Source organism: Perognathus longimembris, chromosome 16 (assembly GCF_023159225.1).
Source record: "Perognathus longimembris pacificus isolate PPM17 chromosome 16, ASM2315922v1, whole genome shotgun sequence".
NCBI lineage: Eukaryota > Metazoa > Chordata > Mammalia > Rodentia > Heteromyidae > Perognathus > Perognathus longimembris.
Genome location: NC_063176.1, coordinates 5,077,105 through 5,221,283, shown reverse-complemented (window position 1 = coordinate 5,221,283; position 144,179 = coordinate 5,077,105). Strand labels below are relative to the sequence as shown.

Sequence of the window (144,179 nt, the reverse complement as noted above, 5' to 3'; positions counted from 1 at the left end):
GGGTGAGCCCAGCTACTAGATCCTATTTGAAGACTCCTGAATGGATGCCTGGAAAAGCACACATGACAAAATAAAAAGTGGAAAAAAAATCTCCTTGTACAAAAGTCCTTTTTATTATTTCTACCCTCTAAAGTTCCAGGTCATGGAGCCGTGATATTATTCCTAGTTTCAATTTTATAAAACAATAATTTTTGGTATTATGATTGGATTATGCAGTGGGAGAGGACAGGAAATGATGAACAAAAATTACTTATTTCTAAGGTAGTTATTTCTTTGAAACTTGTCCTGTTTACCCTTTCCCAATCTCTACGTGAATGAACAGATTATCCTTTAATTATAAGAATTTTCCCTCAATTCCCAAACACTTCCCAACTGGATATTTTTCTACAGAAAGATACAAATCACTAGGTTGACAGAATAACTATTTAAAAGTGGGAGAGGAAAGTAAATATGCAGTACAAAGATACCAACTGTAGTAACACTGATGCAAATGTGGTTTCTGATTTATCAAAATACTTACTGATTGTCTGAACAGGAAAGTAGAAGACAAAGAGCGAGAGGAAAATGATTTCCTGAGGCTGTAACAGTGGTTTCATGACAGCTCTAGTGTTAAATAATCACTTGCTGCTTTCATTAACTTTACAGTACTGAGTATAATTTAATCATTGTTATAAAAGTTCTTATAGCAGATTTGTGATCATTCATAACAGATCATTCATATCAGAAGACAATGTTTCTCTCATTAATGACTTAAAAAAATAATTCTTATCTTTATTAACTCTCTTCTAAGAATGAGGAATAAAATGACATATTTCCCTTTAACGTAATAGTATTTTCTCTATTAGGTTGCTGAAAGAAAAAAAATCAAGACTCTACTAGTGATCATTTTTTAATTGCTAATTTTCATCTATTTCTAAGGACAATCCCTTTACAAAATCTTTTAGTCTTATAAGTACTACAATCAAGTTTAGAATTCCAAATAAATAAAATGCCAAATCAGAAGCCATATTTAAAAATTAAATGATTAGCCACATTTATCTGTACACATTCGCAGATTTTCTAGGAGGGATGTCAGAGTCCATGTAATACTGCTCACATTAAGTGCAAGTTAACATGTGTTATCTGACCTACTGCTCATGGCTTACAACACTAATAATTATCAACAAAAATTCTGATTTGGGGGAGACGGTGATATATGAAACTCTTAAACTAACAAAGGTATCAGGACACAAAACACTAACTATACAATTTTAAATCTCTATTCTTCATCTGCCAGAACCTCTTTCCTTTTCCCATTGGTATTAAATTATCACAGCTTAGTCATGTAAGAGGTGCAGAGTACCAAACACTGTTTTGAAAAATGGGTCTCAGATACCAAACAAAAAAGAAATTAATTAAATACTATTAACTATTAACTTTTTGAGTAGTTAAATTAACTATCTTCGTTTTTTTTGATCCTCATTTCTTCTGGTCGTAGGCAAGTACTTTGTTCCTTTGTTTCATCTGAGAGCTTAATGTATCAATTTTTTGGAAGCATTATAAAATGGTATTCCAGTTCAAGTTGCCTGTGATCATAGCCACGTGAAGCATTAGACAAGTACATACTCCAGATTATAATTCTTCAGTTTCCTACCAATGTTTCCCTTAAATTAAGGCGTCATCAAGGAGAAATCCATAGTAAGGAGCTGATTTTTTTTTAGCTTCTGAAAAAGTGCAAAATGAAGTAGTCTTCGAGTAACTAAGACAACGTCTTTTAATCAGTGCCATGACTGAAGTAATATCTTACTGGAGGTCCAGGCAAGTCTTCATCTCCGTCAGTGTCGGGGGCAAAAGACACAGTAAGATCCACATATTTTTTTTCAGTAGAGGGTTTCACAAGTTTGTGCATTCTAAGAAAGCAAGCAAGAACAAATAGTTTTTGGTAAATTATATAAAATGAAAGAACGATTTGTTAACTAATGCTATCCAGAAAATCTAGACTACTGCCTACTTTATTTTAAAATCTATTTATCCATTTGCTCTTACATATACATTCTTCTTTATTGAAAAGTCTCTATTGGGCCAGGCACCAGGAGCTCATCCCTGAAATCCTGGCTACTCAGGATGCTGACATCTAAAGATTGTGGCTCGAGGCCAGCGGGGGCAGCAAAGCCGCAAGGACTCTTATCTCCAATTAACTACCATAAAAGCTGGAAGGAGAGCTGTGGCCCAAGTGGTAGTTGAGCAAAATAAGCCCAGGGGCAGCACCCAGGGGCCCTGAGTTCAAGTCTCAGACTCCACCCCAACACACACACACACACACACACACACACACACAGAGATGGACAGACAAAAATAACTCATGTGGAAATGGAATTGTGAATCAATCTAGATAATTACTGAAAATTGTAAGGTCCGCCCCCAGGAGGGCTCCATGCAGATGCCCCCACCTGTTTAGGTCTGCACCCAGTACCTGTGTTACTAGATAACTGGCACACCTGGAGGCAGTTACCTCCTCCTTCTCTGAGGTCATATCCAATCCACCTGGCCACATCTCCTTCCCCTATATAATCCAGCTCAACACGGTCCCCGCTCTCTTTCCTTTTTTCTCTTGCTCTATTTCTTTTTTTTCCCCTTCTTCCTTCCCCTCTGGCTCCCCACGCCTCCATCTTGTGTGGGCTGGCAGTTTGCTTTCCTCCCAGTAAACTCCTTTCTTTCTTTCTTTTTTTTTTTTTTTTGGCCAGTCCTGGGCCTCGGACTCAGGGCCTGAGCACTGTCCCTGGCTTCTTCTTGCTCAAGGCTGGCACTCTGCCACTTGAGCCACAGCGCCACTTCTGGCCGTTTTCTGTATATGTGGTGCTGGGGAATCGAACCCAGGGCCTCATGTATACAACAGTAAACTCCTTTCTGCCTGAACCATGTGGTAGGTTTCCTTTTGCCACAACATGCTAAGATGACAGTCGAATTCTGAAGGCTAGCCTTCCGATCGAGACGTAAGGCTCACGGGAAAGGAAATCCGCCACATGGTTCAGTCAGAAAGTTTACTGGGGGAAAGCAAACTGCCAGCCCATGCAAGATGGGCATGGGGGGCCAGAGGGAAAGGAAGAGAGCAAGAGAGAAAAGGAAAGAGAGCGGGGACCGTGTTGAGCTGGATTATATAGGGGAAGGCGGGAGATGTGGCCGGGTGGATTGGATGTGAGCGAGCTCAGAGGAGGAGAAGGTAACTGCCTCCAGGTGTGCTAGTTACCTAGTAACACAGGTACTGGGCGCATACCTAAACAGGTGGGGGGCATCGGCATGGAGCCCTCCCGGGGGCGGGCCTTACAAAAATGCTCAAAGAAAACTGGTAATTCAATCTGGTTAAAGTATTATATAGGCATGTGTGAAATACTATGGTTGAACTCCTTTAAACAATTAACAAATACTTTAACAAAGATAAAAGACAAGAGTGTAAGAGAGGTCGTGTCCAGGGTGTGGATTCTAGTGAGCAAGGAAGACGAACAGAGAGGAGGGCAAATATGGTCCACACACATATGTACATGTGTTAAAACGGAACAATGAATCTTGCTGGGCTTGGTTTGGGCAGTTAGGAAGGGCCAAGAGGTGAATCTGATCTATATATTACACTGTATACACACAGGGGCATGTCAAAATGAGCAGCCACCGCCCCACTGACTGATGCTCATAACAAATGCAGGGGGAACAAAGAACACTGATTACATACTAAATGATTTAAAAGAATTCCCAAAACATAAGCAACGATTTTGGAAAAATCTTTTTATACTCCTTATGTTTTAAGGCATTCTCTAGTATTTTTCTATAAAGATTAAGAAAGTAACATAAATTACATCCTTAAAATAGTTTTCGGTTCTACTTTCTAATCTACATGGCTGTCAGAACTGTCTTGAAATGTATGTTTGATGTTAATTCTGCAATACACAGTACCTAGATCATGACAGGCTCCGGACTACCTAACCTAGTTAACCCTCACAATAGTTCTTCCTAGTTTTAGAAGGTTATTCTGTCTCATACCTATCCTTTCATTCTTTCTCCCACTCATCTTCACCATATTACTTTTGAATTTAGTCTAACGTATCTTATTTCCCGCCAGACTATGCTCATCTAGCTGCATGTGTTTGAACAAACTGTTGTTGTTTTTTTTTGCCAGAAACTGTACTTCAAAGATAGCTCAAATGAAATCTACCCCAACTAGAAAACTGAGTTATTAGAACCCATGATGCACTGCAAAAATCTTCAGTATAATGATCTGATTATTTTGTTCATGATTAACATGTTTATTTCCCTTAATAGACTATGAAATCCTTAAGAGGAGAGCTACTTACACAATAGAAAAACAGTATCAGAAGTAATATTTATGATTTTGTTAGGCTTTACTACTATTGTAATCCTCAACGAACATGGGACAATCGTTGTTAACTTTGAATAGGAAACTAAGATGACATGAAAATTAAATAGCTGCACAAGCATGTGAATTCAGGTCTTCCTACAGCCAAGCTTAAGTCCTTAACCACAACCTCATTGACTGACTTACCACAAAAGCTACTCAATAAGTATTCAGTAAATATTTGCTAAATGAACAATGTAATACAATACGAAATAGTATTCACAAAGCATATCTATGAGGAAAGTTACCTATCAACCAACTCTCAAAAACTTATTTTTTTGCAGCAAATTTTGATTGGCCACTAGATATTATACCACCCCCTACTTTATTCTAGGTAGTACACAACATAATTCTAATTATCACTCTTAATTTATCCAAAAACAGGGATCCTAATGAAAAATAATATAAGACAAATTAATGCCATAGGTAATTACAGATCTTCTACACCTGCTTCTCAAGTACTGGGATTATAGGAGTATGATTCAATGCTTGGACATAATTAAGATCTTTATTAATTATAAGCAATTAACTTTGATTTATAATCAGTTAAATATGACAGGTTTAAAATTATCCACAGATTCATTTATTCTTACAATAACTACTTATTGATGTCTACTATGCCAGGTCTAAGTGTAAACATAAAACACAAGCCAGATCAAAGAAACATTCTTGCCTTAGTGGAACTTACTTTCTAGTGGGGGATGGAGGAATGAGATAGCAAATAAACAACTATGTAAGCAGAATATGTAGTAGCCACCATGTACAGCAGAGAAGCTTGGGCCTATTGGCTGAGAAAGGGGGCAGGGTTTGTATTAATCCCTCTGTCCATCAACTCTTCATTAACAATAAAAAAAGAAAAGCTAAGAAAATGCTTTTTATAACAAGTACAAAGACTAGAGGTGAAAATTAGCCAGGCTCCCAATTAAGGAACAATTACAACCTGAGGAAACAAACAAGAACAAAGAAAGGTCCCATGTTAGAGCATGACAGGAGTGTTTAAGGAAATGTAAGGAGGCTCTTGCACCTGGAATACAGTGACAAAAGGAGAGAAATCTGGGAGGAAATGGCTAAGTAGGAACTAGGTCATATAGTCCTTGCAGACCACTGTCAAAATTTTGGCTCTCTGGTTCCTTTTCTAAGTGCTACCTTATTGGGTGAGAAGGCAAATGGAGTATATAGACTACCAAATATAACCTAACTCCACTTCTCCCTACATTTCTTTCTCGGCTTCCTTATTTTCTGCCTAGTACTTACCACCATTTGATGTACTTTTCTAGTTGTTACATAAACATCTTTAGTAGGTTGTGACTTTTTTTGGTAACTGATATATACCTACTCCTTAGAAAAGAACTAGGTCACAGAAAGCATCTTGAACAAAAGTCATTTGAAATAATGAGTTTTTGGCATTTTGGTATTATACCTCAGTTTCATAAAGCCACTTCTCACATTTCTACATAAGAGGTAGATCTACTTTTACTTCCTACCACTGACCAAGTCTAATAAGCCCCTACACCTGATACTCTTATCCACAATAAATTTCCAAAGATATGGCCACCCTAGGAATCTATTTTGAGGAAGCTTGTAGAGGTTCACTTGGCATTAGGTAAGAGCAACACTTTTATCTGAATTTCAACAACTTCTACACTTAATTTTCCAGTACATATCCAGCTTCAGTTTGGTTCTTGTGAATCACTGAAGTTAAGATACTTACGTTAGCTTTAACCTTTTTGCATGACCAGGCATTACAGGAACATAAAGCATTTTGACTCCTTGTACCACCATTGTTGGTTCAATTCCGTATTTCTCCTAAAAGTAAATACCCAAAAGAGAAATATTCAAAACCCTGGGACAGAAAATGTTGGGGTGAAAATATTTTATAATGATTAGTGAAAGGACAACAAACATACTAAACAATATTTACTTTAACCTAATTAATATTTATAATTTTATTTGTTTTGTTTTTGTTGCCAGTCCTGGGCCTTGGACTCAGGGCCTGAGCACTGTCCCTGGCTTCTTTTTGCTCAAGGCTGGCACTCTGCCTCTTGAGCCACAGCGCCACTTGCGGATTTTTTTCTATATATGTGGTGCTGAGGAATTGAACCCAGGGCTTCATGTATACGAGGTGAGCACTCTTGCCACTAGGCCATATTCCCAGCCCCAATATTTATAATTTTAAACAGTTACAATTATCACTTTCAAGACGAATTGTTTATAATGTTAATAGTTTACCCCTTAATAATGGACAAAAACTACAGTAGTCCCTCTTTATCTTACTTTTTATAGTCAACCACAGTATGAAAGAATTTAATGGAAAATTAAAAAAAAAACAAAACAATTACTAAGTTTTAAATGGTGTGCCATTCTGGGTAGTGCACTGAAATCTCAGGCTGTCCTTCTTTGCTCTCTTGGATAAGAATCATCTCTTGGTCCTGCATCTCTGCATTGTACACTCATCACTGGCATTTAGTAGCTGTCTTGGTTTCAAAGTGACTGTTTTAGTAGCACATATGTTAGTAACGGTCCCAAAGCACATGAACAGTGATTCTTACTTAAACAATGCCATAGAAAAACAAGAGTGTTTGATTTGATCAAAAAAGTGATGAAAGTTCTTGAATTTATAAACATAAAACATCATATGCTGAAAAACTGTGTTCATTACAGCATTACTTACCACAGTCAAAATATGGAATCAGGGGGCTGGGGATATAGCCTAGTGGCAAGAGTGCCTGCCTCGGATACACGAGGCCCTAGGTTCGATTCCCCAGCACCACATATACAGAAAACGGCCAGAAGCGGCGCTGTGGCTCAAGTGGCAGAGTGCTAGCCTTGAGCGGGAAGAAGCCAGGGACAGTGCTCAGGCTCTGAGTCCAAGGCCCAGGACTGGCCAAAAAAAAAAAAAAAATATGGAATCAGCCCTCAATGGATAAAGAAAATGTGATATATATATATATGTAATATATATATATATATTAGAATTCTACTCATCCATCAGAAAAAATCATATTGTACCATTCATAAGGAAATGAAAGACTTGGAAAGTGAAGTGAGCCAGACAGGGTTTCCCTCATTTGTGGTAGCTAGAATGTGTCTATAAATCAACAAATAAACACACTGTATGGTAAAAGAAAAAAAAATGCACCGGATATGATAAAGTATACAGGTCTCGGGGCATTCACACACGATGAGACCAAAGGAGGATATTCTTAGAACAGGAACATAAAGGTGCAAAACCTATGTGCATGTGACTATATAAAATAATATTAATTAAAATGAACTCTAGGATATGGAAACAAGTTTTTTTCCTTTGATGTTTTTGTTTGTTCATTTATCTGTTCTTGGGAGGGTAAGAGGAAGGCACACAAATGCTGGGACAAAGGGTGAACAAATGCAGCAGTGGTACTCATTAGACACTACATTGAAAATGAACTCTACAGCTTGTGGGTGAGGACAGGAGGGAAAAACAGAGAGCAAAGGCAGGTTGACACTGTTCAGAAAGGAATGTACTCTATCTGACTTATATAACTGTAACAATGTCACCTTTCATACTAACAATAAAAAACACTATATGCTGAAACTCCTAGAGATCTATCATATCTTGTGAGAAATACTTTTATTATATTATTTAACTGCTCTATTTCATTATTGTGGTTAATTTCTTTCTGTGGCCAATTTATGAATTAAATTTTGTCACAGGTATACAAATATAGAAGAAAACATGGCAGATAAAGGGCTCAATAGCATCTGCAGGTTCAGGAATCACTGGGAGACTTGAAACATATCTCCCGTGAGTAAGAGACTAGGACACACATAACCACACTCAAAATTACTAATGAATCAAGTAAATAATATCTTACTTTGACTGCATTTATAAAATCCAGCAGAGTGAAATCTTCTTTTCCATGTATAGTCCACCTGTCCCATATTGTAAATGATATTCCATTTCTATTGTAGAAAAGTATTCAGAATAGAAACATTTAAAATGTCTTCTGTTTAGAAATAATACAAAAAGTTTCTGGAGTCCATTATTTGTGATTAGTAATATGGCAAGAAAAAAACAGAACTTCGAAATATTCCATGATTTCCCCATTAGTCCATATAGGTAATCACTTTGATCACATTTCTTTGAGTGTCTGATTACAAACCACTATGTCTTAGTGTGTTTTATTCTTTCTTTTATATGACATTTGGACTGTCCACACCACTGGCTATTATAAGCAGTGTGAGAACAATAACCTTGTACATGTAATTTGAGATATCTGTGAATTCCTCTGAAGATCTGAAATACCAGGTCATATTTCCTCTACTGCAGGCCATGGTATTTATAATTTCATCAGTGATTTATGTTGCTTTCCTTGTTAGGATAGTTTTATTTAAGTTTTGGCTGTTGCCAACCTAAAAAGTGAAAAACTCAAACCTAGACAATTGTTCTCCTTTGTCATACATTGTGGAATTAGATTCTAAATTTCATATTACTTTGTTTTTAAGCATTTGCAATGTACTGTTTGTAGGTTATAGTTTAAACATTTTTTTTTTTTTTGGCCAGTCCTGGGCCTTGGACTCAGGGCCTGAGCACTGTCCCTGGCTTCTTTTTACTCAAGGCTAGCAATCTGCCACTTGAGCCACAGTGCCACTTCTGGCCATTTTCTGTATATGTGGTACTGGGGAATTGAACCCAGGACCTCATGTATACCAGGCGAGCACTCTTGCCACTAGGCCATATCCCCAGCCCGATTCTAAATTTCATCATAATCCACAGTCAGACAGTGGAAAGACTTCTAATTTATCTGCGTTAATTAGACACAAATGAAATCTGTCCAGAGCATAATACAAATAAACGTGAAAAGTATAATCTGTCAAAGGATAACACAAAACAGTGTGGTTGAACAAACATGCAAAGAATGCTCTGGCTAGTATGGTAACAAATGCTTCATCAAGATGAGGTTTGAACTTGTTCTGAAGTGATAGCAAAGACATGCAAATGAAGAAAAGGAGAGGGAAAGTCAATACCTCTCCCTTTTAAAGGTTGTTATTTTCAATTCTTATTATATGAGAGAAACAGACCTTCATACATACCTGATTTCAGTTTTTCTTACTTCAGATGTCTCTGTAAACACTATAACTGGAATGGCTAAATTAAGAAAACAATTCTTGTAAGCTTCAAAAGGATAACCACCAGTTACTTTGATCATCTCCAAGGCAACCTAGATAAAAGAAGGTGATCTGATTACATTAAATTTAAAAACCACGATTTTAATTTGATCTGTTCAGTTTTTTCAAGTCTTTCTCAAACATGTAAAAGTAGCTATAGAGCAGAAGTAATACAAATTTTTTATTTATATGACTATAGAGTTATAGTATATTATACCTTCAAACTTTTAACTCATCCTCTACACATAACGAACCAAGTTATTTCATCAGGTAATCTTTGCACTTTGAAAGTACCTGCTACAATCAAAGAATAAGGAAAAAAACCCCATTCAAATTATAGACATGAAACAATACCTTTAGAGAAACTATACAACTAGGGACATACTAAAAATCTTCAATTATAAAAATAATTGGGACAATTCATCTTATTTATGAAAAAGAGTATCTACTTTATATGGCGAATATAAAGACGATTGAGAAATCTGATAATTTTGTGCATATTTATCCTGTTAAAAGCTTTGTAAGCACAAAATTACAAAATGCCTATGTTTTCAGAAGTATCTTGGGATTTTGAACTACAAAATCCTACATTCATTTCTCTACATCTCTAAGTAGCTAGCCAGGGTTGGTTTGATGGGGAAGACAGGAAAAAGGCAATAAAAAAATAAGCATTTTTTGATTAGAATAATCTTACCAAGCCAGAAACTGCAGCAGTAGATGTTGCTATGGCAGGAATAATTTTACCAGCAATGCGCTTTGTTTTGAAACGATCAGTTGGTTCGATACTATACATTTTGGCACGAAGATTTGATGCAGCTGTGATGAAATCTATGTGGCCATTACTATCATCATCTTTTTCAAATGAAAGTACTGCCATCTGAAGGTCACCTGATCAGAGCAACCAGAATGAAGTTCCCATGTAACTGGTAAAGTTTTTACTATATAAAAAGCAATGTTTGCTCTTCACCACAGCCGAAGCATGGAATAGGCCCTGATGCCGCTCAATGGAAAAACAGATCAAGAAGATGAGGTATATATACACAATGGAATTTTATTCACTCACTAGAAAAAATAATATTGTATCATTTGTGAAAAAAAGGAAAGACCTGGAAAAAATTATGTTTAATGAAATCAGGCCCAGAGACAAACGTTGCATGTTTTCCTTCAAATGTGGAAGCTAGAATTGGCTGATAAAACTTACAAATGAACACACCAGGAAGTGGGTACTTGAAAGGGGGCATGGTGGGGGGTCAAGGAGACAAGCTAAGAAGAATGAAGAGGAGCAGGCGGTAGGGGGGTGGGGGTGCATGGAATGGGCTGGAGGAGAGAATGCAGTCAAAAATTCAATGTATATCTACAAAATTAAGAAGAGTGAGAGAAGAGGTAGGTTGGGAGACTTAGGTGAGAATGTCGAAAAGGGAGCATTGGTCAAGACGAAATGTATTCATAAACTATTTTCTTAAATGGCAACTCCTTACTAAAAAAAAAAGAGATGTTGGCTTACAACCTTTAAAAGGACCAAGAAAGTAATTGAGGGCTGGGGAGATAGCCTAGTGGCAAGAGTGCCTGCCTCGGATATACGAGGCCCTAGGTTCGATTCCCCAGCACCACATATACAGAAAACGGCCAGAAGCGGCGCTGTGGCTCAAGTGGCAGAGTGCTAGCCTTGAGCGGGAAGAAGCCAGGGACAGTGCTCAGGCCCTGAGTCCAAGGCCCAGGACTGGCCAAAAAAAAAAAAAAAAAAAAAGAAAGAAAGTAATTGAGAAATGGAAAAAAATTCAAGGAAATGTATTATGCTATACATGCCACTAAATTAGGTAAGTTTCTAAAAAACCTTCCAGCAAATAGCATACTAAGAAAATGATCTATTAACAGATCTATTAATAGTTGGGTTGTAATAAAACAAAAGTGCACCTGGTATTGCTCAATGTTTATTCCTTAAATCCTACCTACAACTAATAGGTCAATTGTTCAAACAAAAATGTGTATTTTAGAACAGTGGTTTCTGCATCACTGTAATGAATATTATTCTCAATTATTTTTCCTGACATTCTATTGGTTCATGCATAATATGGCAAAACTTTGGGGGTCACTGACTTATGCAACAAAAATGTTGAGAGCCCACCAGCAGAGCAAGCAAATGGCTCTGCTTTAAAAAAAATTAATAGCACAGTTTTTCTTCATTTCAATGTTAACACAATTTTATAAGATTGCATGTTACATTCTGACAGTAAGAACCTGAGAGTTCTCTATGATTCTTTATCCTCAAGTAATTGAGATCAGTCTGTCTAAAAACTAGTCTCCACAAGGAGACTATCCTGAATTTTAGATTCCTAACAATAGTAGATTTGCTTATCTTTTTAAACTTGCTTACCATCAGCTACAATAATAGCAGTCAATGTAATTTGGAGAAAGACAACTCCAACATTTGAGCATAGAGACAAGGTGAGGAAAATGATGAATTTAGTCACAATTAAAGATTAAAAAGGGACGTTCATAGGGTGATGATTAGCTTATTATTTTTTTTAATTACACAAACTTATCAGAATGAAGCTTAGGTGAAATAATAGTCAATTTAGTTCAAAACATTCTTGGAAAGAAGTTCCCTTACTTTTGGTTGCTTCACTGGATGAAATGGCCTTTTCCAGCTGGTATACAGCATTCCTCTCATCCTCACTGCTAATAGGAACTTGGTCAGGCTTCCTTGCAGTTTCATCTGTTTGAACAACCTTCAAGTGCATGTATACAAATTTATTAATGTTATCATGTCCTGTATCTAAGTCTGGTTACCATTTTTTATCAGTAGATCACAAAGAGAAAAATGGTTGCTCCATATATTTTAACTGCTTCATGAATCATGAGATTCTAATCATTTTTATATCTTCCTTTAATAATACTGTTATTTTGTCATCTATCTTATCACACTGTATATTCTGCAAGAACATGTGTCTTATTCATTGAGACCTCCAGTGAAATACACTTAACCTTTTTATATTGGTTGCTAAAAATAACTTCTATGGATCTCGTGAAATTCCATAAAAATAAATGTTTTGATTCTAACAAATCTACTTTCAACTCAAATTACACAATTCTAGTTAGTGCAGAAATGTTCAGAAATAGAAAACTCATAAAATATATCGATTGGGAATTCTTCAATTGCTCGCCAGTTGCTAACAGGAATTTTTTCCTTCACATACAAAACTGAGCAAGATAAAGGAAGAATATACCCACAAAAACTTTCTGAGACCAGGACTCAAACTTGTTTTTGCTCACTGGATGGCACTTTACAACCTAAGCCACGCCTCCACCCCCAATCTTTAAGAAATTAACTTTTCTCCATCCCTATTTGTAATACATTCAGCATGTTAGCTGGATGCTCAGTTCTGTCTTGCAATTCGACTACATCTTGTAATTGATCAACTTTCCAATTTTATTGGGCAATTACTTTATACCTCTTGTTCTCTGTTCTTTATTTTCCTATGTCCTTCATTCTAGCCTAGTAGGTTTGCTTACTATATCAAACAAAACAGTAATCTTTTCTCTCACATTTTGATTTCAGTCCCTTAGAAGTCTTGCCAAGGCCATATGAAAGTATTCAGAGAATCCAATTGTGCTTCAAATCACCATCTTTTGTCTATAATTGTGTGTGGGTGTGTTTATCTGTGTATGGTTCTGGGAGTTTGAACACAGGGCTTCACGCCTGTTGAGCAGTTGGGCTACAACTGTAGCTGTATTTCCAGCTCTTTCTGCTCTGTTTAATTTTTGAGGTAAATCTCACTTTTTGCCACAGCTGGTTTGGGTCACCAGTCTTCTATTTTGCGTTTGGAATGATGGAGGTTGCCACTGCATCCAGCTTTCTGTCAGCCTTGAAGTACAACCCTCCTGATCCCAAGTAGGTAGGATGAATGCCTCAAGTCAACGACACCCAGCTGTTGCCTGTATTCTTTCAATAACTCCCTAACAGCTTTTCCTGCTTCCTCTTTATGTTCCATACACTCATTCTTAACCACAGCCAGTTATCCTTTTTAATACAAACCATATTATGTTACCCCTCCTACGCTTAAAACCCTCTGTTAACTTATAGTATAACACAAAATACTTATTATTACCCAATTAGTTCTCAAATCTCAGCTTAAACTTCCTACATGTATTCTCTTTTGGAAAAAAACTTACCCCTAAAAGCCTTCAAGGGCTCTCTACACACACCAAGAATTTTGTTCCTTCTATCCTCCAGGTTTAGAATGGCATTTGCCACAAAAAGCAGCTTAATAACTATTAGCTGAATGAAGAGATTTCTAAACTTAAACTTACCTTGTTGGAAGGTTTGAATTCCTGAATCTTTACTTCTGAAAGAATATTCATGAGGGAATCTACTGCTAAGTCCTATTAAAAAGTAATTTAATTAATGCTCTTCACATGGCAAATTCCATAGCTAAAATACATCATTTATCATTTCAAAATAAATAATTTATCACTTAAATATTTAGACTACACTATTTGAGACATCAATCCTTATTTCTACAAAGTGGTCACATATAACGACTACTGGATAAAACCAATTAGGACTAAACTATGATTAGTCTACAAACCTGAAATCTTACTATTTCTACAAGTTTTAAGAAGGAAGTTTCTTTTTCCACTTTCATACTTTCAGTTTTAGAATGATCCTTGAACAATTTAAAATATTCAATGAATTAAAAAGTTTAGAGAACTCATTCCTTGAAAAGCAGAAAACCAGTCGAGGATGAATTTAGATGAGTTTTAAGGCTATTAGGAAACGGCTTGACATAGGACTTTTAAGCCCAGCGCGTAACACAGCAACCATTCTAAATGCTATGAGTTTTACTAGACTTTCCTGGAGGATTTTATTTGCACTAATTCCCAAAAGGATTAATCAACAGTAAGACCAGACAGTATTTAATGGATCTACAACTAGGTATGGTGGTTACATGACAGTAATTCCATCACTTGTGAGGCTGAGGAAAGATCAAGAGTTCTATGCAGTCTTCCTGGAAGCACAGAATTTATTGAGCTCTGATATACATTTGTGAAGAAAAACTGAGGTATGCACATATGCCTCCTAACATTCTATTCAACCTATCTTATGTGACAGTGAAGATAGCGAAGAGAATGAGTATGATGATAAGGAAAAGTACAAAAGTTACCAAAAAAGTTTTAATAAATTTAAAAGAATATCTTTTTTTTTTTTTTTTTACATCAATGCATGTTTACTGCGTCTCAACATTTGATGAAATGCAGTAACTGGCAAAGTCAGCTGGCTACTGTTGTTGCCCACTGAAACTAAAACAATTATCATACAAGGCCAATAATGCTATCATGAGCAGGCAACTAAGACGAAATTCCTATTAATAAAACAAAAAGAATAATTTTTCTGGTCTGCAGAGGAAGTTGTGGATTGTGAGGGTCCATCCTTCCCGGACTGGGCTGGTTGCTGCCAAGGTCACACCTGTCCCTTGGGCCCCTCCCCCTTGGGGAGTCTTGAGCTCCGCTGCCAGGCACCGCATACCCCACTAACATTGCCCCACCAGTAATTATCTTTCAGTAACTATAAAATAGCTCAATTTGACTATAAAGTAACTAGGATAACAAAAGCAGATATGCAGGTTATAAATATTTAAAGAATATTCACGTTTCATTACTCCTTAAATAAAATTTTCAACTTTCTTCTACTTAGTAATACGGTAATAAATGTTAGCTTTTGCTATGTCAGACAGCGCGATAGAACAAAATTTTATGTTTATATCAAAATGAATCATTCTGATAAAAACAAATTTTTATTCAATTAACTAATTACGAGTTGTTTTTACATCACTTAGTAAGGCTTGAAGAAGAGCTTACCTTTTCTGCAAAAGCAATGTGGTATATAGTAGCATATAGTTTTGCAGCATTCCGAAGGAAACTGAGGTGCCTTGTGAAATTAAAAAATAAAGCAAATCTTATCATAGCTTTAATTCACACTTTAAATGCATAGTTTCAAGATGTGTAGCTCATTTAAAACTATGGCTTTTAAGATAGTGTTCTAAATAAGAAAAATAATCACAAAATCTGTATTATAGCATTACCATTTTTATCACTGGATTACATATTTTATTTTATTTTTTAGCCAGTCCTGGGCCTTGGACTCAGGGCCTGAGCACTGTCCCTGGCTTCTTTTTGCTCAAGGCTAGCACTCTGTCACTTGAGCCACAGCGCCATTTCTGGCCTTTTCTATATATGTGGTGCTGAGGAATGGAACCCAGGCACAGGGCTCCATGAATATGAGTCAAGCACTCTTGCCACTAGGCCATGTTCCCAGCCCTGGATTATGTATTTTAAAGTGGACAATGCAATTCTAGTAGATTGAAACACTGCAAAAGCTACAAAAATCAAATGCTTATCAAAACCACTTTATATTCAGGTAATCATCACAACTATTTTGAAGATGGAATGAATGCTAGAGGAGAAAAACTACACTAGTGGTAGAAAGTTCATTTAATCCACAGGAAAGTAATACCCACCAGGTCTTACATAGTACACATCAGTTAAAGCTAAGCAAGTTAGTTCATTTTGAAAAGAAATCAATGAAGGATTTTTTGTTGTTGTTGTTTTCTAGTCTCTGTACTGAAATTACAGCATGTTGGAAAGCAAAGACTTGTAGGTTGCAAAAAAAAAAAAATCTATAGACTTTGGCAAAAGGGGCCAATATTTAAGATTGGGATTTAAAGCAAATGTGGCTTAAAAAACAGGCTGGGAAAAAAAATTACCCCACCAGTTACATTTTATAGAAAAAGCAGTTCATGATATTGTCTCTGCAGGCTTAAACATGCAACAGACGGATGAGAATATTAAGCAAAGAGTAATTAGAGGCAAGAAACATTAGTAAAAGCAATCTAAGTATTGAAATTAAAATATATAAACAAAAGTGTAAATCTAATATGATGTATCCAAGTAGTCATGCAGAAACCAAGTCCTTTGAAACTTAGTAATTGCTTCTTCCACATAACTAAAGATTCTTAGCTTTATTAAATATACAAACTTTTTTTGTCATTTAACTTTTTTTGGTCAAAGTCAAAGAGGTAAATTTGTAAAAGTAGATACATTTGTAAAGGAGATAATATAAATAAAGGATGCACATTTGTGTGAAAAGGATTGTGAGTGGTTTTGTTAACCAGAATGACTTCTACTTTTTGGACTGAGAAAAATGCGATCATTCTGAAATGTACAATTAAAAACATACAGTTAAAGTAGACCTACATACTTACAAAGGTTCATTTAAATCAAATTTTATTGGAGAAGGTGGCCTCTTTGGAGACTGCCAGAACAAACCTAACAAAAAGATACCAATATTATTTTCAATATATGATGAAAAGTAATTGTCAGTTATACCACAATTTTTGCCCCAACACTTGGTTATACTTACTGCCATCTTTTAATCGTGTGTCCAGAGGAAAGCAGTGAAGAAGCTGAAGGGCCTAAAGAAAGAATTGAGTTAAAGATAAACTGCTCAATGTTTCCTGAGGAAAAAAAACAATTACAATTTTCTTTGTTAACCTATGTCCTTTAGTAACCCAAACCCAATAAAGTTCTCTACACCTGACTGGTATCCCCAGTACTTTGTAGTTGTTAGGATGGCATGATACCTCGGAACCCTATTTTCCAGTCCTGTTTTTCACCAGTTGTTTTTGGAGTAGGGTCTCACTTCCTACTGGGTTATGGTGCCTGAGTCTCACTCCACCTACTGCAGTTTGCCATCCATGCTGGGATCCCTGGACACACTACCACATTCAGCTTTCCTAGGTGAAGACAGAATTTGGCCTAATTTTCTGATGCTCCCCATTTCCGCCTCTATCAGGTAGCGTGGGATGACAAGAATGTACCACTGTGCCCAACGACGGGCTGAGAAAGGGGCTTTCACATTTCTTTTTTTGCAGCGCCCCTGCCTCAGCCCCACAAGTACTGGGATTCTGGGCTTGTTCCACCTGGCCCTCTCTTGCTTCAGTCTTCTTTATATAAATGCTACCTCTCACATGGTCATTCTGCTGTTTTTAAAGAATCCTGAAACAAGTAAAAACACACAATGTTTTGTATTTTAAAATCATGTTTGTGAGATTTGCTTTAAAATTATCCTGGGAGAGTAAAAATTGGGCATAGATAAAGCAAAACTGTAAGTTGATGATGATTAAACTCAGGTGTTAGGTTAATCATTACTATACTGAGACTCCTTATACTATTATTTTCCTGTGGTTGAAATTTTTTAATAAAAAAAAACTGAAAGAGAATGTCAGATGTGATGCCCCATGCCTGGAATTTCAGTTACTTGGGAAGCAGAGGCAGGAAGATTTTGATTTCTAGTCCACCCGGGACAAAGTCAGGGAACGCCCCCTCAAAACCACAATAAAAACAAAAGAGCTCAAGGTATGACTTAAGTGTAGAGATATTGTCTAGCAAGCATGCAGCTCTGGCTGGATTCAATTCCCAGTTATCACCAAATACAAAACACAAAACAAAACAAACAAAAGCTCTACAGAACATAATGATCTAAAAACAATTCGTTTAAGTTTATGACACGTAGAACTCTAGGGTGAGGAAGTGAGTTTATAAAAAGACAAATATAAGTGAGGGGGCAGAGGGGAGGGATGGAGAGGGGACATGGGGGCTTGAATTCAAGGTTTCTTGCTCTCCCCTGGCCTTTTCCCTTCAGGGCTGATGCTTTACATCTCTGGCATGCTTGCTGGTTAACTGATGATAAGGAGAGGCTCATGGAGATTTTTCTGTGATTCTCAGATCCCCAGCCTCCCGAGTAGCTAGGATTAGAGGTGGAACCACCTGAACCTGGCACTGAAGATTTTGTCTCTAAAAGAGAAATTTAAATTATATTTTGATAGGTAAGAGCCCAAGAAGACTATTCTAGACTGCCAGTAGTCCAGGATACATTCTAGAAACTGTGTGTAAACTACAAGAAAAACAGCTAGTGAGTATTCACAGGCCATGCTTTGTTCTAAATGCTTTACAGGTGTCAACCCTTATGATCCTCAGCATTACCCTATGCAGGAAATACCTATTTATTATCCTCAATTTATAAAGGCACAAACAGATGCGTTTATGAGAAATGCTAAGGAAAGGTAAAATTCTTACAAAATTACTGAATTATCTCATTTTAAACTAACTCAAAACAGAACATACTCCTTATTACAAAGTAAGAAAAGATAGCGATATACACCTCATTTCACAGTAAGAAAAGATACCTAAGTTCAAATTTTGCTTGCAAAAGATAGAATAAAATGATAAATCTAATGAATGAAGTTTAAACATTTAAAATAACATTCAAATAAAAATTAGTTGCGTGCTCTGCCTTTTCCCTCATATGTTACTACTTATTTCTCAAAGGCCTTACAGAATAAGAGTAGACATTTCACATCAATAAAAGTTAGTAATAACTGAATGGACCCAGGGAAGATATTTTCTTAATGACCAATAATGCATACTTACCTTATGGTTAAAATATTTTTCAAACTTTAATCTTGCTAATTCTACACACTGGAACCAATTTCTAGGTCTTCTATTAAGTAACTTTATAACCTGAAAACAACCTTCTAAACTCTGTCCATTTTGTATCTTCTAGAAGGGGGAAGGAAAACAAAACAGAAATTAAAATACTTCTAATTTTGCACACACATGCCAGTACATTTGCACACCTGCTCCAAAAGTATGAACCAAAACCAAAGGGCAGTTTCTATGTTTTGTTTTTATTCTGTTTTTTTTTTTTTTTTCACTTTCAAAGTCCTTATCACTGTCTGTATTTCTCTTCTCTCTCCTTTTGTCCCGGGACTGGGGATCGAATTTGGTTCCTCATGCTCCAGGCTTGCTTTTCACTCAAGGCTGGTGCTCGTCTACTTGAGCCACACAGTCGCTATGGCATTTTTTGCAGATTAACTGGAGATAGACTCCTGGGCTTTTCTCAACTCTTAGCCTCCTAAGTAGCTAGACTTACAGTCAAAAGCCTTGCATACATGAAGCCCTGAGCACTGTCCCTGGCTTCTTCCCGCTCAAGGCTAGCACTCTGCCACTTGAGCCACAGCGCCCCTTCTGGCCGTTTTTTGTATATGTGGTGATGGGGAATTGAACCCAGGGCCTCATGTATACGGGGCAAGCTCTCTTGCCACTAGGCCATATCCCCAGCCCCTCAAAGTTTCTTAATTCACACGCTATCATCACATTCTTTCCTTAACTTAGTAGTACCACATATGTACTTAATATATGGAATTCTACAGGTAATATTCAATACTAAAAAGTTAGCCTTTTTAATGGTATAGAATTAAAAAAACACAAGAAGATATCTTCGAAGTTGCCTTCATTATGTTTGAGATTAATTATCTACTCATGGCATTTTCATTTGAATTTAAATCAGTTTGCATCAACTTGAAAATAAGATTATGCTGACATAAACTGTGATATCTGTATTAAAACACAATTATTTTTACCTTCAAGACTTCTTCTGCGGATTGATAGGTTTGCCAAAATTTATTAAACATGGAAGGCTTATGGGAAAAGGAACTTTCAAACTGAAAGGAAAAGAAAAAATTCCAAAGTATTTGTTAGCTGGAAAAAATACCTGCGCCTCTAATGAAAGAAAACAAATTCTTTGAGAAGAATTTTTACCTTATCTCTTGCCCACTGAATAGTATGTTCAATAGCGGCTGGAAAGGATTTTAGAGTACAAAATGGGATTTCCTCTTCGGGGGGGTCTCGCTATTGTAAGATATGATGACAGACATTTAATAAAAGGAATGCCCAAGTTTTATTAAGACCATTATAACAGTAAGACAAAAAAAATCTATTTTTATAGCTCTCAGGCAGTAAGACGCAAAGTTAATTCTTTTGACACTTAACTATTTAACAGCAAGAATGCAAACTAATTATAAATGCAAATACACCTTTTTTTTATCTGTGAAGCCACATGGCAAAAAACAAATTAGTCATGACAAATCACCAAACATTATCCATTCTTTCTTAAGAAATCCACTTAAAACTTTATAGCACTACTCCTTACTTTGAAAAGTAATTCAAGAAATATCAGCATAGTGTTCACAGTTCAGTGGGCCCCTTCATGGAGAAAAGCATTTGGCACAAAGGGTTCTTGTTACAGTTTTTGTAGCTAAAGTGTAAATTAAATAAATGGGAAATGACTAATGATGTACTATTGAAGAAATTCATCTATAGTACTAGAAGGTATATAGTTTAGGCTTGCTAGTTTCCTCAAGTAGCGTGTACCATTGTGATTTTCCCCCGAAGTAATTGTCTTAAGATTGAGCTTTTCATTTTATATTGTCATCACACATACCAACTTATCTCATGAGTGAACCTGAGAAATACTTTATAAAAATTGAAATAAAACATATGCATTAAAGAAAAAGATACTGATGCTTTCAATTATTGTATTTGAGTTGACTTTATAAAATTTTAAAAGCTACCAGCTAGACCAGTGGTTTTAACTTAAGATAGTCTCTTAGTATCATTAATGGGTTAAAAACTTATATCAGCTATGTAAATTATATACACATAAACAGCTTGGTTCTACCTATGAAGAATCTGATTCTGCAGTGAGATTTTTGGAAATCCACTAGGGTTTGTACAAGTTTCACAGGTACTTGTGACAATGCATGCTAGGAATGGATGCAAATTCCAAATGAAAATAAGCACTGCACATTGATGAGACTTGATTTCTTTATTTTTTACATTCTAACTAATATTTAGCATAACAAAATGAAATTATCAGTAGATAAATATAATTTTACGTTTGTTGACAGTTTTATTATCAATCTAAAAGTCTGTTTCAATAAAGCAATCTTAAACACTGATTTTTAGAAAGCTAATCAAGCTCTGAGAAATCGTAAAAAGGATATAACATTTTGATGATTTCTAAACACTGTGCTTGATTATGTTTTAAAAAATGTATCGCAGTGTATGTTGGCTCTTGCTTGTAATTCTAGCTACTATGGAGGCTGAGATCAGGAAGACCATGGCTTGAGGAAAGAAGTAAAAGCTTTATGAATCCCTATTTCTTTCTAACACTAAAAATGCTTGGTGGTGTAGCACACAGCTTTCAGCTCAGCTATGAGGACAGTACAAATAGAAGACTGTGGGCCAAGGCTGGGCCAGGCAAAAAGTGAGATCCTTTTTGTAAAATAACAAAAGCAAAGAGGGCTGTGGACATAGTTCTAGTTCAAGTGATGAAAGGGGCCGTTAATATTGCTAAAAATGCACATGTACACATATATGGACGTAATTAAGAAAACAAAGGGGTTAAGAAAAACAAATCAAACTTGCTGGCTCACTAATGAAGACAAAGCTATGAAATATGAAGAAGATAAGAGAGTACCTTCAAAATACTGATCCACTTACATGACTGTTGTAAGATTCAGTCAAATGGGGCACAATAATTTCAGTGTGTCCCTTGGTGCCCATTGTTCCAGAATCTAAGAGAGGCCTTAGGTTTGCTACACAACGGCTGTTTGAAAACAATGTGTACAAAACACAAAGGTGAGCAATAGCAAGAAAGAAAGGTATAACCACCACTCTCTACTTACCATTTAACATATCGACAATTTCTTGAATGTACTATATTTTTAGGAAACGGAAGCATGAAACATTTCTACTTCCCACATAAAATTTTCCATGCACACAAATTTTGTTTCTCAACCTCATCATTTTTAATGCTCTTTTTACTAGTAGCACCAAATTCTGGGCTTTGTTATGCAGGTTAATTTGTAAGCATGTTAACCTTTCTTCTCATTTCTCTTTAATTTTTGGTTATTTTCTGATTAGTATCTACACCCTTCTAGATCTTAACATTTTCTTCATCCCATATAGTATTAACCTTATTCATTAGCATATTACCTAAATTTTCTATAATTTATTTTCTTTAAATTTTGTATTTTTTTCCTCTTTCCCACAGAAGGTTATATTCTTTTCACAGAATTTCTCAACTGCTATTATATTACTTGTGGCACCCTAACATCAACAAGTCATATAATGATGTAAAAAAGACCATGAAAGATGTACACATTTATAGTCATTCATTCATCCACTTTTTCCACAAATATTTATGGAGCATACAGTGATGTTTGGCATTGTAGATATAATGATGAAAACAATGATTTTTGGATGAATGATTTGGGGAGGAAACAAACATTAAATAAATAGACATGTCAGTAAAAATAAGTGACATTAAAGAAAAATCATTGAAAAAAATTACAAGCCTTCAATAACTGAAAAACCTAAACTGAAAAGTGGGTAGACAGGAGTCAGGAATTTTGGAGAACAAGAAACCCTTTCCTGAGGCTGTCGGATATTTGAGACTCCCTGAGGTAAAGTGTGAAAGCCTTTTAAGAACCCAAATAAGGTACATGTAGCTGGCTACAGCAGGAGAAACCAGGAATGTTGGTCCATTTTAAGGTAGAGCAGTGGACAGGTAGCAAGTATGGATGGAAACCATTTAGGCTCATAGCAATCTTTGAATTTTTCAAAATTATCTATGGGTTTGAAGAATACTACAATTGGAACATAAATAGAAAATTTGGTGATATTTCAATTAGTTGGCATGAAAGATCAAAGTAAAAATGAAAGATACTTTATAAACCTAAATTCCAAAAACATACCTGTCTACATATCTCCTGGCTTCCACATTATCTAATGCTGTAATAATTATATCTTGCTTAGTATAAAACTCATCATTGTAAATGATCTCAGTGGCCGGACATACTTTGTTCAGGTGTGCATCTATCTTTAATTGAGGATTTATTTTCAGAGTTGCATCAGCAGCAGTATAGCTTTTAGGTTTCTAAATAAATAACAAATACAAACAGGAAGGAAAAAAATGTTAAACAAAAAAAGATGAAATATGACTGAACTCACACATCCTTATCACTTGGAATATATAAACATGAGTGAAAGAAAAATGAGGCTAATTTTTTTTTGTGGAAATGATAATCATTATAGTCTGTAGCTAATCATTGTAGCCATACCCAATAATGTACATAAGCCCAAATAATTTATCTATTATGAATAAAGATAAAAATCTATTTCATAGCTAAGTGCTCCAGAATTCTTACAATATCTTCAGTAACTGTTACTTCTACTTAAAGAGTACCTATAAACACAATTTGTTCTTTTCCTAAAGGTTTTGTAATCATTACATCTTCAGAATCACTCCTAGTATTGTCAAAGTTCATTTGTGAGTACTGCTACTGACCCTAAATTTCTCTAGACCACTCTGAATTCATGTAACTTATTTTAGTAGAATTTCTGTCTCTTCACACACTGTTAAGCTGACATATTTTACTTCTAGTTTTAATAGTGTAGAAACAAATCATAAACTTTATTGCAACTCAGTAAAATAATAAATAGGTCTTTTTGACTGTTTTATAGATGAAATCTAAGCTAATGACTGTGATACATGTGAATTCTGTAGAGTCCTTGGTACTCTGCTCCTAATATTTGGATAAGCTAGGCAATTACATCAGCTATATTCCCTGCTTTAGTGACTTTTTGTGACTTTCTCTCAAGCTTAGTTTTAACTTAGTTTACAACCAATGAATTACTGAACAATAAAAGGAAAAATCCCCAAATTCAATCTGTTAGACTAAAACTGGCTTAAATATTTGAAAACAAGGATTACTTTTTAGTAAGAGGATACTGAAAAGTTAAAGTAGATTAAAAACACAAAATGCTTTTAATTGTTAAACTTTATGTTTTCTAAAATAAGGACACAGGGGGCTGGGGATATAGCCTAGTGGCAAGAGTGCCTGCCTCGGATACATGAGGCCCTAGGTTCGATTCCCCAGCACCACATATACAGAAAACGGCCAGAAGGGGCGCTGTGGCTCAAGTGGCAGAGTGCTAGCCTTGAGCGGGAAGAAGCCAGGGACAGTGCTCAGGCCCTGAGTCCAAGGCCCAGGACTGGCCAAAAAAAAAAAATAATAAATAAAATAAAATAAAATAAGGACACAAAAAGCATAGTTCCAAATTTCTAATACGAATATCAGAAATTGTTACAGCATATTTACTTTCTGAAATCAAGTATGAAGATATACCTTGGTGACCAAAAATAGAAAATACTGTGTGTTTCAAATATTAATGCATGGAGCTGGGAATATGGCCTAGTGGCAAGAGTGCTTGCCTTGTATACATGAAGCCCTGGGTTCGATTCCCCAGCATCACATACATAGAAAACAGCCAGAAGTGGTGCTGTGGCTCAAGTGGCAGAGTGCTAGCCTTGAGCAAAAAGAAGCCAGGGACAGTGCTCAAGCCTTGAGTCTAAGGCTCAGGACTGGCAAAAAAAAAAAAGAATCAAATATTAATGCAAAAACAATTTTTAAACTTTTCCTTTTTGGCCTTCTGATTATTTTATAATTGAAAAGATTGTAATAAAATGACAAACATGTGCTTGTTCAATCCTTATTTTCCATTTACAAAAAGAAAACTTTTTTGTATAGTGCAACAGATAATTTAAGTATTTTAAAAGTAGCCACATACCTGTATGTGATGAGGACGAAATAGGAACTGTCTATTTAAGTTGGATTTTTCTATCAAGTCAGGGTCTGTAACTGTAACCTAATGCCAAGAGGAAAACATAACAATTTAGTTTGTGTTTTTCAGTGTGACCAAAATGATCACCACAAAATATTCTAAATTACTGTAAAGGTCATAGAAAGTCTTAAAAGTTCAAAATGGTTAGCAAATACTTTCATTTTATTTTGGGTGGTAGTAGGCTACTAGGATCTTCTAGTGGCCAAGATAATAGGCATTAGCCACCAGGGCCTGGCACCAATACTACGCTTTATGTTCAATCATAGTTAATCTTTAGCAGAGATCAAATAAAATCGTTGACCTCAACTGTTCTCATTCAAATTTTTTTGACTTCATAATGATGAAGTAGAGGCTGGCAACACTTCTATCAACTTTTAGAACCATACCACAGCTTATACTTAGAGGAGGTATCTCTTTCTAAATGTATGGCATTCCAGTCAAATTTGGGGGAAAATGTTTGTTGGGTCTGCTTTCTCTGCTCCGGCTCAAATGCTTATTTTCTCTCTTATTACCCTCGTATCGTCCTCTCCCCTAACCCTCGGCCTGCAGGTCTGTCAGGGTGAGACGTAGGGGCGGCTCCGGCCTGGCGTGCGCGTGACCCGCGTGGCAATGTGACCGCTATCCTACCCTGGGAGCTAACGTACATAGGCCACGGAGTAAGCTTCTGAGAGCGAACTAACTTTATTCAGAGAGGGACAAGGGGAGATGATCCGGGGGAAGGGGGTTGGCCAGGATTCCCATAGGCCATGAGCTGTCACGTGACCTCCAAGGGGCTGGTCACTTGACCTCCAAGGGGCTACGTCACTCTGAGCGCGCCAAACCAGGGCGGGGCTGGTAGGCGCCAGGCTGGCTGCCAGCTAAATCGGGGGTCTATTTGCCCAACCGGTTTCTCCGGATTCCAATGTAGAGAGGATGGAAGGGCCGCATTCCCCAGCTGGGGGAGGTGCATCAGGCCCCTTCCATCTAGGGGGGAAGATGGACCCCAACAAATGTTGGCATGTTCCAGCTTGAAATCAACTCTGGCTAAGGCAGGCACGGTGCTCCCACACTGTTGCTGGATATTGTCTATGCCTGTTTTCATGCCTGAATGGTAGAGCCTAACAGCTGTGCCAGATAGCTATCTGGTGTGCAAGCCTGACGTATGTGTAGTAAGAAGGACTACAGACTTCTATTTACCCCAAATATAATTTATGGAAATTGAACTTGAACTGTAACTATGAAAGAATGGAACAGAGTTGTATCAATTGTTCAAATATAGTCAGGCAGTTTTAGACCACTTCATTCAAAAATAATCTTTTTACTTTAGTCTCAACTGTGTGAGAATTATCTTTAGCACATGAACTTTCTAAAAGCAGGTTGAGAATGATCCTGAAGATGCTAACACATACCTACACATACATGTAAAGTACTAAAACTGTTTTAGAATTAAGCTTATAAAAAATTAGGCATGTATAAGATGAGGTGAAATTCCAGGAGCAAAGTTTTGCCCACGGCTGTCTTAGAATTTTGAAGAGTTTATTTTGATGGCTGAAGCTAATAGGACTGGTGCAGCCGCTGTCATAGTTTTATTTTTCATTTATTCAATCATAAACAGAAGACTAACAAATACAAAAAAATGACAGAGTGCACTCTGATAACCTTTGCGGTTGCAGAGTTACAATCTTTCTCAGTGTACTATCAAGATCAGACATCAGGGCTTCTCATCCTTGTGTTAATCCCAAGACCCCTTTCAGTCTCTTACACTTGATAGGAATTAACACATTCCTTCCTTAATTACCAGCAGAGAATCCACATTTGCTGGTCAGACACAATGCAGAAACTAAAATTCAGACACAAATGAGCCAGTAGCAAAGTTGCAACTAAAGTCTTTTAGTCCCAATTATTGGACATTTTAATGTCAGGTTTGGCCATATAATATTCCTCTTAATGTTTGTTAAAATTCCAACATTTAGTTGTCTCCTAGTGCAGTTAGGTGAACTCATCCTGAGAGAGAACTAAGTATTTTGTGCCTGAGGAAAAAGATAGAAGAGGTGAGCACTAATTCTCTGAGAATTCTTTGCTGAGTACTCCCTGGGAAGTCCTCCTTTCATATGACTTCTTTCCATAAGATATCTCCATTCTTGCAGAGTACACTCAAATAATCTTGCTTCATTCTATGGGGCAAAAGTGTCTGCCATCTCAGAAAGGTAAGTCAGCACCTTACTGACACTCTGCTGGAGCCCAGCAACACAGTGAGACACACTGGATCAAAGACGAGGGGGATCTTAATTTGTAATGGACTCTTTGGCTATCAAAGATTAAATTTATATTCTAGAGCCATGCTTTCAGCCCTAATATTCTTTCTTCAAATACAATTCAAAAAGAGCCAATAACAGAAATATATATACATATATACATACATATACACATACACATACATACATACACACACACACACACACACACACACACACACACACACACACACACACACACAACTCTCCACAATTTGTATCTTACCATTCCTCTTTCTTTGCTGGTCCCAACACCAAGTAGAGCAACATTTTTTAACATTTCACAGCCTATGGCTCCGCATCCTACCTAGAAGGGAGGAAATGATGGATAGAAACATCGGATCTCATCCAACTAGAATGCCTACTTCAAAAAGAACAATGTCATCCGAATGTTCTCCACATGCTAAGTTACAAAACAAGTACATATTTTAAAAGTTTCCTGACCTTATACCTCACATGTCTTTTAACTAAAGGAGAAACTATGAACTATGTAAGGAAAAAAAATAACACTTCTAATTCCTAGAAATAGATAGTTGAAAATTTGGAACAAAAGTCAAACAGTAAGCTAAACTTTTACATAAAATAGGAATAAAGCCAACATGGGTGGCTTATGCTTGAAGATCCTAGCTATTCAGGAGGCTGAAATATGAAGATTGTGGTTCTCCTCAAGTGGTAGAGTGCTATCCTTGAACAAAAGAACCTCAGGCTCAGAGCCAGTTCCTGAGTTCAAGCCTTAGGACTGGCACAAAACAAACAAACGAATAAAATATATAAAATGGAAATAAGCAAAATATTAGTATGGCATTTTAAAGAAAACCATTTTGTAACTTTACATTTCTAATGTACAGAGAACTATCTTAGCTTTCCTACTGTTTGGAGTAAAAACATAGTCAAAACTTCCGAAGAATAGATTCAATACGCATGCAAAAAGTGCAACAATAACATTCAACCTTCAAAACATTAATTAAAAAAATGGTTAGTAAAAACCAGTAGCTTCACAGTTGATTAATAATGACAAAAATAAAAAAAGGAGATTTCTGCTACTCAAGAAAGTTTTCCAGCCATGTCCTAACATATTAAGATAGAATATAGGAAGATGTACATTTAGAAACTCATTTAAACTACTCAAACTGTTCAAACTATTATACTCATACCCTAATTTAAAAATGTCTTCTTTTTGTATGCCTAGTCCTGGGTTTGAAATTGGGGCCTAGGTGCAGTTCCTGAGCTTTTTTGCTCAAGGATAGCACTCTACCACTTGGGCCATAGCTCCACTTCTGCCTTGTTGGTGATTAACTGGAGGTAAGAGTCTCAAGGACTCAATTGCCTGGGTTGGCTTTGAACCACAATCCTCAGATCTCCACCTCCAGAGTACCTAGGGTACCTAGGGTTACAGGCATGAGCTATTGGCTCCTGAGTTGGATAATTTTTTTACATGCAGGACCAGATAGCAAACATTCTCAGTTTTGCAGGCCATATGGTTTATCTCACAACTCTTCTCTTAGATTTAAATCTACTTTAGTAAGTTAGCATATACACAGCAGCGGTGAATGTATTACTCGTTACCAACAGTAGTCACACTTACTAAAAAGACATTCAGTTTTTGGAGTTTCTGACACAAAGTATCCCCAATGCAGGCTCGCAAGGCGTCATACCTATCTCCTCTGCAGAAAACAGGAAAAGAGTAAGGCAAAATTACCATTAGTTTCATGATCATAATATAAATTTAAAATACACTCTATTCCCTCACTTGAAAGAAAAATAAGGCTCTGAAGAAATTACTTTTTACATTTGACATAGGAAGTTAAAATGACAAATGATGATGACTCGAGTTTAGAGTAGGCCTCGTTTACTCAGGTAGGTACCTGAAACCACAGGTGATCTGAATTTTGATACAAATTATAAATTTTATCCTCTACATACATACATATAAAATTTTAATGCCATTTCATCTTAACTAAGTACTGGTGGTGCTGAGGAATCGAACCCAGGGTTTCATGCATGCTAGGCAAGCACTCTACCGCTAAGCCACATTCCCAGCCCATTTTAAAACCTTGTATTCAGTATTTATAAAGTAACAAACATATATTGTTATAATATGCAACCTGTAAGTAGAAAGAAAACTACAAAGTAAATAAGGAAAAAGGACATCTAAACTAAATGAATGTTTAGACAAAATATTTTAATATCTGCCTTATAAGAGTAATAGTACATACTAGTAATAAAAGTAGCAATATTTCAGTATTACCGTGGGAGAAATTCTTCACGATTAGGTTTGCCTAGGGATTCGACCACATCTGCTGCTTCAAGATATAACTTAAAGGAAGAAGATGAAAAGCACAGTTTACTATATATAAAATTTAAATCAGTATAAAAAATTTCTATAGTTGCTCAGTAAATTATCAAGTATAAATCGTATTTTTGAATATTCTTTCATTAAAACAAGGAAAACATTGAATGAACTGTTAAAGTGTATGTTGCACATCGTAAGGAAGGTATTTCCTAACATTAAGTAGGATATTTCAACTTCAAATGTTCAGCTATATTTAATAAATAATAAGATTAGCTTTTCAGTAGAAAATATGTAGTATGTTGTTGGATACAGTATATGTAATTACTAACTACATACACTATAGGAACCCATAATTTCAACATTTTCAAAAATACAAAATAGATTTATCCAATGAATAAAATAAAGAGCTCTTTTTTCTCATTTTCATTTAGGTAACTTGTATGGTTCAACTTGAGCTTGACCAATGGTGGTAAATTTATTACATACAATTTATACTGCCATAATTTGACCTATGATAACAGTTGCAATTAACCTGACAACTTTTATTCTGCATTTAAAAATAAGTAATTCAACGGAGTAGCATCATGTGGGTACTTTCATTTATAAAAAATGATAACTACTACATTCAAAATACTTTAACAAAACAACAAAGGCCTGAACAATATACCCACTTCAATATATTCTGGTAACATAAATGAGTGGGTGTTTTCCCCCCACTTAGTGATGTTTTTATCCTGTACTTTTTTTCAAACCTGTGCCATTCGTGTTTTCCACTTTTAGAACTTCATCTCCAGGTAGGAGATTAAAGATTCATAACAAAAGATTCTACACTGGAAGTAGAGGTGTGGCTCAAGTGGTGTACTGAAAGCCTTGTGGCCAAGCAAAAGTGAAGAAAGGCTCCGAGTTCAACCACTAGCACCAGCACTAGTACGTACGTACATACACAAACACGTCAAGAATCTGAGAGCAAGAATTCTAAGCTACCAGTTACTAAATGGAATAAAAATTCATGTGTTGTGCAGTACCCCTACAATAGAGGGAAATATATCTCAAAAGACAACTTTGAGTCATCTCCTAACACATGACATTGTTGGCTTCAAATAAAGAATTTCAATAATAGAATTAAGTTACCTGCCTCTTTCGCAAATCTAACTAAAATTTTACCATTGATTTTTACATATACATTTGACTATTACACTATAGTAATGTAATATATATATTTTTGGAAGGGAGAACTCTACCTTCAATATAAAGAAATGGTAAAATATAGAACTAACCCACTGACACAAAGGTGAAAACTTTCCTGTCACAGATTTTAATACTTCTTGGCTGGTAACACCTCCTACTGCTGCAGCAAGTGGGGGCAAAAATCCTTGAGCCGTCCAAGAGAGCCAATGCACAATGTTAGCATTTACTTCAGGCTGAAACATAAACCATAGGAGATAATAATTTTAACAGAATTTAATCATATCCTTAAATTTTAAACACTGAGAATTATTAGAACATACCTGATTTCCCTATTGAATATTAAATAGTCCTAAAAATGTCTCAATCTCATGATAAAAAGACTTATTTTCCTATTAGCTTAAACAGCAATTCCCTTTATCACTGCCTGCCTAATTTTGCTTTCTGACTATGTACATTAGTCTAGGGCATCATTTACAAGGGGAACATCTATAATTTATAATCAAAATGACTGAAGCTAACGTTCATGAAAACGACAACAAGAGCTTGATCCTTGATAAATGAATGTAAGTACCACTAATACACACACACACACACACACACACACACACACACACGCGCGCACACACTATACAGGAAAGTAAGACAGGCTCTGTTGGGGAGGGTGAGGGAGGACAAGAGAGTGGGTAAATGAAGAGAAATGTGGTCTATGGTTGAAGAACTTTACCTACATACATAAAAATAAGAGCTGAGAATTAGAGGCTTAGGCTTGTAATCCTAGCTACTCAGGAGGCTAAGATCTGAGGATGGAGTTTTGAAGCCTGCCCAAGCAAGTAAAGTCTGTGAGAGTATTATCTTCAATTAAGTACCAAAATGCCAGAAGTGGAACTGTGGCTCAAGTGGTAGAATCCTAGGCTGAGCTAAAAAGCTAAAGGGCTGTGCCCAGGCTGAGTTCAAGCTCCAGTACCAGCACACACAGAACAACAAAGGAAACAGAGCAATGCGCATTTTACCTACACATTGCATGAATCAATGTCTTCATCTACACTGTATAGAGTATGCAAAAGTGAACTTACAAAACTACCAAATTATAAAATTTCTAGAAGAAAATATGAGAAGAGCTTTGTGGCATTGGGTAAAGAACAAAACAAACACACACATTAGCGGCTGGTGGTACAGCTCATTGGTAGGTGTTTACCTAACATGCAGAAAGCCCTAGGCTTGATCCTTAGTAGTTAAAAAATAAAATAGGGCTTTAAGGCAAAATGGGCACAAACCACAGGAAAAATGATAACTATTACCTATCACAGAGTATTATAAATATTTTACAAAGTTAAATCCTTTAATATTCACAATACCCATATGAGGTAGGTTAACTCCCTTTTATAGATAAACTATAGCAGAACAAGTGAAAACACTTAGCTTTACAGAATCAATTGTGGCAAAGATGGGATTTAAAAGATAGGAAAATATTGACATGTAGGATATTTCTTTTACAAATTAATACTTAATACAGCTACAACCGAGTATTTACCTTCTCTTCCAACGTTCCACTTATAGATGTCGCTATTTTTAACAGTTCTTCTGAGTCTTGCTGACACCTACAATTCAAATGAAACCATCTCAAATATATTTGTGCCACATACAATATATTCCATTTAAAACTAAAATCTAAGATATATATATAAAAGAACAGAGAATTTTGCCAATAGATAGCACCAAGTGTTTCTTTCATTGACTTAAAGGTAACTGGTATGTAAACACATTACTTCAAGAGCATAATCTTGTACCTAAGGACAGTATATAAATCAAATTTAGTTTTAAATACACAAGGCAAGAACTGTTCTATAATAGTATTTGACAGGAAAGGAAACAATTATAATGAGTATTCTAGTAATTCTCAGTTTTTTTAAGTTGTAGCTTTTAAGGGCTTCAAAATAACAAAATTCACATTCACTATGATCTCATTCTTACTAACTTATCTCTTCACTTTCCCCCAAACTACAAAACAGAATAATACACGTCTTAATAAAAGTTTCTATGATTTGGTATATTTACTGGTAACACAATTATAAAGGTTACAGGTTTTTTCTCCCCACTTTTAAATCTGTAATTCCTGAAATAGTGTTTTAATGAAAAGGAAACAGTTATGAAACAAGAAGCATTACCCAATACTTGGCTTGCGATTGTAGTTCTCCTGAAACTGGTCCAAAGCAAGCAGAGCTGTGTGAATCTGCAAAGGTGCCTATTTAAGAACATTAAAGATTGGCCAATATTTATTGAATGTTTAATGTCACATGACAGGAACCGTGCTAAATGCTTTTTTCAAACATTATTTAACACTGACAATAAACAAGTGAGTCCTGTATGATTATCACTAAATATCACTTTACTTCAAAGGCATGCATGTATTAAGAGACATTCCAAAATCCAACTCTTAAGTGGTGATACTAGTGTCTACGAGGTTTTTCACATGAACTAAGAGCAATATCAATTAAACAATAGTAGCAAAGCATTTACATGATTATCTACTCTTTAATGAAACAGCGCATTCATTTCTCATCACATTTACTGTTACAAAATGGCATCCAGTTAGTAAAACCAGTGTTACTGAAATTATGTTTTAATTAAGAAAGCTAGCAAGTCATTACAAAATGTTTTTCTATTAGTTTTGACATTGTTCCCCCCCCCCCCCCCCCCGTCAGTTCCGGGCAATGACCTTGAGCACTGTGCTCAAGGCTAGCACTCTACCACTTCAGCCACAGGGCTACTTCTGGCTTTGTGAGGGCTCATTGGAGATAGGGGTCTCAAGGGCCTTCCTGCTGCCCAGGCTGGTTTGATCTACAGCCCTCCTCCTGAGGGTAGCTAGGATTACAGGAGTGAATTCCTAGCACCAGGCTAGTCTTAACATTTTTTCAAGGTACAAATTCCTGTTTTTAATCCCTCATTATTAATTTTAGATAGATGACTATAACTTCAATTAGGAAAACCTAACAGCAGGGTAGGGGTGTGTGTGTGCGCGCGTGCGCGCGCGTGTGTGTATATGATTACTTCATTTTAATTTATAACCGCTAACCAATTCCCATCCCATTCTGCTGCCTCTTTCAAATCTATAAAATTATTTACCTCAGGCTTGCTAAAATCCGCAATAAGGCACTTTGGATGTTTTATCTGTCTCTCCAATCTTTCCTAATAGGAAAAAAAATTATTACTTCATAACTAGTGATTACTTGACAAGTATGCTATTGTGTTATATGTCAGTATAGTTAAAGCAACTGATCTTTCCCAAATAACCATTAAATATTTCTTAAGCAGAAAGAAGTACTTACAAAGCAAAATGTTTTAGGAGTCTTAACTTGTACAGCTATACCTCCATGTAAATATGGCTCCAGTTGTGTTGTATCACCAATACTAAAAGAAAATGGCGATATTACTAGAAAAAAAAAAGAATATCATTATACATTATACAGAGATACAAAGGTATTTAAATCAGAGGAGTTATTGCCATAAAGTGAGTCTAATTTTAAAAAATGAAGATTTTAGTGCTGATATTTTTAAAAGTATGGCAAGCTACGATGAGGACTTTTTTCCAATGTGAGCTTTAGAACTTAAAATAGGAAGAAAAATCGAGAGGGAAAAAAAGGGAAGCAGTACCTACTATAAATTACAATTAGAGGTAGCATTTACTAACAATTAAAATGAAAACCACAGTATTTACAACAAATTTAAAACGAAACCCCATATAACACACCGATTCTAATTACATATAACTTTATGAATGGATAAAAGGAATAAAAAATTTAAAAATACAGCCAGGTGCTGGTGGCTCATGCCTTTAATCCTAGTTTCTCAGGACCTCGCTGAGATGTGAGGATCAGTTCGAAGCCAGACAGGGCAGGGAAGTGAGACTCTTACTTCCAATTAACCACAGAAAAAGCTGGAAGTGGCGCAGTGACTCAAGTAGTAGAGAGCTAGCCTTGAGCAAAAGGAGCTCAGGGACAGCGCTCAGACCCAAAGCTCAAGCCCCAGAACTGGCAAAAACAAACAAACACTAAGAAAACACAATAAAGGCAGCAAACAAAAATGGTACCTTAATCTGAGAAAACGTTTAAGATCCCTCAATGTCTTTTGGGGAAAGAACTTCATTTGGGAAAATATTCCAAATGGATGAGTTTTAAATATCAAAATGATATGCCCCAAAATTTAATATAAAAACATGAGAAAAAAATTTCTTTAAAACCCGAGGAGGCTCTTTTTTCTAAAAAAACAAAAAACAACAAAAAAAATTCAAAAGACATAAGACAGAAAAGTTTGATTAAATAAAACTAAGGAAGAAAAAATAAGCAGAGCCCAAAGAAAAATTCAAATTTAGTACTATCTGCCATTCAAGAAATATGTTGTGTTTACTAAGTTTCTGGGAGTGGTTGAGAACATACACAACTTTCAATGGGGAAATAGGAAAACACAGATGGCAAACATAAATACATAGCTATAAAAAAAAGTTGCTTTGGCCAGGCCTGGTGGCTCATGCCTGTAATCCTACCTACTCAGGCTGAGATCTAAGGTTCTTGGTTCAAAGACAGCCGGGGCAGTAAAGTCCATGAGACTCTTATCTCCAAATAACCATCTGAAAACTGTAAGTAGTGCTGTGGCTACTTGCCTTGAGCTGAAGAGCTCAGCGACAGTCCCCAGGCCCAGAGTTCAAGCCCCGTGACAGATGGACTAACTAAACAAACAAGTAAGTAAAACGTTGCTTTGTAATCACTGATGTGAAAAAAGTGACCAACAGATTTGCTTAATGAGAAGGTAAACGCAGTAGCATTTATAACATGCGATCTACTGTATAAAAACCAAAGAAACCTTGGAAGTACATACAATAAACTAAAACCAGCAAGATACCTATGATGGGTGGGTAAGAAGGGAGATTGCAAGCATTTACCCTTTCCTGTTTTTGAAACATAGTAGCAAATATCTTAATGAGTACTAATACATTTAAAGATGAAACATTCATAGACAGCTCTATTTATTATTAGTTATCATTGCATATTGTTTGTAAACTCAAGGTCTCCAGCTTGCTAGCTCAGCTGGCACTGTACTGGAGTCACGCTTCCAGCCTAGCCTTTCTCATTTCTCAGTTCACTGCACAAGTAAGGGTCTTTCACACCTTTCTGCTTGGGTCGGCTTTAACCTGTGACCTTGCGTCTCAGCTTTCTGAGCAGCTATGATTACAGGTGTGAACCACTAGTGCCCAGCTCAGGAACTTAGTAAAAACACCCTTAATGTAAAAAAAAAAAAAAATCTGCAAAAAAATGTGTTTTAAAATCTTCATTCTTTGATATTCAGTGGCTCCCTCTTCTATGGGCAGCTATAAAGAATCTATCACTACAATCCATCACTAGAGGAACTTCCAAATAAATCAATGGTAATCCCAATGACAAGTTCAGTCTTTTTTTAAAAAAACGCTACGACTGGGGCTTGAATTGAGCTTCTGGGTGATATCCTTTAGCTTTTTTGTTATTATTGTGTTTTTTGCTTAAGGCTAGACCTCTTGAGCCACAGCTCCCTTCTGGCTTTTTTGGTGGTTAATTAGAGATTGAAGAGTCTCATGGATTATCCTGCCTGGGCTGGCTTTGGACTTGATCCTCAGATTTCAGCAGCTAAATTCACAAGTGTGAACTATTGGCACCTGGCTAATTTAGGCAATTTTAAGACACCATTTCTTTACTAATATGATCTGAACTTGTATTTAAGATAGATGTAGTTAATAAACAAAATTAATCATTTTATTATAAAAGGTGCTTAAATATGGATCCAAAGTTGTTTTTCTACAGTCTTTAAGATTCATTTTTTCTAGCTTTTAAAATATATTTTTCAATAGTTTAAGAGTAAAAAGAAGGCTAAGGCTCTGGCTTAGGGGTAGAAAGTGCTTGCTTGCCTACCATGCACTATTCCTAGCATGTGTTACCAAAAAAAAAAAATCTTCAACTCTTTATGCTATTTATATTAGATTTTACAAATGCACTAAAGAGAAAACTGAATTACTCTTTCCTGAACAGGTGTAAATACACCATACAGTTGACCTATATCGACTACCTAATACTGTCTTAAAATCTTTTAGACATGGCTACAGGAGATGTAAACTAATGGCCTTATAAACTCAGCCCCAACTTCAAGTGGGTCCTACATGGTACCTGATAATCTTTCCACTTTTTAAAATGAGCATTTTCCTTAAACTTATGGACTTCGCACTTTCCTTTTCTCCTCACATTTGTTTGATGGGGGTGGGGTGAGGAAAGAGACTCATTCAATTTCTTGCCAATGAATCTGTATATGCTCACAATAATCCATCCTTTGTATTCAAGCCACCAAACAAGTCCATGCATCCAACCAAAATCTAGTCATCTCTTCTGGAATACTTCACTGACATCTTCCTCAGTAAGTCTAAGAGTCATTATCTTTTCTCCAAAGCCTACTCCCTTTCTTATTCTGAAGGTGCCCAAGCAGATACAGTTGTGTATTTAACAATGTTTCTTCTAAAATATCCTAAGACTCTTGCAATTTTGATTCTCATGCCAGCTCTATCTTAGTATGAGTTCTGTCATGAATTAGAGACTTTGTCTCTGAATAGAATAGTCTGTTTTAATGCCTTCCTAAGCAATGCAACCTCAGATTTGAATTCAAACACCCTGACCTCAATTGCTGAGGTTCTTAAGACTGGATAAGTATGCTTGCTGGGTATGAAATTCCAAAAATGCCTGTACTTTTCCTTTTTCTTTGCCAGTCCTGGTGCTTGAACTCAGGGCCTGAAGGTACAGTCCCTGGCTTCTTTTTGCTCAAGGCTAGCTAGCACTCTACCTTGTGAGCCACAGCACCACTTCTGGCTTTTTCTGTTTATGTGGTACTAAGGAATTGAACCTAGGGCTTCATGCATACTAGGCGAGTACTCTACCACTAAGCCATACTTCCAGTCCTCACCTATACTTTCTTAATAACATCATTTTTAATGCACTCTGGCTAGAACTGAATGTCCTAAGGCCAAAAGCTGTGGATTAGGTCTGCTGAGTTGGTGTTGTCTTTTCAACACTAAGTAGTGTCTGAATTATAAATGTGCTGAATAGCTATATTTAAATAAACCACAGAAATATACCTGTTATTTGTTGTATAGATCCATTTAAGCTTGTCATTCCATTAATTTCTCGAAATGTTAGGAACTGTCCTGTTTCAAGTTTGTGAGGATGATTTTCAAGACAAGTGACAATGCCAGGATCAGCCTAAACATAAAAGTATGTATTAAAAAAATCAAGTTCATGTATTCTATTTGTACCAATTCTGTCACACACCAAAAAATTTATTGCAAAATTTTGAAACCAACATTCCAAGCCATTCTTATCTTTCACTAGTAAAAGCCTTTTAAAAACTATTAAAAATAATGATAGGGCTGGGGATATAGCCTAGTGGCAAGAGTGCCTGCCTCGGATACACGAGGCCCTAGGTTCGATTCCCCAACACCACATATACAGAAAACGGCCAGAAGCTGAGCTGTGGCTCAAGTGGCAGAGTGCTAGCCTTGAGCGGGAAGAAGCCAGGGACAGTGCTCAGGCCCTGAGTCCAAGGCCCAGGACTGGCCAAAAAAAAAAAAAAAAAGAAAATAATGATAAAATTACCACTTTTTAAAACTGAATGGTGAGATATCATCTCATGTTTAGTGAGAGATTTTCATGGAACCCACAAAGGAGGTTCAAATATTTCATACATTCAAAGATTAGTGACAACCAACAGAAGATAAAATGTTGACTAAGTAGTAATACACCTGGAGATTCAGTATGAAGAGTCTTTTCACTAAATTTTTCTTAAGAAGGCATGAGAAAAGTAGTATCACATTGAATTTTACAATAAAGCATAAAATCAGAAGCACAAAGACTTTTTTTTTTTGTCAGTCCCGGGGCTTGGACTCAGGGCCTGAGCACTGTCCCTGGCTTCTTTTTTGCTCAAGGCTAGCACTCTGCCACTTGAGCCACAAGGCCACTTCCAGTTTTTTCTGTGTATATGGTGCTGAGGAATCGAACCCAGCACTTCGTGCATGCTAGGCAAACACTCTGCCACTAAGCCACATTCATAGCACATTCATAGCACTATTATATCAAAATATATTTTCATCCCTTGTATTTGATTTTTGTGATCTTTTACTATAAGAGTACAAATAAGGTAAGTTACTTAGGCTATATAAACAAAAAATATTAAAAGACTATGACTTTTCCAGCTCTTTTAGGGAATAAAAAATTAAGTTTACAATAAAGTAGGAGTATATAGTTAAAAAAATCCACTTTTTTTCACTTGAAGATGATCAATCTTTCAACTTTTTCCATCTTCTAACTATTGCTTTAGGAAGGTAGCAGATTAGAAAATATTTGTCTATGATGACTTTAATGTACTTTTAGGATATAGTCAATAATACATTTATGATCCCACACTATAAACATTCAGTAACCAGTGAATCACAACTCAAATCTCTTAGGCATATTATACAGAACAAAACTGAAATTAAAATTTGTGGCAAACAAATATTGTTCTCTAATAATGTTAGAAGGAATCCAGAAGTTTCTTAATAATCCAACTTTATGTTAATCTTAATACAACATAGTCAAGAATGAAAATATTCAAGAAAAACAAATATCCATATTATCTCAAAACACCACAGGATAAGTATTATTACAGCACTTTGCTAATATTACTTAAGATTTTTAATAAAAAGTTCACTAAGATAGTCATACTTGCGTTATGTTTGAAATGAAAATTTCTTTTGATTCTTCTCCTGTTGTATCTGAAACTTCAAATGTATCACCAAAATCACAAAACAACCGGGACCAAATTCCATGTATATCTGCACTAATGAACTGTGAAATAACAAAGAGAAGTCCTTTTATGTATATCAAGAAAATAATCTTAAGTCCTTTTATGTAAGTAAAAGTAAACTCAATTATCTTCTTTTATGTAAGCATATATTTTTTGGAATACATGAATAGGATACATGCCTATGATTCAGTGAAGGAGTCAATGAATTTATATTTGGTGAGTGGACATTTAGTGTAAGAACATCAGAAGTACCAAAACTGTATTGCTTTCCCACCTGAATGTACCTGATCTCATCCGATCCTGGAAGCTAAAGAGGGCTGTCGAAACCTACTAGTATCAGTGTATCACCATTATATGCTTTATGATTTTTTTAAATAACAAAACGTCTGGCCTTGTCATAAAATACAATCATAACACATGTTTCAATAATATGAAAGTGAATTCTTACTTGCTATTTTAGAATAATAAATGAGCATGTCCACTCATCAAAAGGGGTAGAATTAACAGCTAAAAATCAATAGAATAGGGGCTGGGGATATGGCCTAGTGGTAAGAGTGCCTGCCTCATATATATGAGGCCTTGGTTCGATTCCCCAGCACCACATATACAGAAAATGGCCAGAAGTGGCGCTGTGGCTCAAGTGGCAGAGTGCTAGCCTTGAGCAAAAAGAAGCCAGGGACAGTGCTCAGGCCCTGAGTCCAAGCCCCAGGACTGGCCAAAAAAAAAAACAAAAAACAAAAAACAAAAAACAAAAAAAATCAATAGAATGCTGCTTAAAAAAAAAAAGCACAGTCTATATTAAAGGCCAAGGAGTGGAACAGGCAAATCAGTCATGAAAGAGAAAAATGAGATTAATACATTACAAATGTCTTATGAAAAGTGATTTTTAAAACAAAACGTTATCCTCTTTTCCAAAATTTGTAGACATTCTTTTTGTGCTTAAAATTATTTCTAGAGGTACTATTCTTGTTCTGTAACATATCCAATCTAGAACAATGTGAGTTTTCTATAAAACTAAAGTACTGTAGTATTTGAACATAATACCTATTTTCATTAAAATCTACAACTCCTATTATACAGCTCATATTATACATATTAAACAAAGACAACTTGAAAGTTCTTCTATTCTCCCACTTTATACCTAAGTCACCATCTTTTAGATGGGTAACTACAGAAATTCCTAACTGTTCTAGCTGCCGTTACCTTTATAACCCAATAATTCTCTTGTTTTTGTATATTTTGCATGACCACTTCCTACTTGAATCCAAAGGGCTCTTGTTTATGTTATATTTACTAATAATACATATCGAGTTAGAAATTAAAATAGAAAAACATAAAATGCAAGAATACATAAACACATTCCCCAAGTTTCAGGACACACATTTTATAGATTAAGAGCTGAGTGTCAAGGGAATTTTGTAATACTATTAAAGTAGGTACTTTTCTAAGTAGATCCTCTCAAAAATGTACTCAGAGCACTTTGAAAACTGCTGCTATAATCTTCTCTCCAAATATCAAGATCTTTCAAAAATACAAATCACATAAAAATTTACAAGCTTAAAACTCCACTATTCTGAGACAGGATATGGTTCTCTACCTCTTTTCTGACTTGGTATCATTTACTTCTATTTTTTGAACTCTGTTTTGATGCTAGCTTACCTCTTGTGCTGCTCAAATATATCAAAATAATTTTTATACATCTGCCAATCCCTTGCTTTGAGTGCCCATTCCCAGATCCAAACATAGATGGTTCTCGTTTCTGAGAAGACTATTCAAATATCTTTTCAGAAAGAACTTCCCCAACTTTCTGACTTAACAGAAATGGCATCAGCTTGTATTCCAACTTCAGATAAAATTTTAAATTCTTTGTTCATTTGTGTTTTCATATAAATTAAAATTTAAAAACATATCACATATTTGCTAGTGTCATACCCCTTCCTATCAAATGGTAATGTTCATAACTGAGAAAATGTTTGTCCTATTCATTAATCTGGCATGCAGTAAATGTTTAATGATTACTATCAAATGATATAATGCTTAAAGTTAGAGGAATCACATTTATCATCCTTCCCAGTTATGGCCTTAACTTCCTTAATTGTTTAATATTGTTTAAAACCAAACTTAAATCACAGTTTAAAAATTGTAAGTGCCAGGCACTGTCAGTGGCTCATACCTGAAATCCTAGCTACTCAGGAGGCTGAGATCTGAGGATCACAGTTCAAAGCCAGCCCAGGGAAGGAAAGTCATCCATGAGACTCTTATCTCCAATGAACCACCAGAAAACCGGAAGTGGTGCTGTGGCTCAGTGCTAGAGCACTAGCCTTGAGCTGAAGAGCTCAGGGACAGTATATAAGCCCAGAGTTCAAGCCCCATGACTGACAAAAAATAAATAAATAATAATAAAAATGATGCTCATACTCAAATTAAAGGGCAAAATCTTGTGATTGTCCTTACATAAACACAGCTTCTTACAAAAACTCCATAAATAGCTAAAATCTTTAAGAACAAAAGTATTTACTTTTCCCTAGCTGCATATCATTTAAGAATTAAATATTACTACCTTAATTGGAGGGAAATGAGAATGGCAAAAGTCATTGATCTTCAACTGCAATCCAAGTTTCATCTCAGTCAGTACTACACACTGATGAAAAAACAAAAATGCACAATTATTTTGGTAAAACACAACTTATCTCTTTAGAAGTAAAAAAATGACATGCACAATTATTTTGGTAAAACACAAACTTATCTCTTTAGAAGTAAAAAATTGACAAAAACAAAAAAACACATTTAGGAGAAAACTGCTCACTTTGAATTCTCTCACCAACAGAGGCCTCACAATTAGAAATAAACCTTACTATATATACCTTCGTAGAAAGTGAAGAGTGTATTTTCCTGCTTCTTGACTTTGCACTTGATAATCTGACTTGCCTTGGCCAATGGAAAATGAATGGAAGGAACATGAATAGAGACTTTAAACGTGTTTCAGTGGTTGGTCTTGTCTTTTTGTGTTTATTACTGCTAGAGAATACAATCTTTGTAATCTGGTCCCAGATGAGACACCATCAGAACACAGATTTGGGGGTTCAATTCTTGCTAAGTAGAGCCTTAGAGCCACCAAAGTCCCCAGCTGATAAGCCAAAGCAAAAGGAAGATATACGAATATAATGTTATAATCAGTTCTGTTTCAAGTAGTTGTTTATGCATATTACTGTCTAAATATAATTAATATTTAGAACGTTATTTTGTTTTTCCCCTAAAAAAGGAACATTTGATATGTATTATCCACTGTCTTCTAATGAATTTTTTTTGTTCTATTCCTCAATATACCAGAGATTACATCAGTTCTTCTTTATTGCCTTGGTATGTATTAGTACTATTTAAAATGCAATAATGTACTAACCTGGTATTGTTCTAAGAAGGAGAGATCTGTGTTTTCATTGAAAGGAATAGAAGACGATGATACATTAACGTATGGATTTAGTTCTGCAATATGGCGAAGTACAGCTTCAGCCCTAAAGAAAGTTTAAAAATTAATTCAAAATATTAAGATGGACTGTCATATTCCACACAATCTTGATACGTATCTAATTTCAAAGATCCCCAAGTCTTTTAATGATTTTGTAATACTAAAGATTCCCTTTAGTAATTGAAAAGAAATTCACTTCTATGTGTGTGAATGTATCAAAATTGGACAAATACAAGTAACTACCTAAATATATATGCCAATACTTAAGCTATGGTAGCGTTAGGTTGTGATTATTTAAACTACTAGAATTGAATTGGTGTTTGCATAGAGAATATTCTGAAAAATCTGAATTTAAAAAATCTTGTGACAATATATTAAAATATCTTCACCTATTTCTTCCATTAAGAACATCATCTTCACAGAGAAAGAAGTTGGTTCCTAGATCCCATGCTTGGCATTTTTCTGTATCATGAATTGTAAGTGCCTTCAAAAGAAGGAAAACATCTATTAAACTCTAGAATAGCATAAAGACATCATTTTACATTGTACTGGGACATTATGTATAAACAAAAAACAATTACAGGCATAAGAATCTAAAAAGGGGGGCTGGGAATATGGCCTAGTGGCAAGAGTGCTTGCCTCACATATACATGAAGCCCTGGGTTCGATTCCCCAGCACAACATATATAGAAAATGGCCAGAAGTGGCGCTGTGGCTCAAGTGGCAGAGTGCTAGCCTTGAGCAAAAAGAAGCCAGGGACAGTGCTCAGGCCGAGTCCAAGACACAGGACTGGCAACAACAACAACAAAACAACAAAAAGAATCTAAAAAGATATAAAAACTAGCTTATTACACAGATATGAGTATATGCATCAAGAATCTCCAATACACTAACTAAAAAACTAACTTTATAATCAGAGACTTTGAGTCAATACACATAATATGTCATTAAAAATACCATATAAGGGCCTGGGAATATGGCCTAGTAGTGACAAGAGCGCTTGCCTCCTATACATGAAGCCCTGGGTTCCATTCCCCAGCACCACATATACAGAAAATGGCCAGAAGTGGCACTGTGGCTCAAGTGGCAGAGTGCTAGCCTTGAGCAAAAAAAAAAAAAGAAAGATTGGTAAAAATACCATATAAAATTTTAGAAAACACTTAAGAAATATTTTAAATAAAGAAACATTTTAAATAACTCCATCATCTAATTAATAAAATTAACTCACAGATTACGAAAAAACCACTAGTCAAGTAAGCCAGCAAACCTTACAGAAAAATAAGCAAAATTAATTTTTATGAGGAACATACTGAAGAAACTGATATGACTCTTGAAAATATATGAAAAAATGTTTAACCCACTCTGGAATTAAATACCTTTTCTCTCTACTTAAATTGACATAAGTCCAAAAGTCTGATAACAAAAAAATCTACCAAAAAATCATGTAGATTAGTCACACTTATAAATTACTAATGACAATGTGAAGTGAATAAACCTTATTAGAAAGGATATTAGCAATTTATAGGAGGGGAACATGCTTTTTTTCCTTGACATAGTAATCCTACTTTTCAGAATCTATTCTGAAGACATTTTTGAAAAGATACAAAATTATCTATCTACAAAGGTACTAGGTATAGTACTATTAAAAAAACTAGAACAATCAAATTGTCTAACAACAGGGAAAACTCAGCAGTGTGTGATCTACCTACACAATGTATCTACATGCAATTCCTCCAATAATTAAATAAACATTGCTACGCAGTAATTTTAAAGATATGTTGTTAAATGATAAATATCAAGATGGAGAAAGTCATTTTAAGAAAGGGAGAAGAAAAAACATATATGTGCTACATATAAAGAGAGAAGTATATATTCTTGCATTTGCTTACACTGAAAAGTGAAAGAGGTGACCTAGTAAGTGAAGGAAAAAAGCAAGATTTATTTGAAAATATTCTGTTTTATAAATATGAAGTCTCACATAATTAAATTTTTAAAAATCCTTAAAAATACAACTATTTACTGAGTTTTCATATGAATATCGGTAAGAATTAAAGTGACTTAAAAAAGCAGTTGTCTGCCAAATTTGTGTGGATTCTAAAACAAAATAAAAAAATTACATTATTTCCAATAACATACTGTCATTAATATGGAAGTTGTTATTCTGAAATGCTATATAGGTTGTATATAAAGTAGGGCAAATAAATGATTAGTTAACCATTAGAATTTCATACTCTTAGAATAAGGAAAAAAGATAAAAATATAAAACAAAATATAATACCAAATGTGAATTCAAAGTTTACTCATGATGAATGTTGTAACTCTGTTCACCAAAAAGATTTTATACTTAGAAAGACTAAAGGAGCTATTTATTAAAAACACTCTACAACTTGAGGATGCTAATAACAAAAAAAATGGAAAGATTTTATAGTCAATGAAAATAATAACTAGAATGAATCACAACACATAAATTATATTTAATACTTAAATTCATGAATTATGTGGTTTCACAGGTTGTGGTGAATACATCATGACATGTATATACACGTACACACAAGATAAATACAGAGAGTCAATTCACTGGTCAGTGATTTTTGAAAGATGGTAAACAAAGGGGAAAATAATAAAAGCATCATGTCTTCTGTACATTTACAGCCCATACTTTTGTGAAATCAAAGGACAAATGAAAATTTTTCTAAAATGTTATTCCAGCTAATAAATGAAGAAAGAATGACAAGATTACAACTACTTTTCCCAATTAAATACTTAATGTAGACCATTATTATGAGGGGATATAACCAGTAAGTAATAGTTAAGGTTATAGAATACATTGTCTGAAATTTACGTAACAGTAGCTCACGTCTATAATCCTAGCTGCTTGAGAGGTGGATGCAAAGGCTTCCAGTATCTCAACCAATATTTGGGCATGGAGGAGGTTGTATCTGTCATTCTAGATATGCAAGAGGCTGAAATTGGGAGGACAGAGGTTCTAGGCCAGTTTGGGCAAAAAAGATTATAGGATGATGTAAGCTCTACAGAAAAAGCTGGCTCAGCTGTAACGGGAACTTAATATATGAGGATCACAACCAAAGCAAGATGCTATCGCAAAAAGAAGCCACTTTCATGTACTTTTCAAATTTCCAGAGATTTTTTTTTATTAAAGGAATAGTGCAGTCTTAAAGTAATTTGGGTATGAAATGAAGAAACAAGAAGCTCAAGCTCAAGTGTGAACAATACTATTACTACAAACTGGCACAAACAAAATAATTCCTGCAAGTTTTCATAGTAAAGATATACTTACTTTAATCCCTGCAAGAACAAGATTCTTTGCTATAAAGGAAAAAGAAAAAAAAGTATAACTTAATCCAAGGAATCTTTTTTAGAGCCTTTTATAAAACTTTTTATAGCTACAAGAAATACAAATGCCTTATTATTTTTTTTGCCAGTCCTGGGCTTAGAACTCAGGGCCTGAGCACTGTCCCTGGCTTCTGTTTGCTCAAGGCTAGCACTCTGCCACTTGAGCCACAGCGCCACTTCTGGCCACTTTCTATATATGTGGTGCTGAGAAATCGAACCCAGGGCTTCATGTATATGAAGCAAGCACTCTTGCCACTAGGCCATATTCCCAGCCCTAAATGCCTTATTTTTAAGAAAGTTAAAAATAAAGATAAACGAAAACCAAAATTTTGTATAATTATACCACCCAGAGAGAACTATTCCTAAAATTTTATTTCTTCCAAACATGTTTTATGACTCCATGTTCTACCATAACAAATTCATGAGTATATAGAATAGTCATTAATAATCGTTAATATAAAAAGTAGAAAAAAAGGCATTATTGCTTCCATCTGGAAGAACATTTCATTACCATGAAAGTCAGAACTGAATGTGACCCAAGACTGTGGATCTAATTTCCTTTATAAGAAATAAAAAGTTAAATTACTTTATGGTACAAAAGTGTCACATTAATTATGACTAAAATACTACTTACCTATTTCCAAACCAAGACCACCCATACCACTTAAGAAAACATGGGACTTTGCCATCTTCTGCATTGCTGTATCTCCAAGGACGTACCTCTGTCGACTGAAACACAATGAAAAACAATAGTCTGTCAGAATTACATATATGATACATAAGGTTGCTTGGAAACGTCAAGTATTATTCACTAGATCTCCCCAGAGTTGTTTTGGAACATCTGTATGGTGTTAACGTACCAGGTCTCCATTTCTTCCTGCTCCTCACATGTATTATAGTGGTTACTAACAGATATCTGAATTTCCTATCTCGTCCTTAAAACTTTCAATACAAACAGACCTGGTTCCTTTACAGTTCCACTGATTTAAAATTTCTGAATACTGTTTTACTTATAAAAGCTGGTAAAGTATATTTAGAATTGTTAGGTTATGCATTAATAGCATCAAATAGTTACCAATGAGGATTAAATATATACACACACACACACTGGTAATTTTAAAAAATATTTAAAAAGTTAATAGTAAGTATTTAAGTATTAGTAAGTATTTAAAAAGTTAATAGTAAGAGTTTATCTGAATGAGCTACGAGAAACTTGAGCTATCCAAGATAGCATAAATTTGAATAAATTCTTATAAAAATAATTTGAAAAACAAATACAGTATAAGCAATAAATAACTTCAGAAACCAATATTTCCTATTTCCCATAGGGTAGTCCAACTTCTTTAATATTACTCACAAGATCACTAATAAACTAGTTCTTGCTTCTCTCTTTCATTTCTTTATTAAACTCCAGGTTTCAAGTGTACTAAAGATTTTCAGTTTCTCAAACGTGCTAAGTTGTCTTTGGTGGATAGAGACCCAACATCCATACAACTGTGCTCTTATTTAGGCCCACTGAATGACAGTTCTCAGGCTCCAGCAGTGGCTTTTTTTTAGAGCTCAGGGTCTTACACCTGCCAAGCTAGTGCTCGTCCACTGAGCTAAATCCGCAGTTTCTTTGGTTAATAGAATATTTGTCTGTTAGGTCTTAGTTTGTAATTACTTTTTCCTATGAAACTTCCTTTGATCCTTCACTTTTGTCAAGTCAATGATAGATCGCCTTCTATGTGCATTCCTAATAGCCTAATGCGATTTACTGAAATATCACAGTAACACCTCACAGCAGACATTAGCCATACCACATATTAGTGAATATAGCCAGTATGAAGAAATCACCAAGGCTGCTTATTGTCAGAAAGCCCTAGATAAGAAAAAACGCCCTTTTACTGAAGGAACAGTATTTCTTTGTAGTTTTTATCTACTAGCCCTAGTTTAACTCCTTGGAGCCACAGAAAACTAATTTCTCTCGGATGTAACAACCTTCTGCACATTTTGGTATTCAGAATCCAGTGTTCTTTCTCAAGGTCAATAACCCCAGTTCCTTAATTCTAAATATGGCATCATTTTAAGTCACCAGCATTTACAGTGTGAGCTGCAGTGATGGGAAGGAATGACAGACTGGATTTGGTGGTCTCCTTGAATCAACGAAACATCTGTGAACTGAATAAAGTTCAGATTTGTAACTGATATATCCGAGAGTAGAGATGCAAAAGCATACTAGCGATCTACAGAGGGGTTTTCTCCAATTGTCAGCTGAGTAGGTATTAGTACATACATAGGAGGAAACAACCTCAAGGAATCACCTGAAAGGCAAGAAGAACTGTCTGGTACTTAAGTAGAGTTGGAAGTTTTTGTTTTCTTCTTTAGCCAAGCAGAAAACCTTACAATATAAAGGGCTCTGGAGAGAATATTAAGAAGGGTATTCTATCAGTAATGGAAAAAAAACAACTTAGCTCTAATTTTAAGCTTCCACTGGACTTAAGCAGAAAAGCAAGCTGTGAAAGAAACAACCTATTTCTAATTAACTTAAGCAAGTTACTATGTCCCTAAGCAAGTTCTAGAATATTTAAAGAAATTCACAATTATTTAGCACTCCAAAGTGAGTAAGACTCATGATGTCTGGCCCACATTAAAAAAAATTACCAGGTATCTGAAAGACAGGAAAATAAAAATCATACTGAAACGTAAATCAATAGGCACATAATTATAACTGTCCTAGATGACAGAAATAGAGAAGACAAAGACAACTACTATAAATAGGATCAATAAGAATTTTAACTATGATAAAGGTAGAGAGAAGTATAAACTAAGAAATGTTGGGAGAATAAAACTACAAAATCCTTGATTAAGAATATACTGTGGGGGGCTGGGAATATGGCCTAGTGGTAAAGTGCTCGCCTTGTATACATGAAGCCCTGGGTTCAATTCCTCAGCACCACATATATAGAAAAAAGTCAGAAGTGGTGCTGTGGCTCAAGAGGTAGACTGCTAACCTTGAGCAAAAAGAAGCCAGGGACAGTGCTCAGGCCCTGAGTCCACAACCCAGGACTGGCAAATAAAAAAAATACGCTGGTCTGGATGCTGGTGGCCCACACCTGTAATCCTAGCTACCACAGAGGCTGAGATCTGAGGATCACAGATTTAAGTCAGCCCAGGAAAGAAAAGTCTATGAGACCTTTATCTATAAGAAATTACAAAAAACATCCTCAAAGTAGAGTTATGGCCCAAGTGGTAAAGTGCTAGCTTTGAGTAAAAGAAGCTCAGGGATAGTGCCAAGGCCCAACAAAAAAATTAAAAGAAGTATAAAATTACATATATATATATACACATACATTATAAGGAATTAATAACAAATTTGAGACTATAAAGAGAATTGGGAGGTATAACAACAAAACTTCTCAAAATGAAGCAAAGGGGTTAAAATGAATTTTTTTTAAAAAAATCAGCTAACACCAGTGAGCTGTAGGACAATTATATTTAATATTGGAGTTCTTGAAACAGACAAGGAGGTTAGTAAGAAAGGAACCTGTGAGCAATGTCCAAAGGTTCACAGAAATGTTATCAAATGCCTCCTAATGGTATCTTCAAACGGACTACTCCATCGCTTGAAAATAACCAGAGGGGAAAAAAAAAAAAGCAAGTTTCCGTATCGGTGTGGTACTTACCTGTATAATCCATCATCAATTTCCACAGAGTCTGTTGACGTGACGGGCAGATTTTTACTTGTACTGGAGGGAAGGAAAAAAAAAAAAGAGAAAAAAATGAGACGACTAAACCATTCACATTCTAGACTATCCAATCACAACCCAAAGAATTCACTGGTCCCGGCTTCTCCTAAGGGCATCCAGGCACTCAGGAACACCTTCTGTCTGCCTGAGTTCCACAGTGGAGATGACATGGGGGGGGGGGGCGGTGCACACACCACCGCAGTCAGGTAGACTGATGGCAGGGCTGCGAAGCCCTTTACACAAGCCGGTCACCCCGTTCCGGCGGCGGCGGGGTTTATAAAAAGAAAAACGTTGACAACGCCTGTGGGGCATCACCGGAAGCAGAAAGCAAGGCCTGGGAGCGGAATGCAATCCACCTACGAGGGCGCCCGGCTCTAGGGCTAAGTGCGGATCTGCAAACAAGGTGATGACAAGGAAATGTAGAATAGGAGGCCTAAAAATGCTAAATTCTCAATCCGGAGGGCAACACATCAGCTGTGCATCTGGTATGGAAAGGTGGGGCGGTGAAACGCTGTCCTGGTCGTTAATAGGATCACCCACTAAGACCGGCTTCTAAATAATTATTAGGGGAAAAAACAACAACATTTGGAACGATGAAAGCAAACCAAGAGATTATTTAATATATACACATATATACAAAAAGCACGTTTAGAACTCGCACCCCAACTCGAGCCCGCGGGAGGCGGGCTTTGCCTCCGGGGGAGCCCGAGGCGGCGGGAGGCCCGCGGCCCGAGCCCGAGCCCCGCCGCCACACCCACCCCGCGGCCCCTCGCGGCCCCCGCCCAGGCCCGCGCGCGCCTCTGCCTCCCGGGCGCCTCACGCCTGCCCGGGCAAACGGGGACACCCAGAGCCCCGCTCCTCCCAGGGTCTCCGGCTGCTTGGCGCCCACCGCGTCCGGTCACCTGCTGGCGCCCCAGGAAGAGCAGGACGCTTCTTCCCCGCGAAGCGCGGCCGCCAGCTGGGATCCCGCCATCATCGTCTTCCCGGTCTCCCCTCACGCCGCGGCCGCCGCGGGTCCCAGCGGAGCGGAGCAGAGCGGAGCAGAGCGGAGCGGGCAGGGAGGAAGGGGGCGGGGCCTCGAGGGGGTCAAGGGGCGCGCCGTGACGTCACCGGCGGGGCGGGCCCCAGGGAAGAGCGGAGGCCCGCCGCCGCGCCGCGCCGCGCTTTCCCGTCAACCCCCAGGGAAGACCTGGTTTCCGGTTTTGGGGGCGGGGGGGTGGGGTGGGGTGAGGGGTGAGGAGGGATTGGCTGGCGGGTGGGCGGGCTTTGCGGCAGGTGAGTTGGAAGGCGGGCTTACGCGGACCGGACGTGGGGGTGGTGGGGGTGGGGGCGGGACAGAGACGCCCGGAAAGCGTGGGGATTGGCCCGAGCGGGTTGGAAGGCTTTGAGCATGCGCGTCTCCCGCGCTGCCTTGCGGCGACTCGCCGAGTGGCAGGCGGCCGCAGTCTCCGCTCCGCCGAGGACTGGGGGCCCCTGCCACGTGCGAGGCCTTGCCGTGGATGTGGGGTGCAGTCGAGGAACCTTCTTTTCAGGAGCCAAAGAGAAGGTTTGCCCTCTTCATTTTAACAGGGCTGGAAGGAGGCCTGGAGGGCGGGCGGGAGGGGGGCGGGGGAAGGCACTTCCCCATCACTTGTGACTTAATCTAGATCCCACCCAGCTAGGAAAGAACGGAGTGGACACTGCGGCGTTAGAATGTGTATTTCATTCACACACACTTGACCTTCATGGAAAACTCAAAAGCATATGCGTGTGTGCGCATATATACACAGACACACATATATATACACTTGTACATGTAAAGTCGTTGTACAAAGGGCTTTCAGGCCCCTACGTGAGATTCTGAGTACCGTGCATCTTGATCAGTGTCATCCCCTCTATCATTCTACCACCTTCCCCGTCTGTCCCAGTCCCACCCGTCCCCTCCCTTCCCCTCCCTCAAGTTATCTGGATCCATTTTCCCACAGGCACATGGACTGTTGTGACCAAGTTTGCCCAGCATTCTGTCCTCCAGTTGTCGACTCCCACATGCCCTAAAACAGGCCTCCTCCCCGTGCAACGGACGTTTTCCCTTCTTGTCCATCCTGTTCAACTGTAAAGCTAATGATGACTCAGCGGTGTTACCCGTGGAGTTCACCACCGCAGGTGCCGTCCATCAGCTTGATTGTGTATAGAATGCACATGGCCTTGTATAAGCTTTCGAATATGTTTAGCTGTGTATGTTTTTTTTTTTTTTTTTAAGAAACGTCTGTGGGATTTGAAAGTTACCAAACACTTTAAGTATTATATAATTTTCAGTAATATATATATATACATACTTAATTAGAATTTCTCCCATATGTGCAAACAAGGGGTTCAGAGAAAACTACATTGTCCTTTCTGTCCTTCCATTCTGTTTTCAAAATTGCAAATCTCTAAATAATTGGGATACTCGCTCAGCTATGTTATCATGGATTCACCTGTGGGATAAGTTCCTTAATCATTTTTTAACTTTTTGTATGACCATTAAAACAAATTGGTTTATTGCCTACTATTAAGTATTTGCTTGAACACTGACTTAATCCTCTTTTCTCTGTATTCTAAAATTAACAGATGAAAAATACTTTCAGAAAGTGGTAAGTATAATGAAGAAAATAAAGATCAAAGTGATTGAAAACATGGAGGAACCAGAAGAGCAACAATTTTTTTTTTTTTTTTTTTGTGGCTAGTCCTGGGGCTTGGACTCAGGGCCTGAGCACTGACTGTCCCTGGCTTCTTTTTGCTCAAGGCTAGCACTCTGCGACTTGAGCCACAGCGCCACTTCTGGCCATTTTCTGTATATGTGGTGCTGGGGAATTGAACCCAGGGCCTCATGTATAGGAGGCAAGCACTCTTGCCACTAGGCCATATCCCAGCCCTGGAAGAGCAACAATTTTAAATGGAATAGTCTGGGAAAATGGCCTTTGAGCCCAAACCTAAATAAGGTGAATCACGTGAAGATCTAGCAGGAGAATTTTAGAGAGAGAAGCAAATGTAATGTTTATTTTCCTTTGAGGATTTATCACCTCTTGGTGTGTGTGTGTGTGTGGTGCTAAGCCTAGTCCTCCCAGTTAGGCAGAAGTGAAAGATTGAAGGCTGGCCCTTTAGCAGGAAGTGTGAGACCCTATGTGAAAAGTAAAACAAAGCAAAAAAAAAAAATGTGGCTAAAGTGGCAGGGTATTTGTTTACTAAGTATAAACGCACTGAGTTGAATCTTCATTCCCACCAAGACAAAATTAAACAACAACAAAATGGAGCTGTGTAAATATCTTTTCCAAAGTCCTAGGAGTGAGTTGAATAAATGAAGAGCTTTGCAATTGTTTCATTAGTTTTATGAGGACTACAACTTTCAAATTACTTTTTAACTGACAAATAGGCTAAGCTAAGAAGCAAAGCATGAACCAAAAATTATCAAGAAAACCAGTAATTAGGAAGAACCTACCAGGTGTAGCAGATGATTATTTCATCTACTCACAGAAGTTTAAAATGCTTGAATCTAGATCATGAAAAATATGAAAAATTTGTTCTTTTAGAGCTACATTTATTGTGCAGTTAGTATGTTATCAAAGTTGGTTGTATAATTTTAGTCTTGCTTGGGGTGATTGTAAAATTCTGCTGCTTCTGACTCCAAAGGCAACTCTCTCTGTGTCTCTGCCTCCTTCCTTCTCACCCTCCCTTTTTCCCTTCCTCTCTCCTCACCCACTCTCAAACACATACATACATCACTCACACTAGATCACCAGGTGTTCAGGGAAATTGAGCCCCCATGCCCAGGATACATCATCCCTTAAATCGTTCAGGAGAATTTCCTCCTGGATTGATTTAAAGACATCACATGTTCTGGTTTTGAGCAACCTAAGAAATTCTGGAACCTGTAGGAAAGGGTGATAGGCAATGAGGAGCTACTGTTGACTTTTCTGTTGGAGACTTACAGGTGAGAACCACCTTCTCATAGGAAAGGAAGTCTAACGAGAGTGAAGATATGGCCTCAGCTGGTTCTGTGTGTCTATTGGTGAACATCCTGTGACATCAGATGGTAGTTCCTTACAGCTGAAAAGCATTCGAACAGAAACAGTGATAGAGCCTTACACGTGAAAATGACATTTACCATGATTTTTTTTTCTCATTTACAAAAGCAGTATATGTTTATTTGGGCATACTGGAATCACAGACAAGGAAGAAAAAGTTTTAAAATCAACCCAGCAATAAAGATTTCAACATATATTTACATATATCTATGGTTCAATGCATGCATTTTGTATGTTCTATAGCTTCTAAAATTAGACAATTCATTTTAAATTTAATTTTAGTGTAATCTTACAATTGTTAGCAAGATTAAATTGGACTACGTTTTATTTCTATTTTTCTTTTCTTAATACAGAAACACTTTATAGTAATTAGCAAAGCCTAAAGCATTAGTTGAACATTTGAAACTGGGCCACAGGTAAAATAGATAAAATTCTGAAGTACTAAAAATAGTTTTTATTTTCTTCTATTTTCATTTTCTCTCTAGGCAAGCACAAAATATTATTTCCTTATGACCATGTGTGATCTGAGATGAGGATACTCTAAGGAAATTCTTTACTCATTTGAGCTGATTTTTCCTCCCCCAAAGATTTTGTCATACCTATTTTCATATCACCCCAAGTATTTTCTTAGGTGCAATTTCTTTGTTAGATAGGCTGAAAATGAATTAATGTCAGTTTGGTTCAATTTATTGTTATTCATTTATGCTGCTTGGTTTGGAAAGAAGAAGATCTGTTGGTTGAGTTTAGGAACTTTTGCTTGCTCAGGCAAGACTGAAATCCAACTTTAGTTTAATAGATTAAACAAAAGAAGATAAAACAGAGGTAGAAACTTAATTATCTGATTCATTCTGCAGAATACATTTTTGTTTTGTTTTTGATTTTTATTTTGCCAGTCCCAATGCTTGAACTCAGGGCCTGAGCGCTGTCCCTGGCTTCTTTTTGCTCAAGGCTAGCACTCTGCCACTTGAGCCATAGGCACGACTTCAGCCTTTTTCTATATATGTGGGGATGAGGAATCAAACCCAGGGCTCCATGTACACGAGGTGAGCACCTTATCACTAGGCTGTATTCCCAGCCTCTGCAGAATACTTTTTTAAAACAAAAAAATCTTCATAGTTTGCTACAATTGGAATAAAACCAATAAGCTTGATGTTTGATATGAAATACCGTGCTAATGATGTACCTTTTACAAGCCACATTAAGTTTGGGCCATGAAGTTTAGTTTAAACTTATGGACCATATTATAATTTATGGACCACAATGCTAATATAAAATACTTCCTGTCAAATTTCTTTTTTTTAAATTTATTAATTAAAAATTTTTTGATAAGGTGTTGTGCAAAAAGGGTACAGTTACATCGTAGGGCAGTGTGTACATTTCTTGTGATATCTTACACCTGTTTTTCTTTCCCTTCCCTAGGTCAGGCAGCCATATATACAATAAACAATGTACCAAGAACATACACAGTAGCCACATGGCCTACGCCAAAGAAAATTCGCCTAGGACTTTAAATGTAACGTCGACATTAGACAATATGTCGACAGTAGTCTTATAAGGACGTACATACATAGCTTTTGAGCTGTTGTATTCACTGAGAGGTCAATTTTTTTTTTTTTTTTTTTGGCCAGTCCTGGGCCTTGGACTCAGGGCCTGAGCACTGTCCCTGGCTTCTTCCCGCTCAAGGCTAGCACTCTGCCACTTGAGCCACAGCGCCGCTTCTGGCCGTTTTCTGTATATGAGGTGCTGGGGAATCGAACCTAGGGCCTCGTGTATCCGAGGCAGGCACTCTTGCCACTAGGCTATATCCCCAGCCCCAATTTTTGACCTTTATATGTTGAGTAGTTGTTTGGTGTTATTTACATAATGTTGGGTCGCTGACCCAATCCTGTGGGAAATACCATTTGACCAGCAGTTATTGGTTTCACAGACCTGGTCTCTACTGTCTCTCTGTCACCCCTTCTTAACAGTCATATATCAGGGAGATCATGCCCTTTTGTTTTCTGTGTTCTAGGCTTGTCTCGCTCAACATTATTCAAGTTCTGACCATTTCCCTGCGAATTACAATATCTGTAAAATTTCTTATAGCATGTTGAACCTTAAAAGAATCCCTCAGTTTAAACAGGTTGGCACCAGCGGCTCATGCCTAGAATCGTAGCTACTCAAGAGTGTGAAATCTGAGGATTGTGGTTCAAAGGCAACATGGGCAGAAGAGTCCATGAAACTCTTACCTCTAGTTAGCTACCAAAAAGCTAGGAGTAGAGCTGTTGCCCAAGGGGTAGAATGCTAGCCTTGAACAAAAAACAGTAAGGACAAGAGCCCAGGCTCTAAGCTCTTATCCTAGGGATGGCAAAATAAAGGTATATTGAAGCAATATAGTTTTAATAGCATTGTCATGCACATATATAAACAAATACATTTGGATAACTTTTTGTTATAAGTCTTCTTATAAATATGCAAAATCAAGCTAGGATTTTGAACCTTACTTTGGGTCCCTTTGATTAGCAGTCTGATGTAGCCTAAATACACCCTTTGTAGTTAACATTTAAAAATTCATAAAATAGTATGAGTAGGAATTAAAAAGAAAACAATTATTGAAATATAGTTCTGGAGTCTTCTTGCAGGTGCAGTGCTAGGCTGCTGGTTTGTGGCACTCACTACCTCAGAGATGAAGAGTGTGGACTGTCCCTTGTGATAACCCGCCAGGCAGGGAAGTCCCGCCCCCTGCTGTGTCACTGCCTAGGATGTAGGAGGGGGTGTGGCTTTAAGCTGCCTCAGGAGTGAGGGAGGGGCAGCTTAGGAAGCCCCCCGCTCCCTACCCCCCTTACTCAAAGTTAGTTCAAGAGTTGCAGAAAGACGCAGAGCAACAGCAGAGCCCTAGCTGAGCTCCCTTCGACATCGCAGTTTTCCCACTCCAGAGAAACTTTTACCCCTAGAAAGACAGCGCAAGTAAGTCATAACTGTACAGGGATTCTGGCCAGGAAGGAAAAATCAACTTTGCTGGCCTGAAAACAGATTTGAGCTCCAGGCCGCATCCACGCACCTAAAACATACAGCGGCGACCAGGGAGAAATCCTCCAGACAAGGCAGACAGACGCGGATCACAGGCTGAGCACTGACGGGCCGAAACCGCAGAGAAAGTGTGAGCACCCCACGAAAGACATTCTCACTCCCGCCCAAAGGGCAGCTTCTGGAAGCTAGCCCTTCCCCCACTGCCAGAGTAAAGCACCATCTTTGACTCTGGCATGGACCCGGTCAGACCAGACTGGAACTAAAGTGGGCCAGGGGAAAGTGAGGACGAAGGGGCCATCTTTGAAAAGGGCAAGAGGGACCTCAGTGAGAGCCAGCTCCGCCCAGGAGAATGCCCCCCCCCAGGAGGAGCCCAACCCCTTGTTCAATCTGAGTGAGTCAAAGGGGTTCATAGAGCAATCCCATCAGTCCAAAAAGAACCAAACATAAGAATAAACTTGCTCATGGTTATAACTATATATAATTAGCTACTGAATACAGGGCTCAGGGTTGGTTTTTATATTAAAATTCTATTCTGTGGGGATACCAAATCTGTTTTATATACAAAAAAGAAAGGGAAGTTATATGTATATGATTGTGAACCTCTAAGGTTTATACAACAGGGTTTGGTAAGGTTTGCTTTGGGTCTTAAATGGTGCTCACAGGTACTTGTAGATTGGCATTCCCAATCCAAATGGGCAGAAGAAGCTCAAGAAAGATGGTAAGTCAGGGAATCTCATCTCCCACTCAAAATAAGCAGGAAACAGCAGTCAATCAAAGACCTAGAGGAGAATCCTCAGAATGCTCTACAAACTGCTGATAAAAATGATAAATGAAAAAGTTGAGTCTCTTCAGACAAGTATTCTAGAGTGTGAGTAGTTGAGCCAAAGACTAATACATGAATATGATGAATCCAACCATAAATTATTAGAGGAATTCATGGCTCCCACAAATAGATAAATGAACTCCAACAGAAACAAAAAGAGTTCCATGAAAAGATAGTAACTCAGCTAAAAGATTTGAGAGACAGCACTCAGAACCAAATTAATGAAGTAAAGAAATCAATACAAGACCTAAGTGAAATATAACTCTTTTCATAACCCTTATATCCACATGTTAAATAGCCCTTCAGTAAATATACAAAAAATGCACAAGGAAATACCTAAATAGAAGTTTCTTAAACACATTACAATCAAGCTGAGATATGTTCATTAAACATCTAGCCAAGTGCCAGTGGCTCATGCCTTTAATCCTAGCTAATCAGGAGGCTGAGATTTGAGGATCACGGTTCATAGCCAGCCAGGGCAAGAAAGTGCATGAGACTTATCTCTAACCCTCAGAAAACAAGAAGTGGTTCTGTGGCTCAACTGGTAAAGGGCTAGCTTTGAGCTAAAGAGCACAGGGACAGCGCTCAGGCACCAAACAAAACAGATCTATAATTGAGCCCTTTAGATTTTACATTATACCTGTCTGTTATTTTTGCTTTTTTTTTGGTTGACATTTAAACTGTAATGATGGAATGCTTCCTTTTAGTGTTTTGAAAGGAATAAACTAAAGAACTATGTAGAGGTAATCAAAACTATGAACGTTTTAGTCATTCAAATCTGTACTAATGTACACAGGTTTGAAACGCAGAAGGTTTTTCAATACTGAATACTGTATGTAAAGCATATTTGCTTGTGTTGATTTTTTTTTTAAATGTCAAGAATTTTCTACAGGTAGTAAATTTAGTAACATATAGGATTGTTTGCACACAGTTTCAGGAATTAGCCAACAAACCACAAATATTTTATCTATCCCCTTAAGCCCTCCCCTAAAAATAACCTGTTCAGTTAAATTAGAGCTCTGGACATTTAGATATATAACAAAATATGCATGGGTCCTTGATCACACTTGTACAGCGTGCTCTTAGCTTTGACACCGCACTGTTTTCTGGCCATTTGATTGGAATTAAAACGTGTTAGTTGATTTTTTTTTTTTTTGGCCAGTCCTGGGCCTTGAACTCAGGGCCTGAGCACTGTCCCTGGCTTCTTCCCGCTCAAGGCTAGCACTCTGCCACTTGAGCCACAGCGCCGCTTCTGGCCGTTTTCTGTATATGTGGTGCTGGGGAATCGAACCTAGGGCCTCGTGTATCCGAGGCAGGCACTCTTGCCACTAGGCTATATCCCCAGCCCGTGTTAGTTGATTTTTAACAGCGGATACTATTTGAGACAATGCCAAAATGTACCTTTGAAAATATACAAAAATATACAACAAATCAGGCTAGGCTGCTTCTGTTCTTAATGTTAAATGTTTAATTCCCTTTGAACACTGGACAGTTTCTTTGAAATAATGACTTTCATAAGGGTTGGATTTGTCATTGTTTATGATATGCTTTCTCATAATTAACTCTTGGATCTTGGTTGTTTTATCACATTAATTAATTTAGGACCCTATGTAAATCTTTAATTGAATAATTGTACCACCCTTTGGTCACATTTTTTCCCCCTGTAACTTGAAAGTTCTTTAAAGAAAAAGGTATCAAATTCCCACTGCTATCACCTTGTAAACGGTTCTCTTCTAAAAAGCACCAGTATGTGTTTTAAATACATTTCTCCATTTTAGGAAAATGGCAGTCATTAGCTTCTCATGTTTAAACATTTGTATAAACATTGTGTCTTGAATCATTGGTATGTGACAGCTTGCAGTTTATGTGATTCACCCCATAAATGTTAGCATCATTAGTTTTTTGGTTATTTTGCTTTCAAATCCAAGACAAAGTTTTACCAAATTATCAGTATAGGAATAAATACAATAAAGAAACTTTGGGAACACTGGTTTTGTTTTGACTTGTCTACATTCTAATGTCATGGTCATGTAGTTGAACTACACAGTCTTGGTATGAATATCTACACAAACGAGTATAAGGAATGAGCTCAGTGGAGACAGAATTAGAAAACAAAGTGGGCTGTTAAAAAAAAAATAGTTCCAAATGGAGCTGTGGCTCAAGCAGTAGAGCACTAACCTTGAGCAAAAATGCTCAGGGACAGCACCCAGGCTCTGAGATTAGGCCCCAAAACCACAGCAACAGAACTAAACTGAAAGTACAAGGTAGAAAAAGAAGTAATGACTTTAGTTTACTTCCCACAATTTCACATACACTGAATATTTGGAAATTACTTTCATCTCTTTTTTTTTTTCCTGGGGTGACATATATAATGTAGGAGGTCTTAGAGGCAGTGACCCCCAGTGTGGATGTGTGCACTAGGGACTTCATCCTGGTGGCCTAGGATTTATGGCTCCTGCCAGCATGGTAGGTAAGGTGTCCTGAAACTGCCCAGGCCTGAAGGTCACTCTGAGGGGATCTTGTTGCCTTGTATGGTTGTAATTGCCCTAAAGGAATGCCATCTGAAGGTAAAGGGGGTGGAGGCTGATTATTCACTGCCCTCTCTAGATGGGACTAGTGTTCCTTAGGAAAGGAGCATGCTAAGCAATGGGAGAGGAGGCTATTGGGCTTACATGATGTTAGTAGAGAAGGGCATAATCCCATTCTGATTCCTCTCCCCACACTTGTACCATTCAACAAGCCACTCCTTACTCATACACATTCAAACACCAACTACACCACTGATAGGATGTTCAACATACCAGTACACCATATAGCTACACTCCTCCACAAACCAGGATGGTCAGCACATTGTCCACACTGCTATAAAGTGTGAGGAATCAGCACACTGCCCTGCCACACTGTTCAAATTATTCAGCAGTGCTAATGGTACTCTCAGCAGCAACTTGAAAAATAAAAGAATTTGAGCCTGTGATGACTCTGAAGCTAAAAGAAATGGCTTGGAGCATGATCATAATCCAGAATAATCAACAGCACTCAAAATTCTCAGCGATTAGTTCAACCTCAACTCATGTGTATAAGAAGTCCATCCACTGGATGAAAGAAGCCAGTCAGAAAAATGGTAGTCACCAGGTAGAGTTCCAAGGGCCCAAGGGAGCACTGCATCTTCATAGTCATCTAGATGCCCTTCCTTCACCGTCATAGGGCAGAAGCCGAGGAGGAGTTACTTTCATCTTTTATGTGAGTATAGTACGTATATATGGCTATGGTAGTATTTTACTAATTAAAACGCTAACTATTGAATTTATTTTAAATTCTTCATATTTTTCTGAATGTATATTATGCTTCCTTTATGTTATTTCCTTTCAAGGAAGGGACATACATAGTTCTGGGGCAAATAAAATAATCAGTGGTATGCTGACAAAGTTTAGGAAGCATACCATTTAGTTATCAGTAGGTATTAGTGTCACATTACAGAGAACTTTCCTTTTTTCTACCCCCTACTATTGCTATCTGTGGGAACTTTTCATTGTGCAGATTGACAGAATTATTTGCTGTATCAAACATTATTTTGATTGTACATTTGCTTGATTTGGGGCGACGGTCTTCAGTGACGATTATGGATTTAGAAGGGTAATGATAGATAAAAATCATAATGTTACACTAGAGGATATAATATATATATAATACAAGTCTTTTCTTTATTGTATTTAAAAACAATCTTATGGAAGTCGTTATCATAAACTCTATCAATATACATCCTACCATAATACTCTAAACCCTGTCCCAGTCTTATCTCTTCTGAAGTGTTACCTCTTAGTAGAGGCACTTTACAACACATAGTAGATGAGTATGATAAAATGATCTATGTCATAGGAATATTCTTGTGAGGCTGGTGGGGTGAATGATGGTATTAGTTATCCACTACTGTAAGTTATGAAATGCTTTTGAAGCCAAAGAGAAGATTGTATCCTTTCAAATTTTCTCTTTCAATCACAGAAGGGAAAATTAAACTTATGGACATGGGCCCTACTTTGTCAGTGCTCTAGGGATTATGTAATAATATCAGGTAACATAAGAGGGCATATATTAATTTGAAGCTTATGACCAAAAGAAAATGTGATCATTTTTCCTCAAGTTCTTTTTGTTAACCTTCAGTCAATACTCTAACAATATGGTTTCTAAAGGACTAAGGGTAGTAAGTTTAAATGATACTTTGTTTATATATAAATATGTGGCAACTTTTGTGTTTATCATTGTAAAGATGGAGAAACTCATTGCCTTACCTTTATATTATTTTCCCTGTAATCATGACTTACAGAGAGAAATATCCATATATAAGTGGGTCAAAGCATGGGTTTAAAAGAGCAAAGAGAAAGAAGAAGTGATTCACTGGTTCTGACACCCTGTTTAACATTTCAGGGTCAAACCAATACCAAATTCCCAGGACATAGTAGGGAGTCCAGCAGACAATAAATGAAATAGCAAACGCAACGGTCATCTTCAGCGTCCTCAGCCTTGCTCTTGGTATGTTGTTCTTGGATTGATTCAGTTGTAGTTCTATTAAACAGAGAAAAGAATAGGCATTTAAAGTTCATTTACTCACAAAATTAAATCCTCAGACAAATGAAGAGAAGAAGGGGAGTAGGGGAGAATGCAGTAACACATTCAGTATACAGTCCTACAAAATTAAGGAAAGGGGTATGTAGGGGAGTGATGGATGAGAATGACCAGGGCTGACATTGATCAAGATGCATTGTGTCCATACACTGCTTCATTGAGTGGCAACTCCTTTGTACAGCTACATAAAAGTAGTATGTATACATATTATTTCATAATCTAGAACTGCTATTTTATAATAAAATTTTTCTTCAAGCCTGACATTTTTCAAAGAAAAAATACTATTCAAAAACAATAATTTTGTAACTCCTTTTTATGCATCACTAAAGAGTTGAAATATGATTAAAAACATTCACTCCATTTTAAGTATACAATTAATTTTTGAGTGCCAATGTTAAATTTTATTGAATAAAGATTTTTTTATGGGGCTGGGGATATGGCCTAGTGGCAAGACTGCTTGCCTCTTATACATGAAGCTCTGGGTTCGATTCCCCAGCACCACATATATAGAAAACAGCCAGAAGTGGTGCTGTGGCTCAAGTGGTAGAGTGCTAGCCTTGAGCAAAAAGAAGCCAGGGACAGTGCTCAGGCCCTGAGTCCAAGCCCCAGGACTGGCCAAAAAAAAAAAGATTTTTTTATGGACTTTCAGTGAGACAAAAATAATGGCCATTTTCTACACGCCTTTCTATGAGTCTTGCTCTTTTCACACAGAATTTCAATGAATCCTCCATATTTGTAGATATTAAAGTCATTAGGAAAAAGTAACAATCATTAGGAATGACCACATTAAATAAATCTTAGCACAGTGGTTGAATATGACAAAAACAGCATGCTGTGCTTTGGACAGTTTGGAAATGCTTTCACACTGGATTGTTTACTGTTTATTCTTGTTAGACTATGAGAGCTGTTCGTTGCTAAATTTAGGTTACCACTGGTATCTCACCTGAGTACATCTTCCAGCAACAAAGTAACCAATTTCTGCTAGTTGAAAAAAGAAGTAAAAGACTAAGTGTGTTAGTAATATTTATCACACCCTCCTTTGCATTTCAATTTTTCTGCTTCTACACTGATCATCATTCTTCAGATTAATTCCTAGTTTATTCATCTTCTGTCCTTTTAAGATATTCCTGATGTAATTGAATCACTCCTAGATATAATTTTAAGAGGAAATTGTTTTTGCAATATACTCTTTTTTTTTTTAAGTGCCATTACTGGGGCTTGAACTCAGGGCCTGGGAGCTGTCCGTAAGCTTTTTTGCTCAAGGCTCTAACTTTTTGCTGATTGATTGAAATTGAGAGTCTCTCAGATTTGTCTTTCTGGGCTGGTTTCAACTGTGATGGTCATATTTTAGCCTCCTGAGTAGTTAGGATTACAGACGTAAGCCGCTTGCACCCGGTTGCCATATACTCTCTTGGAAATGTTAAATGTTGTTTTTATGGTGGGAAGAAAAAATTTCCGAGTCTCACTATGAATTTATTCTTTTTTTTTTTTTGGCCAGTCCTGGGCCTTGGACTCAGGGCCTGAGCACTGTCCCTGGCTTCTTCCCGCTCAAGGCTAGCACTCTGCCACTTGAGCCACAGCGCCGCTTCTTGCCGTTTTCTGTATATGTGGTGCTGGGGAATCGAACCCAGGGCCTCGTGTATCCGAGGCAGGCACTCTTGCCACTAGGCTATATCCCCAGCCCTATGAATTTATTCTTGACAATATCTGGATTTGAATGTGAAATAAAACATCTTTTCCTATATTATGGATATCAAGTGTTTGTAGTATTGGCCCAGCAGGAACGATTCTTTTCAGTCCTTATGCTGGGTTCTAATGGAATAATTGTCCCTTCTTCTCTAATGAAATAATGCAAACCACAAGTCATTAACAGGTTTCATTTGTAAATTAGGGTTACAAGAAAAGTATTACTTCAAGGGGCAATTTTGAATATATCATTAGCTAACGCCTCAGAGTAGTATCTGGCACATAGAAAGCGTCATTCTGCCTTCCATCGGCTGTCTAAGGTTTTTTGTCCACAATTCGCATCATTGTAAAGGGATACATACTGTGAGGATCTTGATGAAGAACTTGTGTCAGGGTAAAGATGATTTTTGCGTTGCATAGCAACATGATGAGAAGAGGGATGAGGAAGAGGCAGCTGAAGGTGAAGAAGTTATAAAAGGCTTGATGCCACCATCGTGGGAAACTGCAGTGTGTGACGCATTGAGAGAAGACCTCTGTCTGCCCGGAAACGTCCATCAGGTGGATCGTCCTGAAGATGTACAGCTGTGTGAGGAAGGAAGAGAGCACGAAAGTTAGCTTATGTTTGGTCCCCCAAAAGTATGCAAAAACTTCCTATCATATTATACTATCCTTTGAATATGTTGTTGCCTAAAACGACTTATAAAGCTCATTGATACTATTTTTGGTGTTTCTATGAGAACGTATAAGTGGATCCTTCCTCAAATGTATTTGGGTAAGTGTGAGTGAAATTATAGGGACGTTGGATTTTGGGAATATTAGTTCAACCTCGTATAACAATCATTACCCAAGGACTTGAGCTTTGTTTGTGTCTTCAATTTCACATACAATGACGAATAACCTTTTTGCATTATATACCCACAGTGGCTAAGGTTGGGTTTGACACCTAGAAGTACCAATACACACACACACACACACACACACACACACACACACACTTAACATTATTTCAAAGATCAAAAACTGTACTAAAATATTTGTTAAAAATGGTCAAAACAAATATGTTACAAAAGGCTTAAGGAAGTTGCTCTTAGACATAAGATAATATGTACAGCCTTATTCATAATAAGACCTGTCGGCTAATTGCAAGGGGGTCACAGCTGAGGAGGTTGAGATTTGAGAATGAAGCTTTGAAGCCAGCCTGGGCAGACGAGTCTTATCTCCAATTAACCTGCAAAAAGCCAGAAATGGAGGTGTGGCTCAAGTGGTAGAGTGCCAGCCTTGAAAAAAGCCAAGGTATTTGTTTATGTCCCAGTAATGGTAAAAAAATAAAACACAACCTCACGTAAAACAGATACATTACTAGTGGGAATGCACATTTGTATAATCATTATGGAGAGAAATTGGACAATAATTAGCATATCGACAACTGCATTGTGATGGAAAATAACAGTTTTCAACTTGACTAGGTTGAGAGATTTAAAAACTTGGAAACACATACTGTGGATATCTCTGAGGATCTTTCTAGAGACGTGTGGTATTTGGATTAGTCAATTTGAGGGAGGCAAGCCTAATCATTAGCCTGGAGTATGGGAAGGAAGAAAAAGTAGAGGATGGGGAAACTAATGAATATGATAATAAGTGATTCAGGTAGGAATCAGTAATGATGTGAGCATGACTGAAGTCATAGAGCACCTGCCTTGTAATTGTAAGGGCCCGAATTCAATAACTAGTGCCATTAAAAAATTCCATGTTGAAAGCAAAAGTTGAAAACGATATTTATGAAATTGCGAAGTATCTCTGTGCAGTGTACTATTATCATACATAGGGAAACAATGCCTTTACAGTACAGGAATATCCACATAACTAACACTGCCAAGAATGGGGCAGGGCTGGGGATATGGCCTAGTGGCAAGAGTGCTTGCCTTGTATACATGAGGCCCTGGGTTCAATTCCCCAGCACCACATATACAGAAAATGGCCAGAAGTGGCGCTGTGGCTCAAGTGGCAGAGTGCTAGCCTTGAGCGGGAAGAAGCCAGGGACAGCGCTCAGGCCCTGAGCCCAAGGCCCAGGACTGGCCAAAAAAAAAAAAAAAAGAATGGGGCAATGTTAGCATCTGCCACCGTAGCTAATGCGCTGAGAATAGTGGAACATCATTTATTTCTCTGCTTTGGTTTAAGGTATACGACCTAGATGTAAGCATGACAAAATGGTAGACGCATTCAAACTGAGGCGCTATATACAAAACGTCTGGCCTTCACTCTTCAAAAATGTAAATGTTATTGAAATACATGAAAGAAAATTGATGAATTGTTCCAGCTAAGAAGAGGCACAGCTAAATCGACTACATCTTGGACTTTTTTAAAAAAGAGGCTAAAAATTACAACAAATAGTGAGATCTGAATAGGTCAATAATAGTATTGTGTCAATTCTAATTTCCTGATTGTGATACTCATTTTATGGCTATGTGTGAGAAGCCTTAAACACATATTAAAGTATTATGTCTCTAGCTTTAAGAAAAAACCCTGCATTAGAGAAGACAACAAATAAGTAAATGTAGGAAAATGCTAGTGTTGGATAATATATGGATACAAGGTTTCTAAAAAACTCTGCATGATTCTTGAAATCTATTTATTGAAACCTATATTTTAATATTCTAAAGCCTCAAAACACAAATTGAATTAGTTTCTTTTTCTTTTTTTGGTTGTGGGGCTTGAACTCTGGGCCTGAGCGCTGTCCCTGAGCTCTTTTGCTCAAAGCTAGTGCTCTACCACTTGAGCCACAGGACTACTGGTTTTCTGGTAGTTAATTGGAGATAAGAGTCTCGCAGACTTTCCTGCCTGGGCTGGCTTTGAACTATGATCCTCAGATCTCAGCCTCATGACTAGGTAGGATTACAAGCATGAGCCACCAGCACCCAGCTATTGAATTACTTCTTAATGAAAATTTTAACCAGTTGGCATTTATTCTTTCACATTTACTGTTATCCTCAAGCTTTACTGTGAAGCATCATTAAAATGAAAGATAAGAGAGCACACCATTTTTAACAGGTATTCATAAAATTTGAACAAAATGCTTTTGTTTTAATGTAGTTTTTTAATTAAAAAAACTATTCACTGAATTAAGAAATTTTAATTTATTCAACAGGCCACTTCTTATGGGAGTTATAGAAATAAGAGTGGAGTATGTCTTTCAAAAAGTACTATAAAGCATTACCTTTTATTTGTTGAGTCAAAAAATAATCCAGTGTCTTATATCTGTGCTTAAAAAGTTAATTTTTATTTTTAAGGTATTTTCTCCCCTAAGGAGAAAAAAAAAGATTAATTGGGGAAACATTTTAAATGATTCCACTAGAGGGCGACGAATGATCATATTGACAATCTCAAAATCAACCCAAAGGAGTAGCATGGTGGTGCTTCTTTCATTTTACCGTCTAGAGCAATTTTTCTCTACACGAAAGGATATTTTCGATATACCTTGACTTTCTCCCAGCTTATTTTTTTTTGGGGGGGGGGCAGTCCTGGGACTTGGACTCAGGGCCTGAGCACTGCCCCTGGCTTCTTTTTGCTCAAGGCTAGCACTCTGCCACTTGAGCCACAGCGCCCCTTCTGGCCATTTTCTGTATATGTGGTGCTGGGGAATCGAACCCAGGGCCTCATGTATACGAGGCAAGCACTCTTGCCACTAGGCCATATCACCAGCCCCCCAGCTTACTTTTATTTAAACTTAGTTTTAAAAATTAAATAAAAAAGATTTGTGCGTTGAAGTCTTTTACTATACTTTATAAAAAGTTTTACTAGTGCATTCCACACGTCTCAAAATGTCGTGAGATCAAATGACTCAAGTGTAATTAGATCACATTCCTTAACATTTTAAGAAAATTTAAAAGCTATGATAATTGAGTTACTGGCTATTGTTTCTATTGAGCAAATGTTAACTACTCAATCCAACCCTTTGCAAAAATAACTGCAGCATAGTCTCTCTTTATATGCTTGCAGTTTATTTGTGACTATTCTGTCATAAAAGAGGATCCAAACCTGTCTATCATGGAATTTGATACTTGGCAGGGAATGTTAAAGGATCTGTGTGATACCAGTAATACAAATAGTGAAATATATGGAAATTCAGATTATTGCTTGTCTGTCAATTAATTATCGTCTTAGTCTTGTTTATGTTGTGCTCCAAGGCCACGTTCATTTCACTGATTAATAGATTCACTTTGCTTTTAGTGATTCCTTTGTCCTTGGATTGTATTTCTTTAATTTCTCTATATTGTTACTCTCTAATCCCTGCCTCCTCTTCTTATCAGTACTTGCTTTATTTTGCAATAAACAAGAACATTTTGTTTTCCTTCTCTGAGGTCAATTGCAGGCGCTCATCCCTCTAGGAATATTACTCTTTTTTTTTGGCCAGTCCTGGGGCTTGGACTCAGGGTCTGAGCACTGTCCCTGGCTTCTTTTTGCTCAAGGCTAGCACTCTGCCACTTGAGCCACAGCATCACTTCTGGCCATTTTCTGTATATGTGGTGCTGGGGAATTGAACCCAGGGCCTCATGTATACGAGGCAAGCGCTCTTGCCACTAGGACATATCCCCAGCCCCAGGAATATTATTCTTAACCATCACTTTTATTACAACCATAATATTACCCGTTTTTCTTCCAAAATAATGATCTTATTTGAAGATCTTTAAAAAAAAAATTCTTCAGCTATGAATTGGCGGTAATACCAGCGACTACCTCTAGGGGCTGGCCATGACAAGTGAACGGTCAATTAAATGTTAAATATAGTACTTGTACACCACCTTGATTTGAGACACACACACATATATTTATATCTATTAAATATATTCAGTCTTTTTTCCTGGTGTATTCTAACCACTGATTCTCACCATAAGCTCTTCCCCTTTGCTAGGCTGCCTACAGGAAAACAAATAGGAAATAGGTAATATTGAATAATGGTTTAGAATGTAGTGCTTAAACACTCTAGTTATGGGGTTAAAGGAGTCAAAAGCAAAATATGACAAACTGGTATATACTGTATTTCAACTTGAGGAAAACACAAGGAACTTGAATGTAAGAAAGAGACATTAGCCTGACTTTGCCCACAAGCAGCAAGGTATAAAGAATATTTGAGGAGCAACATCTTTCCAAGGCTAGAAAATAAGCTGATCACTAGAGGCTGGTTATTGAAGCTGCGGTAAACCAGAAGGGATCATTTCTGTGAAGTAATATTTTCCTTCCACTAACTGCTTAATCTCTTCTACCCCACAGGCATCTATTAATTTGTCTTTCATTCCTTCGCAAATTTATTTTTCTTCATCTCAAGCATACAAAGCATCATGATTTGACTTTATCTTTGACTTCATTCTCATTTGAAGACCCTTATTTACATGCAAACTTAATACCTTTTTATTCTTCTTATCTTATGAACCATCTCTTGCTTTAACTGAGTTCTTGATCCAGCTAAACAGTCGACAGTGAATTAAGGAGGTAGTGGGGTTTTCTGTCTCCCTAACAGAGTTAACTAGGTAAATTGATTTTTCTATATATTGGGAAGTAATCTTGGACATCTAATGGAATATTCATATGTTTATTTTCTTCATGTATAAAATAAGGATCATATATATATATATATATATATATAGTTTTTGGAGACACGTGGAATGTCGTATTTAAAAACATGTAGCATAATTCCTGGCACATACTTTTGTGATTTTATTAATCATTTTCATCATTATTTTTCTTATGTCTGCTAGTGGTATGCTGCTGCTTTAGGGTAACTCAGTCCTTGACATATTGCACACCTGAGGTAAGTATTTACTGATTATAAACTGTTGTCCAAGTCAGAAGTGTATTTTACAACAGTGAATTCTCTTTGGGAGCCTCCCTGTATCATCAAATTTACCTCCACCCCAAACTAAGGAGTGGCTTATATTTCTTACCTCTAGGCTTGAGGACTAAAGAATTGAAAATCTGGTGGAAGCAAAATGAGGGAGGAGATAACAACTTTGACAACAAATGTACTCACAACCTTACAAATGTAACTGTAACCCCTCTGTACATCACCTTGACAATAAAAATGAAATAAAAAAATTGAAAATCTGTCAATAAGTAACATGTTATATGAACCCGGCTAAGGTAGGAATATAAACATTTATCAGTCATCTGCTACTCTGGAATTCTTGAAGTCTTAGATGACACTTAATAGAAAGCACGTGAATTTATTTTCTTCATTTTATAGTTACCAGCCTAACTGAAGATAATCCTAAATTAGTACAATTCTCAAGGTGTGTTTATGGCTTTTGATTTCCTTTTTTCACTCCCTGCCTTCTTCCCTATTTACTTTCTTCCTTCCTTCCTCCTTCCCCACCTTCTTTCCTTTCCAACCTACTTTCAGAATTAATACTAGCAAGACATGGAATATACTTGCTGGCATATAGAGCTTTCAGAATGGACAATAGTTCTGTGGCCATGGGAAACTTCAGCCAGATGTGTTGATCATTCAAAATGCGAATTTCCAGATTCCTGGGCTTGAGTTGTGTATCTCATTTGTTATGGTTGGGACTGAGGTTTGAATCACTCAAGGAACAACCCGCAAACATAGGCACTGAAGAATGAAGATGAGCGCAAGCTTTTAATTGTACACTCACCACGACTGGATGTGACTGTATCCGTGGGCTTACCCTCGGTGCGTGGTAAAGCGTGACACATGCTCTGTGTCACTTTCTGGAAACAAAAAGCTCTCTGTGAGTGTTTCTTGTGGTCTCTGTCACATACATTTGTGTTATGTTACTCATCTGACTGAGATGTCTTTTCTTCAAAGCTGACAGCTGTAGTAAGACAAACGCTGGACTTGACAAAAGGGAACAAGGCCCAGTGACACTGGGAAAGCCAATGAAACACTGAGATGTGATGAACATTAAAAAAAAAAAAAAAACAAGACAGAACAGAATGTATCATGATTTTTTTTGTTAGATACATGTGAAAGGAAGAGCCAGGGTCAGATCTGAGGGACTATGTACCTTTTGGGTTGTTTTCTTTTTTTCCTTTTCTTTCTTTTGGTTGGCATCAGGGTTGGACAAAGGGCCTGCAGGCTGTTTGGCTTGCTCTCTAACACTTGAACTTGAGCCATGCCTCTAGCCTAGGTTTTGGCTGGGTGTGTTGGAGATGGAGTCTCACAGACTTTATTATTGCTGAAGTTGGCTTGGAACCACACTTCTCTGCATTTCAGCATCTTGAGCAGATAGGATTACGGTCATAAGCCACTGATGGCTGGCAGTAATATGGATTTCTTAAAATTCCTGTTAAGGTCCAAAGGGTGGAAAGGCGATTGCTTTCTAAAGCTAGACTTTAATTAGTCCTCTTCTGTGTCAAAATGGAACAGTAACTCCTATTTACCTCACAGAGGTAATATAAATACAGATGATTTGTTACATTCGATTTTTTGAGAACTTTCAGCAGTGTTTTATAAACTTTAAAAGCATTAAATGTAAGGATGAAACACTAGTTTTTTTTAAAAATAAAAATAGCATAGTATATCATAGTCTGTGGTTAATAGTAACATGGATCACTATGGTAATATATTTGAGGTGAAACTATTACATAACATTCAGAAAAATGTTTATTTTCATGTTGAGTTTTGAACTCAGGTATCCTCCCACTTGAGCCATGGCTCTAACCTGATTTTGCATTAGCTATGTTTTGGATAGGGTCTTATGTTTTTGCCAGAGGCTGGTCTCAGACTGTGATCCTCCTATTTATACCACTTGTAGACTGGGAGTAATCCCAGCCTTTCACTGCAACACCAGACATGCCGATTGGAGTGGGGGCTAGGTTGACATTGCATCATAATTGCCCTGATTTCTGCCTCCTGAGTAGCTGAGAAATGGGGATAAGCACTGACGGCTGGTCCTAAATGATTCAAAGTTGACTGTATATATGTCTTTTTTGCTGCACCTACTGTACTTGTATATTTTTTATGCTGCCACAGTGTGGATAGGTAGAGTATTTAACATTGCATTTCTATTATTGCCTTGGTATACTTAAAAGAAAGTAATTGGATCATTAAGCCAATATTTTACTTAGAGCTTCTGGGAGTGTTCTTTGAAGGACAACAGAACTGTTGGGGCTATGTTTTTCAGTTATTATTGTAAATTGGTTTATTTATATAATTGGTTTGCATTTTCATACATTAAATTGAAACATCAAATTAATAAATACTATGCTAGATAATTGTACTTCTGTAAAGATCTTATATTGCTAATAGTCACGTCGTAAAAGAAATTATTGCATTTCTTTCCATAACCTGCTTTCCTTTTCCATTTAAACATACAGGTGGGCAAACAAACACTACCAGCCACTGTTGCAGTGGTTTTATTATTAAAATTTTTATCCAGAAAAAGGTGGAACATTAATTTCCTCAATGGTATTCTTGACTTGAGCCAGTTTATTGTCAATGTTTTCTTTTGTTGTTGTTGCTCATTTGTAAATGCCATTTCTTATTGATTCCCTCTACTAGGTGATCAGAAAGAAAAGGAGCAACCAGTAAATCTAGTTTCTTACTACTTTACATCTTTCACTTCAACCCAGAACTACCTCTATTAAAATTAGTCATTCTTTCAGATCTTTATTAAAAACTATATAACATATTTAATTGTCTTTATCCTAATAGCATTCAGGCTTAAATACTCAACTAATTCTACCTTTATCCAAAGCATTGCTTCACTTTTTCAAACCAAATGTATCTTTTGGTTTATTTGTAGTAGGTTTAATTTTTTTTAAAAATATCTATCTGTATTCATTTTCTCCACAGATGAATTACATTTTCTCTGAGGCTTGTTTTAGTTGTTGTTTATTTTTTGTTTCCTTGGTACCAGGCTTCTGGTAGGGACCTAGTTTCTCCCAGAATACTGACCAATGAAGGGCACTTATACTTTAAATACATAATATGGAAATTTCAAGAGCCTAAGCGTTAGTGAAGTGGTTTCACTTCAAGTAACCTATTTGTAAAACTTAGTCTTGTGTTTGAGAAGTAATTATAATAAACTTTTTACAGGGCAATCAAATCGTTTTAGTTTTTCCTGTGCCCTCACTCATGAATCACATACTTTCCTTAGTGTTTTTCAATAGTCTATGATTTTGCATGATATAAAAAATAAACAAACAAAAAACATCTGGCCCACTTAGTATATCCAGATAAAGTTCCACTTCTGGATGCAAGTTTTTGGGAGACTCTAGAGGATTCTAACTTTGCATTTTAGTACATTCTTGTACCCTATACATTTGCAAGCATAGAGACAATTGATTCATTTGTTATATAACGGGGCTTTCATTATTTGTAAGAATTTATTCATCTTTTCCTCAATTATCTGATTGTTAAAAAGGCAGACTCCAGGTCAATGAGCTGGAAACTACATATTAATCAAGATGATTATCTCCCACTTTCACTGACAGAAAAATTTTCGTTTCCATTCAATCAATAAGAAAAGTTATATTTGCTACCTGTATTAATTTCACAATCTCTACAAATGGACTTAGCCATTGAATCCACAGCAACAGTAGAAAACTGGAGAAGCCAGGCACAATGGAGGCCACCTATGACCCCAGACACCTGGGGGGCAGAGGTAGGAGGATTGCAAGTTTGGGGCCAGGCTGGACAATATAGAATCCTTAGTATATACAATATATCGCATATAGGGTATAGAATATACTATCTCATGCCCATCTCAAAAACAAAAACAAAAAACAAAACCTGATAGGGATGAAGTAAAATTTGAAAACATATAGACATATAGTTTTTTTGGGGGGGGAGGGGGAGGATCTTTATGACGTCCCATAGCTTGTATTACAAACCGTAATACATAATTCAGATTATTATTAAAAACACAGATCAATAGAAACATTTGCCCAGGGAAACAGACCAGAGTCATCATCACAGCTCTTAACTTTGGTGGCTTACAGGACTCCTGGCTCTCCAAGGCCACAAGAACTCTGTGGCTAATGCCTTTGCCCCCGGCTTCAATGGGAGCCCTGTGAGGATGCTATTCCCAGGACTCGGTGAGCAACGGTTTACCTGTGGTCCAGCAAAGACACAACTGAGGATCCAGGCCAGGCCCGTCATGGCCTGCTCTAGCTTGCGGTTGCTCCTGGCAGCCAGGGGCCTGGTGATGGCCAGGGAGCGATCCAAGCTGATGACCACCATCATGAAAGCCGGGGCATACATGGAGAAGAGCTTGAGGTAGCTGAGGACCCTGCAGAGGGCCTCCCCGCCGTACCACTGCACGGTGGCGTTCCACATCCCGTCCAGGGGCATCACCACCACCGTCTCCAGCAGGTTGGCCAGGGTCAGGTGCTTCAGGAGCACCTTCATCCGAGACCGCGCCTTCCCCCTCTCCTTACGGGCCCACCTCTGCAGTTTCAGCAGGAAAGAGGCGTTGAAGGAGGCGGAGAGGAGGAAGAGGAAGAAAGTCACCCCCACTCGGATCTTGCCAGACAGGGTCAGGGTGGGGAGGTTGCCCTGCAGCTGCGAGATGCTGTGGTTGACGGCTGTGCACTGGTCTGGGGTCGGCTGCGGAGAGGCGGTGCTCGCCATACTTCCCCCCACCCCACCGAAGACCAGGCTTCCGCACCCGTGTGCTCCAGGCACCTGCAGCCCTCTTTCATCCCGCTCTCCTTCCCAGCGTGGAAATGTCACAGGTCTGGGTCGACGTCGATCCATCCCCCACCCCAAGGTCCCTGAGACTTCACGGGAAAGATCAAGGCAGCCTTGTTTGGAAGAGGGGTAATGGAACAGAGTGCTAACGCAAGAGGCTGCTAACCCCTTTCTGAAGGTCACAGGTAACCCGACCACCTGGGCCAGATGGCTGCCTTTCCAAAACAACACTGGTGAAGAAGGCTCCTTGAAGCTTCACTTCCACGTAGAGAGTCTCACATGGTATTATTATTCGACTCCGTGTAAGGAAGAGATCTTCTGAAACATCCTCACGGTTATAATTCTCTTCAATAGGGAAGATCCAAAATGAAATGAAGGGAATTTCTATTTTTTTTTTTTTAAAAAAGTCCTGATCCAATTGAAATCTGTGGTCGTGAGAATTTAATATGTTTCTTAAAACATTTTTTTTTGTTTTCTTTTTTGACTCCTTTGAACACACGTTAGATGTGTATGTCAATTGAGAACCGTTTTATACAAAAACCAAATCAATACTTAGAATCCATTTTTTTCCGACACTAATTAGACTATATTCAGTTTTATCAATAAGTTTTAATGTCAGATGATCCATGTTTATGTTAGAACAAAAAGGACTAAGCTTTTTTTTTTTTACTGCCTTGATTTTGTAATTTGTTGAATTTTGTTTAGATATTTTCATGACAAAAATATTTTAGGGAAAGCAGTTACAGGAACAGATATTTACAAAAATAATGTGACTATTTCTATGGGTATTCATATTTGAGATGATCTTTTACGTGTTACACGAGCATTTTTGCACTAGAACCACTTAGAACCTTTGTATCACTGCTTTAACTTGCATGGAGAAGGATTGATTATAGTATCTTATGATGCCAATAGTGATATGATTAGGCTGGAATTTATTTAATAACTAGTGCGATTTGATTAGACACGATCTAGTTTGCTTCTCTAGCAGTCAGAGCTGAGGCAGTACTGAAGGTAAGACATTTAGTCTTTGTTCGGGGGAATAACAGACTAGATCATCTGGGTTTTTCGGTTCCTTACTTAATACTAGAGAAGGGTTGGTAAGTATACTGGACACATCTTACACGCCAGTGTTTCTTCTAGATTCCCTCTGTTTACCGTGTTGTTGTACTTTAGATTTCTTGGTATCCTTTCGTGGGTAGCCCATTTCTCCCGAACTCCGGTCACAGCCAAACACTGTTCCCTTTTGTTTCTGTAAGTTCAGCTTTCTTTGTTCCACCTGTAGCAGATGCCATCTGGCACTGGTTTTCTGTGTCTGAACTAGCTTATTCATCAGAATGTCTTCCAGGTTCATTTATGTCATCATAACTGGCAAATTTTCTTACTTGTTTATGGCATATTAATAATTCATTGGGTTTGTATTTTCTCCATGTACTTTCTTTCTTCCTTTATCTTCTGATAGACACAGAGCATTTTGATATTTGGGTAACCATGAATAAGGTTCCGAAGAACATGAGGTGCAGGTATCTCTTTAAGATGCTCATTTCACTTCCTCTGCATATGTATCCACTATGGATCCTGTCACAGTTAGAGTTTTAATTTCTTTTCCTTTCTCCCCTCCCTCCCTCCCTCCCTCCTCTCTTTCTCTCCTTCCTTCCCCCCCTCTTTGTCCTTCCTTCCTTTTCCCCTCCCTCCCTCCTTCCCTCCTTTCCTCCCTCTCTCTCCTTCCTCTCTTTTTCCTTTCCTTTCCTTTGTGACTTAGAACTTTATAAACTTCATTTGAAAATACAGAATCTCTTTATTGGGATTACATTACGTTGAGTAATATAGTACCCCCTTAAAAGGTAGCACATTTTCTATTGAGTGCTAGATAATTATTATTTTTAAAAAGTCTATGCAGCAAGAATTATTTTTTCTGGAAATGTTTCCACCTGATCTAAGGGATTGTCAATTAAGAGCTCAAATTCCCTTACCATAGGCATTGTAACCTAGATGCAAGCTAGGTCAATCTTGACCAATATACATATTGTTTTATTTTATTTATGCTTAATTTCTAGAGCACTAGTGAAATAATGACTTTAAAACTATAATAATATGTCAAAGTATTTCAGAGTCAGCTTCATAATAAAGCTACTGCATTAATTAATCCATAAAATTTGTGACAAATGCTACAATTGGAATACATTACTAAGTAGAACTTAGTTATGACCACATCACATAGCATAGCATAGCAGGTAACATTGTGAGCCCCTGGAATACAGTTGTCTGATGTTGAATCCCAGATAAGTCAACTAGATACTTTTTGATCTTTAGAAAGTTGTTTACTTTAGTTTTTTTTTTTTTGGCCAGTCCTGGGCCTTGGACTCAGGGCCTGAGCACTGTCCCTGGCTTCTTCCCGCTCAAGGCTAGCACTCTGCCACTTGAGCCACAGCGCCGCTTCTGGCCGTTTTCTGTATATGTGGTGCTGGGGAATCGAACCTAGGGCCTCGTGTATCCGAGGCAGGCACTCTTGCCACTAGGCTATATCCCCAGCCCTTACTTTAGTTTTTTTTATCCATAAAATTTGCAATAACAAGAGAACCATTCTCTTGGGAACAAAGCATTTCTGGGATATAGTAAGAACTCGATGAATGTCAACAACTATTATTATTAATGTAGTTTTTGTAATAGAGGTTATTAGTAGTACCTACAAATTGTATTGATGAGAAAGTGAAAGATTTTCTCCTATAGATTCACTGATGAGTTAATGTCTAAGAAACTATCTCAATGAGCTAATCTTTTGGATAAATGACAGCTTACCCATTGGCACAGGTGAACAATAAACTTATAGACATCTCTGACCTCGACCAGGTTGTTTTATGTATAGGTAAAAATAATGAGAAGTTGCAGAAAAAATTGCATATTGTTTATTCTGATTAGCAAGTTGTATTATTGAGAACTTTTAGGAGTTTGGATATAAGCAGTATGGTATTACTTGCATGGTATATTCTATTCATATATTGAAACAAAATCCATATCTATGAGGACAAATTCCTACTGTGTATGTGTATTTGAGACCATTTTCTTGCCTCACTGTCACACACAGAAGAGAATGGGACAAGGCAACAAGCATCACGTCTAGTCAATGTACCTCAGGGTCTGTCATTTTGCTTTCTCTCACCACCAAAGAAGACAAGACATACATAGTAGAGAAATTAGCACTGACACAAAGACTAGAAAGAAAAGAGGCAGATAAGTTTTCCTGAGAAATTCTGCAACTCACTATAAAACTGAAATATGTATTAATTTGGTGGCATAAATGAGCTTGTCAGCAAAAGATTTTTTAATACAGTCCAAGACACCTTGTGGTTAACATCTTTTCAATGATTTCCCTAACTGAATCTGAAAATTAGCAGAAAACATTCCCTTAATCAACTGAAACTCTATTTCCTCATATGATTACTGTCAATATGGAAAGGTGTAAAAGGAAAAAGTATGTACTCTGCTTCACACTCTTACTCAAACTTTGTCTAAAATGAACAAATGTTCATAGTTATAAAATTACATGTATTTAGATTTACAACATTAAATGTGCATAAGAAGTGATATGTCAGTTAAATATGGCCAGGGAATTATAACATATAGTACGAATATAACTTTTGAGCTCTAATTGGCAGAGGACGTCTATCCTAGAGACCCGTTTTGGACATGATCCAGTCTCGATAGTATGTCACTCGAGTGTAGACACCAGGCTTGTTTGGAAGTGCACATTCATCTCCCCAGCTTACGATACCAACAAGGAACCAGGTGCCCTTATCATCTGCACTGACCAACGGCCCACCAGAATCACCCTAGAGGGAAAAAGAATAATGAACAATCATGATAATTGAAAGCTAAAGACTGGATAGTTATTCATATTAACTACAAAGAAGCAAAGCAGGCAAAACCCCTCTAGATATGTTAATACTTCATTGATACTCATCTAGAACTATCTTCATGTCCTATGAACATATACTTAAATTCAGTATAAGTTTTTGTATATAATAATATAGTGAGGAAAAGCAGACATGAAAATCTTTAACCAAAATATCCATTCAACAGAGCCATTGACAATATTGCTTAAACAATCCTCATGTAGATGTGTGGAAAAGGGAGACTTGTATTTCTCTAGTACCAATGCTACATTCTTTTCATCCTTCTTTTATGAACATTGCTGTAATTTTGTGAATTGTATAATTTGGCTACATGGGGTTCTTATGTGATCATTTTGATTTTTTTTTGTCGGTAATAGACAAGATCAGAATCTAAGAAAGAAAAAAGCATAGGGAGATAGGTTCATAAAAACATAATAAAGGTTTGACACTCTATAATAAAAGATTCACATAGTGTATTAAGGACCTACCTATAAGGAATGAATCTAGAAGTAAACAAGATTTCTTCTAGCTTTTGTCAGTCACTTACATAAGAAAGCAAATAAAGCAAATAAATAGCTGTATTTCTAAAAATATTTAGGTAGATGAAGCCATTGGGAGTACTAAAGAGTGTTTAAAATAACAAAACATAGGTGTCAGCCTGTGTAAGGTAAGGCGTGTGAGTCTGAGGGCGATGAGCTGAGAGGACTGAGGAGTCAAGCTTTTCCTGATACCAAAGAATGGTTTAGATAATCAGAAGGAATGAAATCTATAACTAGAGATGATTATGTATTATAAATTATTTGTTTCCATGTCTGCTAGCTCTAGACAGCAAGAATATGCTCTATTCATTTTAACTTCTCAACATACAGCCCAGGGTCTGGCACATAGAAGTCAATATGGTCATTAAATGTAACAATGAGCGAATAAAATAAGCTTCTGGGTTTACCACTAATTCTGCCTTCACGAGTAACTGTAGGTGTAATTTTGTTAACTCCAGTGCTATGGCTAATTACAAGTACATAATGCAGCGTGCCGAAGATGGTTTGCCGCCATCACACATGCCGCACAAGATTGTCGCTTCTAGAATAAATTCATATTTATAAATAGCTTAAAAGAGTGCTCGGTACACAGGAATGCCATGTAACGTATGTTAGATAAAGAAAATGCTTAGAATGCTGGAGCCAGACTGTGAATGTTCCATGATTGCGTAGTTTGGTATTAGCATTCGCTGTGTGTGTCTCAGTGAAAGAGAAGGTCATGACATTCTCCTTTGTCTCTCCATTGCTTACTCCAGGGGCCTTCCTGACACACCCGCAGATTCTTGTATCAGGAAGGATGATTTCACATTTCAGTACTTTAATGAAACGAATATTGACCATATAGTTTAAATTAGATGCTGGGACCAAAAAGCACAATCAATCTTGCTGGGACCAAAAAGCACAATCAATCTTTATTTAAAAAATTGGAGAAAAACAAACTGCTTAATTGTACATGTAAAAGTTAAGAAAGTCTATTGAACACAGGCGAGGCCGATTTACCTGGCAGGCATCTACATGTCCTCGTAGAAACCCAGCACACAGCATTCCAGGGGTGACGACTCCACCGTATACCTTTCCGCTGTTGCAGGTCTTATTATCTATAATCTTCACTGATGCTTTTTGGAGTATATTAGGAATTTTTCCTAAAACCAAAAAAATACATCACATTATTATTTTTACTAACATTCAATATTAATTTTTCTGGATAGGTTATTAATATCTGAACCTAGCACTTGCAATTTCCAAGTCAGTATATAATGGGTTTCTTAAGTAAACTTACATTTTCTCCTTACATTGCAACAAAGAAGCAAATAATGCTTATGGACACCAAAAGCTATAGCTAAACAGTATCATACTTAGTAATACTACATATATATAGCCTAATATAATGGGCTTTTAACTTTGTTGAGAATTTTATACTTATTAAATGTATTCCTTAGAAAGCAAAATAAGAAGCTTGTAACCCAGAAACACGTTTCGTGATGGTTTTCAGTTTTATAGCTAAATTTGTCACTGTAATTCTCCAACTTGGAATTAAATATTTTCAAAATTATCTTATGAACATAAGTAGCCACTAAATCTTTACATTATTAAAGTTATGGTGCACACACACATACACACACACACTCATATAGAAGCTTTGCTTAATTAAGTATTCCATCCTAATCAGGAGTTTCTTGTTTTTTTATTTTTATTTTTTTATTTATCAAAAATGCTTTATCCAACTTGTATCATGGGTTCACATCTGTTATCTTATCTAGTCTGTTCAGAAAAGTCCATAAAACTCCATCTCCAATTAACTAACAAAAAACTAGATTAGAGGTACAGTTCAATTGGTAGACTACCTATTGGTTCTGAGGCCCTGAGTTCAAGCCAGAAAGACAGGAAGGAAGGAAGGAAAGAAAAAAGGAACAAAGAAAGAAGCAAGCAAGCCAAAAGGTTTGAATCTCCCAATTCCCACTGCTTGGCATAAAGCATAATTTACTTAGCTCTTGTATTTTGTGATTTTTTTTTCTGTTTCTTTTGCAAAAAAATGAAAGACTTTTTTCTTGCTAAGAAAATAGGCAGGGATATTTGCTCATTTGTTTTACCCTTTAACACAAAAACCCATACCACCTGGATTAGTCCTGGGAACAGAAATGCTACTCAAAATAAATATTAACTGAATGAATGAATTAGCAGAAAAATGAAGTGGAGAAAAAGGAACTATGTCAACAACAAATATTTGTAGACACTCCCATTGTTAGGGAAATTATGGTAAGCAGCTCCTGGAAACTTTAGTTTCTGCATTAATGATCATAAGGATGATTTTCAGCCAATTGTATATTATTCTCTTTAAAATGATTCAGAAAATTCTCCTTCCTTCCTTCCTTCCTTCCTTCCTTCCTTCCTTCCTTCCTTCCTTCCTTCCTTCCTTCCTTCCTTCCTCTTCCCTCTTCCTTCCTTCTCTCTCTCCCTCTGCCTCTCCCTCTCCTTCTTTCTTTTTTCTTCTTCTTTTGATGCCAGTCCCTAGGGCTTGAACTCATGGCCTTGGCACTGTCTCTGAACATTTGTGCTCATGGCTAGTGCTCTGCTGCTTGAGGCAAAGCTCTACTTCTGGCCTTCAAGTGGCTTTTGGAGATAGGAGTTCACAGACTTTCCTGCCCAGGCTGGCTTCACGTGGCACTCCTCAAATCTAAGGCTAAGCTAAGATGCAGGCATGACCCACCAGTTGCAGCAATTCAAGTTACACACAAAAGCGTTCTGTAATGGAGGATGGTTCAGAACTCACCATCAGTCCTTAGTGTTCCCCAGCCAGTGACCACCACATCTGAACTGGGTGGGAAGGTATGATTAGTTTCTGGGAGACATGCCCTTCGGATGTTACTTGTGTATAATACTGGTGAAGCCAGATGCACGACAGCGATGTCATTATCATGTGCAGGGTAATGGTAGTTTTCATGAATTATAATATTCTTGACAGCTCTTTGTGTCTTTGGATCACTCAAAAGAAGCCCAAAAGTAACATTCCATTCTTTAGGATCGTTGGCCCTAAAAAGAATACATGTGCTTATTAAAAGTCCTTTATTTGGGGTTATAGAAATTAATTTCTAAACATCTAAAAACAGTTATATTTGAATAGCACTTGTAAGTACTCATTATAAAGCTACGTGTAACAGAAAATATGAAAATGAAGAAATTTTAATTCAATAAGCTCTTCTGAGAAAGATCTGGTGGAAAGTATATTTTATTTCTTGATTTCAACAGAAAATACTAAAAGGGATTCGTAAAGTTTCATATGACAAACATAAAATAGATTAAATAAGAATCAAACAAAGATAGACTTAGGAAATTTTAAAGAAACAGCCCTATTTGTTTGTTGTAATCATTGAAAATAATGAGGAAAATACTTTGGAATATATTATTTATCACTTAAAGACTTTTACATGAAGTACTGAAAAATAGTGATGTTAGAAAAAAACTTCAAACTTTCTAGTAATGTGATATAATCCAGTAAGATACTGGAGAGAACAAAACAATGGATTTAATGTAAAAATGATCAGAAATTATTAAAAATTATTTAAAGCATAAAGGGGCAAACATTTGGTGTGAAAATAAATTCTTTAAAAACATTATCACTTCAGCTAGATATGGTGACATCTGCCAGCAGCAATCTTAGTACCCAGGAGACAAGAACAGGATGTCTTGAGTTCCAAGTCAGCCTGGAATGTGTAGGGAATTCAAGGTCACCATTCATTTTTGAGACCTTGTCTCAAAAAAATGATGTGTGTGTGAAGAGATTGCGTTAAATGATCACAAATCATCATCTTCAATAGGGCTGAACATATGTGGTAGCTGCAAAATGGATTCAATTACTTTTGTTTGAATAAATAAAAACAAACTGTAACAATGGCAGAAAGAAATAGAAGACCTGTGTTTAATTTGAGATTTAAAGTCTTTAAATAAAGATGATGCTAAGTGAAATGAACTCCAAGTTATGGAAATAAGTGGTTAAGTTGTTGTTATTTTCAATGTATGATCTGAAATTATACCACATTCTTTTGTCCTTCCCCCCCCTCAGGGTTTTACCCCTGATGTCAGTGTAACTGATTTTCAGTACCCTGGGTATTATATGTATGTTTATTGAAACTAGGGAAGGGAAGATGAACATCAAAATGGAGAGCAAAGGGTAAAAGGTGAACCAATGCAACAGCAATACTTACAAAACTGTTTGCGGTAATCGACTGTACAACTCATGGGGTGGGACTTAGGGAGTGGGGAAGGAGGGAGAAAAATGAGGGAGGAGGTAACAAGATGGATAAGAAATGCACTCGCTGCCTTACGTATGAAACTGTAGCCCCTCTGTACATCACTCTGACAATAAATTTTAAAAAATAGCATTCAAGTAAATGACTCTAACCTAATAGTCCTCAATTAGGCCATTTTTGTCCACTACATTTGTCAAAAAAAATTTGGTTGTCCATATGCAGAGAGGTTCATGGTGAGTGAGGGCAGGAATATGTCAAATATTTCACCATGCACAGGACAGCTTTCCAGAACAAAGAATTCCTTATCTGGTCCAGTAGGACCACTGCTCTAGGCTAACTATATGGGCTATTTTGCTTATTAATCATTAAGTAAATTTGAGGGTAAATGAGACCATATTCGGCACTAGGAGACATAGTTACATAGCCATATTGATAGAAAATATTAGCTTGAGTACTTGAGTGTCTTTGAGAGCTTACTTTATGAAACAATGAGCAGCCGTGACAAGCCAGTGGTTGCTAATGAGAGTCGCTCCGCACCGGTGGACGTTATTTTGCTGAAGACTAGCTTGCCAGGGCCATTCTCCTTCTTCTGCATCCTGCCCCCCTGCTATTTTATTGCCAGAAGGAGTTATCGTGCGCTGTCCACAACCTGTTCAAAATAGAGCTCATTGGTATTAATGTTTCTTTGCAGGCATATTAATACAGTAAGCAGAGAGCCATGTAATTCAGTATGGGTCATTATAAACTATGAACTGAGGAAAAAAAATCTCAAAGTCTTAGAGAAGTTAGGAGAGATTCATCGTTGAAATGAGATTCCCTGAGAGTTCATTCAAAATGTATTGCCATTTTACTCACATGTACTCTATGTGTCTTTTCTCACGATAAGGTGATTTAAGGGATAGGAGAATTGTAAGCTAGTATGTTAGAAGATGATAACTGGGTGACGCTGAGTTACCCAAGGAAATATATATATGTATATATATATATATATATATTAATTTAGTGGCATTTGTAAAGCAATGAACGGCATGAGAATATTGAAGTGAAAGAGTGAGTGAACATGAAAGTGAATGAGAATTCTAAACAGTACAAAGAAATGGGGTCCACTCCTGTCGCAATCTGGATGAAAGAAATGCCACATGACAAATGATTTCCAAAGTTATGTGATTCTGTAAGTCTGATTGTGTGCTTTATATCTGGATCCAGAAAGTGTGCTGGACTTTAAAGTCTGTACTAACTATACAAAATCATTCTTATTTTCTTCATCAGCTTGATTCTCTCTTTTTTCCTTTGACTCACTCCCTTGACTGCCTTTACTTACTTCAGATGAAAGAACTGACTTTGTCTGCCTTTTCATTAGTAACTAGTTTCAAAGAGCAGATTCCCTGTCTTCAGAACCTACAACATACTACACATGGTTCATTCAGAGAGAGCTTTGTACATCATCCCTCCAGGAAATACTTGGCAATGTTGGAGACATTTTTGTCAAATTTAGGGCAGAGGTATGGGGAAGGTTACTGTTATCCAGTAAGAAAGCTCAGAGATGCTGCTAAATGCACAAGCTGCAGAAACAAAGCTCTTCTAGCTTCTACTTTAATAGTGTTAAGAATGAGGCACCCTGGGTTAGAAAAAGGAGCTTGTGCCAGAAGTGCGAATGTATAAATAAATGACAAAATGAGCTGGTAAGTGGCTTCACATTTCACAGAAGAGCTATTTACATGTAACTAGATACACTTTGTGGTATTCTTTCCTGAAGGCAGAGAAGCATTAGAAACACGGAGGAGTCACACAGACTTTAAAAAAGCTTGAAACTGGCTCTTTAAGGTCCCAAGGTTTATTCATTGTTTTACATTTGATGTTATTTTCTAGTTACCCAAATCTCTGGATGTTAAAGCTGAATGATGGCCTTTGTAGCTACTATTGCTGATGAGCGCTTTCCCTATGACTCATTGAATGTAACTTCCTTTTCTTTTTTTCCCTCCCTTACCGTGGATAAAACAATCCACAACCTAGAAGGTTCCTCCCTGTCCTCCCTTCTGCCCAGGCAACTCCTATAGGAAGTTGGCTTTGACCCAACTTCCTCCAGAGCAATGCAAAAACAATGCTGCTTCTCTCTGGGATAGAAATTTCCCCTAGGCAACTCGAGTTCACTGTTTCAGCACCTACTCATAATTCTCATTTAATTTCTACCCATGTGTTAGCTTCTTTTCTAAGTTTTCATTTACTCATGATGGTAGTGTCGGTGAAGCTTTCAGTCACCCATCCCTGTAGTATTTTCTCGTCATTACCTCTGTGGAAGTCCTATATATCACCCTGTAGTTTACTTACGCCAAAAGAAATCATGGGGTAAATTTCAATAGTTTAAAAATTATAATGTAGGTTGACATTTTTCAGGAACATAAGACCAGATCTATAGAACTCATACTGCCTTTCTGCGTTTCTAATTTATCTCAACTCCATTTTCATGTACTTGATTGTGCCAAACAGAAACTCTATTTTTTTTCTATTGGCTATTTTGCTTATTTAAAAAAATTGATTTATTTATTGTCAAAGTGATGTACAGAGGGGTTACAGTTTCATATGTAAGGCAGTGAGTACATTTCTTTTTTTTTTGTGAGTACATTTCTTATGAAACTTGTTACCTCCTCTTAGATTGTGCGAAAGCCTTCACAATTCAAAAGTCCTTTAAACAAATTAACAGTCATGTTAAAACCATAAACATTAGTTTCCATACCCCGTGAATGGTCTATCTGCTGCTTGTGGCTAGTAGACACTATTTTTTTTTAACCTTATTTTTTTTCTTGCCTAACATTGATCTTCTTGTCTCCTTGCTTTTGTTGTTGCTATTGTTGTTGTTGTGGTGGTGGTGGTGGTATTGGGGATTGAATTTAGGGCTCTGCCCTTGCTAGGCAGGTACTCTCCCTTGTCCCCTATTTCACACTAATACTTTCAAGGGATGGTCTCACTAGATGCAAGCTCTAGTCTGGCCTGGGATTCTCCTTCTTGTGCGTCCTGTGTTACTGGGATGACAGGTGTGTGCCACTGCATTAGCAAGTGTGAGCCACAGAACCCAGCCATTGGCCTTTCAAACTGGCCCAAGCTGGCCTTACACAAAAATCCTGTGAGCTCAGCTGCTACATTAGCTAGGAGATCAGGCTTGAGCTACCACTCCTGGCTCCTTGGTTTATATATAACGTATTATCCTTGCTTTATATATAAAGTATTATTACAATCAACCACAGGCCAGGTCACTCCAAATCCCTGGTATAAAGGGTTGTTCAGGTTGACGAAATGTACCATTTGATGATTTCTTTCTCATCCCTGACCTTATACTTGTCTTAAATATCTCCTATGATCTTGCCAAATTGGTAATTATTGTGGCTTTACAAGTATTAGATATTCTTTGGAATAATTCACATGCAAATAGCATTAAATTGCTTGAGGATTGGTTCAGTCAAAATCTATGACAGAGAAAAATAATGTAAAACAGCTTTTTGTTTAAGTTTTGCCCAAGTGTCTTGACATAATTATTCTGTGATCCAAGTTGAGTAAGAATGATTGCGGTCACAAACTCCTATACCACTGGCTCTATTCCCAGTAATTCTAGGGAATCCCACTTTCTAGGACAGGTAGTACAACAGTCAGCACAATACCTTGCCTAGAAAGGAAGATGCTTTTGCATTAAGGACGGCTTTCTTCTCTGCTCTTTTCAGATCTCTGCTAGGATTATCATTTCACTGAGTTTCTAGGCCCCTATTATTCATAAGCAAAGGAGAAAACATAAATGACTGCTACCATGTGCTTTCTATATGCTCTACTTTCACAGCAATTTGGAAGTTAGGCTTTGGGAAGTTAAATAACTTATGTAAATTTATTCAGTTAGTGTGTGATAGATCTCACACATTGAGTGAATCAAATGCACTTGCAGCGGATCTTACTGTTTGAGTTTTATACTAGCACTGCCTGCATTTAGGTCTTCTCTACTATCATTCTTATCAGAGAAGTTTAGGTCAATTGAGGTAGCATCATACAAGTTTCTCAAACTAGTCTTTTATAAACATCACACAGAGTAACAAGTGGAAGTCTTTTTTTTTTTGGTATTCGAGGAAAATAAATTTCTTTGTTGGTGAACTTACATGTATGGAGAAGATTTTCTGCTATCGGCATTGCAATGTCTGAAAGTCAAGAGAAAGGAAAATGAAAATAGTTACATTTTAGGAATGGGTTGCCTTAATATTAACAACAATTGTTTTGTTACTACAGATGTTCTAAAGCCAGAATATTTTTATTTTATCTTGGGTATATCATTTGTACATTCATAAGTTTGTGCAGAAAGTAATAAAATGGTTGACCTCATTCTTCTATTTCTTAGAAGATATTGTCAGTTATTTGAAAAAGCAGCCTGATTCTCAAAAGTAACTGGAATATATGAGAAATGGTGACCTTCTTTTATACCCACAGTTGTACCTTATGAAATTATGCTAGTAAGAAGTTATAATAGTTAGTGCATGCATGTGAGTGTGTGTGTGTGTGTGTGTGTGTGTGTGTAAGTGCATCTTAGTAAATTTTAGTTCTATCAATACTATTTGCGGGTTAGGTTTCAATTATTTGGAGCAGTCAGTTAACCCTGCCCTCCTATTTCTCATTCATTTGGGGTTAAAAAGTACATAATTCAGCAGTGAGGCAGACTTGAACATTGCCTACTCTTTCTTGGATAGATATATCACTTTAGGGAATATTACAGAATGAAGTCATTTATACCAGATATATATTATGCCTGTGCTCTTTAAACTTTTTCAGTTCATGTGAAAAGTACATGAAAAGAAGGCAAACAAATGAGTCATACTCTAAGTTTTAGACACACTATAAACTCACTAGCTCTTTCTACTTAAAGAGTGGTGCAAAAAAAAGCATTACTGGATGTTATATGAATTGTAAATTATATATGTCAATGCAGGTTTATTTTTTATTATGCTATTTGACTTCAATAACTCCAGGAAGGAGTATCCAGCTGTAGGTGCCTATTATTTTTACATACTCTTAGATTAGGTTGCACAATAAATCGGGAGACAAAAAATAAATAACCTTCACCAGAAAGTCTACCTGTCTAAACAAAACGACAAGTCATTCAGTAATCAGTTGGGCTTAGAAGGGATGAGTCATACCTACTTGAACAGAAAGTTGGTATAGTTTCATCCTATTTCTCACGGGTTCCTTCCAGAAGCTTTTTGTTTGATTTGATAATTTTAGAGTTTAGAGTGAAAGATTTTATGCTTGGTTCAATATATCAAATTGGAGGATAGAGGCACGGTTCAAATGGTAGAGAGTATGCCTAGCATGCGAGAAGCCTTAGGATCAATACCCAGTACTGCAAAGATAAAAAGTGTGTGTGTGTGTGTTTATACATATATTTGTAGGTGCATATATGTACATATATAGGTGTAGGTATGTATATATAATTAATAAAAATAGAAAATTATACTACGATTTGAAAAATGTTGCCTTGACTGGAAAAATGCTGACTCCTATACTTAAACTCATTATTTAGAACTCTTCTATTCACAGAAGTTACTTATTTTTAAGGTTTTAGTGTGTGACTTGCTAAAGGGAAGAAATGTGTGTGTGACTTCAATTTTCTTTGAGTACTTGTGTCATCCCATAACTCCACAGAGTGAGTGGCTGGCCAGCTATTGCGAGTAAGGAGATGATGAACGCCATTGCCCTTTTGGGCCTAACTCTAGGCTGTCTCTGTGGGCTTTCCTGCCTTTTTAGTCCCTTGGCTCAGACTGGAACACCTGTAGGTTTACCTCTGAATCAAGAAGTCAGTGGTGTAACCCAAGACACATAGTTCCTGCTCTACCACATAAAGGAAGAAGTAGAGCTGAATTAAAGGATAATAAGAACGTGGAATGTGGTGGCACACACCTCTAATTCAACCCTTGGGAGGCTGAGAGATAAAGATGTTTAGTTTGACATGAGTCTGGGCTACATAGTGAAAATATGTCTCAAGAAAATGGGAGTGGGTAATAAGACAAAACAAAAATTGCAGCTCAGCAAATGCACATTGTTTTTCTTCTATAAGTGTATCAAAGAACAGACATGGATATGCCCTCAGTAAATTTAGAGGTTGATAGACTAGAAACACAGCCCAATAGATCATTTAAATTAATTGTGATAAGTGCTATCATAGATTATCTATAACAAATTACACACACACACACACACACACACACACCCCACACACACCCCACACACACCCCAAACAAAAATATTGAGCATAAAGACAAAAGAACTCAAAGAGCTGATAACAAACATTCCTTTGGGAGGGAGGCAAGAACTTTATTTATTCAGAGCAAAGTAGACTTAATTTGGTCTATGAAATATTGGAATGGAAAACAATGCTAAGTGCTATAGGATTTGTAGTGTAGCAGGTCCATGACTAGCGTTAGGAAATAAGAAATGAAACCTCAGGTGCACTTGTAAGAATGAGTACTCCCCTTAATGTAGTTTATAATTTAGTCAATAATCAGTAAACAAGGATATCTGAGAAGGAAAGTGCTAAGGATTGTGGGTTTGCAAGTAGATAATAGATAGATAGATAGATGTAAATAGCACCTTGCTTCTAAATTAACCAATCAGTATAAGGAAGCCAATATAGTTGATAAGATGCCATGCTGGCAACTTTAGATGATTAAATAACTTTCACAGGTTCCCTTCCTGCACAGATCCATCTACCCAATGAACCATGATGATGAGCACTTCATCTGACGAGAAAGGTCAAGAATGTGAACCTTGCCTCAACTTATTTCGTATGGTTTTGGAGGACTGTCAGTAGGCAGGTTGCTCCTAAATAGCTGAAACCCCAGTCAGTTTTATGAAGCACTTTGCTTCTGATAAAGTGTAAAGAGCGAGGGATAGGAAGATTTTTTAAACAATTAAAAGTTAAGGAAAGACCAATGCATCATCTATACTACACAAGCTACACTGAACAATCTCCACTCTTTACAAAATGGTAATACGGCCTTGTAGCAACACTTCTGAGAAAACTCATGTATCTGGGAGAGGACCCTAGACAGTCTGTTTTCCTGGGATCTTCGGTAAGGGACTTAAAATTTGGAAGAAGGCTGGGAATGTGGTGCTCTTTTTTTGTTTTTTACACTATGAGTTTATGGAGATGAGATTCTAAAACGTATGTCTATGGGTACAAATTCTCTACTAATTGGAAGGCTGCTTTATTTCTGTTTTTAACTATACATATGCTTACCTGAAAATTTAAATGAGGAAGCATCTATAAGTAGTGATCCAATTTGTCCTGTTAGCTTCTGACGTAAAATAGTTTCAATTCTGTCCCAAAATTTTGCTGCATTATTTTTACAACAGGACTTAAACTTCAGCACAACATGAATTACCACTTTCCCGTTGGCTCGACTGCAAAATAGAAACAAAATTTTTATAACTGAGCCTGTATTATACTTATTTGGAGGGATAGGACATTTCTAAACAAACAGTAAGGTAGCATTTCAACTTATTGTTAATTATCCCAAGGGAGTAGACAGAATACTTTATAGTAGAATAGTATGATTTAGACTCAGGGGAGCCATGTTTGTATTTTATTTGGCATCGTATTGATATTCTCTGTACATGTTTCCTCATCCTCTGTAAAATGTAGATTAATAATCTTACTTTACTTAGTATTGTAAAAATCAGTATAGATTGAATATCCCTTGTAGGTAGTAGATATAAAATCTCAGTGTGCTTAACAAAAATTGTTAACACAAATGTATCTATGTTTATGACTCCAGTGTGTACTCTGTGTGGAGGGCTAATAGAAAATGCTAAAAATGAAAGAAAAAGCTAGGGGCTGGGAATATAGCCTAGTGGTAAAGTGCTCGCCTCGTATACATGGAACCCTGGGTTTGATTCCTCAGCACCACATATATAGAAAAAGCCGCAAGTGGTGCTGTGGCTCAAGTGGCAGAGTGCTAGCCTTGAGCAAAAAGAAGCTCAAGGACAGTGCTCAGGCCCTGAGTCCAAGCCCCAGGACTCGCAACAAAAACAAAAGAAACAAAAAAAAAAAAAAAAGAAAGAAAAAGCTAAAATGAATTATTTATTATCTTGTTTTTTTTTCTTCTAAAATTGATACATAATTTACAATAATGAGCTAGATGCTGAAAATCAGGACAAGAGCAACAACGTTACGTTGGACTTATTTTCATTCTCATTTTGTCTTAAAGATGCAGATGTATAAACCATAAATTTTACAAGGCAGTAACTTAATGCAATATCTGATTTGTACTACTCTCTATTTCTTTTGAAAAATGTTTATTCACATGATACAAGGGGATTTCTATCATATATGTATATAAAGTTCTTTCATAAATGCATATAAACTACTTTAACAATCTTCACCCTTATTCATTCTTTCAAATAACCCCTCCTGCCCAGCAGAGCTTGTGTTAGTTTCCTGGGATTCATTTGTTTTCATCATATATTAATCGTACACAGAGGCTTCACCCTGGCAATTCTCTTGTGCATATGCCTCCCTTTCTCCTCTGAGGAATGCCTGCACATTTGTACCTCTGAAAATCAGCAACCCAGAACTCTGTGCAACCTAAGATGATCCTGAAAACAACCGAGCCTTCAAACCCCTCGTGAACAAAGACAGAAACTATGGCAGAATTTTCTCAGTGGTTGTAATGCTTTTTAGTATTTCTATTATTTTCTAGGATAGCTTAACTCATTTCTATACCACCTATTTAAAATGTGTATGTATTAGATGCCCTCCTTTGGGGGCTATAAATGTATAAGTACATACTTATTTCTCTTGCATAGTAATTATATGACAACTTATTAAGTATTCATACCCCCCAATTCTGCTTTTATATGTCCCACGAGTGCAGTCCTCATTTCTAGTGTGATATGTAGGAACAATCCTTTGTTTCTTATGGAACCGATGAGGACATATTTTATTACTGTTTGTTGCAAATATTTTGTCAAATCACAAATGTCACTCTGAACTTGTCTCCTGGGTCAAACACAATTTGAAACCAAACTAAATATAGCCATGTGAATTCTTATTCTAATGTCAGTAGGATCGTAGGATCCTTTATTGCTGAAAACGTGTTCTAAAAGCTATTTTACTTTTACCTTTTCTTGACTCACAAAACAATCATTGGTCTTATATGACAAATGTATGTAATTCTCTGCTTACAGGCAGTTTACTTTCCTAAACTTCTGATTTATTTGTTCATTTAACAAATGCACATTAATTTATGCAATATGGTTTAAGTTCCAGATGCCAGAGCTATTTCCGTATTTAAGAACACATGTTCTAGTTTCATCTGTTTGTTTGTTTCTGCTGGTTCTGGGGCTTCAATTCAGGGCCTGCGTGCTGTGCCTGAGTTTTTGTCCTCAAGGGTGGTCGTTATCCCTTTGAGCCACAGCAACATTTCCAGGTTTTTGGTAGTGAGTTGGAAATAAGAGTCTCATGGGCTTTGCTGCTCTGGCTGGCTTTGAACTGCACCCTCAGATCTCAGTCTCCTGAGTAGTTAGGATGACAGGCATGAGCCATTGAAACCCTACCCCTGGGCATTTTTTTTTTTTTAATATTCCAGGAGGAAAGACAGCTTCAGGGAAGATCTCTTTGAAGTAGGAGACTACTGACAATGGAGTTATTCTAAGAACTGGGGAAGGAGCACTTGGAAAAGGAGCAAGTGTAATGACCCTGGCATAGTTCTTCTGGCTATGTTACTTTTTATGTTGTCTTCTTGATTGTAGAGCCTCCAGTTTCTACTTTAAAAAGTGTGTGAGCATTTCATTATCCCTTTGAAGTATGTGTTGATTTGGTTGGTTTTTTTTTTTTTTTTTGGCTAGTCCTGGGGCTTGGACTCAGGGTCTGAGCACTGTCCCTGGCTTCTTTTTGTTCAAGGCTAGCACTCTACCACTTGAGCCACAGCTCCACCTCCATTTTTTTTCTGTTTAATGTGGTGGTGAGGAATCGAACCCAGGGCTTCACGCATGCAAGGCGAGCACTCTACCCTGAGCCACATTCCCAGTCCCAATGTGTTGATGTTTTAAAAACTGTTTGCTATTACAATCTAGGAAATGTCTTTACAGGGGCTTGAAATTCATCTCTTTGAAAAGTATCCATCAAGGAGCTGGCTTTCCTACTATGGAGATGACCTTCCTACCTACATAGTTCTCCAATGTGCGTACAAGCCTAAAATACCCCTGTAAGATAGATTTTTCTTATTGATGACTAATTTGTCAGGACTGAGCCATTCTATCCCAAATGCTCTTGCTTTAGATGTTTTATTCACTTTTGTTTTTTTAAAATTAATTAACTAATTTTATTATCTTTAAATAGTGGTACGGGGAGATTTCAATTCAGCATGTCAGTTTATGAGTACAGTGCATCTTGGTGAATGTGACTCCTTTCATCATTCCGTCCTCTCCATCTACCCCAACCCTGCCCACTTCCGTCAAGTTCCATTTATGGTTCCATTTTCCTACATGTGCATTGAATATCATTATTCTACGCAGGTATGTAACTCTCCATTTATCTGTTCCTATAAGTTTTATTTTTTAAATGGTACTCTAGTTTTAGATTCGCTTTTTTACTCCGTGTCTTCTTTTAGCCATCCCATGAGCACTGTCATCTGCACTTCCTGGAAGTGGCTTCATACATTTCTAACAGAGCTTAAATATTTTCTTCACACTTGAAATGCCAGGAGTTTTAATATTCTCAATTCAATCTTTTAATTCTTGAATTATACAACCAAGTGAAAAAACATTCTATTGAGCAGAAGATAAAGAGGTAAAGGGCAAATCTGTGTCTCGATACATACCTGACTTGAACAACATGGGATGTGACATACTGTCTTCTCAGTCTAGATTCATGAAATGTCTTATTTATCTGTTAAGAACACAGAAGGGGAAAAGAAGAATATAAATTCAAATGCTCTTAAGTGTCAGAGATCAATAAAGATTCTAAAATGCATATCATGAAAAAAGAAGGGAAAATGACAGGTTTTCTTTTCAAGTTCTCATTTCGAAACTTCATATATATATAAGAACAAATAAGATAGAATAACAATAAACAATTATTCACTAGTATAACAATAATAAATCAAGAAGAATCATTCACTAATATAATAATAGCAACAATAATAAAGCAATCATAATTATTCACTAATATAAAACATGGTCAGCCATTTCTAGATTGTGGGGAACAGCATGATAAGGTAGAATATTTCATTTATATTATAAATTCATTAGTATTTTTGAACTCAAGGCGTATATTTTCTAGGCAGGTAGTCTATCACGTGCATAATAATCCAGCCCTTTTGGCTTTAGCTATTTTTTCAGACTGAGTCTGTTTTTTAGGGCCAGCCCCTGTGTGTGTGTGTGTGTGTGTGTGTGTGTGTGTGTGTGCCGCGCACACATGGGCTGAGTGCATGTGCTATGGCAGACCTCACAATCCTTGAACAGCAATCTATTTTTTTTTCTGCTTTTTTAAGAGATGATAAACAGGGGCTGGGGATATGGCCTAGTGGCGAGAGAGCTTGCCTCGTATACATGAGGCCCTGGGTTTGATTCCCCAGCACCACATATACAGAAAACGGCCAGAAGCGGCGCTGTGGCTCAAGTGGCAGAGTGCTAGCCTTGAGCGGGAAGAAGCCAGGGACAGTGCTCAGGCCCTGAGTCCAAGGCCCAGGACTGGCAAAAAAAAAAAAAAAAAAAAAAAAAAGAGAGATAGAGAGATGATAAATGCGAAAAAGACTTAGGTAAGAATCTCCTTCCCTAACACTTGCTAGTTTCCTTTTCTCAGTTTAAATGGATGATTTCTTACAACAGGGCCTTAGTATATCACCTGACCATAAATTTTACTTCCTGATCTTTTTTACAGTGACTGGATGACTTGTTGGAATTGGCAACAGGTTTAATTTATACTTTCCCTCCTGCCCTAAAGCGATTGGAATGTGTTCATGCATTTGATAAATACCCCATGAAATGAAACTATGAACAAGATGGAGTCATGCGTTTTTGTAGATTCAGTGAAAGAAACAGAATAAGCCTGAATCTGTAGATATAGAAAATAAGCATGAATTTATAGCTAGGATAGTTTGAGATAATATTGAGTCATATGAAGAATGTGAAATTGAGATGGGATGACTCATGAGAATATTTGATCAAAAGAGACCTCTTTGAAGAGGTCCCTTGTGGGTGAGACCTGAAGGACAGGAAATTGACCACCAAGGGCAGAAATGTAGAGCTTTCTATGTGGAGGATCAGCAGACCTGTGGGTCCTAGCTAACAATAAGACTGGTTATTTGGGCCATAAAATCAGAGTAACTGTGATTCAAGTGAACAAGGGAGAAAGGATATGAATTGAATTTGCCCAGGAAGGTAGTGATGGACTTCCAGAGGGCCTTGTTGGGTGTGGTAAGGAGTTTGGATCTTACTTTTAAGTGCAGTAAAAGATGCAGACACCCTGAAATGAGCATAACTAAACTGAAGATTTCTTTGGTTCCTAATTCCAATATATCTGCTTCTCTGGGAATAAATGTAATTGAGACGAATGGGAATCAAAGAAGAGAGAGATTATACAGAACTCTCTTTCCCCATAGGTCAGCCAAGAACCCAGAGAACAGTTGGAGAGCCTCTCGCAAAGAAGGCAACACATAGATCCTTGGAAGACCTCAGCTCATGGGTGCTGATGGACACCCAGAATAAAATATGCATTGGATTTTGAATGACACACCTTTATCATATTTGTCAAGAATGTAACATCACCTGTTGCTGGTAATTATGAAGGAGGGTACTTGATGTTAATGATATAAATGTAAGTTTTTTCAAGCTTTTTTTTGCCAGTCCTGGGGCTTGATCTCAGGGTCTGAGCACTATCCCTGAGCTTCTTTTGCTCAAGGCTAGCACTCTACCTCTTGATTCACAGCGCCACTTCCAGCTTTTTCTGTGTATGTGGTGCTGAGGAATTGAACCCAGGGCTTCATGCATGCTAGCACTCTATTGCTAAGCTACATGCCCAGTCCTGTTATTTCAAACTTATGTGAAGCAAAAGTGGTTGAAAGATGCAAGTACTGTTCCCGACAGAGATTAATTTGGTTTACTGAATTATGTGAGTTAATTATATCTGACAATGGAAGAAAATGTTCAAGGCACTGTCAAGACTCTGCTGAGTGTTTAACCTGGTACACTTTAATTCAAAATGTACTGTTTAGCAAGTGCTTTACAATCTTCACTCAACTCTTGGGGTATGTAACATGATCTTTATTTGGGACTCTGTTCTCTTTTGGATCAGCAATTCTTCAAAAGCCTTCACAGTGTCAGGAACCGAAACAGAATGGCCCTACTCACATATCTTGGTTGCATGTATGTTCCTTATGTAACTTATTTTATCTATTTGAAATACTGAGTATTCCACATGTACCGCGTTTCATGGGTGTTCTTCAAGTGTCCCTTTTACCTTCTTTTTCCCGTACATGTTTTCTAATTGACTTTTAAAGAAAGGCTAACTTCCTTAATCTAGACCTAAGGTAATAATTAGAAATTGTTTCCAACACTTGTAGCTCTTAGAGGAACCTAGCATTTAAAGAACAATGTACAGAGAAAATTTCAACTTACCAAAGATACTATCTTTTTATTTAAGTCCATATATTCTTTTGAATATGGTTTTGCAAATTTTTCGTCATAGTTGATGCTGTTCACCTTAAAGCTGACATGATAGTAGAAAGGTATCTTTCCTGGGAAAGTAAGAAGGAATATGACACATTGTGATTTTCTGAGAAAATCTATGAACCAGAACATGATCATGAAGTGTCATATTACTTGACATTTAAGTGGCTGAATTGGCTTGGATAGAGGAATGTTAAATTATAACCTCACTAGAAATCATTCTAAAAATTTAATGTAATATTTTCACATTTAATTTTTCAAGTTGGGCCATTTGGAGACAGAAGCGTACTCACCATAAGCAGCAAAATAGACAACGAGACCAACCAGTAAGGCAGCAATCACGGTCATTAAGATACCCAGGGTGATCTTTCCACATCTTGTAAGTTTTACTTTTGTTTTTGACTCTGTTCTTCTGAGCAAAACAGATGGGAAAGGAAGTATTACTATGAGCTAGATATATCAGAAAAAATATGGACTTGATGAAAAGTATAAAAAATGTATTTTCTTACATGTAGAATTGGTGAACTGCTGACCTTGGAAAATGGTGTGCAGAATTAGTGATGATAGTATTTGGCCTGCTTAGTTTTCTATATGAACAACAATGGCAATACTATTTAATATTCACTTAGAAAACATGTGTAGATGTTTTACTGTGTTAGGTGCTACTGTAGGAAAAATAAATTTCTTTGTTTTTTTTTTTTTTTGGCCAGTCCTGGGGTTTGGACTCGGGGCCTGAGCACTGTCCCTGGCTTCTTTTTGCTCAAGGCTAGTACTCTACCTCTTGAGCCACAGCGCCACTTCTGGCCATTTTCTGTATATGTGGTGCTGGGGAATTGAACCCAGGGCTTCATGTATACGAGGCAAGCACTCTTGCCACTAAGCTATATCCCCAGCCCTAAATGTCTTTTCTTACACAGGTTATATTTTGCTGATACGGACAACGAACAAAAGACAATAAACAAGCAAAACATAACAGATCACAAGTTGTTAAATGCCAAAGGAAGAAGTAGAGCTAGGCCAAGGAGGTCATAAATCCAAGTGTGTGTAGGATGGGCATTGAGTAGGGCTGTCAAGATGGACTGAAAAGGTGAAATCTGAGCATACTTAAAACCGTTGAGAAGATTTTCCACATGGATATCTAGAATATTCCAGAGTGGGACCAATAATACAGCAATGGCCCTAGGGTAAGGACAGGTTTGCGTGGGCTACCAGTATTGCTAAGCAACAAATGGGGGGGGGGGAGAGTAAGAAAGTGAATCTGCAAGTTATCAAGGCTGGGGATTTGTCCAGCTGTGAGTCCTGAAAATAACTTTAGTTTTCTTCCCAGTACAGTGACACATTGTGCAACTTTGAGCAGAAGATTATGATCATCGAACCTAATGTCTTTTTTATTTCTGCAGGTCGTGGGGCCTGAATTGTGGGCCTGGGCGCTGTCCCTGGGCTCTTCAGCTCAAGGCTGGGGCTCCACCCCTTGAGCCACAGCGCCACCCGGGTATTCTTTCACTAAAAAGCAAGAAGAGGAATTCCCTAGCGGAAAGAAACGGTGAAGTAGGAGCAATACCCAAAGCAAGTGGTATCCTGGAAGTTAATGGAAGGAGATGATCTGATAGCTCTAAACAAACAAGCCACTGGGTATTGAAACCACTAGTAATTAATTAGTAATTAGTAATTAATATGGAGGTGATTGGGGTCCTTGGTGAAAGAAGCTTTACGAATGCAAAGGGAACAAAACTGGTTAGAATAAAATCGGAAGAACTAGAGAACGTGGCCATTGACCACTCTTTCAAAGGGCTAGCAGCCAAGAACAAAGAAATCGACCTAGATAGGGTAGAGAAAGTGAGATGAAACGATTTATATTTCATCATGGGAAGTTTCTACTCTGCAATAAAGTAGACAGAATAGTCAGTGTACTGTCATACATCTACACATAGGTTCAAGAACTACTATGTATTTGCATTTATTTCAACTGCTTTTCTGATTTTCAGATGGTTACAATAAAGTCATTGTATCCCAATATCTTTAATAAATGACTTTTAAATAACTTACATTCCAACAAAAATAAGAGCACCTTTTCCATGCCTATTGTCATACCTACATGAAACTAGTGTTAATTCCATAATAGCTTCTAATACTTGTTCTCAAAACGCCTTTCATAAGTTTTTATTTGAAAAGGCTGAGATCAAATCTTTTCGTTCTACTTGGTTGTTATCTTCCTTATGTCTCTTTTAATCTAGAACAGCTTCTGGTTTTTTTCTTTTGTTATACTGACTTTTTGATATTACTAAGACAACTATCTCATAGAATTATTCCTAAGAGATGGTCTGTATATTTACTTCCCCAAATTTTTTAAATTAAATGTTTTATTCTGAGACAATTATCGATCTGTATGCAAATGCAAAGTAAGGAGAAAATTTTATTTTAATATATTCATTTTAATACTGTAAAATAATGCCATGCATTGATATGAAAAGATGCCAGTAGAAGCTAATGGAATAATTTATTGCATTTACAATTACTGAAAAAAAATTGTTTTTATCAGTCACGAAGCTTGAATTTAGGGCCTGGGCACTGTCCCTGAGCTCTTTTTGCTGAAGGCTAGTTCTCTACCACTTAGAGCCACAGCTCCATTTCTGGTTTTCTGGAGATGAATTGGAGGGAAGAGTCTCATGGGGACTTTCTTGACATGGCTGGCTTAGGACTTGAATCCTCAAATCTCAGCATCCTGAGTAGCTAGGATAACAGATGTGAGCCACCAGCTCCTGGCTTTGCTGACCTCTTTTGATTTATCTTCAAGTTCACTTACATTCTGAGATACTAGGATTTATGACATCAGTATATAAATCTGAGATAAGGCATAATTTAAACCACGATAGTTTGTTATATTTATGTGTCTTATATTGCTATTAACTACTGACTTTAATATATATCAATATTTTATATTTATATAGAACTAATATGTTTTTATTTTATGTACTATATACTCTAGATACTATAATTTTTATGTACTACATATCTACATGTATGAAATACTCTGATATGCTTATGTTATTTGTAAGTTATTTTAATATATATGGAAACCCTATACATTGAAATGATTACACTAAATGTTGTTTAGCTTGGATGACCTATATTAGGTCTATATAAATATAAAATATTGATATATATTAAAGTCAGTAGTTAATAATATGACAGTTTAATTGTGTTGTAGCAGGATCAAATGTTTATCAGGATGTTCATTCTTTTAGTTATCAGTATTTCTTGAACATATGAGTTCTACTAAACATACAATATTTTCTAGATTTCCAAACCATTTGAAATTTCCAAGTCTTAACATCTTTAGAAATTTTGTTTTGCTTAAAAAGAAAGCATGCTGACCATTTAAAAGTTTTATGTCCAAATTTCATACTACACATATAATAAGTATATTAATACCTCTATAAATATATGATGGCCACAAACTTTTTGGTGTATTTAAAAAACACCTAAAATCGAAGTACAAGCTCAGAGAAAAAGACATTTTTCTTGGGGGTGGGGAGCAGTGGATCTAGCTCTCTTACCCAGGCTAACACTAAATTCCTGGGCTCAGGAAATACCGTCTAGGAATGGGAAACATCTTTTCCAATTTGACCAACTCACATATTGAGTCTAAAACAGTGTTTAAAGTTTTGGGTAAGAAATCCAGCTAAAGGGAAAGGTAAATCCTGACAAATTAGTTTTTTTCACATGATTATGGATTTTAAGAAATTTTCCTCCATACTCATAAATATATGTTGGCCTAATTTACTCCATGTAGCCTGCATGGAATGAGCCCCAATGAAAACTGATAAATAAATGAGAAATTTGATGTGATGAACATTTGAGATATATTTTAAAATTCTCCTCAACCGTGTCCTTCTAATAACCATAGAAAAAAGTGCATTGTTAAATGAAATAAATATTTGAATTTTTATGATAGTTCAGTCCATGTGTATTCAGAAACCATTGTTTCCCCTTCCAATTTGTCTGCAAGGTGCACAAATGTGCTCCTTATCTAATAATTTACATTATTTGATTTCAAGCTTCCTTAGGACATTCTTCCTAGAGTGGGAGACATTCCCCATGGAAGCAGGAATGGCTTTACAATCAATCACCTGGGTTGTTTCCCAAATTTTACAGAAGGGAAAACTAAACAATATTTTCTCTTTGGGATATTGTAAGCCAAGGGAAGATTAGAACTATAGCTAGAGATTTGGCCTTTGTTAATTGCTAGTACATTTGGGGTTCAATTTCTTCTTTCAGATTCAGATATTCTTATTTAATAAAGTTGCCCCTTTTTTATTTGCCAGTCCTGGCATTTGAACTCAGGGCCTGGGCACTGTCCCTGAGCTTCTTTTGCTCAAGGCTAGCACTGTATCACTTGAGTCACAACTCCATTTCCAGCTTTTTCTGTTTATGTGGTACTGAGGAATAGATCCCAGGGCTTCATGCATGCTAGGCAAGCACTCTACCACTAAGCCCCATTCTTAGCCTTCATAACGGTTTTATTGATTTGAAAAATCATTATTGACCTCTCTGTACATCAGTCTGACAATAAAAATTAAAAAAAAAGAAAAATCATTATTGTCTGTGTGTGTTACTGAGTTTAAAAGGAAAACTCAACTTTGTCCACATTCAGATTATTTTCTTTAGATCATTCTTTAATAACATTATTAGAAACTTATAACAATATTAGAAACTAGAATCCCCCCCCCTCTTTTTTTTTTTTACCACTAGGTAGAATATTGCTTGAAAAAAAAAGATTACCCAATGTTGAACAGGAATTTGCGTCTTTGGTGAGAGCTGATGTGGGGAATAGAAAAATCTACTATGCATTCATATCGTACTCTAATTTTCTGTATGAGTTTATTGACTCACTGTGTGTGTGTGTGTGTGTGTGTGTGTGTGTGTGTGTGTGTGTGTGAGACCAACCACTAAATGTAAGAAAATGATAAGATGGTCACAATATAAGGATTATTTGGGGATTTCTAGAAACACTGGTGAGTTGTTTTGAAAATTACTAATTCCTTCAAAGGAAAACAGGATTTGTCTGTACATTTTTTCAGATATTGTTAATGGAGCGTAAATAACTGAGCAAGTTGTTATGAAGGACATAGAACACATTTGGAAGCAGAAATGAAGATTTTTCTAGAGTACTGTAAATAAAAAGAATTCAAATAACTTAATTTGATGAAAAAATTTCATTTCTTCCCTTACAATTAAGAGAAATATAATATGAAATTACAGTAAGTTAAATTTAATGCGAGTACATAAATTATGTTATTAGAAATTTATTTGGAAGTTATAGCTTGTCCAAGATTGTACTATTCTCTTAGAATCTAGTTGTTGGCATGATATCAAGCTAAAAAAATCCATGTAAATTTTATTTTAAAATACAAGTTGGTCTCAATGGACTTATCAAGATTCATTTGTGACATTGTTAGGAAAGATGAATGTGCAAACACTGTGTTAATTTGACTGACTTAAGGATTAATATGAAAAAATGTTTTTCCATTTGTTAGGTGCATCTTTATTTGGCTGTCAGGCCAGTCACTATGTAAACATGACATTATTAATAAGAAGGAACAATATCTTCTTGTTTGCACTCTTGTTTCCAATTAAACTATTAAATCATACCATTAAAATAGAGAGCAGGGTGCCTGAGATATCCCAGTGGTTAAATATTAATACCATAGCACATTGCGAATGTATTTATGTCTGTATATTAGCACACATCACAAGAAATACATAGACATCTTTCTACCTTTTAAATGTTCATGATGAAATTATGATAAAATACCCAAACACCTTCAAGTTTGGACACTTACATTTTCATATTTCCTAATCATCATTGGACCATTTTTCAAAAGAATCAGAATAGACTGTAATGATTAAACTGTACTCACCTCAATCATTTCTGGTTTCAATTTGTCTTGCTCCTATGGCTACAGAGAAGTTGAGGGAACAACACTCGAAAAACATTCAAGTACAAAGTAAGGAGCCTTAACAAATTTGAACTTTGTTGTTGTTGTTTTTTTTTCTAGAAAATTTATCTCAAGAGCCAAGGCAAAGGCTCCCCAGCTCACCCCCCTCCACTCACCCAGTCTGCTGAGACGTCCGCTCTGCCTCTCTCTGCCTAGACAGTGCCTTTGCCATCTTCCCCTCGAGTGATGGGCCACACAGTCAGTCATTCTCTACCTACTCGGCACACCAAATTCTACCACTTCCATGTGTTTTATGATAATGGCATAATGATAATACTTAGCGTTTACACGATATCTCATCTTCAAAGGGCTTTCCTAGCATTTACTAATTCACTTAAAAACATGAGTAAAACATGAGCTGTGCACCTGCTACTCCATAAATGATAAATAATAGATGACATAACTAGGGGCCAAGTTTAAACTTCAGTGGTGTTGACTCAGGAAGCCCCACAAGCTCACCTGATTTGGAAAGGCTGTTGTGCATTTGGGGGTTTTTGGAAGAGGAGCGGCCGCTCTTCGAACTAAGTAGAGTCCACTTCAGAAATGATGTCAACTTCCTTTTAGCTCTTCAACAGAAAACACATGGCTCATCCAGCTCGAACCCTCCATTATGGTCTGAATCTTTTCCAGCTCATAACTCTGTCTCCTTCAATCATGTATCATCCTTTCATGCCCATTCTTCCCTGGAATTTTTACTGCCACTTTAATATTAGTACTCTTTAAAGAATGGGTGATACCCTGAAATCTACAGAGTGTGTTGAATTTTAATTTAAAAATCTATATGGGTTTAACTAGTAACTTCCCAGAGTTTTGGATAGCGTTCTGGTTCTTAGCAGCCAATTTTGACATTGGTGTGGAAACCTTAATGTTCACCTACCTAGGTGAAAAAGAATTTGTCACAGGCCAAGGACTACAGGAAAGAGAGTTCTCCTTTTTATGTTGGGAAAGAAGGCTTCTTGCTAAATTGTTAAAGAGACTTAGCGTATTATTTGTTCTCCAGGATTATTGTCCTTTCTTCCCAGAATATGTATAGGGAATGAGTCAAAGAAATGTTATGATAAAAAGGAATCACAATTGTAGTTGATATTTCAGTTATTAGTAAGACCCTGATAATTTATATCTATATTCTTCAAATGCTAGATTCATTACATTTCATGTTTGTGCATGCATTTAAAATATGCAGTGTATTCTTCCCATCCTTATTTGACTCTATAAGTCCTGTTCATCCTTCAAGCCTAGCCTAATCTTTTTTCATGTGGGTTTCTCAAAACATACCTCTTTATCGTCTGAAGCTCATAAACTGTAATAAACTCACAGAATCTTGCAACACAATATACACAGGGCTTGGAGTATTTTAGATAAGAGACCAGATGAAAAGCATCCTGAATGTTTGTCCAAAGTGAGTTTTTGATACAGTATAGTGTCTTCTTCTATTGACATAAAAATACAGCTAGAACAACAACAACAGCTGCTGCACAACTTCTGTAGAGTTGTCACTATGCTAACTTTAGAATTAGAAACAGTACTCCTGGAGCTGGGAATATGGCCTAGTGGTAAAGTGTTTGCCTCGTATACACGAAGCCCTGGGTTTGAGTCCTCAGCACCACATATATATATAAAAAGCTGGAAGTGGTGCTGTGGCTCAAGAAGTAGAGTGCTAGCCTTGAGCAAAAAGAAGCCAGGGACAGAGCTCAGGCCCTGAGTTCAAGCCCCAGGGCTGGCAAAAAAGAAAGAAAAAAGAAAAAAGAAAGAAACAATACTCCTACATGCTTCCAACCTTTTGATGAGGGTAGTCAAGTGGTCTGGCAATGAAAACAAACCAGAGCAAACACTAGATAGAACATATATGAATAAGTATATGAACACCAGGACTGACACCTAATCACCCAGCTGTAGATAGCAGACAGGGAGAGAAATGTTTGAAGTTGTTAAGGAAAAAAATTGGATGACATCTTTTACAGAGTCCATGAAAGAAAAATGTCACAGAAAGATATCATAGAAAAGTGCAATCCCAAGATTCCTCTTAAACTCCATAATTTTATATGCTTGAAGGTGCCCTCTGTGTCAATCTAATATTTGTGATGATGTATACTAGGATCTTTTCAAAAGGGAAAGGTATTCTTCTTTTCCTTTTTGTAAAAATTACATCTTTAATATCCACTTTAAAAGATGTTATTAAAATCAGCTAGTCAATGGACCATTGGAATGAAAATAAAATGTGAACAGCTAGAACTAAATTTTATATTAGTATTAGCTGATGCATTGGCATGGGAATTTATAGACCTTTTGACAGTTATCATGAATAAGTGTAGAATGATAATGAATATAAAATATAAAGTAAAAAGTACAAATAGAGTATCTGCTGTATCTTATGATTGCAAATGGACTAAAGGTGTATATGTATTTGGGTAAAAACTGAAAGAGAATTTGGAAACTGTTATGTTGTCAGCAGTGCTATAGACTAGTTTGAAAAGTTTTAAATTATTTTTGGTGCTATTATTATGCTCACACAAGCATTTTTAAGTATTAAGGAGTATCTAAACTATGGCACCTTATTTCTTTATAGGCACTTTTGAACATTTCAGGAGGAAAGTTAAAATGAATTATTTTTGAAATAAGAATAAAATCTGTATTCTTTCCTTTCCAGCTTTGAAATAGCAACCATTTTATAGAGGAAAACATTGTTGATGATAAGTGAACTATACAGAATAAAACGCAGAGATATTTCAGCATTTAAGACTCAAAAGAATTATTGCTTCTTCTTAGAGAGAAAAGGTCTCATTATGTAGCCCAGGTGAATTTGAAACTTATTCTTCTCCTGCTCAGTCTCCAAAGTGCTAGGCTACACGACTCTGCCTACATGCCTGGCTATATTTATTGGTTTGTTAACAAAATCAATAGGCCATTTAGAAAACATCATTTTCCTAAGTAAGAGGAAGGGTGAGTTGGGGTGGGTGGTTGGGAATATTGAAAGGGACCACAGTGATCAAGATGCTTTAGTGAATGGCGACTCCTTTGTATAACCACTTAAAGATAATAAAAATATTTTTTAAAAGAGGCTAAAATGAAGATTTCTAAAAGGTTAAAAAATAACATTATTTTCTGAAAAACTTAAGCTAAATAGTAGTAAAACTAATTTAAGACACAATTCTGGGATGCATGTGATATTTTAGTAAATGTACTTTAAATTTTGTTAATGAATACACACATATATACATTAATGATCATTTATATCTCAATTAAGTCTGTAAATTTTATCTAATGTATAAAACTAGTATTATCAGTGTGCACATGTAAGGTTGTATATTACACACACATACCTACACATATATGCTATTTGTACTTTTGTGTTTTCTCAGTTTTAAAAATCATTTCATTCAGAATTTTTAACCATAAAGAAATGAGAAATGTTTTAGGTGATAGATGTATTTACCCTGATTTAAACATTTCACAATGTACATTCTGCAAATATCAAAACATTAATATTCTTTCAGGCTTTTATCTTTCAGTTAAAAAGATAAGCAGTGAGACGGAAGGAGGACACTCTAAGGAGAGGAACGGAAAGGCTCGTGCCTTTGGGCATCTGATAATTCAAAATACTATCAAAGTGAACTCCAGGAAATGGAAACCGCTGTTTCTCCTTTCTTTTCTTTTTGTCTCGTTTGTCTTTGTGAGTATAATGGGAGCCATGGACATTGAAGGACAAAGTGTGAACAAATGCTGCAATGGCGCTCACTGGCCACTATGCTGGAAATGAACTATACATCTTGTGGGTGGGATGGGAGGGAAAAACTGGGAGAGAGTGAGGGAAGATGTAACATGGTCCAAAAGAAAATATACTCTTTGCCTGACTTATGTCATGTACTACCAACATATTAATTAATTTAAAAAACTAAATTCAACAAAAAGGTTATTGAGTTCCAGTAAAAACCTAACCTGTAAATACACAATTCATATTCTGCTTTCTTTTTAGTTTTGTCAATCATGGGGCTCGATCTCAAGGCTTGGATGCTGTCCTTAAGCTCTTTTACTCAAGGCTAGCACTCAACTACTTTATGCCCCAGTGCCACTTCTGATTTTCTGGAGATTGATAGGAGATAAGAGTCTGATGGAATTTCCTGCCTGGGCTGGATTTGAACCATAATCATCAGATTTCAGTTTCCTGAGTAGGATTATAGGCATGAGCCACTGCCACCTGGCTCATATCCTGCTTTCTTAAACATAAAAACTTCATCTGAATAAGTAAAAGGGAGTATTTGAAAAGTTCATACCCGATCCTATATCTAGAGCTGATATAATAATGTTTGCAAAGTAGCAAGCTATAAAAATAATCCACAAAAAACAGGACACTTCTGCATACACAATGAAAAGATTGACAGTGAAATCAGGAAAGCAACTTAATTTGCAAAAGTCTCAAATAGAGAAATAATAATAACAACAAAAAGAACCATGCTAGGACTCAACCTAACCAAGCAAGTTGGGCCTTCACAATGAGAATTATAAAATATCAAAGAAGACATTAGGGAAGGGAAGAAGACATTAGGAAATGGAAAGGACTCCTGTGTTCTTGGATCGGCAGAATTAATACTGTGAAAATGGTAACACTGCCTGACACAGTCAACAAATTCATTCAACACTTATCAAAATACCAGTGTCATTCTCCACTGAGAGAGAAAAACATCCAAAAATTCATATGGAGCTGGGGATATGGCCTAATGGCAAGAGTGCTTGCCTCGTATACACGAGGCCCTGGGCTCAATTCCCCAGAACCACATACAGTAAATGGCCAGAAGTGGCGCTGTGGCTCAAGTGGCAGAGTGCTAGCCTTGAGCAAAAAGAAGCCAGGGACAGTGCTCAGGCCCTGAGGCCAAGCCCCAGGACTGGCCCCCCCCCCCCCCCAAAAAAAAATTCATATGGAATCCCAAAAGGTCCTGATTGCAAAAACAACCCTGAGCAAAATACATAGTGCTAGAGGTATAACAATTCCACATTTCAAACTGTACTGCCAAGCTATAGTAATGCTACTGGCACACAAACAGGCCCAAGGACCTGGAGCAGAATGGAAGACCTAGAATAAACCTGCATACCTATAACCATCTAATATTTGATAAGAGATTAAAAAAAAAGATAGGATTGTAAGAAGAGCCTCTTCAAAAAACAATGTTGGGGTAACTGGATATCCACATGCACAGAACTGTAACTGAATCTCTGTCACCCTGCACTAATATCAATTCAAAATGTGTTAAAGATCTCAAGGAAAGACCTGAAACTATGAAGGAGAAGGAGAAACAGAACTTGTTGGCATTGGCAGGCAGGAACTTTTGAGTAATGTTCTAGGGGCTCAGAAAGTCCCTGAAAGAATTTACAAATGGGAATACACCAGACTAAGACACTTGTGCATATCAAAGGTTAACCAGACAAAAGGGAAGCTCACACGCCAAGTGCAGGTGGATCACACCTATAATCCTAGCTACTCAGGAGGCTGAGATCTGAGGATCATGGCTTGAAGAAAGTCCATGAGACTCTTTTTATTTTTTTCATTTTCTTTTTAATGTTACTTTATTGTAAAGGTGATCTCCAATAAACTACTTAGAAAAAGCCAGAACCTGCGAATCCATTGGTAGAGTGCTAGACTTAAGCACAAAGAGGCCAAGGGATCATGCCCAGGCCTGAGCTCAAGTCCCAGGACTGGAGGAAAATTAGAGAGAGAGAGAGAGAGAGAGAGAGAGAGAGAGAGAGAGAGAGAGAGAGAGAGAGAGAGAGAGAGAAACTCATGTTCTAATGAAGTGAATCCCAAGGAACTGGAACTTTAGAGGTATGTGTGTCTGGTGGGGCAGAAGGGAAGAGAAGGTAGACAAAAGAAGAAAAGAAATGAGGAGAGAAGGCAGTTGTAGTAGCTAATATGTATTCTATAAAACTAAGACATTTTGGGGGAGGGGTTGAGTTGGGAAGTTTGGGGGGAGAATGATAAAAGGGGTGACATTGATTAAGACGCCTTGTTCTTTTTTTTTTTTTTTTTTTTTTTTTTTTTGCCAGTCCTGGGGCTTGGACTCAGGGCCTGAGCACTGTCCCTGGCTTCTTTTTGCTCAAGGCTAGCACTCTGCCACTTGAGCCACAGCGCCACTTCTGGCCATTTTCTGTATATATGGTGCTGGGGAATCGAACCCAGGGCCTCATGTATATGAGGCAGGCACTCTTGCCACTAGGCCATATCCCCAACCCCTTGTTCTTATAAAGTGATTTGCTGAATGGTAACTCCTTTGTACAACTACTTACATGTAATAACAACAATATAATTTTTAAAAAGATAACAGCCCACTGCATTTTTTTATATTATACAATATAGAATATATGATTGGATCTAGGAAAATATTTTCTTTCAACTGGGCTATTTCAAGTGTACATGAAGCAAACATAATAAAGAATACTCTCATATAAGGGGACCGTACTCTTGTGTTTATTGTTGCATTTTTTTTACCTTGTTAATATGTCTTTTTGTTTGATTTACTTTAAAATTCTTAAACTATTTTTGCTTTGCCTTAAAATGTTAAGAACATTTTCTACAGGAGGATATTAAAAATGTAAGCTGGTTGTCAGTGGCTCATGCCTGTAATCGGAGCTACTCCAGAGGCTGAGATCCAAGGCCAGTTTGGGCAGGAAGGGCCATGAGCCTTACTTATCTCCAATGAACTACTAAGAAGTCAGAAATGGTGCCGTGGCTCAAAGTACTAGAGCATCAACCTTGAGCAAAAAGTTTCCAGGATAGTGTCCATGCCTTGAGTTCAAGCCCAGGTACAGCACCACAAAACAAAACAAAACTAAACTAAACCAAAATGTCTCCCTTTTGGATGTAGGGTGTTTAAAGAATGCATTATTTTGTTTAATTTGATTGTCAAGGTGATATACAGAGGGGTTACAGTTACATACATTAGGCAGTGAGTACATTTCTTGCCAAACTTGTTACCTCCTCCCTCATTTTTCTCCTATTTTCCCTCCTTTCCGTCCTTCCCCACCCTGTGAGTTGTACAGTTAATTTCCAACATATTGTCTTGTGAGTATTGCTGTTGCATTGGTTCGTCCTTTGAAAGATTTAGATCCATAATATGAAAGGCTTGTAGCATTTTTTTCTCCTAACCACAGGATAAACACAGCTCATGGCAATTTGATGTTGTGGAATACAAACTTTTGATGTATAACAAATAAATATGATTCCCATCAGTTTTAAGAAGGTCTTCCCCATCATTTGCTATCCTATAATAGATGTGCTGTGTTTACAATTACAATGTCATATCACACCATGTTTTTCAGCACCACGATTCAACACAACTAAGGGTTAAGACTTTGGCTTGTTTATCTTTGTTTCAGTGTGACTAGTAGTGACTGGGAAGAGCTCAATATTTTAATTAAAGGAACGAAAAAATTATGCTTTTCAGTTAGTACAATAAATAACCAAGTTTTTGCACTAAGATTTACTAGGTAATTCTGTACTTGGCAGCTCTGCTTATCATTTTCAGACTAGATTTCATATCAGTATGCACTCCACTTTTCATTAAAAAATGGGCTAACACGTATACTTTCTATATGCCACAGTCTTCTTGACATTAGTCACTCTTTCCCCAACTAGCTTGTGGTGCTGGGAACTCCGTGCACATCCATACTGATTTACTGTGTCTGTGATTACGTGAGCATGCATGCAAAAACACATATGCAAACACGCAAATGCCCCCAAGCACAAAGATCACCTCCACTTGAGCCTTGCTCTAGATCAAGAGTTTAAAAGTTGCCTTCACAGGGCGCAACTCGGGAGTGGTCAGGCTGGACGCTTTGCCCGTTTACAGCGCTTGATTACAAGGCAGCAAAAGTGCCAAGCCTTTAGAGTCTGGCTGGCAATTCTCTCACTGGAAAACTAATTAAATAAATGGACCTTCAGCAATCATAAGTTCCATAAATAATATGGCAGGGAAAGATTGTAAAAGAGTTTATTTGATTAAGTAAAGTGTACCAAAGAGAAGTTTGTACATTTTGTGGAGTTGCTTCCATTTTCAACTTTTCCTTTGAAAAGTTTGCTTTGATGTCAGTCTCTTCAAAATTTTGCATCGGGAAACGCAACTAGTTTTCCTCAACAATACCTGGAATGATCTGATACCAAGAGTTAGCTTGTAGGAAGAAGTCCTGACACACGAGGATCATGGGTAAGCCAACTTCAGCTACACTAGAAGCATGTAATAACTCATAACATTTATGATTCAGATCAAATACACTGCAGCGCCACAAATTTTAATGAATGAATTTTATTTATACTCTTTGGTGATAGTGATGGCAATAGTGGTAGTGTGTGTGTGTGTGTGTGTGTGAAACAGAGAGAGACAGAGAGAGAGAGAGAGACAGAGAGACCTCTGTCTTCTTGCTCTGAGAGTTTTTTGTTTGTTTGTTAATCCTGGGCTTGAACTCTGGGCCTGGGTGCTATCCTTGAGCCTCTTGTGCTCAAGGCTAGCCCTCTACCATTTGAGCCACAGCACCACTTCTGCCTTTTTCTGATTAGTTTATTGGAAATAAGAGTCCATAGACTTTCCTGCCTGGGCTGGCTTCGAACCATGATCCTCAGATCTCAGTCTCCTGAGTGGTTAGGATGACAGGTGTGAGCCATGGCTCCCGGCTTCTCTGAGATAGTTTTATCGACATTAAGCTGTTTACCCTTTCTCTTTGCAAACCAAATCTTTTCCTCTTTCCCTCTCTCTTTAACTAGGTGTATGTGCTGGTCATTCTTTAGCTCTCAAAAATAACTACAGGTTGTAGCGAGTTGTTAGTGGGAAATCTTGACATGATAGTCAAATCTCTTTTTGAAATTACTGTTATTTAGTCATTAGGAAGCTCTAGGTTGGTGTGAAGGTATTGAGAAGGTTGTGAAGGCACTTTTCCTCAGCTTGTCTATGGAGGAGATACAGATTAAAATATTGTAAGATGAAAGTCATCATCAAAGCTATAATTCTTCCAATATCAGTTGAGGACTGAATTGTTTTGGCTTTGGTACTGAATTCCATACTATCTTCAGCAAGTACCTATGGGAGCTGCAATGTGCTCAGGGTAAGTAGGATTGCGATGGGTCGGTACGATGACTTCACATTTCTAATTTCAGGACTCATACACCGCATAAAACACTGAGTAAGCAGGAATTTTAAATCAATACACATTTTCTGGTGTCACATAGTTCTTTCTTGAATCTTGGATGCTGTTCTGTTCCTCTTCAGTTTCAACACTTTTCCTTATCAGCTGCAGTGAGACGTCACCCTTGTGACCGTTCAGCCTGGTTCAGATGACGATGATGATTTTAGATGCACCAGGAAAGTGCCTGCATTTCTCAGCACTCGCATTTACCACAAGTGTAATAAACTTTGTAAAGCCATGTCTCTTCTGTTACATAGCGAAAGTGCTATGCAAGAATCATGTCATTTTCTTGAGAAAATATTAAATCTACAGTCATAAAGATTGAATAGTATTTGCCAAAAGTATTTTATGTAAAAGAATGTTAAAAGATAACATTTTCTTTTTTTTTTTTTCAGCGGGAAAGTCAAACTTTGCACTTTTAGACAGGCACACCGGCATACAGACTTTGCAACACCGAGGCACGTGTTAGACTACACCCCAGTTTGTACTCGAATCCAGTTGCGGTAGGCTGACACTCGGGTGTACACCCCGGGCTTCTCTGGCAGGCCGCACTGATAACCCCAGCTGACGATGCCCACCACGAACCAAAGCCTCCGTGAGTCTTCTTGGACCAGCGGGCCACCAGAATCGCCCTGAAGGAAATGAAGTGGTTGATTATTTAAGGGAAAAGACAAGCCCAGAATTTTAGTCTATAGCAGCTGAGGAAATCATAACTCTTGCATCCATTGGTAGCCTATTTCTTTTGGGATGGTCATACAAGTCATGGAAAAATTATTGGATTCTTTCAAGTTTGTATAAAAATTCATAATTTTAGAAATTCTGAGAAGATGAGAAGCCTGTTGCACACATTTCTTTCAGGCACTGCCTGGCTTTACCTACTCATCAAAGCCTTTACTGCCTCTAGGAAGTCTTCTTTGACCTGCTTCTTTCTTCCCCATACTTTCCTCCCCAGGTCTCTTTATTATAGAGAGAAAGGAGTGTATCGTCTTTGAACACTACTGGAACCCTAGCTTCTACAGAAATGTGAAAGAAATATCTGGGACAATTCTTTACCTCTCTTTACCATCTTGTATGAGATCTGGTGAATAGTATATTACCAAAATGTTCTTTTGGTGAATAATTGGAAAGAAATGTATATGGCAGCAAGTAAAACACTCTTTATGTTTTACACACTCTTTATGTTTAAAACACTCTATTTACCAGCCAATTATAATATTCAACTGACCAGCATGTATTCATACATGTGCTAATCCAACCGAGGAGACAAATTTAGCATGTCTGACATATTGCATGATAGATTAATTCTGTGAGTTCTGGAGCTGGATTACTTGGGTGTGAACTGTCTGCTTATCATCAAGGTGAGCTTCAATAAGCTTCTTAATAACTCTCTATGCCTCAATTTTTATTAGTCTAAATGAGTTTCATTCATATAGTAGTCTGAATATAGCCTGGTGATTCAGTACTAATAAAAATTAGCTATTATTACCAAGTGTGCATCTGTAAAAGTTAGTTACTCATCCGGCTGCTCTTAGTAGTTAGTTCTTCCAAGCCTTCTTAATTACTGGTCTATATGGCAAGAAGCTGCATGGTAAGTGCTACGTAGAGCTGACTGACCCAAGCATGCGTGCTTGGGTTAACCTGTTCCTAGCACTTCCTATCATTGTGATTTGTTTCTCATTTCTGTTATTTTTTTTCTATAGTGAAAACATCTATTTTAATTTTGAAGAATTGGGGTTTAAAACTCAGGGCCTTTTGCTTGCCAGGTGTCTTTCTTTCTCCCAGCCCTCATTGCTTTAGTTAAATTTCAGATAGGCTCTCTCTCTCTCTCTCTCTCTCTCTCTCTCTCTCTCTCTCTCTCTCTCTCTCTCTCACCTATGGCTGCCTTAGCCATTAATCCTCCTATCTATGCTCCCCACCCCCATCCAAGCCAGAACCACAGGCACACACCATAATATCTGTCTTCATTTGTTGAGATGGGATTTTCACAACTTGTTTTCCCTGTGCTTGCCTGGAACTACGATTTTGCCAGTCTCTGCCCCCCAAGAATCCAGTTTACACTGCCATGCCTACTTGAGAGTAGCAAAGTTTTCAATATGATGTCGTATAAAGCAAATGCGCAATTAGAGAGGCATGTATTTTTCCCTATATCTCACCAGTTAGCTTTGCTGCCTGACTACAGACGTGTGAGCCTCTCTCCTCTCTTCTGGACCATGGGCCAGGTGAGTACAGAGAATTCATTTTTACGTGAGTTCAATGAATGGTACGCAGAACATAATAAATGCGATGGTTTGGGGATCAGTCAATCGACAGATGGAAGAATGACACTATATGTAAGACCCCATGTAGAACATTATTCATTTACTGATGTTATTTTTTTTTTGTATGGGAGCTTGAACCCAGAGCTTCCCACTCCACGGAGTCAACGCCATACCTGAAAGCCCTGCTTTTTGCTGGTTATTTTGGAGCTAGAGTTTAGCAAACTGCCTGGGCTAGCCTCAAATCTTGATCTTCCAGATCTCAGGACAACAGGCCTAAGCCACTGGCCTCCCAGGTGTCCATTTGTTTTAGTGTGCATAAACTGTATTCAGGGTAGTATTTCACCTCATTATCCGTGAAGCCTGAGGGTAACCCGTGGAAGCTTCCCGATAAGTTATGGCTCAAAGGAAGAGCAGACTTTGGGTGCACAGGATAGAAGTGGCAGCATAAGTGGATAAAATGTTTGCTTAACACACAAAATACTTTGAATATATCCTGTACTGGATGTATAAAGCCTTATAAATCTCACACATTTACTTAAGTCAGTTTTAACTTATTCTTTTTGTAGATGTGGAATTGTCAGTGTGTGTTGGTTGTTGAATTCTTCAGAAAGCTAGTGTTTTGCTAGCTGTCTGACTGTTATGAGAAAGTGGTATGTGTTCTTGCTTGATTGAAAATAAGTTGATTAAAAATTTAATATTAGACCTTATTCTAATTACTGTAAAATAAGAGTTTAATAGTCATTGTTTGCCTTTATGTATTTAGTTAAATTGCTGACTATATTCAAATGACTATTTCCATTTCTCTTATCACACAATTTGGGAGCTTTTATAACTCAAACAATTAGGATTTTGTTCAAATTTTCTTCTAATTGCTGCCTATGAATCTCATGAATTATATTAAATGTGAATTGGTAATTATTATATATACTTTCATAAAGTAAAAAAACACTGCTGTAATTTGTGGATATGATGTGAAATACTTAAATCACGTTAGGTAATGTCTTTATCATTTTAAAATACCTAACTTTTTCGTAGTACAAATATTGGAAAGTTACTCTCTCAACAGCTTTGAAATACATACAACTCTATTTTATACCTATATAATGACAGGCAGCAGTGTTTCATTTAACCCTTTGTAACGGGGATTAGACGTGAAGCCAAGTACCCATGGCTCACACATACAACTCTAGCTACTTTGAAGACTGCAATTGGAAGGCTGGCAGTGGAAGGTTCGTCTGAGGAGAAAGCTTTGGATGTGGTTTGTCTTAGAACAGTGACAATGGGAAACCGGCACGTAGGCCAATCACAGCTCGGGCACAGTTCAGGAGGCACGCTTCTGTCATCATAATAACTGGTAAAACCCAGGCACGAGGCACGGCTCAACGGGGTCAGACGAACTCACGTGAGTCCCTGAGTTCAAACCTTGATTCTTCTGGATGCGTGAGTAAAGATAAAAATGAATGTTTTCATGACAGAATTCATAAGGAATTTGGTTTCTAAAATTTAATCATACTTTTTTTTTCTGAAGAGCAAGCCCTGTATTTATTATCTCATGCTAGCAAGTGCTTCTAACCTCTCCAAGTGATGATGCTTCCAGGGTGTCCTGAGCTTACCTGGCATGCATCCACTCCACCTGTAGGTACCCCAGCACAGATCATTCCAGAAAAGACAGCTCCATTGTAAGCAGTTGGTGCATTACACGCAGCATTACTTATTATTCTGACCTGTCCTTGTCGTAGATCGGAGACTGTGTGGCCTATGAATACAAAAGCAGTTACAATGGATTTCAAAACACATCCATGGGTGATTCAGCTGAATTCCAGAAGGAAAAAAAATGCACTAAACATCAGCGCTTCTTTGAAATGTTAAATATGTATGCCAGATTCTTCCATGCAATGATTCCCATAGGGGACAAGGAAATCCCTCTCCCCTTTTTTTTTTGGCCAGTCCTGGGGCTTGGTCTCAGGGCCTGAGCACTGTCCCTGGCTTCTTTTTGCTCAAGGCTAGCACTCTACCACTTGAGCTCCAGTGCCACCGCTGGCCTTTTCTATATATGTGGTGCTGGGGACTCGAACTCAGGGCTTCATGTATACGAGACAAGCACTCTTGCCACCAGGCCATATTCCCTTTTCCCTGGCTCTGGCATACATTTTTTGATACACTGAACCTTAGTCCTTTAGAGAAAGTAAATAAATTTGTTGTTTTAAATTGTACTAATAGCATTTAAATTCTTCACTGACTCTGGGTTTGAAAATTACATCTCGATTAGCCTTTGATCTAGACACAAAAGAGAAATCAGTCTGGATTTACTGCTGGGAACCAATCCAATTCACATTGACTTTCCTCAAAAAAATTTCAATGACTGATGCAAATTTCATGTATTGCACCAAATTACTTTGGGCCCATAAAACATAGGAAAACCTTTTTCCTGAAGCAATGTGAAGGCTTTGTGTTGTTTCTTGGAGAGATAATCAACAACATGGGTGAATCAGGTGAGTAATCATTGCTACTACTGTGTTCCCTGGCTGCTTCTCTTCTCTTCTCTTCTCTTCTCTTCTCTTCTCTTCTCTTCTCTTCTCTTCTCTTCTGTTCTCTCCTCTCCTCTCCTCTTTTTTCTCTCCCTTCCTTCTTTCTTTCCTTCCTTCCTTCCTCCCTTCCTTCCTTCCTTCCTTCCTTCCTTCCTTCCCTCCATGCCTCCATGCCTCCCTCCCTCCCTTCTTTGCCTCTTTCTTCTTTTCGTTCTCCCTTTCTTTCCCCTCCCTCCCTCCCTCCCTTATCCCTCCCCCGCTCTCTCTTTCTTTCTTTCTTCTCTTCCTTCCTTGCCTCTTTGTTTCCTTCCCCTTCCCCTTCCCCCTCCTCTCTTCTCCTCGGTACTGGGCCTTGCTAGTAGGTGCTCTATCATCTGAGCTACTCTTTCCATCTCAGCTGATAACTTCATTCTATTCATCTTCTCCTTCACCCGTTTGCTCTTTCACATCATCTTAATTAAAAATTTCATTTTATTCACTCAATAATTAAATATGAGCAGTGCTTATGTACTCATCAAATTCCCTGCAATGGTTGCAGGTTTATCTCATCCTGGAACACATTAAAGGGCACACAAGACCTCCAGGGCTATGAAAATCATTGGACAATATCTATTGGAATCCCACATTTTTTTTTCTTTACAGAAAAAAAAACATTTGGGTCCTAATAAATCTCTGATTTTTTTCTGTCTATGCAAAGCAACCATAAAAGAATGAAATATTTATCACTTTCATTTACATTTCCCTATTACTATGCTCCACAACGCTTCAATACTTCTAGGGGTCATTGCTTTGCTTTGCTGAGGAAACTCAGTGCTGAGAAGCTCAGGTCTGACCAGAATATAGGACAATTGGTTCCATCTAGAAGAACCTGTCCTCCAGATGTTTCTCAATTAAGAAACTAACAGCTAAGGAAAAGATACTTTCATTGTTAAATTACGTGGTGTTACCGTCCCTGGTACACTTACCACCGTAAGTTAGAGCCCCCCATCCTGTTACATAAGCGGTGGAATCGGGCACGATGCTCATGGTTTGCTCGGGGAGACACACCCTGTGGATAGCCTTGGTGAAGGGTACAGCCGTGTTGAGCTGCACGACTGCAATATCATTTTCTTGAGTTCCAGATCTGTAATTATTATGGACTACAATTGACCTTATTCTTGCTCGACGTTTAGGATATACCGTGGAAGCACCAAAGATGGCAGTCCACGGTTCAGGATTAGAGTAACTGAAAGAAGAGGGAAAAGAAAGCATCGTATTCAAATGGGTATTTGTTAGCACTTCAACTATTTGAGCTTCGTTTTTGCCGTTCCCCCCCTATCTAGGATCTATTTGATGACTGTGTCTTCGCTATAGTTTCTTGCACTACAAGCTCATAAAACAATGGACTTTTCACGGGCAGAAGGAATGGTCATGTGCCTAAAGAAACAGAGAGATGTGAGAAAATGCACCTTGCAGTGATAGATATCATGGCCTTTTTCATATCCCAGTAGAAACTTCTAATACTGTGAAGATAACTAATATAATATAAAATCTCTTCTTTGATGGCTCCCTTCTGTTTTTTTTTTTTTTTTTTTGGCCAGTCCTGGGCCTTGGACTCAGGGCCTGAGCACTGTCCCTGGCTTCTTTTTGCTCAAGGCTAGCACTCTGCCACTTGAGCCACAGTGCCACTTCTGGCCATTTTCTATATATGTGGTGCTGGGGAATCGAACCCAGGGCTTCATGTATATAATGCAGGCGCTCTTGCCACTAGGCCATATGGCTCCCAGCCCTGATGGCTCCCTTCTTAACACTGTCCCAATCAAGCAACTAAGAATTCTGAAATAATTGCCATTTTCAATTCAACTTGTCCTTCCTTCCTTCCTTCCTTTCTTCCTTCCTTCCTTCTCTCCTCCCTCCCTCTCTCCCTCTCTCCCTCTCTTTTTTCACCTTTCCCTCCTTCCTTCCCTCCATTATCTTCCTTTCTTTTCTTTTCTTCCTGTCTTTCCCCCTCACTTTAGCTATTTTTCAGAAAGTGTCAGGAATAAAACTTTGACCTCAATCCTGCTTATGCCTCCTGTCTAGCTGGGATTACAGACATGAGCTTATGTGTTGAGATGAAGGCTCATTGACATTTTGCCCAGACTGGTCTCAAACTGCAGACCTCCTAATCTCTGACCCCAAGTCGTTGAGACTATAGATGTGAACCACTATATTCAGCATCAACTCATTAATTTCTATTCTCCTTTCTTCCCTTTGTTTTCTTTTTGCTTGGTCATTTTATAAGAAGCATCTTATTAATTAATGAATGATTCCTCTATGCTAACATTGATGCTTGTTATATGTGTATATACTATATTTATGGTGATATACCTGTGTATCTCCATTCTATAGACAAAAAGAAAGGCAGGAGAAATACAGAGTCGACTAACATAGAAATGTAAGAATCATAGCATTTAACTTAGGAATTGAGCTTTAAAGAGAAACCCTCAAACCCCATACCATGAGGTTAAAAAGTAGATAAATTTAATTACAACAAAAATAAGCATTCCATACAACAGCTTAGCAGATGAATGAGAAACTAATGTTTACTACCTAAAATATTTTGTAGAATGTACACAAATGTCTGTAAACCAATAACAAATGGTCAGAAAAACCACCACAAATGATAGTTGTGTTTGATTAGGGCTCAAGATCCAGGCGGGGATGCTAATCTTCTCAGGAAATTCACGGAGACAGAAGTCAAGCAGCCCTGGATATATGGAAAGATACACTCACTGGTAGTCAAGAAATAGGACCTATAACACATATTCTAACAAAAAGACTGTAACAGAAAGCTCCAGTGTGTATTAATATGAACACCCCATGAACATTAAACAGGATAATAATACCAAGTGTTTTTTGGGAAGGAGGGAAATAAAGGTTTGTTTTCTTTACGGTTGAAGATGTAAACATTTTGGTATGTTTATCTGAATATATGTGCACTTTTGGGTACATGTCTTGGAGAAATTCCATTAGGCTACACAAAGGCATGCGGGAAGATTTTGTATGTGTATGTGTGCACTTGTGAGTACGCATAAGCACGTACCTGTGTGTGTGCGCATTTGTGTATGTATGAGTATATGTGTTTTGTAGGTATGGATGTATGTATGAAATTCGGTTTGTGCATGCATGTCATGTGTACGAATGCATAGATGTGTACAATTGCACTGTGTCTCAGGATGATATATTATCATGTGAAATAGAGAGCTACCAACACACTCGTAAGTGAAAAGGAGAAACGTATTGTTGCCCCCAGGTGTAGGAAGAAAGACTTGTTGAGGCATCTAGACCTGGCTCGCTGCAGTTATGTACAGCGCTGAGTCTGGAGGGTGAAGGCGTTCTCCACGCGTCCATTCCACCTGTTCCCCCCGCGGGGGCGATGGCCGCGGCCAGCCTCACCTCTTGAAACAATGGGCCGCCGTCAGCACCCACGTGTTGCTGATCAGGACGCCTCCGCAGTGGTGCACGTTATTGAGCTGCAAGCTGACTTGCCAGGGCCAGTCACCGTCGTCGGCCAGAGTGCCTCCGATGACCCTCTCTTCCGACAGGGTCAGCAGGTCGGGACGGGCCCCGCAGGCTAAGGACGAAAGGGGATCACTGTGTTGGGAAGGTCATGATGCAGCCACACGTCTGGGCCATGGTGACAGAGTTTCTCCATCGCTTCGCATGTGTCTATTATGTATTCCCCACCCCCCTCCACCCCAAGACATGCTAGCTTTTCCGAGAGCATCATCAGTACGTTATGTTTTTAGAGTCTAGCTGTGCCCACTGCAGGGGGCTGTTGACTTCATTCTCGAGAGCATCTAGGAACGTCGCTGATAGAGGGGCCCCCGAGTTCTACAACACCCCCAGAGGTGTCTGGCATGTGTGTCATGACGAAGTTAAGCAGCTCATCATGGAGGTTCCAACCCTCCGGTATCACAGCGCCCTGCCCTCCCTAGAGCCGACGGCACCCTCGCCCCTCACTGGAAAGGAGCAGCTGGGTGGTGCTCCAGTAACTTGAGGTTTTCAGTTTGTAGACTCTGCGTTTATTTCAATGTCTTCAGAAGCCTAGCGCAGCCCAGTTGGTGGATCTGCAATGGGCTGGGGTGAGCTTATCTCTCAAATCCTCTCGATTTCTTTCATTCTTTTCCCTCTCGTTTAGTTTGTTATGAAAACAAAACCAAAACACCAGAAGTAAACTACCAATAAGCATTTCTATTGCTGGCTGGCATATTAAAAAAATAAATTTATTGGATGGAGAGTACCAGAACTCCATTAAGAATATGTATGGCTATGTATATGTTAGACCTAAAATATAAACACATGCACATATAATACACACATATACATATACACATACATGTACATATATGTGTGTGTACACACACATATATATGTGATCAAACTGACTAATGTATAGCATTTCACAGGGGTGGGTTTTCATAGTATAACCCCTTTGAATAATTCAAGAAAATAAATATTGGGAGGCTGAACTATGTCTTGACTTGGTAGGGTGGATAGTAACAGGGAGGAAGTGCAGATGAATAGCAAGAGCAATCGTGGCTAAATACAGTCATAATCCTCAATGTCCATATGTGCAAAAGAACTGCAAAACTTGTGATAGGCAGGGATGGGGTAGATGGACAGGAAAGTATGATGAAAAGGATGAGTCTGATAGATCTACATTGCACACATAAATACACATGTTAATTTGAATCCCCCTACAACTATTTGAAGATGATAATAATAAAAAAAACTCAGAACCTACATGGAACACGAGTTCTTCTGTTGCATTCCTCAAACACATTCCCCAATGGATTAGTTAGACACCGTTTTATTCAAAGTAACCATGAATTAAATATAGAATGAAGTTTCAGCTGTAAGGATAACATCACCTTGCAAAACAACTCAAATATCTAAGACAGACTAGCAATCCAGGCATACTGAACTAACTGCTTCGTCCTTTCAGTTAGAGTCGTAAGTTGTTTTTTCTAGAGATTTTATTTCTGCTATACTGTCATCACCATAAGGGTTGGCATTAGAAAACAGTGATTTTTCCCTTCAGGCCATGGCTTTCGAGCTGACTTCATGACTAACAAACAAAGCAAGCTCTTGTGGTGGCTAGGGAAAGCTACTAACTTGCATCCTCAAGCATAATTTTCAAGTCTACAGAAATACCACCACAGAGCCCAGGCAGGAAAGGCATGTGTCTGGATTAGGGAAGGGAAGGAGAACATCAAAATGGTGAGACAAAGGACAAAGGGTGAACCAATGCAACCCAAATACGTACAAGACAATGCGTTGTAAAGTAACTGTACAGTTGGGGGTGGGGGGATTCGGGAGGAGGGGAGATGGGAGAAAAATGAGGGAGGAGATAACAAGTTTGGCAAGAAATGTACTCACTACCTTATGTATGTAACTGTAACCCCTCTGTACATCACCTTGACAATAAAATTAAGTAAAACAATTGCCAAGAATATTTCCATAAGGTCAATCTTAAGACCCACATGGGTGGGACTCTATTTCCATTTCATATTTTATTTGTTTGTTTATATCTTTACGTTACAATCTACTTCGATCTATTATCTCTTTAAAGTGGAGAAATAGCTTAAATGCCACTTCCCGAGAGAGCAGTATCTTGTTTTAACAACACACGTAAGTGAACTCAGAATAAAGGCCCTAAGTCTATAGCTTCTTATCTTGGCAAAAAACACAAAAGACCCAGACTTGAACTCTTTCTACTTTGCCAAAGAATCTTTATAAAATAACTTAAAAACTTACCTTGAGTGAAAATATTTTCTGTATCCTGGGACGTAATCGCTATTGTTAGAGAAAAAAGAGTGAGAAGATCAATAGAATATGAACTGAAATTCATTTCACCTTTATTTCTTAAAGCAGAATATTCACACAACTGCAATGAGAACCCACAGGAGTACTTTCTGAAGCTCCACCCCAGTCAGCTGGAGCAACCTGAGTCTTGAGCCCAGGAAATCTCCGTTACCACTTTGCCCCACAATTTACTATTGTGCATGCTGTTGGTGCTTAAACATTCTAACCAAATACGTGAAAGATGTTCTTCCTCTCCAGTCATTTCAGCTGGAAAAGGCAAGCTATACACAAGTCACTGAGATGCCACGTGATAAATACGTGGTAATATGGTAATAATCAATATCATGCGTCCATTGTACGTTTGTTAGACTACCGCTGCCTGTGTAAATTGACAGGTGTATCGACTCTGCTGATACCCTTTTAAATGCTCCACATTTCACAGTGAGCAAAAGGGAGGAGGCGTTCACACACACACACACACACACACACACACACACACCTTTTACGGACAGGATCATGTCAAATAAATTCCAATACCACATGGAAAAGAGAAAAAAGCAACCATGTGACCGGAGTGTATCAGTGCAGTTAAAATGGAAGAAACATTTGAGATGGGGGAAGTAATGCTTCCGCTGTATTTTGAAAACTTAGGAGGAAAATTTCAGACAGACAGGACGGCACAAGGCCACTCCAAATAGAAAGTGTGGTGGGTCTAAATAGGGCTGGTGTCATAGAGCCAGAGGGGGTTCACACAGGCCGCAGGTAGGGGCTCGGTGGGAAAGAAAACCAGGTCAAGGTCAGGTGGAGAGGCTATGTGTAGACCAGTTCAAGGCCCGGGCCCCACAGTTTTTCTCTGTCGGTCCGGTAGTCATCTCACCTTCCATTCGACTACATTTTATCCAGAATCTGCTGCTTATGTTCCGTTTCCTTCCTTTAGCAAATGGATCCATCTCCACGGGCAGCCACACATGCTGTACCCTTTCCCCTCTGCGTCGGGCTTCCCTGGTGTCCAGGTCCTGTAGCTCCTGTCGCCTTTCCCTCCCCTCTGCCTTTCACTGTGGCCTGCTTTCATGATGGCACATCAGTGCTATGATAATAACCTCTGAGTGCCTGCTGGCCACATTTGCACGTTTTCAATTCATCTACCTTAACTTTACAAGGATTCCCCCCCGCCCCCCAACACTTAAGTCAAATGACATCCTTTCATACTTGAACTTTCAAAGTGAAAAACCAATCTCCTTATTTCTTATAAAATGAATCCAGATTTCTCCTGTCAGGTTTTCATGCTCTCTAAAACCAATTAATAGAACTTTTTTCCTAGGTAGAAATTTTCACGAAGATACATTTGCTCTGTAAGCCTCAGTCGGTGAACCAATTTATCCTTTGGGAAACAGGAAATGAAGAACTGACCATGCTTTGTTCTTTGAACAAAGGAGCCTGAATCCCAGTTCTCCTAACTGCACAGGCTGAGTGGGCAGAAAAGTTGGGCGGAAAAGTTTTCAAGACTCCATCTCCAATTAGCCAGCATAATACTGGTCAGAAGGTGTGGTTCGAGTGATAGAGCACCATCCATGAGCAAGCGAGCCAAATGAACATGACAGCATGAGGCCCTGAGCTCAAGCCCCAGTACCAGTTACAAGCAGGACACACACACACACACACACACACACACACACACACACACAGAGAGAGACAGAGAGAGAGAGAGAGAGAGAGACAGACATGATGCCTAGGCAATTATCTATCTCCTTTAATGAGGACTGTCTAGGATATCATTCTACTTGCAGCAAAATAGAACTGAAGAACATTATGTTAAGTGAATATATGTCCACCACAGAAAAACAAATACTCCATGCTCTCTGGAATGCGGAAGATATAAAGTTGAGCTTAAAGAAGTAGAGAATAGAATAATTAAAAAAAAAAACCAGCATTTGAGAAGGTGTTGGACAACGAAGGATAAAGAGAAGATGGGCAGGGCTGGGGATATGGCCTAGTGGCAAGAGAAGATGGGCAATGGGTTCAGAGGTACATATGGACAGGAGAAATGACTTGTCATGGGCAGTGACTTGTCATAGTGGCACTGTAATGATAGGTGGAAATAACAAATAAGTATCTCAAGAGAGCTAGTCCAGAGAACTTCAAATGTCTCAAACATGTAGAAATATTATATGCCCAATTTCCAATTCTTTACTCTAATCACTAACGGTATATACATATATTGAAATGTCATTGTACCTTATGTGTAAGTGTAGTTTCTATAGGTGAATTGAAAATAAAAGAAAAACATATTTACATTTAAAAGCATTTCCCATTTCCTTATGTGTTCTTAAGTCAACCAAAGAAGAATTATTAACATTTTATAAAGGGAGAAAACTAAAACCAAAAATCTTAAAGCTGAACCTCTTAGGTTCATTGCCTTAAAGGACAAACTTGGTTTACATTCATACAGAGCTTGCATTTTGCTTGGTGTTTTCACATACAGGACTCAAAGCAAAATAGCAAAATCAAAAACAACAAAAAACAAACAAAAAGCACCTGCTTTGCTAAAAGGCAAAAAATTCAATATGTAACCTCGAAATGAAGAAAAGTGAGGGGAAGGGTGGAAGAAATGAGTGAAAATGTTGAAAGGGGTGACGTGGACCAAGAGGCATTGTATTCATACACTGCCTTAGTGAATGGTAACTCTTTTTTCACAACTACTTGAAGATAATAAAAAATATTCAAAAATAAGCTAAAATAGTGACCTCATGTGGACACCTCCTACTTCAAAAAGAATCCACCTATGCGAACAAATAGTGTCTTTAAAATATACACTAGCACTTGAAAAATTAAAAAAAAAATCTTAAAATACTTGCTTGTTATTCCAGGTGAGGAGTTAATTTCCAGGCCTCCGGAGTTATTCAGCATTTTCTGTAAGACAGCTTGAACCCTGCCTTTCATGGAGTCTCCATTGTTACGTTTGCTGAACCGGAACTTCATGACTACATCTGCAGTTACCCCACGGCCCGACTGTCTGTCAATGGTACAGATGTATGCAATTGGTTAGGATGGCTTTCTATATTCTGTGCGTTTTCTTCTTCACTCAATCATTTCTCAAAAAAAACAAAAAACACAAAAAAGAATTCTCTAAAGGACCTGACCTTTAGACCTAATGAGGTATGCATTTGCCACGTTAGCGCACAGGGCCATCTCCTAAATTTGATTTCAGTGAACCTACACCACACTCCGCCCATTACACAGCCCAGTTCACTTGGACACCTGAGCTTTTGAGCCCTGTGACTTTTTTGAGGTACTTAAGTTCTTGAGTCTTTTTGCATCTGGGTGTTCTCACATGCAAAATGAGTTGTTATGAAGATTATATCAATACACACATATATGTATATATATATATATATATATATGACTTGTGGGAGGAGTGCATAGTATACAATAACTAACTATAATAAAGACCAGTTCTTCTAAAGACTATTAGACCTTGGCAATCTGAAAATAATCGCCATCTCTTTAAACAAACGTATAATGTGATGAGGTTCCAAATTTATGCGAGCTAGAAATTTGAGATAATTTTCTAGTATGCTGACCCATGTATTTGGCTAAAACAGCAAATTTTAATAGGAAAATAAACTTTAGCACACAGGATTTTTAAAAGACATTTTATAATTGATAATGAAATGCTATAAATAAGGCTTGCAGATATGCAGCATGTAAGAAAAATACAATTGTAACTCAGAATAGAGCCTATAGCAAGTACAGAGGCAAATGAGAAAAAGACCAGCATACAATAGAAAAAGAGAAGAAAAAGTGAGCGTGTGATGAAGGATTCAGAGTAAATGCTAAAAGTTATATATAAGTGTTCAACTGGTATTATATCATGCTAATTAATTTGATATTCATAAAACTGTCAAAGAAACACTGTTATTTTCAGAAGAAACTGGCACAAAAAGTCAATAACTTGCCCATAGTGACACAGATTTTGAGAGTCAACACTTGAAAATGGGCTTTAAGCTGCTTGACTCCAAAGATTTTATGCTTTATCCTGTGAAGAACAACAAAGAATACAGTTTTCACCCACTGAACTGGTTAGAATCAAACCAAAGCTTAACTATTAGATATTAGTGAGGATATAGAGCAATAATGTCTTCATATACTATGGAAGTGTAAATTTCCATAACCACTTTCGAGAATATTTTTATCAATAGCTAGTAAAGTTAAAGAGTCCCAAATCTGAAGAGCTAGCAATTGTACTTCTAGCTATATCTTCATGATAAATCCTCTTATGTGTGAGGCTGTTACAGTCCGGAAGACAGAAGGATGGTGGTATTGTGGTAAAAGAAAAAGAAGTTACAGAGCTGGGAAATATTTATGAACTGTGTTAAAGTTGAGCTAGCTCAATGACATCCATACGATGCCTCTCAAGCAAACGGCTGTGCATAGTCACATCTAGAGATCAAAGAGGACCGAGCAACTGGCCCCAAGTGGAGTGGAACTCCTGAGAAGAGAAAACGAGAACTGGGAGCATACGCATAGCTCACAACGTACACTGAGATTCAGTATCTGATATTCAATGTACAGAGAAGACAAGGAAATCGAGAAAGAGTATCTAGAGAAGAGGAAAACGTATGTTGTCCTACAAATCAAGAAACATTTTTCCTTCCTTCCTTCCTTCCTTCCTTCCTTCCTTCCTTCCTTCCTTCCTTCCTTCCTTCCTTCCTTCCTTCCTTCCTTCCTTCTTCCCTCCCTCCCTCCCTCCCTCGCTCCTTTCCTTCCTTCCTTCCTTCCTTCCTTCCTTCCTTCCTTCCTTCCTTCCTTCCTTCCTTCCTTCCTTCCTTCCTTCCTTCCTCCCTCCCTCCCTTCCTCCCTCCCTCTCCTCCTTCTTTTCTCCCTCCTCTTTCTTTTCTTTTCTTTTTTTTTTTCCAACAAGGGCTCAATGGGTTGCTCTTTCTAATGGTGAATGCACTCTTTAGCTCAGGCTGGTCTCACGCTAGCAGCTCTCTTGTATTTGCCTCCTAAGTGCTTGGAATACAGGTCTATGCCACTACAGCCAACAAGGAATATTTCCAGGATAGGCCATATGTGCGAAATACTATTGAGAGTTCTACAAGGAGGACTAAAATGGTTTCTTTGGGTTTTGTGGTTGGGATAGTGTTGTTGAACTTGATGAAAGCAGTTTGTCTTTTGTAGCCTGATCACATGCCGTATTGTCATGGATGGAGGGTAACAAGGAAGTGAACTAAAGGAAAGAAGATGCACTCAGCCTTACAAGTTTTTAAAGTTTAAACCACTGAGCTTTAGCAGCTAGCACAAAGCCAATCACAGTAAAGTACTAAGTGGAAAATGAATTAAACTGACTGACAGGTGTTTTAGAAAACAGTCTTCCCATAAATCCTTCCTAGTCTTATAAATTTGAGAACTTTGACCAGAACTGTGAGCTTATTTTTTGTGTGAGGTGTTAATACTTGAGAAAGAATATAATCCCTGTCTTGGTAAAAAAGCTTTTCATATTATTTGAAAGACTGAGCATTGTGGGTAATTAGGACATTTGTGGGAGCTTCAATCTAGGTGAGTATTTTAGTTGATAAGGTTTATATCATCAAAAAATGGACAAATATATATATATATATAAAATATAAGAATGGCAAATTCCTGCAAATAATGCATGCTGCTACTCTTTCCAATTATTACTCCATGACTAATGTCAAGGATTTGGCCTAATATCCTTTTATTATAGCATTCAAGGCAGATGAAACCTGAAAGCCACTTTTGAGTTGGCCCTGGTATCTTAATTTGGATGAAACCACCCAAGGCCAGAGTATTGTGCAACTCCACTAGGCAGTGTTAGAAAGACTGAATTATGAGTGACACACTGGTTTCATACAATAAAATGATTCTATTACTGTACTGCTTTCCCTGCAATGATTTTTTATCCTATTAGGAACTCAAATAATATATGGTTATTTACATTAGTAGCCAAATAAATCATGCATGATTTTTTTCTATTGTACAGATGATGTACAGAGGGCTTATAGTTAATAGCGTGTTTCTTTGTGAACATTGTCACCTCTTCCCTCATTTTGTGCATGGTATTTTGCGCATGTTTTTTGTTGGTTGTTTGTTTTTGTGCTGGTTCTGGGGCTTGAACTCAGAGTCCGAGTGCTGTCCTTGAGGTTTCTTTTTTCCTGAAGGTTAGTGCTCTGCCACTTCAGCTACAGCTCCACTTCCAGTTGTGAGTGTGTGTGTGTGTGTGTGTGTGTGTGTGTGTGTGTGTTTATTTGGAGATAAGCATCTCAAGGACTTTCTTGCCCAGGTTGGCTTCAGACTGCCATCCTCAGATGTCAGCCTCTGGAGTGGCTTGGGTTACAGACATGAGCCAGCTTGACATGGTTTTAATTTTTTTTAAGGTGCACTGTTTTCATGCTATTTCATACTATATTAAATCACATGATCATGTCACTCATTATCATTGCTGTATACTGAAGTCAAAGGTGTCATATTGCATTGGTGCTTACATAGCTTTTAATATAGTTTCACTCACCTCAGTTTGATAACATGAGCTCTGATGAACTGATTTCTTAAATTTGATTCCTTGAATATATTACTAATCTGTAGAAAGAAGGGGGTGGGAAGAGATTTCTATAAGTACAGTTGTTCCTTTCTTTTCTTTCAACTTTGCAACCTGAGGCTTGTACTAGTGAAGAATAGAAAATAAGTTTTTAGCTGAGTTCAGTTCAGATTCATCACAAAACATGGGATTGATTTAGGCAGGTTATATAATTTCTTGAAGCGGTTCCAATTTCTTCATCTATCAAGTGGAGATGATCGTGGACAAGATGAGTCTCTACTGGAGGGCCATTCTCATTGTATCATGTGTTTTACTACATGAGAATTTCTGTGATAGCCCATAGTGATAGTTACTGCATAGTAATAGTTGGGGAAAGAGCTGTGTCAGTAGAAGAAATGTCCACTCACACAACTCAAGAAATGTGATTCCCAATGGCTGCTTTCAAAATGAGTGGAATGTTGGAAATGAACTTTCCAACTTGGGGGAGAGAAGAGTGGAGAGTGGTAAGCGGGAGAAAATGAGGGAGGGAGTAACTGTGTTTTTAAAAAGAAATGTACTGGAATGGGAATGTGACCTAGTGTTAGAGCGCTTGCCTTGCGTACTTCATGAAGCCCTGGGTTCGATTCCTCAGCATCACATGAACAGAAATAGCCAGAAGTGGCACTGTGACTCAAGTGGTAGAGTGCTAAGTCTTGAGCAAAAAGAAGCCAGGGTCAGTGCTCAGGCCCTGAGTTCAAGCCCCACGACTGGCAAAAAAAAAAAAAAAGTACTCATTACTTTACTGTAACCCCCCTGTTGATCATCCTTCCAATAAATAATAGTATGCAAAAAATTAAAATGAGTGTAACTAGAGGAAAGCAGATTAAAATGAGTGGTAATGAAATGACCATTTCAAGTACTGAAATACTTGACGAGAAGGGAGCAAAGGAGCAAAGAGTAACCTTTTGCTGGTCCTTTCTGATTCATAACTATGTATTGGAGGTTCCTTGTCACACTGGTTGGCAATTTCTTCACCTAACCGTAACTATTCCCCTGAATCATTCCTCAGTCCCATCCATGATAACTGTCATGGGGTATAAAATTCCCTGTCAGCAAGGAGTGCTTCGGTGGCTGGCACGGTTCTCCTGTGTTACGGGGCCACGCGTATGGTTCCATAACGGAAAGGAAATTTCCTTATATGAGGTGATACCCATGTGAGTGTGGAGGGCAGGAAACTAGGAAGCTGGAGAACTTAGAATGCTGACTAGTGCATTGAGATAGGACCTTAGTCCACGCTTCTAGAGACGGTGGGCAAGTGAACAAAAGGAAAGAAGGTTATCAATACTGAATACACCACAATTTATCAGATGTCATTCAAATTTGTGGGCCAATATCACATACCAAATAGTTGTTTAGAAAAGTAGTTTTTTTTTTCCCCCAGAGAAATGTTAGTCTTGTGACTCTTGAAACCAAGCCAAGTGCTGGTGGCTCATGTCTAATCTGAAGCAAATGCAGAGGCTGAAATGGTTTCTGAAGCTATTGTGAGTGGGATTTAAAAAATATTTCTTTCTCTGCCTCTTTGTTGCTGACATATAGAAAAGCTATTGAGGGTCAATATTATAGAAATACATTATATATGTATACATACATAGAATAATCAAACTTACACTTGCTGAAAAAGGAAAAAAGGAAGGGGGCAAAATTAAAGAACAGTACTAGACATGGGGTAAACTTGATCATAGTACATTAAATGCCTAAACTTGGCATTGTATCTGTCTGATATTGGGATTTCGTTTTGTTTGTCTGGAGACTATTTTACTAATTCAATCTCATTTCTTATTGTAGTCTGGTGTAAGTAGTTGACACCAATTTATTCAGGTCTTATGCATATGGAAATATTTTCTATTTCTTCTAGAGTTACCATTATATTACAGCATAAATTTTCAAAGTAATCTGTAATGAGCTTTTCATTGGTATTTATTGTGATGTCCACATTATCATTTGTAATTTTATTAATTTTGATCTTTTCCCTCCTTCTTTTGATGACTATAGCTGAGGGGTTGTCAGTATTATCTTTTCAAAGAACCAACATTTTGTTTCATTGATTCTTTGTATGTTCTTAGGAATCTAGGAATGTTTTGGTGATCTTTATAGGATCATAACTTCCAAAAATAGAGTTTTCTTCTTTTCTCCTTTTATTTCTTCCTCCATCTTGTTACTGTTGCTAAGAATTTTTGCACTACATTGAATAAGAGCAAAAAGAGTGGACACTCTTGTTTGGTATCAGACTTTATTTTCATACTTGTTATTATTTTCTCCCTCATATTTATTATTTCTTTATGCCTACTAATTTGGGGTGTGGCTTGTTCTTTTTGCTAACAGCTTGTAGTACATCATTATGTCATTTATTTGTCATCTGTCTGATGATTTTTTTTTAACTGCAGGCATTCGTAGATATAGGCCTGCTTTTTAGTACTACTTTTGTTATATTTCCAAAGTCATGATAAGTTATATTTCCATTTAAAAAACATTTTTGTCTTTATTGAAAAGGTGATGTACAGGGGGGTTACATTTACATAGGTATAAGGTAATAATTACATTTGTTTTTAGACAATGTTACACCACCCTTCATTTTAACTTCATTCTAGAGTTCTTTTTATCTACCTCCTTTATTTCCTTGATGACCCACTGATTATTCATCAGTCATCTAATCCATGACAATTTTGGAGAAAGACTTCCCAAGCTGGGCACTGGTGGCTCACAGTTGTAATCCTAACTACTCAGGAGGCTGAGATTTGAGGATTATGGTTCAAAGTCAGCTGCAGCTCAGTAGTCCATGAGATTCTCATCTCCAATTAACCACCCAAAAAGTTGGAAGTGGAGATGTGGCTCAAGTGGTAGAGCATTAGATTTGAGCACAAAAGCTCAGGGACAGTGCGCAGGCCCTAAGTTCAAGCCACCAGAAAGGTCACAAAAAGAAAAGAGAAAGACTTCCCATATTTGAAGTCATATACAAATATAATGAATATTTATTCACAACTTTGCTAACCATTTTCACTCATAGCATAAGAAAATGTGAATAAGTACTAACATACTAGCAAATCAAGTCAGAAAAAGTACAAAGAAGCAAGGCATCAGTGGCTTGTGTCTTTAATCTTAAGTACTCAGGAAGCTGAGATTTGGAGGATCAAAATCGGAGAACAGATTGGAAAGAGAAGTCTACTAGGCTCTATCTCCAAAATAATCAGGAACAAAACAGGCTGGAGGTGTAGCTCAAGTGGTAGAGCACCAGCATAGCAAGTTCTAAGGTCCTGAGTTCAGATGCCAGCAACACTAAAAATAAATAAATGAAAAAGGAAAGAAACAGTACAGAAACTAACGTAGCAGCAATACTCACTAGATCCTATGTTGAAAAAGAACTATACAACTTGTGGGGGAGAAGCTCCAGAGGGGGGAATAAATCTTGGCAAAAACAAGGGAAGGAGAGATACTGTTCAAAAAGAAATACACTCATTACCTGAAATTTGTAACTGTAACCATTCTGGACATCACCTTGACAATAAAAAAAGTACAGAGAAACATATTTTTCTACACCAAAAGGAGGGGGAAGTTAAACCCAACGGAAAATAAAAGGCAAAAAATTATACTTGAACACGATAAAATCAACTATAAACATTCACACAGTGAGACCAAAGGAAGACATCCTTTGGAGAGGATCACAAGGGCTCAATAGCTATGTGCAAATAAATGACCATATGAAACGATGCTTATAAAAAATGAACTTCAAGAAGTGGAAACTAGAGGTTTTATGTTTTACTTTTTGCTTTTTATTTATTTATTTATTTGCCAGTCCTAGGGCTTGGACTCAGGGCCTGAGCATTGTCCCTGGCTTCTTTTTGCTCAAGGCTAGCACTCTACCACTTGAGCCACAGCGCCACTTCTGGCCATTTCCTATATATGTGGTGCTGGAGAATCGAACCCAGGGCTTCATGTATAGGAGGCAAGCGCTCTTGCTACTAGGCAACATTCCCAGCCCCTACTTTTCGCTTTTTTTAAACCTTTTTTCCTCTTTTGTCACCATATTTGATGTCCGTACCCTTTCTCTTGTATATAAGTTTATCTGTTTTGGGCAGGGGAAAGGGAAGCACAGAATTGTGGGACAAAGGGTGAGCTAATTCAACAGTGATATTCACCAGGTACTGTGTTGGAAATGGTGGGGAGAGGGGTTCAGGAGGGAAAACACTTGGAGAAAATGAGGGAAGGGGTGACACTGCTCAAAAGAAATATACTCAATACCTGACTTATGTAACGCTAGCTCCTCTGTATATCACTTTTACAATAAAAAAGGAGGAAAACATACAGTGCTTCTAGCAACTGAAAATATATCTTATAATTTTATGTGTATAACTGTATTAATGATATAGAAATAAAGGCAGATATTCATATACCATAGACTCAATTTGTTCACTCAAAATTCTATATTCCTTTGTAGCTGGTGAACTTAGCTCATCAGTATATTCAACATTTAGTATTTGAAAGCTGCTACGGTAAAAACATGCTTTTCGATCTGAAAAAAAGAAAAAGGAAAAGGAAGGATTAGTGTTTATTACTGAGAACCAAGTCGTTGAATCTTTCATAGTTAGGATTGTGGAAAGTATACTACACAATTTGATTTGCCTTCCTGAAAATAAAAAGAGAATTTCATACTCAATATAAATGGAACTATAATGAACTCTCTCTCTCCCTTTCTTCCTCCCCCCTACCCCCCCCTGTTCTTGTTTTAGTTTTCCTTTGGGCAAGATCTCACCATTTAGCCCAAGCTGCACTTTCGACCTTCCTAGTCAGTCTGCTGAGTGCCGAGATTGTAGATATGTACTACCCCACCCGTTTTTCTTTTTTTTTTTGAGTTATGACTAGGTTTTAGTCAGCATTTTAACCACTGATAGTTTCTATGGGTAAAGAAGTAAAGACATATTAAGAGCAAATATAATAGACACAGATTGAGTGAAAGGCACAATAATTGGGCATTCTATGTCATATGTACACACTTTCACCAGAACATCATTTCTGAGATGACAGTTTTTAAAGTGATAGCCAAAGCCAGGACTGTTAAAGATGTGTGAAAATCTGAGTAATATTATTATTTGAAGCAGATTGTTCAGAATCACTCTAATTTTATTCCTATTATGCCTTAAGGAGATTTGTGGTTCACTGATTCAACCATGTGGATGAATATCTGTAATACGTTAGCATTCATTTATCATTAAGGAAGAATTCAAGTCATAATTAAAAATTATTCTAAGTGGTATTCTTTCAGATTAGATGTGTTATCAGTTTACTCAAGTAAGCTAGAACATAACCGATAAAATATTGATTGTGATTGTACACTGTGAATTATTTTTCACTAAGGCGAATGAAATAAGAATCCCTCAAATGCATCTGTGTGGAACTCAGAAACATCATGGATGTAGACATAAACTTACAGACCCTGCTTTCACTTGATCATTTACACGCATAAAAATATCCTAATTAGAGAAAGAGGTTGGCAACCCTAAGGGGAAGGGGATCCTCTTCATCGGGGGAGGGGAAACAAGTCATTTTGGCCCCGGAATGATCAATGGACTACAACTGGAGCACGGTTTACTTGGCTTCTGTCTTGCATTTAAAATAGAACAATGCAATGTGATTCAGAATAAACCAATTAATTGAATCTCAAACTCAATGTCATTACTTTTTTCTACTCTGTGATTTATCTTAGGGATAGTTACCTCAAAGTAATTCAATCACAGTGTGATCAAAAGTAAAATTTAGACAAAAATCATAACGTTTGATCAGTTTAGAGGTTGGTTCCTTGTTACTTTTTTCTCCTATCTTGGTATTTTTAATGTACCCTTGGAAATTTTCAAAGTTTTCACGGTCAGTCTTTTATTCCCATTTACAATGGGACATTCTATAAATTCGGTTCTTTCTCTCGTGTGTGTGTGTGTGTGTGTGTGTGTGTGTGTGTGTGTGTGTCTTATTGAGTTTAAATTACTACCTATATTTCACAGTACACATTTTAACCTTTACAATGACGAAAATTATCATTCTACTCTACATAGCATACGAAGTCTGTGAACCTTACCAATAAAGCCATTTCTTCCATTCCCGGTGATACGTACATTACGTTCCTTTTGTTTTTTAACACCTGTTTCCTCTTTCACTCATTCGCTCCTTCCCATCCCCACTCATGAGTTGCTTAGTTCACTTTCATCAATGTCCAATGTAGCTGATGTCCCCTCTGCTATATTATTATTATTATTATTGTTTTGACCCACTTTCCACTCATTCTGTGCCCTCCTCCCATCTTCCCTGGGGGGTGCTCATGTATAGCTCATATATGAGGTTGGGAATATAGACTCATCTGAAAATAATTGGACATTTTCAGAAGAGGACCTTTTTTTCCTTATATTTGGGGTTCTGAGGGGCGCTTGGGTCTTGCTATTTGGTGCTTTTCTCCCACGGCTGTCGTCTTTTGTTTTTCCTGTGTTTTGGTATCTTGAATCTTGTGTACTTTGTTTTATTGCTGCACTGTTCATAATAGCCAAGATATGGACACAACCCAGATGACCCACTACAGATGAATGGATTCCAAAAATGCAGTACCTATACACCATGGAATTTTACACTGTCATTAGAAAGGATTCAATAATGGCATTCTCTGGGAAATGGATGGGACTAGAGCGTGATAAACCAAGAACAGAGAACCAAACGGTGTACAGTCTCCCTGACATGTGGGTGTTAGATTTGAAATGTTCTTTTTCTTTTTTCCCTTCACACTCTCACATCTGGTGTACACAGGATTTCAATAATTATATCCAAAGTAAAAATAAGGAAGTAAGTAATACTAAAAATGTTATCTTGATTCCTTGTTATATATCTTTATATTGTTTTTTCTTGTTCATGTTTTCCAATTTATTGCCAATATGAAAAATTAAAAAAAGAAACAAATGAAGTTCATAATCTTTTTCAAAGTTTGGCATTACTCCTTTTCACTACTCAACTGTAAATTTATCTATTGGTTATTCTCACCACTCTTTAGCAACATTCAATGTGCTTTTAGTATTATGAGCATGACTTAACAGCAAATTAGGTACATCCAGTTGGAACATCCAATTAGGTACATCCATTGAGTTATGCAACATAACTTATTTTTGCAATAATTTACTCTTGATTTTGTCAGTTTATTGGGTGAAGAAGGTAAGATATTAACAAGATATTAACAAAAACAGTAATAAGCAAATGTTAGCATACAAAGAAGAGGAAATAAAAAAGATTTTTTAAAATTTTTCTGCAATGCTCTTTGCCAGGCTAACAATATTTGACTTATTAGAAAGTATGCTTTTCCTATCAAAAGAGCGATAATATGCTGACAGAAAGACAACATAGATGTGAACGTATATTCAACAAAACGTTCTAAGTATGACCTCCTTATATTCAGAAATAAATGTAGTAACAAAACAGAGATCAGATTTTTAATCTGAAACGAGAATTATTAATCTGAAAAGTAATATTCATTGATACTTACCAAAAGCTAGAAAATGAATAAGTAAACCTATGGCCATGGCCACAAGCGCCACCCCGGCAATGACGACCAAAGCGACAACAAATGGATTCAGAAATCTTGAACTTGACACCACCCGTGCTGGCCTGAGAAAAGGAGGAAAAGTAAGGTTGACTCATTTCACTAAACCAATCCACCATTTCACCGTCCGTGGTCATCTCTCTGTCTTTATAGTTCCTTAGCTTGGACATAGATCTAGGTATGGAAATGTGGTCCTGGGAATGAGTCTGGATTGAACAAGCCCCTCTACCTCACAAGACTGGTTAGAAGATGGAGTTAGGCATTATAAAGCAAATAGTTCTAGGTTTTGTTTTTGTTTTGTGGCAATGTTGGGGATCAATCTCAGAGCTTTGAGGGAGATGCTCTGCCACTTGAATGATACCTCCAAGTCCTCTTTGCCTTAGTTTGTTTGTGGGAGGGTCTCTCACTTTTGCACTGCCTCTCAAGTTGCCAGGATAACAGGCACGCCCTCACACCTGACCCCAAAGCAAATATTTCTAGTTAAATAGAAGATCCACTAGGCTGCAAATTCCTCAAATGTAAAAATGCTTTTATGTTGGTGTCTCAGGCCCCATGGAGTGCCTGGTATGTTTACGTGATTTGCAATTACTGATAATACTTATAAATATTTCTCTTATGTGTTAACACGTGAGCACATTTCACATTTAAAAGCCTTTTCAGAGTTTAGAAGCAGTTTCATTTAGACAGAGAACCTGACTTTCATTCTTTCTATTTTGGGTTGCCCACATTCTGATGTGAGATGGGAATGTCTTTTTTTATTATTATTATTATTATTATAAAACTGATGTACAGAGAGGTTACAGTTTCATACGTTAGGCATTGGATACATTTCTTGTACTGTTTGTTACCTTGTCTCTCATGCCCCCTCCCCCTCCCCCTTCCCCCCCTGAGGTGTTCAGTTCGCTTACACCATACAGTTTTGCAAGTATTGCTTTTGTTGTTGTTTCTCTTAATTTACCCTTTGTCTCTCAATTTTGGTATTCCCTCTCAATTTCCTAATTCTAATACCAGTATACACGGTTTCCAATATACTCAGATAAGATTACAGAGATAGTGTAGGTACAATCCAAGAAGGTGATACAAGAACATCATCAACAGTATAAACTACAGATACACATGGGATGTTGAAAGTAGTTACAACTGTGATATAACAATCATTTCCATAAAATGGAGTTCATTTCACTTAGCATCATCTTATGTGATCATAAGGGTATAGCTATTGGGCTCTTGTGATCCTCTGCTGTGACTGCCTAATCCTGTGCTAATTATTCCCTATAAGGGAGACCATAGAGTCCATGTTTCTTTGGGTCTGGCTCACTTCACTTAGTATAATTTTTTCCAAGTCCTTCCATTTCCTTACAAATGGGGCAATGTCATTCTTTCTGATAGAGGCATAAAATTCCATTGTGTATATGTACCACATTTTCCTGATCCATTCGTCTACAGAGGGGCATCTGGGTTGGTTCCAGATTCTCGCTATGACAAATTGCGCTGCAATGAACATTGTTGTGCTGGTGGCTTTACTGTGATTTTGTTTGTGGTTTTTTGGATAAATACCCAAAAGTGGGGTTTCTGGGTCATAGGGGAGTTCTATATTTAGCTTTCTGAGGAATCTCCATACTGCTTGCCAGAGTGGCTGAACCAGTTTACATTGAGATGGGAATGTCTTAAAGTCAGTAGTTTGCAGACTTTACATTCCACAGCAGAGTTTGAATTCTACCCATCTTACAGACCTAGAAAAGGCACCATTTGGGGGACATGTGGTAAAATTTCACCTGCACATTACATAAAGGGGTTGCTCTATAAAATGTATGATATATTAAAAATATTGAGCCTGCTCAAACATGTTCATTAATAAAAGTGCATTTAAATACATATAGTAGGAAAGGATCCTAAGGACAATAAAGAAGAAATCAATTAGGCAGTTTCAACTATCAGATCTCTTTACTTCATTTGCTTTTATTATCAATTTATTTATTTATTTATTTATTTATTTATTTATTTATTTATTTATTTATTTATTTATTTACTGGCTCTCCTGGTAAAAACTAACTTCCTCTGATGGGCCTAGAGTCCAACATATAAAAGAAAACTGGCACTTTGCTAACTGCTAATTATTGAGTCTCAGTTGGCTCTTTGTTACCTCTTGTCGTTGTTGTGCCAGTTTTAGGCATTATAAAAAAGTATCTGAGATTTATCAGTTGAGTAAACATTAGTGCCCATTGAGTTGTTGGGAGACACTGTTGAAGGTAAGGGAGAACCCAAAGAGCTAAATATGTCTGTAACAAATTCTTACTTAATCTAAAGGATAACTAAGGGTTGTTTCTAGAGACAAAATCTGTTGTAGAGTGAAGCATTTTAAAGCCCTCAAAAATACAGACTCAGATGGAAGGTGAAAAATCCCCCCAAAGTACTAGCTGAAAGGCAGAGTCAGCATATGGTTTTCATTGGATGCGATCCCACTAGGAACGACTCTCCAGCCAACTGTTTCCAGTTCACTGAAGACATCTTAAACTCAATGGTTGCAAATCACCAAGAGAGAAATGACTCAGTAAATAAAGGGTGTGGAGCCTAAATTACCTTAATCTCATAAGCGATAATTACATAAGAATCAATTGTTCCACCCCATAGAAACATCTGAGAAAATATCTATGTTCTTGTTGACAGTGCAATTTACATCAAACCTTTCCTGGTTCCTTATGATAAAGCTTATGTTAACACAAAACCAGGCTCTGCACACGATTTACTTTGTAAACGATCACAGAAGATGTATCTGTAAACAGTGAATTTTGACTCTGTAATGCAGTTAGAAACTGCACAGGAAAACATGTTGTTTCTAATGCAGAATCTTGACCAGTGGGATTTTTTCCATGCTTGTATTAAAATAGCAAAACCAAACATCTGTTGGGAAATTTTGCCCAACTCCTTCTCCCCTTTTCTTATTGGCTTAGAAAAATTGCATGCACTCTGGAATTTGTCTCTCCCTTTTATTTTGAAAGCTTCTGTGTCAGGCATTATGCATTGTGTATATTGTCAATCTTCATAAAGGTCTTGTAAAGTCTTTGTTATTATTCTGCTTTGAATATAAGGAAAGTGAGGTGAAGAGACTTACTAGTTCATGATTATCAAGAGTGACAGGGCTGACTCTGTCTGCCAAACAGGCGTGACTCAAGGAATATGATGTCTTTCACATACACTTCCTCAAATGACGCCATAAGCTACAGAGGACAGGAAGCTATAGGGATTATGTCTTTCTTCATTTCACGTAGGGGATGGAATGGGAATGGACACCTCTTTGAGTGTTTCTTGAATGTCTAGGCCTTTCTCTTATACGTACTAAGACTCCAATAACATGAATATTCACCTTATTTTAACCTGAGAGTACATTTTAGTATCTATGTAGAACTGTTATTAGACTTCTGTAATTGATACAGAGTGATACCTAATATTAAACTGTAGATTAATGGCAATAATTTCCCGTTACCTGCAAAAATGGGAAGAATCAGTGACAGGCTAATTACAAATTTAGATTCATATAGTATCTATATACAGGACTTTTAGACCATCTTGGTCCGCTTAAGTAAGATGTCAGGTATGATATCAATACAGATTTAGACACAGTCCTCTTTTGTTGTGTATTCTTCAAGGACCCTGTTCTTTGCTTTAGCAAGCGCTAAGTGCAAAGTTCAGTGAAAGGGGACTGCCACATGGTTCAGGCAGAAAGGGACAGCAAACTGCTGGCTAGCACAAGATGGAGGTGTGCAGAGAGAGAAGAGAAGAAAAAAATAGGGAGGAACAGAGTGGGTCTTATGGTCGAGGGGGAAAAGTGGGGAGGACTTATAACCACAGAAGAGTCACAGGTGATCTCAGTGCCTGAGGACTCCTCTCCCTGTCTGAAAGCCTGAGCAGGGCAGTGCAGGAAGTGATCTCAGAAGATGACGATGTGACCTCAGAGTCTGGGGTCCTTTGCTGACTCACAATCAGGTGATTGACTGTCAAATGATGACTGGTTTCGGGCAGGTGATTTGTGGTAAGGCTACGTGCCGTCTTTCATGAAGAGGAAGCCAGGGAGGGCTGTCCTCCTGGGAAGACCTAACACTAAGTGGAACCATTTGTGTGTGTGTGTGTGTGTGTGTGTGTGTGTGTGTGTATGTGAGCAGGTCTTAGGCTTGAACTCAGGGCCTAGACATTGTCCCTGAGCTCTTGTGCTCCAATCTAACACTCTACTACTTGAGCCACAGGTGTATTTCCAGCTTTTTGTTGGTGGTTATTTGGAGATAAGAGTCTTATAGACTTTGCTACCTGAGCTGTCTTTGAACCACCCTCCTCAGATCTCAGCCTCCTGAGTCGATAGCATGACAGGTGTGCGTCACCAGTGCCCGGCATACTTACTAAAATGCCCGTGCTTTTTTGAAGTCCGCACCATCATTTCCAATTATTCACTGACTATCTTATGGATGCTCTACAATCATTATACATGCATAGTTCGAAAGGGAACTTGGTGTCTTTTTTCCCCAAATGGACTCCAACCCTTGAATTCCATCACTGGCACAGCACTCATCACAGGATTCACATTTATAGATAGATAACTCTGCAAAGGGGGTTTTAGAATAATTTACAAAGGTTTAGAGAGTTTTTGAAATGAAAGTTCACATAATGTGTTTATTGAAATCTGGTACGTAGAAGTAGTCTCTACTGTTCTAGTAAATTTTTATGAAATTCTTTAGCGAGGCAACACTTTGAGCCCGGTGCCAGTGGCTCACAGCTGTGATCCTCGCTACTTAGGAGGCTGCAATCGAAGATTGCTGACCGGAGGCCCGCTAGGGCAGGAGAGTCCAGGAGACTCTTAGCTCCGATAGATTACTCAGAAGAAGTGGAAAGTGGCGCTGCGGCGCAAGTGGCAGAGTGCTAGACTTAATCCAAAGAAGCTCAGGGACAGTGCCCACGGCCCAGAGTTTAAGCCCCAGCTTGAAATAAAATAAAGACAACACTTTGCGGGGTAAGAGACCTTAAAAATGAGGTCCCTTGGGCTCCAGGTCCCTTGGCAGGAAACATGGGCTCCCTCTCAGCTCCCAACATGTCCTTGAGCCACATGCTTTTCATTATTGCACAAACTGCAGGACTGTAGATAGCGAGGTTGAAATGATGTTGACGTTAGGGAATGTGCTGTTTGTACGGAAAGCCAACATCTGGTTAATATCTGATGCAGTTTGTGCAGCCATGTGAAGAACTGACTAGTAATGCTCATGTGTTTGTGTGTGTATGTGTACATGCGGTGTATAACAGTTAAGACAAGGAGAGTGTGTAGTGTTTCATGCAAACCTGCTACCAATGAGTGTGAGCTCAGTTGCTCCTCTGGCTGGCTGGGTTTTCCCTTTTGGGAACTTAAGCTTGTAGTGTCGCCATGATAGAACACATTTCTTTTTCTCATTTGGACATGAGTAAGTGTTTTTCTTATTGGTACTTTATCTATATTAACTAATTTGTTCTAATTATGAATTCCATTGACATACTTCTCTAGTTTATTATTGTCATTGAAATACATGTCAAGTTGCTTTATAGTAATTACTACTTGACATAAAAATATTTTTTATTGGATTCTTCTGTTTGAGAAATAAACATGAGATTATATTAAACAATTACCAGAGAAGAAAAGGATTGTAGGTCATTCCGATTCAAGACCCAGGGAAAATGAAATTTACTGTGGCATATACGGAGAAGAGAAAGAAATGTAAAATTTGGTCTGTACTTGTTTTACTAGCTTATAGTAGTTCTTTTAAAAAGTGCTGGTAGTCAAATGAATAGAAACATACTAAATAATTGCTCATGCTGAGTGCTAATAATTACTCATACTGAGTGCTTTAGTTTGTGGTTACTTAAACAGTTGGTAGAAGGACCACACCAGCATCATTAAAGCATCAGTCAGTAGCTGATTCTATCAGGTACACGGGGTGTGCCATATAATAAGACTAAGGTCAAAAGTGCAATTTGGGACAGATATTTTTTTCACTGCTTCTCAGTTAAGGCTGAGAACATTCGCTTATTTTGTTTTGCAACTGTGCCTTCCTTTTGTAGTCTTCTTTCCTCTTCCATTAGAAAGAAAGAAAGAGAAAGAAAAGAAGAAGGGAAGAAAAGAAGGGAGGGGGGAGGAAAGAAGGAAGGAAGGAAAGAAAGAAAGAAGGAGAGAAAGAAGGAAGCAAGGAAGGAAAGAAGGAAGCAAGGAAGGAAAGAAGGGAGGAAGGAAAAAGGAAGGAAGGAAGGAAAGAAGAAAGGAAGGAAGGAAAGAAGAAAACAAGAGAGAAAAAGAGTAAGTGAAAATAAAGGAAGGAAGGGAGAAAGGAAAGAAAAAAAGAAAGAAAACACCTAATTAAACAAGTTGATCTTAACAAAAACGATAGCACCTATGGGCATATGGATTATTTCACTTAGAGCACCATGCTAAGTAGAATCTTTTTAAAAAATTTTTTGACATATGCTAACATTAACTAAAGTATTCAAGAATAAAAATTACTCATGCAGAATATCTATCAGCTATCTAGGACAGCTCTGGAAATTTCTGGAAATTGTTTTGTTTGTTGCTTGTTTGTTATGTGGCCCAGATGGTCCTTGAGTTCGTGTACCGCAGTCATGCAGTCCTGTACTGCAATGGACTGCATTGCTTCTCAATCTTATAATACTTTCATGCCTGCAGATAGTACTTTGAGGAATTTCTAACACGGTCCCATATTTTTCTGTGGCTCAAATCTTACCATTTATTCTACTC

General features: G+C 37.5%; 4 protein-coding genes across 5 annotated transcripts; all 4 read right to left on the bottom strand.

Annotated features, from left to right (window-relative positions):
- Positions 1-609: 609 nt before the first annotated feature.
- Uba6 (ubiquitin like modifier activating enzyme 6) lies at positions 610-51,293 on the bottom strand. Its single transcript, XM_048363907.1, has 33 exons — positions 51,175-51,293; positions 50,210-50,272; positions 47,179-47,273; positions 46,489-46,517; positions 43,580-43,674; positions 43,125-43,236; positions 42,285-42,365; positions 39,643-39,765; positions 38,019-38,142; positions 34,201-34,304; positions 33,998-34,060; positions 33,040-33,116; positions 32,406-32,472; positions 30,964-31,107; positions 29,642-29,709; positions 28,979-29,057; positions 27,620-27,700; positions 25,067-25,144; positions 23,191-23,372; positions 21,935-22,040; positions 20,192-20,281; positions 20,014-20,094; positions 19,022-19,150; positions 16,953-17,004; positions 16,795-16,858; positions 15,392-15,461; positions 13,844-13,915; positions 12,144-12,261; positions 10,227-10,420; positions 9,458-9,585; positions 8,239-8,326; positions 6,096-6,190; positions 610-1,889 (listed from the first exon to the last, which is right to left on the bottom strand). Exons 1-33 carry the CDS (start codon positions 51,246-51,248, stop codon positions 1,754-1,756), a joined length of 3,162 nt encoding a protein of 1,053 aa, XP_048219864.1. The 5' UTR covers positions 51,249-51,293; the 3' UTR covers positions 610-1,753.
- An 11,169-nt stretch (positions 51,294-62,462) lies between these two features.
- Positions 62,463-75,041, bottom strand: Gnrhr (gonadotropin releasing hormone receptor). 2 transcript variants are annotated; one of them, XM_048363908.1, is made up of 3 exons: positions 74,523-75,041; positions 64,816-65,035; positions 62,463-62,707 (listed from the first exon to the last, which is right to left on the bottom strand). In XM_048363908.1, the coding sequence occupies exons 1-3, from the start codon at positions 75,039-75,041 to the stop codon at positions 62,463-62,465; spliced, it is 984 nt and encodes a 327-aa protein (XP_048219865.1). The 2 variants fall into 2 exon arrangements, with proteins under 2 accessions (XP_048219865.1, XP_048219867.1); XM_048363910.1 differs by having other exon boundaries at positions 62,568-62,707; positions 64,816-64,907.
- Positions 75,042-78,769: 3,728 nt separating this feature from the next.
- Positions 78,770-113,077, bottom strand: LOC125365023 (transmembrane protease serine 11C-like). Its single transcript, XM_048364877.1, has 10 exons — positions 113,049-113,077; positions 97,769-97,887; positions 97,425-97,543; positions 94,628-94,695; positions 91,045-91,208; positions 87,917-87,955; positions 84,258-84,429; positions 82,304-82,563; positions 80,533-80,675; positions 78,770-78,931 (listed from the first exon to the last, which is right to left on the bottom strand). The coding sequence occupies exons 1-10, from the start codon at positions 113,075-113,077 to the stop codon at positions 78,770-78,772; spliced, it is 1,275 nt and encodes a 424-aa protein (XP_048220834.1).
- A 32-nt stretch (positions 113,078-113,109) lies between these two features.
- LOC125365022 (transmembrane protease serine 11D-like) lies at positions 113,110-142,638 on the bottom strand. The gene is made up of 10 exons (XM_048364876.1): positions 142,532-142,638; positions 137,360-137,481; positions 134,241-134,359; positions 129,787-129,854; positions 126,110-126,267; positions 123,207-123,245; positions 120,843-121,020; positions 118,391-118,650; positions 116,511-116,653; positions 113,110-113,271 (listed from the first exon to the last, which is right to left on the bottom strand). The coding sequence occupies exons 1-10, from the start codon at positions 142,636-142,638 to the stop codon at positions 113,110-113,112; spliced, it is 1,356 nt and encodes a 451-aa protein (XP_048220833.1).
- Positions 142,639-144,179: the final 1,541 nt, after the last annotated feature.

Coding starts and splice junctions, on each gene's coding strand:
- LOC125365022 (XM_048364876.1), bottom strand. CDS start 142,638: ATGGCTGCACAAACTGCATCAGATATTAACCAGATGTTGGCTTTCCGT. Junction 118,651..120,842: donor GCGGCCCATTGTTTCAAGAG/GTGAGGCTGGCC, acceptor CTCTTCTTTCAG/TTACTCTAATCCTGAACCGT. Junction 116,654..118,390: donor GGGGGCTCTAACTTACGGTG/GTAAGTGTACCA, acceptor TTGTATTCATAG/GCCACACAGTCTCCGATCTA.
- Gnrhr (XM_048363908.1), bottom strand. CDS start 75,041: ATGGCGAGCACCGCCTCTCCGCAGCCGACCCCAGACCAGTGCACAGCC. Junction 65,036..74,522: donor GTGTCTTTGCTGGACCACAG/GTAAACCGTTGC, acceptor TTCCTCACACAG/CTGTACATCTTCAGGACGAT. Junction 62,708..64,815: donor TCTTCATCAAGATCCTCACA/GTATGTATCCCT, acceptor TCTGTTTAATAG/AACTACAACTGAATCAATCC.
- Uba6 (XM_048363907.1), bottom strand. CDS start 51,248: ATGATGGCGGGATCCCAGCTGGCGGCCGCGCTTCGCGGGGAAGAAGCG. Junction 34,061..34,200: donor CTCCTAAAACATTTTGCTTT/GTAAGTACTTCT, acceptor TTTTCCTATTAG/GAAAGATTGGAGAGACAGAT. Junction 10,421..12,143: donor ATCCAGTGAAGCAACCAAAA/GTAAGGGAACTT, acceptor TGCTCTGATCAG/GTGACCTTCAGATGGCAGTA.
- LOC125365023 (XM_048364877.1), bottom strand. CDS start 113,077: ATGCCGGTGTGCCTGTCTAAAAGTGCAAA. Junction 97,544..97,768: donor TGTCTATTTTGCTGCTTATG/GTGAGTACGCTT, acceptor TTACTTTCCCAG/GAAAGATACCTTTCTACTAT. Junction 94,696..97,424: donor ATAAAAAGATAGTATCTTTG/GTAAGTTGAAAT, acceptor TGTTCTTAACAG/ATAAATAAGACATTTCATGA.